The sequence below is a fragment of the Corapipo altera genome, unplaced genomic scaffold (assembly GCF_003945725.1).
Source record: "Corapipo altera isolate COAL_440 unplaced genomic scaffold, ASM394572v1 201, whole genome shotgun sequence".
Classification (NCBI taxonomy): domain Eukaryota; kingdom Metazoa; phylum Chordata; class Aves; order Passeriformes; family Pipridae; genus Corapipo; species Corapipo altera.
Window position 1 is genome coordinate 158,837 of NW_020884940.1, and position 128,075 is coordinate 286,911.

The 128,075-nt window shown below is 52.8% G+C and overlaps 5 protein-coding genes across 6 annotated transcripts; 3 read left to right on the forward strand and 2 right to left on the reverse strand.

Moving 5' to 3' along the window:
- The first annotated feature begins 6,443 nt into the window (after positions 1 to 6,443).
- Positions 6,444 to 9,834, forward strand: CUNH1orf216 (chromosome unknown C1orf216 homolog). Its single transcript, XM_027661439.1, has 2 exons — positions 6,444 to 6,481; positions 7,687 to 9,834. Exon 2 carries the CDS (start codon positions 7,703 to 7,705, stop codon positions 8,513 to 8,515), a length of 813 nt encoding a protein of 270 aa, XP_027517240.1. The 5' UTR covers positions 6,444 to 6,481; positions 7,687 to 7,702; the 3' UTR covers positions 8,516 to 9,834.
- A 29,012-nt stretch (positions 9,835 to 38,846) lies between these two features.
- On the forward strand, positions 38,847 to 48,114 carry PSMB2 (proteasome subunit beta 2). The gene is made up of 6 exons (XM_027661375.1): positions 38,847 to 38,985; positions 40,260 to 40,382; positions 40,781 to 40,851; positions 45,155 to 45,317; positions 46,927 to 46,976; positions 47,877 to 48,114. The coding sequence occupies exons 1-6, from the start codon at positions 38,895 to 38,897 to the stop codon at positions 47,982 to 47,984; spliced, it is 606 nt and encodes a 201-aa protein (XP_027517176.1). The 5' UTR covers positions 38,847 to 38,894; the 3' UTR covers positions 47,985 to 48,114.
- Positions 48,115 to 58,322: 10,208 nt separating this feature from the next.
- Positions 58,323 to 80,521, reverse strand: TFAP2E (transcription factor AP-2 epsilon). Its single transcript, XM_027661441.1, has 7 exons — positions 80,495 to 80,521; positions 79,911 to 80,357; positions 79,566 to 79,617; positions 63,831 to 64,059; positions 63,494 to 63,612; positions 60,463 to 60,604; positions 58,323 to 59,879 (listed from the first exon to the last, which is right to left on the reverse strand). Exons 1-7 carry the CDS (start codon positions 80,519 to 80,521, stop codon positions 59,594 to 59,596), a joined length of 1,302 nt encoding a protein of 433 aa, XP_027517242.1. The 3' UTR covers positions 58,323 to 59,593.
- Positions 80,522 to 86,224: 5,703 nt separating this feature from the next.
- NCDN (neurochondrin) lies at positions 86,225 to 89,900 on the reverse strand. Its single transcript, XM_027661430.1, has 6 exons — positions 89,704 to 89,900; positions 88,349 to 89,335; positions 87,999 to 88,225; positions 87,600 to 87,824; positions 87,230 to 87,372; positions 86,225 to 86,943 (listed from the first exon to the last, which is right to left on the reverse strand). Exons 1-6 carry the CDS (start codon positions 89,803 to 89,805, stop codon positions 86,507 to 86,509), a joined length of 2,121 nt encoding a protein of 706 aa, XP_027517231.1. The 5' UTR covers positions 89,806 to 89,900; the 3' UTR covers positions 86,225 to 86,506.
- A 363-nt stretch (positions 89,901 to 90,263) lies between these two features.
- Positions 90,264 to 119,508, forward strand: KIAA0319L (KIAA0319 like). 2 transcript variants are annotated; one of them, XM_027661422.1, is made up of 22 exons: positions 90,264 to 90,346; positions 91,352 to 91,518; positions 95,117 to 95,808; positions 100,750 to 101,044; positions 103,005 to 103,106; positions 103,938 to 104,035; positions 105,169 to 105,256; positions 106,296 to 106,388; positions 106,971 to 107,103; positions 108,077 to 108,305; positions 109,051 to 109,174; positions 109,729 to 109,861; positions 110,710 to 110,858; positions 111,148 to 111,299; positions 111,504 to 111,642; positions 111,967 to 112,126; positions 113,573 to 113,715; positions 114,688 to 114,810; positions 115,342 to 115,432; positions 115,783 to 115,874; positions 117,358 to 117,484; positions 117,788 to 117,903. In XM_027661422.1, the coding sequence occupies exons 2-21, from the start codon at positions 91,377 to 91,379 to the stop codon at positions 117,465 to 117,467; spliced, it is 3,288 nt and encodes a 1,095-aa protein (XP_027517223.1). In that variant the 5' UTR covers positions 90,264 to 90,346; positions 91,352 to 91,376; the 3' UTR covers positions 117,468 to 117,484; positions 117,788 to 117,903. The 2 variants fall into 2 exon arrangements, with proteins under 2 accessions (XP_027517223.1, XP_027517222.1); XM_027661421.1 differs by lacking the exon at positions 117,358 to 117,484 and having other exon boundaries at positions 90,265 to 90,346; positions 117,788 to 119,508.
- Positions 119,509 to 128,075: the final 8,567 nt, after the last annotated feature.

Genomic DNA, 128,075 nt, shown 5'->3' on the forward strand with positions numbered 1-128,075 from the left:
AGCGAGGGCCCTTCCTCCCCCAGCCGGCGCACATTGTTCGAATTAGTGCCTAAATGAAAGGATATTGTTGGTTCCTGTTGGGAGATAATAACCTCGGTAGCGGAGGGAATTTCACCCATGCAGAGAGAATTTGCCGGGCTGTTCCCGCCAGCAGAGCCCCTCGCCGGGGTCCGTCTCACTGGGGCTGCGGCCGATGGGAACGGATCCGCCAGGAAGCAGGGATTTATCTTGGCATGCTGCTCTAATTGCTGAAACCCCCGCTTTCTGACCTCAAAACTGTGCCAGCGCTCCCTGTCCAGCACGGGGGCACCTGTGGCACAGCCTGGGCACAGCCGGGATCGGCACCGAAAGGAGGCGGCTCCCCGTTCATGCCGTGCCCATGGAAAAGGGCTCCTGTTCTTAAATTCCCGTGGGATTTTGGTCTTCCCTCTTCCTTCCCATCCCTCTGCCTTCTGCAGCAGATTGGAGAGATGCAAACCCCTCACCCTGCCACGGGAGAGGACGAGAGGAAGGAGAACGAACCCAAGCCTGGAATCCCAGTGGTTTTTGTTTGTATTAAGGCACAGAGGATTTAAAGCATATAGAAAACGTCCTTTTCAGCCCAAAAGGCACCTTTTGCCTCATTTTTCTGCTGGAGTGGTCCTGGCCAGCACTGAGTGGCTCCCAGTGCCTCCCTGGGGTTGGCACCTGCTGCCTTGGTGTCCCACTTGGTGCTGGGGCAAGAGGGGACGGGGTAGTGGGACCCCCCATGGGACCCCACTCCTCACAGCCTGTGCTGGCCAGGTGGGCACCCTGTGTGCCAACCCTACGTGCTGCCATCCCACCTGGCTGCAACCTGCACAGTCATTTCATTGCACACCCCAAATTTTAATTTTTTTTTTTCAGCCAGTTTTGCTCTGATTGAATTTTTAACAGATGTTTTGACTTGTTATAGGTGAAGGAAAAATAACTCAGAGTGTTTCTTGATTAGAGCTTGTTCAAAGTTCTCCAGTGGAGCCGCTTCCACATCAGAAAATCCTGACTATGTGCAATCAAACATTTAATTTCCACGGACACAATATCAGAGGATTCCTTCAGGTTAGAATCTGTTACAGTTATTAATCAAAGCAGTGCAGCTGAAACGAAACCTTTTATTGAATGTTGTGACAAAGGGATAAATTAAAGCATTTGTGGAATGTATCAGATTTGGGTCCAAGACCGAAATTTCAAAATCCTGAAATTTTTCTGCTTTATGAGGTCCAAATGTGGAGCTTTTCTGTGTCAGGACAAGTGTGCAGCAGTTGGGGGGTGTTGGGAGCTGCAGGGCCATCACTGTTCCATTGGCAGGGAGGGAGGGGTCTGAGCTACAGGACACATCACAAGTCCCCTTCCCCTCTAAAGACATCAGCCCTTCCACAGGCACTTGAGCTGAGGATCCTGTGCCCAGAGGCTGATGAGGCACCGAGCTACAGGTACCAAATGATGGGAATGTTTCCCTGCACGCCACAGCCCCGGCACAGCAGCCAAACAAAAAATATACACTTCAGTGTAAGCAGAGATTTTCATCTCCCAGCCCTTGCAGACTGGGATCCATCCAGATGGATCCATCCACTGCAGAGCTCTGCCTGCAGCCAGGGATGGGCCTGTGGCCGGAGCAGGTTTGGGGATCCCAAGGCAGGGACCTGCCCGTGGCACTGGGAGGTGACACTGAGGGGCAAAGTCACCCAGAGGCACCGGCTGCAGTGAGAGCCCAGCCCTCCCCCTTCCTCTCCATTTCCCAAACAATTTCCTAATCAGACCTTTCTGTCTGGAGTTTATTAGTGATTCACAGGCCGAGAGGAAATGGTGATTTTGGGTCTTGGTCTGATGAAAGGGGTGGAGTCGGCAGCAATATTCCCTTTTTGTGGCTCGGCAGCGGAGGAACCGCAGAGGGAACGTCTGTGGAACGTCAGCCCCGATCCCTTGGCCAAGAGAAACCCCAAACGAAGAGAAACTGGTTTTTTGGAGATTTTAGGAAAGCAAAGAGGAAGGAGGCTTCCCCCCCAACAGGAGTGGTTTGGTGAGGGGTGTCTCCCCCCTCCAGGTGACCCGAGTCCCCATCACCAACGGCTCATCCCTCTGGAGGGAGGGTCACACCTCCTCTGGGCTCCCCAGCCCTGCAGCCTCTTCCTCCTCCTCTTCTTCCTCCTCTCCCTGGTGCCACCTCAAAGGCTGATCCCAGGGCTGGGAGCTGTTGCAGGGAGCAGGCTCTGACCTCCAGTCCTGTGCAAGTGGTCTGGCCTCCGCGGGATTCTGGGATCCTCTGAAGGCCAATCTGGCTGCAGATTCCTGGCATTTTTCACCAAACACGGTGCTCCTACTGCTGCTCTTGATTCTCATTGAAATTGAGTTTGGGTTACAGGTAGATCAGGCAGCAGGACTGGCCAGGGGCTGGGGCTGAGGGCAGGGGAGAGGGATTGCCTGGATCCGGCCCCCTCTGCCCCTTCCCTGGCCTTCCAGTGGCGTTTTCCTCAGAAAATCCTGTGGGAAATGCAGAAAATGGGATGCTGTGTGAGAGGGTAGGACAGGGATGGGATGGAGATGGGGACAGGGATGGGGACAGGGATGAGGATGGAGCACGGCTGGGGATGGGGCTGGGTTGGCAGCAGTGCTTTCCCCCATCCTGGCTGGCAGCTTTTCCAGCTCCTCTCCAGAGAGGAATGCCAGCACTTGTACAGCCTGGGGTTGCTTTTCTTTCCCTCAGCCTACAAAAATGCCCAGGATCTATGAAAATAAGAGCATTGTTTTTAAATTTTGTGAGGCCAAGAGGACAAACCCTTTATAGCATCCTCCTCCTCCTCCCTCCATTGGCAGGACCCATCAGCGCTCCCGACATGAGGTTTTCCAGCCCCAACCCTGCAGTCCCAGGACAGTGTGAAGGTGCCAGTGGCTCCTGTTCCCACTGGCAGTGTCAGACCTGAAGCCTTGACCACGTGAAGCCCCTCACAGCCAGGGGTGTCTGTGGCCACGGAGCCCAGACCCTCAGCCCACAGTGCCTCCCACGGCTCTGAGCTGATGCTCAGCCCGGATTCCTGCCGGTTGTGGGGAGAGCTGCTCCCCCAGGACCCCCCCAGGACCCCTCCCTCGTATTTACCCGAATGTGTTTACAATTACAGGGAATGCCAGGGAAGGCAGAGTGCCGTGGCCGGCGAGTCAGCGGCGGGGCAGCGCGGGCTGGAGGTCAGCACGCTGTTTACTTTAATTTCTCAGAGAGCTTTTTGGGAGATTTCCCTCCTCCATTATTAAACTCAGATGAGCCGCTGGGGAGGTTAGGTCGCATGTGGTTCAGGGCATTTTTTTCTTTCGTAATTTTTTTTTTCTTTTTTTTTGTTTGCAACGCTTCACCCTTAACTCTTTCGGGACAAGCTCCCCTTCTCAGCACCGGGGTCCCGGGATGAGCCTGCTGGTGGGATGGTGGCTGCTGGGCGACCTGTGTCCTGGGTGGACTGATGCAGGTGTGTGGTTTTGAACTCTGGTGCCTCCTTCCTGGCAGAGGGGTCGGGCACTGGCCACGGGGCCGAGTGCCAGGGCTGCTTCTGGGACCAATTTTGTCCCAAGCCTGTGGCACGGGGCAGGGCTCGTGGGACACATGGCACATGAGGAGCAGGAGGCAGCTTCCCTGAGCAGGGTGAGCACAGGGAGCAGGGAACTGGGACTGAAGCACCGTGTTGGGGTGTGTCCCAAGGCATCACCAGGTCTCTGCTGGTGTGAGGTCCCAGTGGCCATGGAAGTCTCCCAAGTGCAGGGGGGCTCCTGCAGCTGGGACAGGCCCTGAGCCCAGCGAAGGGTGCTGCATCCAGGCCACAAGGACCTGCCTTGGTGGAAAAATCCGGTGCCAGTTCTGTCTGGAGAGGCTCTGGCAGGTCACCCCAGCACCCCTCTCCCCTCCAAGCCCAGGATCTCCCGTCCAAACCCCCAGCACATCAGGTCCTGCGCTCAGCCTTCTTAAATTATTTTTAATTTCCTGGAGGGAGAGCTTTTAATTTATTTCTGGAACAAAGTGGTTGAAGGGGAGGGGAAGATGTCTGAAATCCATCACTAAGCCCCCTCCACCTCCAAACCTTCCCTCTCCCCCAGTCCCCAAAGGGAGCAGCCCAGCCCTCCTCAAGTCCCCACATTCCCTCTGTCCTGCACCCCGAGCTGGGGTTCCCTGCTCTGGGGTTCCCCATAGATGGGTGCTTGGGGTGAGGGTCAGCTGGGGCTGAGGGGACATTGGGTCATAGGGGAACAGAGCTGTAGTCACAGGAAGCACCAAATCCTGCTGGTGTCCAGACACAGAGAATCCCAGGGCTGGGGGAGCCGGGCTGAACCTGAGCTGCACCACTGCAAAACCATCCCCAGCGAGACAGACCCCTGCAAAAGCTGCTCCTGGATCCCTCCGTGATTCCAGCACCACTCTGGCTCCCACCACTGCCAGAACTTGTGGGAGGAACCCCCAAACCAGTGAAGCCAGAGGCAGGGCAGTAGGTTTGCAGCAGGTTTGCAGCAGGTTTGCAGCAGGCTCCAGCACGGCCAGCCTGTGGGGATTCCTGGGGTGGGGACAAGGAAAGCTGAGAGAGGAGCAAACCCTGTCCTGCCCTGCAGCCAAACTCCAGCTGGACTTGCAGATTTCTTTTACTGTTGAAGCCTAAACTGGGATGGAAAAGGCCTGTTTGAGATGTGTCTCTTAGTAAACAGGGGGAGAAGGTCCACAAATGGATTAAATTTCCCTCAGTAATGAATATTTCACTGCTAGAGTTCAGGCCACGATAGGAGCAAAGCCCAGAGCAGCACAAAGCAAAAGCTCAGCTCAAGGCAAAGGCTGAGCTGAGTCCATTGTGTGCCCAAACTCCTGTTTCTGTCCTGCCCATTCCCAGACGCCTGAGTCAGCTCCTGCCTTTCCTGTGCAACGGGAAGGGTTTGTTTCTTTAATCCCAGGCTTCCCCTGGAGCTGCAGCCCGAGTGTCCCAGTTACAGCTCTCGTCCTCCCCTCTGACTGCTCCTCCATGGAGGTGTCAAAGCCTTTGGAGCAGCCGGGAGCAGGAGAGGCTGCTGAGGGGCTTGTCAGGCAGACAAGAACTTAAAACAATTTATTTATCACTTATAAGTGATATTCCAGAGCTCCAAACCCTCACAGATATTCCAGTGCTCCAAATCCTCACAATGTCATGGGGGAACATCTGCTCTCGGTGTTTCTCTCCCACATCCCACCTCCAACAGTCCAGAGCTTTTGAGAGGACCTTTGTCCACTCTGGAATCACCCTCATTCCCTCTTTCCTCCTCCTCAGGGTGGGTGGGAGGCACTGAGCACAGTGTGGGCTTGTGCTGCAGAGCCCTTGGGATGAGGGGGCTGTGCTCGTGCCACGTCTATCCCAGAGCTCCCACGGGATGGTGGAGGCCACATCGTGTGGGCATGGCAGGAGATGGGACCATCCCTGCCCGGGGCAGCTCTGTGGGTGACAGGGGATCTGTGGCACCAGCTGCCCCCTGTGACCCCCAGTCCCACAAAGCCTCTTTATCTCCCAAAATGCTCCCGGTGCTTCATGTGACCCCCGAGCTGGGCTGGAGCTCGTGGGAACTGTTTGATGTTCCTGAGCCTTTTCCTTTCCCAGCGTGGACATCTCAGCTCCAGGCATAAAGGGAATAAAGAACCCACTGAGCACTCGGTACCCATGTTTCACCCATCCCCATCCCCACAGGGACCTGCTGAGGCTCACGGGACCCACAGGCCGGCAGGAAGGAGCCAGCACGTCCCAAACCATCCCCCCTGCCCGTGTCAGGGGGCACCCACCAGCACCCACCCGGCGCCAGGCTGGGGGTGACAGGGGCCTGCAGCTCCTTCTCCCTGACATGGGCGGGAGTTTTCCCCTTTCCCCCCCAGAGGCCGGGTGGACACGGGTGGGAGCTTCCCGAGGGATGCAGTGGCTGCACATGGACCCATAGGGATACACACACAGCCACGGCGGCCGAGGGGCAGGCAGGACCGGGGGCACAGGGCGGGACCGGGGGCACCGGGCAGGACCGGGGGCACCAAGAGCTGCCGCACAGCCCCGTCCCCCTGCCGAGCATCCCCTTCCCTCCCCATCATCCCGGTCTCCCCCATCATCCCGGTTCCCCCACCATCATCCCGGTCTCCCCCATCATCCCGGTCCCCCCCCACCATTCCAGTTCCACCCCCATCATCCCGGTCCCCTCCATCATCCCAGTCCCCCCACACATCATCCCAGTTCCACTCCCATCATCCCGGTCCCCCCACTCACCATCCCAGTTCCCCCCCATCATCCCGGTCTCCCCCATCATCCCAGTTCCCCCCCCATCATCCCGGTCCCCCCCAGCCCCGCCGGCGCCGTCGGAAGTGCTGCCGTGACGCCTCCCCACGCGGGGCCGCTTCCGCTCCCGCTCCCACCCGCGGCGGCGGCGGCTCACGGAGCCCGGGGCCGGAGCGGGGCTGGGACCGGGGCCGGAGCGGGGCTGGGACCGGGCGGTGAGTGCTCGGGGCCGGGCGGGCGGTGGGAGAGCACCGGCGGGTCCCGGGGGTCGCATCCCCGCCGGCCGGGCTGGGGGCTCGGGGGGCTCTGTGGGAGCTCGGATGCAGGGGGGAGCAGGACCCCCCCCGCCGGGCTGGGGGCTCCGGGGGGCTCTGTGAGGACTCTGCGGGGCAGGGATGCTCCTGGGTTCGGCCCCCGCGCCGGTCCGCGCATCCCCCCCGGCGGAGCCGCCCGGCCGCGCCTGCGGGGGGGCAGCGCTTCTGGGGGGCAAAGCTTTTGGGGAATGCAGCTTTTGGGGGGTACAGCTTTTGGGGGAGGCAGCTTTTGGGGGATGCAGCTTTTGGGGGGCAGCACTTTTGGGGGGTACAGCTTTTGGGGGGATGCAGCGGTTTTACGGGTATGGCACCCAGCCCTGGACCGGGCAGTGGGCGGTGGGGGGTGTTGGGGGTGTCCCGGGGTCCCAGAGCACCCTGAGCTGGGCACGGGGCACCTGCACCCCTCCTGCTGCCCCGCTGCCGTGCGGGGTCAGACCGGGACACTCGATGGGCTCCTTCATGGGATTGCTGTGAGCATGTCCTTGAGGGAGAGAGCTCGGCTGTCGCTGCCACTGACCCGGCAAGGGACGCTGGGATAACCTTTTATTTTCTGGCCGAGTCTGCTCCCGGTCCTGCAGAGGAAAACCAGAGGGGTGACTGGTTTGGGCACTGGTAGGGACCAGCTCCCTCAGCCCCAGGCAGGGCTGATGGCAGAGGTTGTGCAGAGGAGCCTGAGCAGTGTTTGGGCTGTGTCCCTGCACCCTGGGATACCCTCTGGCATCACCCAGGGGAGGCCAGGGGAGTGTGGGGTTGGGCTGGAGCTCTCAGGGAGGAGAGAGGGGCTGGGAGGTGCCTTCTTGAGCTTCTGCATCAGGTGGGAAGTTGCCCTTGGATGGGTGGCATCCCTGCCCATGGCAGGGGATTGGAACTAGCTGAGCTTTAAGGCCCCTTCCAACCCAACCCATTCTGTGTTTCCGTGATGTGTCCTGGGGAGATGCTGAGAGCAGTGGCCAAACACCCAGGAATGCTGAGCTCATCATGGCTCCAGTAGCTTTGAAGAGGTAAATAGAGTCAGAGGGTGTTTTCCCCCGCTGTAGCTGCCCTGGGTCCGGCCGTGCCAGCCCGTGTGCCCGCAGTCCCATCACGGCTCCACGTTTCCCTTGCAGGCAGGACACCGGCGAGATGTTTGCTGTGTGCCCGGCCAACGCCCCGTTCCGGCAGGGCCGGGGGGCCCCGGCGCTGGGCACGGCCATCCCGGGGGCCGGGCACGGGCAGGACTCCAACTCCAACTTCGTGGGAGAGGTGTGTGACAGCAACGAGAACTGGAGCCGGCCAGCGCCGGGGTCCGCGCCGGAGGAGGGCTCCAGCCAGAGCGAAAACACCACAAATCCGTCCGATAATCTGCTGTTATTAATGCAGAGACAGATGGTCCAGGGCCGGCTTACGGACACCGCCCTGGGCCCGCGGGTCCCCGAGCAGGGGGTGCGTAGCCCCCCCGAGGGAGCAGAGGTCGGAGGGGCCGGGGGGCAAAACGCTGCCGAGGAGGCGACCGGGGGATGTGTCAAAGCCCCGAGCTCCCCCGCAGAGGACAACGGCTACGCCAGCAGCTCCCTGAGCATCGACAGCCCCGACAGCGCCTGCAGCAGCACCTGGGACCCTCCTGCCTCTGCCCCCAGAGCTGGGAGCCCCCCTGAGCCGGGCATGGCCGAGCCCGAGCCGGGGCCCCTCTTGCCGGCGCTGGCAGAGGCTGTGCAGCACCTCCAGGACAAGGAGCGCTTCAAGGAGCAGGAGAAGGAGAAGCACCACATCCAGCTGGTGATGTACCGGCGCCTGGCCCTGCTGCGCTGGATCCACGGCCTCCAGCAGAAAGTCGTGGACCAGCAGAACCGGTTGCAGGAGAGTTTCGACACCATCCTGGATAACCGCAAGGAGCTCATCCGCTGCATGCAGCAGGGCCCGGCCTGCCTGGCTGCCACAGCTGCCCCCGGCCCCTGAGATGCCACCCCTGAGGTGCCACCCCTGCGGAACCCCCGGCACTGCCCGGCCCAGCCCTCACCCTCTGGCCGGTGTGGTGTTGGCTGGTGGCATCTCCATCCTGTGCAAAGCGCTCACCGGGCCCCTGGGTGCCCACCCTGCCCTTCTCATCTCTCCCTAATGCAACCAAGAGTCCTGAACACTCATCTCCATTTTCCCTCTGCGTGGGAATTCACTTTGTCCTGTACCCCATCCTGCTGGGCTGGGTCAACCTCAGGACCTTGGGGTTTGCCGAGCCCTGGGTGACCAGGCTCATCTTTACATCTAATCTAGTCCTTTGTATGAGCTCGGCTGAGCCCGTGCCAGGATGGGCCTGTGTGGAAGCTGCAGGGCAGGGAGGGGCCTCAGGGCAGCGAAGCTTCTAAACCTACCTGGGCAAAGCACTTGGGCACCTGCTTCATCCCCACATCCCACCTGCACCGGAGTCTCACAGCCCAGCCACTGGGGAATGTTGCTTGCTGGGGAGAGTGAGGTGTCCTGGGCTGTGTGAGAGAAAAAAGTCATTCTGAAAAGCGACCTCAGAGTGTTGAAAAGTAAATTTAAGTGTCAAATAATCCAATGCCAATGTATGTTTTTAGTGTCAGTATTAGAGAAGAGTTAATTTAGGTCTGTGTGTGTGTGTGTGTGCAGGTCTGTCTGTCGCGGGCGATGCTCTAACACTGCATGATCCCAAAGCTGCTCGTGAACTTGTGCTGTTGGTGTTCATATTAATTTATCATTTGAGAGCAAAGAGAGTATTTTTTTCTAATTTGCATTTTATTCAGCAAGGACTGCAGGACCCAAAGAGCAGTTGTCTTAACTAGAGGTGGAAAAGGAGCTGCTGTGTGTGTTTGCTGTGCTTTGTTGTGTTTCCATAGGACACACATTCCTTTTAAGTGCTGATGTGGAGGAGTGGCAGCAGGACAGCGAGGGTTGGGCTGGAGGGGATCGTGCTCCCCTTCCTGCCCCACAGCACTGATTCCATTTCTCATTGCAAAAGGAGGGTGATGAGGGTTCCAGAGCTGCTGTGTCCCGCTGGCCAAACTGCTGCCAGCGGGTAAAGTGAGAAGATCCACAAAACTCCACCTCCAAAAATGACATTTTGGTGGCAAAGGGGACACTCGGCTCAAATCAACCCGTGCCAGCACTGCAGGATTCCAGCAGCACCCACAAGGCTCGTGCTGCCCTCGCCGCCCTCCTGCTCACTCACGTCCAGCGCCTGCTGCCTCTGTCATACCCCACACCCGTGATCGTGGGCATGTTGCACACCTTAATAAAAGCCTTGCAGCTGAAGGAGCCAAGTCCCGGCTGGATTTGTGCCTTTGTTTCCCTTCCCAAGCCTGCCAGACTGGGAGCAGCCACCCCGTGCTCACTGCAGGGCTGGAGTGGGCGCGGGTGGGAGCGAGGGGGAGCGGCGGGTTCAGGGCACAGGTCTTGGCACCTTCATCCCATCCCTGCACCCCTGGGCACGCCCCAGCTGGCAACACGCTGTGCCAGCACCAGCAGTTCATCCAGGCTCAATTTAGAAGCCTTTTTGCTTTGGAAAATTGAAGTCACATAAACTGCTGTGGCCGTGGGGCAGCACGGGGCTGGTGCTGGGGTGCAGTGTAGGTGCAGGATTTACCCTCCACCCCGGGAGAGAGTGGCTGGAACCAGAGGATCTGGATTCCCAGCACCCTGCCCTGCAGCCCCGCTGATGGGGAGGGCTGGGGGCAGCTCTGGGTGATGGAGATTGCAGATAACAACACCTGAGTGTTGACCCAAGGGTGACTTTGCCTCAGGCCTCGCAGAGATTAACTAGAGATGAAAAACCGAGGCTGTTGCAGCCCTTTGAACCTTCCCTCACCTTTTTACCCCCCCTCTTCCTGCTTCTCCTCTCCAGCCTCTGAGTCTGTGGGAATTCAGGGATGCAATAGTCCATGCAGGGACACAGGAAGGCATGAAGGGCAGAGTGGCTGCATTTTTCCATTGTTATCCATGCCCTGCGGCCGGAGCTGCCAGGAGGTTTGTCCCAGCCCTCGGGGGTTCCATAGGATGTGGGGTGCAAGCTCCAAGCCCATTTCTCCCCTCATCCACTTCCCATGGAGCCCAAGCTCCGGAGGGTTTGGGGGAACACGAGCCCTCCCAGCCCCACAGCGACGCTGAGCGATTCTCTGTTTGTCTTGGTTGAATGCTTTACACAAATAATTATTTCCAAGGTAAATATTGTGAAAATCCAGATTATTTGCTCAAGAAATGAAAGAATAACTGAGGGAGCACATCAAAGAGGTGGATCTGCTCTGGCAGCAAGAGGCTTCCTCCCTGGTTATTGGGAGCCCGGTGCTTCTGCCCCGGGACCCGGCTGGAGATGGCCAGAGCTGATTTGCAAAATCAACTTCAGACAGAGCTTTTCCACCCCCAGCTCCCGTGCCCAAATGAGATTTGGGAATCAATTAAAAACCAACCAACTGAGGGGGGGAAAAGTAATAAAGACCTAAAACACTGCAGGGCTGAGCCTGGGCCAGCTTGGAGGGGGCAGGGCCCCCCTCTGCCCCTGGCACCCCCCTCCCAGGACACTGTGACCCTGCACCCTGTGCTCAGCCCCCTCCGGGTGCAATCCAGATGGGATGGGTGCCATGGGCAGGAACCAGCACAGGGCTGGACACAGGGATGGGCCCCAGGACCCCATGCCAGGGATGTCCCCATCCCCAGGGGTTGCCAAGCCTCGGTAAGTGAAAGGATGTACTCTCAGCTCACAGGTGGATAACTTGGTTCTCAGGGGAGATGCTCCAGCTCCAAACCCCCCAGGTCGGTGGGAACAGCACCAACTGGATCTGGATGCAGCCACTGTGCCAGGCAGAAGTGGGGAGCCGTGCTGGGGTCCCCCTGGCAGGGGGGGATCTGACCTACAGACCCCGTGGCATCTGAGCTTGAATTCCTCTGCCCGGCCAACAGCCCCTCTGGTTTCAAGGTCTCCTCTGGAAGTTTATTGTTATTGTATCAAATCCCTGTGACACTGGGCTGGTTTTACTGCAGAAAGCGAGCTTTGGCAAATGTTGCCTTGCTTTGGAAGTTAAAATAATGGCATTAAACCAAAATCAAGTATTTATGAAGCTTTGGAGGGAAATATTTTACCTTGTAATTGGAATCCACTCTAACCCTTTCCAGTATTTTGTGGGCTTAAAAAACAAGTCTTTAAAAATAAAACTGAATGATGTGATAACTGATGCCACGAAAGTACAAAAGAAAATTAATCATCTCAGGACATGAACATCCAGAGATCCAGACTGGGACACACTTAAAGCATTCCGGAATCCCTTGTTTATTGTGTCTTGGAGACTTCCAGATCCCACATGTTTGGTTTACAGCAGGAAAAGGGCTTTCCTTGCTCTTGGCTGGGAGGGTGAGCCCAGCCAGGGCTGCTCTGCTCATCCCAAATATCACATCCAGGCAGTGCCCAGGGTGGTGAGGGGTACCACACTCCTGGGCACCTCCAGGTTCCCACCACCACCATCTCTGCCTGCTGCTCCCCAGTGCCTGAGAGATGAGCTCAGCCCTTATAGCATCCATATGAGCCACCGTGCTGCAAGCACCTGCTGCTGCCTGGGAGATCTGGGGGGGTGGTGGGGAGCAGAGGCCTCTGTCACTCTGCAGAGAGGTGCTCCTTGCCCAGCCAGGCTCCCTTTCCCTGCAGCCCTGGGTAGGTGGCACCGAGGACCTGTGGGAATTGGAGGGTTGGGGGCAGATCCTGGGAGTTCATGTGTGACCCTGAGCCTTGGTGCATCCCTCCTTTACCAGCGGCATCCACTGGGACAGAACCACCATTCACAGGATTTTTCAGGCTATTCTCACTCCCTGGCATTTTGTATTTCATTTTAACTGCCTCACACTGGCAGAATAAACACAGAATAAATACAGTCATCTCCTGTTTGAAACAGAGTGGGGCAGTGCCAGTCCCGAGAGCTCAGAGTGGACAGGGAGGAGGCAGGATTGGGAATGCCGGGATCTTCCCCTCACATGCACTGCTGGGGGGTTGGGACACATTGCAAAACCTGCTGCCCTCCCAGGGCACTTCTAAAACCTCTGGATGCATTAAAATCTGGGCATCCTCCCAGCTCGATCCCTGCAGCCAGGCACGTGCTGCCCATCCACACCCGGAGCTGGACCACGCTGGGATATGGGCAGCACAGCCCCACTCAGCATGAGCATCCCCCTCATCCCGGCTTGGAAGGTTCATTCTTCAAGACCTGCTTCCTGCTCTCCCTTTCCAGCGGCGTCGGGATGGGCAGGACCCCGAGTGCCGGGCTCTGCCGCGGTATCTGATGGAAACGCGGTTTGAGCCTCCCTTCTTTAACGATTCCCTTTGAAATGTTGTTGCTTCCGCACATCCCCCTTCGGGGCAGAATATTAAGCAAGAGCAACTCGGCTGGAAATTCAGATTGTTTTTTGTGTCTGTTTTCATTTACATTTTAATGACAGAAATCGAGGCTATCGGGCTGTTTGCAGCACGGCCCCACCAAGGAAATGGGGGAAAGTCACCTGCCACCACCTCACCTTTGCCCTCCACAAACGGCAGCAGGAGCTGGGAATTGCCAGTTTTCGGTGTGGAAATACTCTTTTTCCCCTTCTCCTGCCCAGCCAGCTGGGACTGATGTCAGAAAAGGGCTCTTGGGCCCCTTGCAGGGGCTTTGCCTGGATACAGTGCCCAGGGACGGGTGCAGGGGGTGTTTGGTGCTGGGGAAGGGGATGTGGTGTGAAGGAGCCAGCAGACGGATGCTCTCCTTTGGGCACAGTTGGATGCTGAGGCCGAGGGTGTTGGTGCTGCTCCAGGAGCTCACTGCACCCGCAGGAGGAAGGGGAAAGGGGTCCCAGATGTGCCCAGGCCCCATCACCTCCCTTGGCCAGAGCTCAGGGGGAATTTTCCCTGTGACAGCAGAGCCCCATTGCAGGAACCAGCACCTCAGTGCCTGGGATCCAACTCAGCACCTCACCGGCAGCCCATGGCTCTTCAGGTGAGGTACAGGGATCCAGGCCTCCCAGAGAAAACAGCTGGGAGTAAAGATCACTGGAAGAGAAGCAATAAACTCTCAGTTATTCTTCTGCCAGGGAGGCCAATCGAGCTGCAAAGAGTGCCCCAAGGCCAGCCGTACATCATTATTTCCTCCTGTTCCCGGGTGATGTAGTGGCTGCCTGGCTGGAGGGAATGCCTTCCCAGTTTTCAGCATCTGCACTGGAATATCTAGAGCCCTGGAACCATTGGGTTGAATCCCAGAATCCTCAATGCTGCACTTTATTCCTCCGAGGGGATAATAATCCCCATGACCACTGGAAGTGGAGGAAGGCTGGGGTCGAGGTGGTGGAGGGAGGCTCTCAGCTTATCTGTGTTTAGTTTCAAACTGAAGTGCCTGGCTTGGCTTCATTCACAGGCTCTATCTGTATTTACCATCTTGGAATCTCCATTTTCCTCTATCCTGCCTCATTTTCTCTGCTCTGGACAGGGCCAGAGGGACAAGGCAGCTTCCAGCTCCCAGTCATGGACGGAGGCTGCATTTCACACTAGAGCAAAACAACAAAGAAATGCATCTGGGTTTTTTTTTTAAGTCCACTGAGGGCTCATCTCGTTTTGTTTTGCCTTCCCAAAGTCTGCTTCCCCCACGGCTCCAGCCCTGCCCTGAGAGTGGCACCATCTGTATTTCCAGTTTGAGTGCTGCTGGCAGGAGCAGCGGCACCGCGGCACCGGCTGTGCCAGGACCCAGCGCTGGATCCCATCACCACGCCGGCCCTTCCACCTCCCGAGCTGGGGCAGATTTCATTTCTCGAGCCATCCAAAAACCTTCCCAGAGTGGGGAGTTCCAAGCTGACTCTCTGTCTCCTTTGTTTTCTCCAGGAGGGCGAGGAGGGGGACCCAGAGCCAGCACCAGGGCAGGCGCACCCCGGGAAACTCGCCGGAACCCCGGGAGAAATGGAAACTTTTTAAAAATTCATGAAAAGCGAGGAACACAAAGCCGAATTAGGAGAAGCGAGTAGTGTTGGGCTGAGTCTGTTTGGTGTTGATACTGTGTAGAATTAAGCCACACTGGTCTTTCTTGTGGCCAGAGGGTAGGAAAAGGGCTCCCAGTGGAGAGGACCCAGCCCGGTGCCGGTGGTGCTGAGCAGGGATTGATAACCCGGCGCGGGGGGCCGCGGCTCCGACGGATGCTGCTCCGGGCCCAAAAGCTGCATTTATCCCAGCGATAGCAGCCGAGCCAGAGCTGCAGGCCTTGGGGGGAAAAAAGGCTTAAAAACCCATCCTTCATTCATCAGGCAGCTGAGACGGAGAGGGGGAGGAGGTGGATGCAAAAAGGATGGAGAACGAATTAAGAGTTGGGGGGAACATGGGGGGGCTGCTGTGCCCCGGACAAGGGGCTCAGTCCTGCCCAGAGCCTCGCCCCCAAAGCCAGCAGTGGGCAGGAGCCTGGGGGGCTGTTGCCCGCCCCACTCCATCCCTGGGAGGGTATCAGGACATGAATCCCAGCTGAGGCATCACTTCCCAATCCTCAGAAAATACCCCTCTCCAATCCTGGAGCCACTCACTGCATATGATGGTGGGTGGGGGAGCAGCAGTGGGTGCTGAGGTCTGGGGTCCCCTTTCCCAGCATCCCCCTCTAACACTGGGAATTTTGCAGGCAGGGGAAAGGACGGAGAAGGTTCATCAGTCACTTCCCGTGAGCAAATAACGTGATGTGACAGCACGAGGCTGAAGGGGCTGCGAGGGGCTGCAGAGACCCCTGCACAGAGAGGAACCCACCATGCAGAGGGAATGTGCCTGGCAGCATGGGCAGGGACCTGCTAGAGCAGGGATCAGGGTGGGCAGGCAATGGGGAGGGGCTGGGGATGCTCATGGCTGGGACATGTACCCCAAAAACTCCTGCCTGCTGTGGGGGGAGTTTCTGCTCTACCCACAGCCCCCAGTTCCTTGGGACATGTGGGCAGCTTGCCATGGAAAACTTTTCAAAGGACTCGGTTTGGTTGCACATTGGAAGAAAACCAAGTTTTAAAACCTTGAACAGTTGATGAACCAGTTCTTGTTCTGTGGCCAACCCCAGTTCTGAGCCCATCAACTGCGGGGCCAGAAGGGACCATGACACGAATGGGATTTGACGTCTCACCCGGCACAGGCCAAGGAAACTCACCCAGAACCTTCCCCACCAGCCCCACAGTTTCTGACAGCAGCGTCACATCTGGGAAAGCAGCCGGTGGCTCTGTGGTGACAAATGAGGCCGTGGGCACAGCAATTAACTCCTCACACCCTCCCAGGTTCAGGGCACACCCACGGCAGATCTGAGAGCAGCTGCAGAATCCTGCTCCCTATTCCTCTTTCTGGACATTTGGGAACCTGCCGGACCCCAGGGAAGACCCTCTCTGGGTGCTGGGAATGAGCTGTTTGCACCCCGTGTGGGTCACCTGATGGCCACACTGGTCACCCAGGCCAGGAGCAGAAGTGCCACCACCCAACTTCTCCCTGCTGAGGAGGGAGTCTCCTGCCACGTTGCTCAGTGGGGTCCAAAGCACCAGGATTGCACTGTGGAAATAATTCAGATTAGGCATGCGTGTAATTACCGATATTTTATCCAAACAGGAGGAGCTGGAACATCCCTGGGTATCTGGGGAATCATCTCACTAGATGCAAAGTGGGAAGCGACGTGGTGGATGGGGGACAGGCTGATGCCGACCCTGCCTGGGGCTGCCTGGTGGGACAGGGGGACAACAACTGTGCCACCAGATTGGGTGTCCCAGCCAAGCCACCTCCGGCTGCTGTGTCTCCTGAGGGCTGAGCCTTCATCCCCCTCGTCCTCTGCTGTCCCTCCCGTGGTGTGTCATGGTGGGACAACCATCCAGCCAGTGGGTATCCACCTCCAACCATCCTAAATGCTTGGAATGGCACACTCCTGTCCCATCCTGCTCGTTTGCCAGCTCTTTCCAAGCCCTGCTGGAGCTGCCATGCCAGAGCCTGCACCTTCCTCGTGTGTGGAGGATGAGGAGGCCATGGCAGCTCTCGGCTGTGGGACCTGGCAGGTGGAGAGGTTGGGTCTGGAGATCTCCAGGAAGCAGAAGCCACCAGGAGAGCTGTCACTCGAAACCACCCAAGCTCCCCCGGGCCAGCCCTGCTCCGGTTCAGCTCTGAGCAAGTTTTCCATGCCCTGGTTTTGTTTTTCGTTGCTTGGAACCAACCCAATCCACAAAGTTTTGCATGATTTTCTGCCTCTGGCTCCAGGCTCTCCAGAAACTCAACCTCTCTGCTCGTGCCAGGCGGCTGCTGCTGGCTCCTGGTGCTGCCAAAACTGCCCTGGAGGCTGCTGGGGAGTCACCAGCTCAAAGCCTGGGCACGAGCCTTACCCAGTGCTCAGCAGTGGCTGCAGGGACAAGGTGGGGATGGAGCCCAAGGCTCATCCTGGTGCTGCACGGAGCGTGTTGGAGCAGGTTCCTGCAGTAAAGGTGAAAGGGAGCTCCTCCGAAATGAAAGCAGCCCCTGGAGCAACCTTTCCTCAGGAATTATCCTGCTGATTAATCTCTCCCAAAGTCACCTGTGATAAATGAAGCGATTAAGGGACTGACCCGCCTGTGGCTCTGGGTTTTTGGGGGGGTGGACAGGGAGGGATGTTCCCCCCACCTCCATTTGGGCTCTTTACAGACCTGGCACCTCTTAAATCCATGTTGCCAGAAGCATCCCTGGGTGGCTCCTGCAGTGGGGGCTGCATTGGGAGGTCACTTATGGCCACCCAGGATCTGTCCCCCCTCACAGGGGACTGGGGAAGTTGGGGAGAGGGTGTGGAGGTCAGAATGACCCTGTGCAGCCGGGGCAGAGGGCCGGGGGTGCTGCTGCTCTCAGCTGCATTTGGTGGTCTCTGCGTGTACCGGGGGCTAATACGTGTGAAAAGCAGATTTATTTTTGCCTACGTTTCATATTCTTCACGCTCCACGGCGGGAGACAAAGGATCAGCTCTTCAATGGAGTCCTAAGAATAAACCCTAAACCTCATCAAATCCAATCCGGCAATAAAAATTGCCCGAACAAAAGGCCGGGGACGGAGGGTGGCGGCGGGGCCGTTCCCCCACGATAACAAGTTTTCACAAGACTGTTTATCCGCACAATTTGGAACGACACTTAAAATCTCTAATCCCAACAGGCATGAAAGTGCTTGTCCCGAGCAAGCAGGTGGATTGTCCCGGAGCGGCCGCGTTGCCAATGCTGCTCGGTGGCCGCGGCGGCGCCCGTGGGGGTCACGGGGAATGTGCTGAGACGGGGCAGCTGCAGCCTGAATGCTTCTCTTCAACCTCAAAGCCTCGGCCCCTCTCCCCGGCACCCCCCTCTCCATCCCTCCCCCTATTCAACCCGGTTTTAAAAGGCAGCAAAATGGTTACAAGGTTTAAGGCAGAGGCGAGCAAAACGCCGCACAAAGGGAGGACAAAGGCGTGCGGCGGCCGGTCCCTAATCCAGCATTGCCCGTGGCGATGCAGCCCCGAGCGGGGCTGCGCGGATTAGACCCGCTGCCAGCGCCGGGGTTTAGCGGCAGGGCTGGGGGGTGCCGAGGGGCGTCCCCCCTGCCCAGCCCACCAGAAGGGGCTTCTGCCACCAGAGCCCTCCGAGGGGTCCGTCCTCTCCAGGGGCTGCTGCAGTAGGTGGGGTGGAGGCAGTGAGGCCTCCAGTCATCCCCAGGGAAGCAGCACCGGTCCTTGGGCTGGTGTGGATCCCGCGGAGGCTGGAGGTGGGATGTCAGGACATGACTGAGGATGTGAAGCCACTGATGCTGTTGGGCTCAGCAGAGATGCTGAGGGTGGAGCAAGAGCCTCTGTGTCCCCAGTGACATCTCCAGCCCAAAGAAATCTTTTACTCCTCTTGTTTTTACACAAAAACCTAGAAAGTGTTGATAGCAAATGGCAGCTCCTACATTGCCCAGCTTGAGGCCTTCCAAGGCCATGCCGTGAGCCACTGGACTGCCTGCCTTTCCCTCGTCTGCTGCCTCCAAGCTCCCAACTCAGTGCCATGCTGGGAGCTGGCACCCACATTCCCAAGGCTCCACAGAGAGGGAATCTCCTCCCTGGGGCAGAGATGGGGTGAGCCATGAACCCCCGAGCCAGCTGCTGGGACTGGGGACGCTCACACCCCTTTGCCCCACACAAACCAAGACCCACAGACTCGCAATGTCCATCACAGTCTCAGCTCCCAGCACACGCTGCCCATCCTCGATTTACAGAAAACTCCTTCCCCTGGGCCTGACATTGCCCCGGTACCCCACCAGTCTCTCCCATAGCATCAGGCCTCTCTAAAGTTGGTCTTGAAATCAAGGTAATGACTTTGGCACTCCCCGTGTTATCTGCCGGCGCCCAGCGCGGTGCCCGCCCGGCTCGGCAGACGGCGGGGCCGCTAATCCCGTTAGCACCCCAGAACCATCACCCAGACAGCCACGGGGCTGGGGACAAACCCGAACTGACATCCCTTTCACACGTGGAAGTGAGGAGAGATGCATCAGAGGGTCCTTGCCGGGAGGCCGGGGGGACCCCGCGGGGCGTCGGGGGACGCGTGATGGTGGCAGTGACACGTCCCACCGGCTCCTCACTGGCGCTTGGGGCACAACGGGTGATAACATGGCACCCCTAATTGGCACTGCTGCCCGAGCCCTGCTCCCTGTGCCCCTGGCACGGCTTGGCTGCGATGAGCACCGCTGGGCTCGGGATGGGGAGGTGCCCTGGGTGTCCCCAAGGTGACTGGGAGGTCCCAGGGGTGGCTGGGGCACCCCAGGGGAGGGACACCAGAGGAAAGGTGAGGGGTGTGCTGCATCCCACTCCCCAGGGCAGCTCTGTGTACTCAGTGTGCTGCAGTCCTTGGTTGGACGCTCCAAGGCTCCTGCTCGCTGCAAAGAGGCTTTTAATTACTGTCAGTGCCTGGGTCCTGCAGCAAACTGCTCCCTCCTCTCCCCAAAGGCAGGCTGGGGGCAGGTCAGGGCCGTTTTTGGACACAGATTTTTGCTCCAAAGGGAAGGACAGACATCTCAGGAGCACATTGTGTGCACTGTAGCTGGTTTTTACCAACAGGTAACGAGGCGTGTGGGCAGCAACTCAACCCCTGCCCAGAGCTGCCCAAGGCACTTCTGGTAAAGAAAAAGCTCAGAGTGCAAATCCCTTCTCTCCACAATTATGGCCACTGGAACTGTGTTTGGACACACTCCATCTGTGCCGGGCTGCCCTCTCCTTCTGTGATAAGTTTACTTAAATAATCTGACTTTAAAACAACTCTATGAAATCACAGCGAAAGCAATACCCTGTTTGGCCAAGTCGTGTATTTTTTCCTCCTCGAGTTGCTGGCAAAATGAAAGCACTTGAATAAAGCTGAAAAAAAAAAAAAAAGCCAAGACAGTGAGGTTTTGCTTTAAATTAGCATTAATTTACAAAGCCCAGACAGACCCACTAAGCAAATTGTGCCCATTAATATATTAACAACAGATTTTTACTACTGCTCCTTTGGGTCCAGAGCCTGAACAGGGGCTGGTGATTAGGGCTTTTTTAATTCCAAGAGCCTCAATGACTGGGCTGGACCCATGGCCAACTGTGCTGGGAGGGTGTCAGGGTGACCTCAATAAAGTAGGTGACCACGGCACCTCTAATCCCCTCTTTTAATTGATTACTCTCACCCAGTCCCCGAGGCCATGAGAATGGGGGACCCACCCTCTATAGATTAGCACCCTTTAGTTTACAGATCAGCCACTTTTTCAATCCTTTGCCCTGCAGCAATGCATGAAAATAACACTAATCTCATTAAGGACAGAAGGGAGCCCTTCAAAGTTTATTAATAATGGGAGCAGACAGGGAGAGAGTCAGGCTCTGGGTCAGATTTCAAAGCCGGGGAAGTGGCAGGAGCTTTCCAAGGGCCTGGTTCTGCCAGGGAGGAGGGGTTTTGCCGTATTTTGAGCTGGTTCTGGAAGTGCTGGTGATGGCTCTGAGGAGCACCTGGGACCCCCTGGATGTGGCTGGACAGGGTGGGTAGTGCCCAGCTCTCAGCCAGGCTGGTTTGGCTGCTCAGGGGCTGCTCCAAACCCTTCCCTTCATTACACAGGGCTGTCCCCCCTACTTAAATGATGGCAAGATCTCATCACCTTCAAAGAGACCTGGCAAACAAGACCTTAAGCTTTAAACACCACAATGAAGTGGTCACATTAAAGGTAAGATTAGGATTCTCAAGGCCAAAGCAGCACCCTGGCCCTGGTGTTGCTGCTTTTACCTCTTTTGGGTGGAATTGCAGAATTCCTCACATTGCTGCTGGGGTCTTCCCAGCTTCTGGCTGCACCCGGCAGTGCACAGCCCCCAGCCCAGCACCCCTGACCCCAGAGGAGGCTGCAGGCTTGGCATGTGCCAGCCAGCCAGCCAGCCAGGAAAGCAAAGCTTTGCTCACCTCTGAGCAGGACAGACCTCAGGGCTTCTCCCTCCATTTACCTTTCCATCAGCAGGAATGGGATGAGCCCCCTGTGAAAAGATGATCCGTAGAATCTGTGCCATTAACTCTCTCCCAGTCCAGCAAGAGCAGGGCACAGGTGAGCAGGGCACAGGTGAGCAGGGCACCTCACAGACACCCTGGACTGCAGGGCAGCTGTCAAGCCCTCCCTCCACCGAGGCAGAAGCTCCCTCTCAGTGCAGGAGCCCCTGTCCCTGCTGTGCTCCCACTTACTGCGCTCCCTCCTTCCCCTCCCTCTGCCCAATTATCACCCCGTCAAACTGCACAGCTGGGGGACTTCCTGCACCACTGGTTGTGCCCCCACCTGGCTCTGCCAGTGTTAATGGGGGCTGCAGTCGGTGCCCCCAGCTCTGCAGAGGGGTGGGCTCCTGCAGGGGCACCTCCATCTGCCCACGCTTTTGCCAGAGCCTGGTATTAATTAGCAGGAGGAAGCTCAAGGATGGCCTGGAACCCCCAGGATGGTGTGAAATCCCCAGGACCCTGAGGTCCCTGAGAGCTGATGTCCATGGGGTTGGGAGCCTGGAGGGAGGGACAGGCTGCCCACCACTGCTGCCCAGGGGAGGAACAGCTCCTGAGGGCTTTGAGGGTCCTCTGGCACCTGGCACTGGCCTTGCTTCACCTTCCTCTTCCTTGCTGTGGGATGGGAGACAAACCACCTTTCAGCTCAGGGCTCTGAGGTTCTGTGAAAGCCATGAGCAGGCTGTTAGAGGCTATGAGAGATCACCCAAGGTCTCCCAGGCTGCCTGAATCCTCCAACAAAGCTCAGGCATTTTAAAGCACATCCCAAGATGTGTGTTTAGGGATGAGCCTTGATTTAGTTCCTGGCTTCAAACAGGACACGATGGCACAAACACCTTCACAGAAAAGGGACCTCGGTGGTGCTGCCAGCCCTCCAGAGGCTCCACCTCCAGGATTTCCCAAGCATCCTGTGGGATCTGGGTGTTGGGCCCCTTGATGGCTCCTGCAGAATGTTGTAAATCCCAGGGGATTTGCAGAGCCCCAGGGAGACACCTCACCTGTGGTGAGGGCTGAGTGCAGAGGGAGGATTTCCCCTTTCCTCCTGTTACCAACACAAGTGGGGATGGAGCATCCTGTGCCTCAGGACTTTGGGATAAAACCAAACTGCCAATCCTTCGGCACATGGAATTGTGGAGAGAAGCAGCTCACGGACCACGTGCCAGGAGCTGCCCCAAATCCATGGGACTAAACCCACCAACCCATCGACCCCCCGACAGGGCTGGCTTTTTGGATGGGTCTTTGGGGCGTAACACCAAAGGTTTGAGGGGGGTTCAGGGAGAGGATGAGCCGGATTGGGAGGAAGGAGGGTCCCAGGCTGCGATCCCTCCAGGCCCAACCTAATCACCATCGCTCTGCATTATTACCCTGCCTAACGCGGCATGCTTTTAAATAAAATATGCAAAGATTTCTCAAATTATTTCCCCGGGGCAAGTGCGTTTTCTATCTTCGCTCGTGCATGTTAATCTGAAAAATGCAAATTCCGCACACACCCCCATCTGCTGGGGCTCGGCCATTTATTAACTTTTTTCTTTAATACGAAATGTTTCTTTCTTTTATATATATATGTGAAAAAACAACGAGTTTGGTTATCTCTGCCCCTATTTTATTTCGTTTAGAGAAAACAGGTTTTAATGGGTTAACAATAATAATAATAATAATAGTAATAATAATAATAATAATAATATGGCCCTGAGCTGCTGAGGATTATGGCTCACTCAGCACTGGAGTTTTAATCAGAGATTGGTGTTGGGCAGGATTACGACTGCAAGAAGGCTGGGCCTGCTTTAAGATGAAATGCTGATGTTCAGGGGACAAGATTTACTTATTTATTTATCCAGGATGACTTTGATACTCAGGGCTGAGCCGACAGCACATCCTGAGAGAGTGACAGCTCCCCTATGGCTGCCTGGATGTTGGTGGTACTTCCCCGGGCTAAGGGCTGTCCCTGTCCCTGTCCTCATCGCCTGCCCAGGGGTGACAGTCCCAGACTGCCCAGAGCAGCACATGGGGACCGTGAGCATCTCCATCGTTAGGGCTCCTCTGCAAAATCATTAAAAACATTGAGAAAAAAGCAACCACGGACAAAAAATGGGGGGGAAGGAGAACCCCAGCGTGGCGTTTTCCCTGACAAGAAGCCGATGTGACAGAGCTCTGCGTGCTGAGCGTAATTGGCAGCCTCTGCCCAGGAGAGGCCACGGACAAAGTTGCTCCAGGACGATGCTGCCCCGTCCCTGTGCCCACGGGTCCCACGGCGGGGGGTGAACGGGGACCTCGGCTCCGGCACGGCCGCCGTGGGGAACATCAGCCTTCACCTGAGTAATGAGACAAAACCCAGGGAAAACACACATGAAAAGGAAGGGAAAAGAGAAACTCTTAGGAAATAAGATCAAAGTCCTGCCTTCAAAAATGTTGTCCTGCAGCTACGAAGAAACCCAGATCGCCCTAATTGCAGCGCTCGGCGCAGTGTGGGATTCAGGGACGGGCTGGGGGGAACCCAGAGGTCCCAGCACCCAGCTGGGAGGGACAGGAACACCAGGGCTACACTGGGTTTGCTGGGTTTATTTTTGGAGTACTGCTGTCCCTGTTCCCACAGGGCTTGGGTGTGATGTGCAAATGAGAACTGTGGTGCTGGTCCTCGTGCAAAGGAGCTGCTGGCTTGGGACACATCACACATTGCATTTAATACAATTGTATTAAAATTATCCCCTCTAGACGTTTGAAGGGGAAACGCTGGATAAAAACTGATGGCCAAGTGCTTGGATGTGGTTAGAGAGTAGGTTTATGTGTGGAAAACAGTTACAAAGGAAAACAGAAAAGGAGCTGTGCTGGGGAAAGAAAAGTCTCTCTTTCGGAAAACTGAGGATCTCCCAGGCTCCCCGAGCAACTTCATGAGCTCCAGCCATGGAGTGCTGGGGGCCAGGGATGCCCAGGTGTGCCAGAGTGCTCTGACAGGGCAGAGCCACTGGCCTGGGCTGGCTCTTGCCACCCCTGCCCTGTTTCTGAACACACTGAGGGCACAGATCGGCTCTGCAGGCAGACACTGCTGCCTTCACACAGGGCTGGTGCTGTGATGGATGAGCTGCTGATTTGCCTCCTCTCGTCCCATTTTGACAGTTTCTCCCCATCCTTCCCTCTGCCACGGCCCCACAGCACCCTGGTCCTCCAGGACACGGGCAGCCACCAGTCCCCAAGGGGACACGAGGGTCTGGGAGTCACAGCCCCAAGCCAGTGTGACCCTCGTGCTGGGTGCAGAGCACTCGGGTCCCCACCACAGCACGGGGAAGCAGCTGGCTGGCCCTTTAAAGCCTTTTTTTCCTCTCTTGTTAAAAGATGTCTGGGAGGGGAGCTGCCAATCTGAAAAATGATCCTTCCTTTTTTCCATTTTCTTCCTTCTCTCCTTCTAGCTCGTGCTCATCTGTTCAGGTGAACCTCAGGCACATTCATTAAATCTCTGTCTTTGACACCTCAGCTGCTTTGGAGCCCTGGGCTGCTCTTTCTCTTTTCTTTCCATGTTTTTTTCCCGTTCCCCATCTCCGAGCCCGCCTGATCAGCACACTAAGGCAGTGGGAGCGAGCTGCAGAATCGTTAACGAAGCACAGCTCCGTGGGTGAGGTGCTGAGTGCCTGGTTTTGGGGAGGGTGCTGAGGGCACCCACCGTCCCTGCCTGGGGATGGGGAGCATCGGGGCACCGTGAGGAGCAACTGCTGGCACCAGGGTGGCACGGAGGGGAGATGAGCACGGTGGCAGCACAGCCTGCACCCAGCCAGTGCCCCGGGGCTGCGGCCAGCAGCCAAGGGCTTGGCTCGCTCCGCAGTCCTCAGTCCCACTAAATCCTGTTACTCCGTGCAGGAGTGCCTTCCCTGCTCCCCAGCCTCCCCTGGGCTCCCTGAATCCTCTCTGCCCACCCTCACGGACCCGTTCCTCGCCTCTCACATAAGTCCCATCCCGTCATGGAGGTACCAATGGCTCATCCCACTGCGGATTTGCCACTCGGCCAAAAAGGACAGGGCCCATCTCCGGTGGCACAGCTGCAGCTGCCTCTGGATCAGCTTCTGATGCTGAGTGTGGCTGGAGCAGGGAGATAACCCATCCGGCTGTCACCAGGAAGGATTTGGCCTCGGCTGTGCTGGCCCCTGTCTGGGGTCCCTGCTGGCTGCTCCCAGCCCCAGGAAGGCCCAGCATGGAGCAGTGGAGGTGGGGAGGGATGAGATGCTCTCCATGGCCTTTGCACGTGGGACAAGGGGTGGCCGTGGGCTCAGGGCAAAGGGGCGGGAGCAGGAAGGATCCCTTTGGGAGAGGCAGAGCCCTGGCAAAGAGGAGGGCAGGAGGGCTGGGGACGGACCTCGGGAAGGCACGGGTCCAAACGCCAGCTCTCCCTGGGATGTGGCGCTTGTGCCCAGGGCACAGCAGGGCAGTGTGTCCTGCGGGAAGGGGACAGCCCAGTGTGGAGGACGAGGCTGAGCAGTGAGTGGCTCTGGGAGGCTCAGTGGGACCGGGGCTGTAAAGCTGTGAATTCCTGCAGAGTTTTGTTAGCAGGATCGGCGCTCAGCCTGGTGCCCTGCTCCGAATTAATTATCCGCTGACACGATTTCGCTTCTTTCCCTTTGTGTTATTTTAATTAACAGAGATCTCCTCCAAGCAAGCCAGCTGTCATGTAAATTGTAAAACTGTCAGCATGTACAGGAACTTAACAGGGACTGGAAGAAAGCCTTGCACAAAGGGATGTGCTACTTTCCCTTTTTGGTTTTCGTTCTTTTTTTTTTTTTTTTAAATCTGGCACATTTGCAAAGTTTAAAAAAAAGTGTAGAGACTGGGGTAGGGCAACAGATGGAGAAAGCCCAGCTTTTACTTTAGATCCGTTTCTTGAGACAGAGGCGCAGAATAGAGGTTCTGCCCAAGTATTTTCCATCAGGATCACTTCCCTGAACATCTCTGCAGCCTGGCCCTTCCTCCCAGCTCCCCTCCCCTCCATCCACGCAGGGATGGGTGGGACACGACCTACTGTAGGAAGGGCTCAGCATTAAGCTGGGCAAAAGGAAACACCAATGGCTTTGACAGAATTAATCTGGTCTGTGTCCATTGCTGTCCATTGTCTGATTTCACCTGCCTTCATGCTGAGCTTGGTGCACCCCTGTGTGCCAAAGCCCAGCTGCCGGGCTGGCACCAACTCTCTGCCTTCTGATCCTGCACACGGTTGTATCTAGGCTTGAGATTTTTAACTGTGACATGAAATCAGCCAGTTCTTCCCAAGATCAGGCTCTTCAAACAAGCAAGACCGTGTTAATGGGCCCCATATGTCTTTGGTTAAAAGCTGCTCCAGCAGCAAGAGCAGCAGATGCAGAAGGGAGCACGCGGAGCCGGAGGTACAGCGGGAGTTCATGTGAGGATACTCCCTGGACATCCCATCTCCCCTGAACGCGAGCAGAAGCCTGTGGTAACCCTGCAGCGATCAATTAATAAATGTTTAGGCAAGTCAATGAAGGTTAGCAAGGCCCCAGCTCAACGGGAAGCTCAGGGAGGGCAGCAGGAAGTGGAGATGCTCCGGAGCAGTGGATGGCTCTGTAGGTGTCAGGGCAGCAGGACACAGAGGGGGAGATGTGCCAGGGCAGCCAGGGCATCTCTGCACTTGCTGGGACCTCACAAGGCCGTGAGGCAGGAGGGATACTCACCAAACCTCTCAGGTACACTCGAGCTGTAAAAAAGCCTGCATTTTTCTCCCTGCCTGATTTTGGGAGAAGGGACTGGATTTTCTGCAGCGGGGTCTTTGTGCACGTCTCATCCCTACAGGCTACAGACCTGGGCTATGTTTGGATGAGGACCGAGCTACTTAATTCCGTTTCCTACCTTCCTCATCACAAATCATTCTCGTTGCCCTTTGAGAACAAAACAAAAAGATTCCAAACCACATTTTGCTGAAGAAGGAGGGATTTTCTTTCCCAAGCAGCAGCCAGGGATAAAAGCCTGGAGACAAGCTGAGCAAGCTGCAGCAGTAAAGCCCAAACACTGAGCTTATCCTGCGAGCACAGCCGGGCTGAGAGGGGTCCAGCCTGATGCCGAAGGTTCCAGAACAAGGCCAGTTTCCCGGGGGCTGGGATCTGCCAACTGCATATGGAGGTTCCCTCTCGGCCCTGTTTGCATGCCAGGCATGCTGCTTGTCCACTGAAACAAATGACCTTGAGCAGCGCTGCGGGTCAATAAAATAATTTGCCAACTGATCCATCTTCCGTGGCAAACAGATGAATCAACCCCGGCTCCCTGGGCTGTTTTATGTACGGATGGGAGAGCCGTGAAGTTAAAATAACGTGTGCGGCCACATCCATCTCTGTGCGATGAAAGGATGGCTCTGAGTGAATAAAGTCGTGTATTTCCAGATGGAAAAAAACCCACCTCTGCATCTCCTGGCACTTGGCTTTGTGAGGTGGGTGCTGTTCCCCAGGATGACACGGTGCAGGCCACCCTCTCCCTTGAGGTAGTGTCATCTCCCCTTCGTTCCCACCTTCTGCTCATCTACTCCAACTCTGCTGCCCTGGCCTGTCCCCGATGGCCCCTCCTGGGGTTCAGCCCCCAGACAACCCTTGGCCTCCCTGTCCTTGCCACCACCTCATTTATTCCTGAGTAATGGTCCGAAGGCTCCAGTTTCAGCCTCATGAAGGTGACTCACAGTTGGGAACTGGAGCATCGTGGGAAGCAGACTCAGCTTTTACTGGTCTCCAGTGCAGGAAAGCACCAAAAGCAATTAAGAAATGGCCATTTCCACCATGGTCACACAGTCTCCTGCTGCACTGGCAGGGGGTGGGTGGGAAGGAGCCAGAGCCACCAGGGCTCGTGCACGTGGCCGGGCTGCATCTGTCGGAGAGCACGGCAAACTGGGGCACTCGGAGGGAGCAGAAAGGCCCCGAGGCAGCCTGTGCTCACTGAGCCCCGAATCACAGCGAGGTGATTAATGCCCTTCTGCTCCCGTGCGCCGCTGCTCCGCTCCCGTGCTGCCCTGGCTCGGCCCTGCTGCCTCGGCAGGTCCCACACCGGCGGGCACCAGGCATCGGCTTGGCAGGGATGGCACTTGGAATTCCTGCTGCTGAAAGCAGGGATGGAGTTTTGTAGGAGGCCTCTGCAGGCCCTGTGAGCGGGAGGAGAGTGCTGGTGAGCTCCCTGTGCCAGAGACAAGCCTGGTGCCCAAACTCCTCCTCTGACAGCTGGAGCATAGAGCTGGGAGTAGAAAGGGGGAGTCCTGGAGTCCAGTACTTGCTGATCCCAACACTGCATCCTGCTGCAGGATGGAGTCCTGCCTGGGAGATGCAGGAGGGAGCATTCCCCCCTCTGCTCTCCCATAGCAAGGGGTGAGTTACCTGGCCATGCTCCCCCAAGCCCCCTTCACAGGTTAACAGGGCCAGGCTCAGCTCAGACAGGTTAGGCACAGCTCAGCCAGGTCAGGCACAGCTCAGCAGCAGCAAATAATGTCAGTGAGCAGGAGTGAGCAGCCGTGCTCATTACAGGGAGGTGAGAGGTCACAGTTTGCTCGTCCCAGAGGTTAACAAACCCTGCGCAGCCACCCCGAGGGCACAGGAGCTGGACATCAGAGACAAAAGAGCTGCTCAGAGGGCTCAGAAAAATGGGGTGCCTTCCACAGGGCCACGGGAAACACCTCATGCCCCAGCAGCCTCACACTGTGCTCCTCTTCCTCAGCCACGCAGCCGGCAAGGCTCACTCCGCTCCGGGATCGCTGCAGGGCACTTCCTGCGAGCCATTAAAGCACATCGGGTAATTAATACCTTCCATGCATGAGGAAAAATGAAAGGCAGGTGGGAGGAGGAGGGGAGGGGAGCAGGGAGGAGGCAGCTCCATTTTGAGGGCCGTTAGGGTGGCTCTCCCTTGGTGTTATAATTTGGAGGCTCCCACGTGCTGCAGCGGTCACACCTCTCAGACATCGCTCACAGCTCAGTTCCAGCCAGCACCACGACACTGTGCAGGATCCATGCTCCCTGCTGGAGCAGCTCTCCTCCTCCTCATCCCCCAGGATTGCTGCAGGATAAGCTGAGGCTGCCCCACACTCCAGGCTCAGCATCCAGGCAGCTCCTCCAAACTCCGTGACTGAGGGGTTACAGGAAAGGCCGCTCAGTGCTAAAGAAAGCTCCATTTCAGCACCTTAAATACAGTTTCTTAACAAACAAAATGTTTATTTTCCGAATAATAATAATAATAATAACAACAAAAAAAAGAATTCCAGCCTCAGGGCATGCAGTGGGATGGCTGTGAGCTCACTGGAGCGTGTGTCCATTACCGTCCCCGCTCAGACCCCGCCGCAGCCCCGGCGCTTTATTCCAGGAGAGTGACTGACAGACCCTGATCGATGCTGATTTGGGTCTTAAATAAACACATCGGCCCTGGTTTGCCGGGAAGAGCGAGGTGCCAGCATCTGGCTGACAGGCAGAGAGAGGCAAACTTTGCCAAACAGGCATTTCCTTGCAATGTATTTCCCTTCTCTCAGCACTGTGCCGTGGGAGCGGGGCAGAAGCTGGGATGGGAAGGTTTCAGGGTAGGGGTTATTTTGCATTTTTCTCCTTTAACTTGTGGACAGAAAAACAGAGTTCAAATATTCGAACAGAACTGTGCTGCTAAAGGCCATCAGATCTTGCTGGTGATGGATCAGACCATCGAGCAGGGAAAGGTGATTCACTGCCGACAGCAGCTGTCAAGAGAGAAGCCCTTTGATAATTTGCTGAGCTGTGGCAATTCACATCTGCAAGAGCTGTAGAGCTTCAAGAAACCCTGAGACTCTCGGAAATGTTTTGCACAAGCATCGTGTAGGTCTTAAAATTAATGGGAATGGCCCTTGAGAGATGAGTGAGTCAGATTTGGAAAATACCACTCAGGTCATTTTTTCTCCCTTTGAGCATCATTTTGTCCAATGCAACACATCTCCAACACCCATTTCTTGCTTTATTGCCATTTCAGGCATCAGTACTGGAATAGCAGATAAAGCTTGCTACTGCAAAACCCCAAACACTTCTGTGCACCCGTGTTCTGGTGGCTCCCTGTGAGGTGACTGTGTTATCTCCACATCTCTGACCCTTCGTGCCAGCAGATTCCAGCCTGGGCAGAAATGAAGGTCACAAGTTACTGAGCCAATCTGGGAAAGAAATTCCAAGAGAGCAGATTGGGATTGTTTTAATTAAAGGAGGGAGGCAGGGGAAGGGGGGCAAAGCAACACTCGAGCAATCAAACATTTTCCCCTCGTGAAGATGAACAGTTTGAAGTAGGATTCAGAAGGCTGAAATTGTCCTTTTAAAGGAATTTAAAAACGTGAATGTTGAATGATTGACAAATAAAGGGCACTTTCCTTTAATTTAAATATGCTTCTAGTTTGTGCAGAATATGTTAATTTATACATTGCCTAAATAGCCAGTAGCTATTGTCTGTAAAACCACATCAGATCAGGGCAGCAGGGCAGTTAATGTACTGGCTGGATGTTATGGCTGGTCAGTGAAGCGATCCGAGCTTCCTTCCACTGGCTCCCAACCCCTAAATGGAATAGCTGAGCTGTAAAAAACTGCCAGGGGCATAAACTGAAGTTCATTCTGTCAGCCTTCAATAGAACGAGGCTCTCCTTCCCACAAGGACCCGTCTGCACCCCCAGCCCGGCTCCTGCTCCTCAGTGACCCCAGAGCTGTTCCCCTTCTGCTGGGGACCCCTCCAAGCCCCCTGGTCTCCGTAGGGATGATTTCTTGGGGTACCTACAGCCCATCCCAGGAGCTGTTCACAGCTCTGCAGCTCTGCCCCCGTGCTCCCTCATGCCTCAGTTTCCCTGGTGCAGCTCTCCTGGGCCTTTGCTCACACCTCCTCTCATATGAGGTCCCCCAGCAGCTCTCAGCCTCTCCAAAACGTCCTGCCCCATTCCTGCCATGCCATGGCCCCTGTGGGGTCCTCAGAGCAGCTTCCAGTGCTTCCCAAGCAGCCTTGGGGGCCCAGCTGGATTTTTAACCCTGCCATTTGACAGCCTCTGCCCCAAACAGGTCCTGGGTCTGATCCATCCATGCCTGACCTGCCTCTTCCTCTGCCTCCATGTGTAGCCACGACTTGGTCTGGTCTCTGGAGCAATTTTTAATGCAGAGAGGCTTCTAATTAACAGGATTCTGAAGTTAATTAAGACAATCTCATTTAGATCTCTCCACGAGCACTCTCCAGGGCAATGCTGCTTCCCTGGGCTCCTCGGGAGCTTCCACTCTCCCTGAAAATCTCATCCCAGGGGCTGTCAAGTCTCTGGGCAAGGGTCTGGGATGTCACCTGACAGGCAGGCAGGTCCTGGAACATGTTTGTCCAAAAGGACCAAATGATCAGCATGGAATTCCAGACTCAGAGACCCTGGGGCTGTGTCCCAGCCTTTCTGGGCCCTTCATTCCCTTCTTGGACATACCCACTGCCTCACTAGGGGAGTCCTACAGGGAAACTGGCCTCCTGCCTCCCATGGCAGCCCAAACTGGCAACATCATGGACCCATCTTGTTCAAGAAAGATCCATCCTCTGCATTCCCGATGCCTTTTCAAAGATCACTCTGGATTAAGTTTAGAGTGATATGATAAGTAGTAATAATACTGCTGCCTTGGCCCTAATTATTTTCAATATAATTATGTACCCTCAAGAAACCTTTTAAATAGCACACTCTCCTCAGCGCTCCGGTCCAAGGGATTCATTTGTCTCAGGAAAGAAATATTCTTGGGGCTGAATCCTTCATTAGTCTTTGCTGGAGAGACTCCTGCTGAAGTCAGCGGGGTGTGTGTGTGTCCCACTGGAGGACATGGGGCTGTGCCCACCACAGGAAGATTTTTACAATTTTGGTTTGTTGGCAGCATAAAGCATTTGGCAGGGGGGAAAAAAAGCCTGGAAGTCTGCTGGAAAGTATCAGCAAAAGACAGTGAGTTTCACTGTCTTTTATCAGCTTCTCACACTTCCTCCTCTTGTGTTTTAATCCCACAGAAGTGCTACTGCTCTGATGTGTGAAGGAAAAAGAGGGATTAGATCCCTTGGTGCTTAGCTGGGTGTGAGGCTGTGTTCCTAGAACATGCCCAGGCACGGGAAGGTGCGGAGGTGCCATTCCATCTCCCAGTGCCCTCCAAATGATACTGTGTGAGCAGGTGCAAAACAAAGATCCCTACCATGGCATCCCTCTGGCACTCTGCCCTACCTGGAGATCAAAATTGGGAAGGAACAGCAAGGCCAGTGTGTTTGGAAGGGAGGAATCAAATGCATACATTGAATTTATACAAAATACTTTCAGGTGGTCCACTGTTTTTCTGAGCAGGTTGACTTTTCAGTCGGGGTGTGCTCCGGTGGGGTCCTGTCTGCAGCAACCACGTGGAATTTCCTGTAAAAACAAGATGCCCTCGGCTGGGTTTTCCACTGTCCCAGTTACCTGCTGCCCTCCTGTCCCACCACTGGCAGCACGTCCAGGGGCTGGGATTCCCACGCATACCTACAGCCCTGGGCTGGGATTCCCACCCAGGGAATTCCCCAGATTTGGGATTCCCAAATCTGTCCTGATGAGCTCCCACCTTCCGCCTTCAAACCTGTGGGATGCTCAAAGCAGGATTCAGTTTGTGGGTTTTAAGCAATTCATGATCTTTTAAAGATAAAAAACTTGTATAAATGGATGCTTTCCCACGATCCTGTTTTATTTACTTGCTGGCAGAGTGGCTGTGAGTCCCCTTGGATTTTCATTCTGCAGAGACTCTTCAGTGCCTTATGTGGTGTCCTGAGCACTCCTCTGGATTCAGGGGTTTTTCCTGATGGATGAAGCATCTGTGTAAACCAACACCTGCCTGACCCCTAGACCAGGGAACAGGAATCATGGCACCACCCAGTCTGGATCCCTGAAATCCTTTGGGGAAAGGGAGGACTCTAACTGGGAAGGGACAGCCCATCCCATCCCCACACACCTGCATTCCAGGATGTCCCTTCCCTGCACCAGCACCTGAAAACCAGGGATGACTTTCCAAGGAAGTTGCCTCACTGAAATAGTTAATAAGGACTGATCACATCCCCCAGCTCTCTCCCCCCAGCTCGCCACCCCTCTGAAAAAAAATCAGAATAATAATTAAAAGATGCCTAGAAACGCTCTTGGAAGAGCATAAATTCTGAAGATGAAAGTAAATGATTAAAATAATTAAATACTTCAAGTTGACAAGCAGAAGTAGAATCTTGCCAACGGACATTTGTCGGTAATTAGTTAATTAATCCTAACACAAATTATAAGCCATAACAAACCAGTCAGGCTGAACGTAGCCGGCTGTTCGGAATTAAACTTTGAAAAAGAGGGAGTGAGAGAAAGAAGAAAAGTTTGAAGATTCTGGTGGATCTGAGGGAAGATGCTGTGCTGGAGCTGGTGTCCCCATGGGGAGAGCAGCCAGGGACATGGGTCAGTTCAGTGAGGCAGGAGTTGGGGCAGAGCAGGGCTGTGCTCCCACCTGACAGGAGCACAGTGGGGTGGGATGCTCAGAGCAGGGAGTGTGGAGAAGGATTTGGGATTTCAACCAATTTTCTGTGAGTAAATGTGGCAAAAAGCTTCCCAGCTCTGTTTCCCACTGTACCACTGCTGCCAGTGTGCACTTGAGGTACATCCTTGCCAAAGGAACAATCTGGGATGGGTTGTTGGGGTCCCCTCAGGTCCCTGGGCAGGTGGTGACATTAATCCAGAGGTTTCTGGAAGAGAGGTGTGGATCAGCATCTGGGAAGGGCTCTGTCCTGGGGCGTTGGGAGAGGAGCTGCAAACCAGCTGCCCATTAACACCCCGGTTTGGAAAGTGTTTCTAGGACAGGCTGTAAAGGCAGGGTCAGTGCTGGGGAGCTGGGTCCTGCCAGGGAAACTCGGTGCAAATGACACCAGGCCACGTGGGCGGTCAGCAGGGACCTGGTGTGAGCCTGGTGTCAGCCAAACCACCAGGGAGATGGGGAGGAGGGATGGGAAGAGGTTAATGAGCTGCAGGCTGGTTTCCCACCTCCGGTCACCTTGGCTCAGGTCCAATTTTCAGCCCTAGATTGATCGAGGCCGGTGAGATCCACAGGCAGGACACGGTGACTGACAGCTCATCTGCGGCTGCACCGCCGTGTTCACACGTCCAGCCGGGGCTGGGGAGGCACTGGCAGGCCAGGCTTTGCCCTTCCTCCAGCATGAAAAAGCTCTGGAACAGCCAGGAGTCAGTGTTCCCATGGAGAGGACCTGCACATCCCCAGCACGGGGACACTGCCGGGTGACAGACTGGGCCGAATGACAGCTGGCAGTGCAGCCTAAGTGAGAAATGGGACACACAGGTCGCAAATGGGCTTTTATCAGGAAGGGAAAGAAGGCAAGAAGTGTTTTGAGAGAATAAACAGACAGCAGGGAAGTGTGACCATCCCACAGATACCACACTGTCGGGGGAGTTGCCGGTGCCTGATGTGCCACGTGTGCCATGTGAGGGGAAGCCCGAACATGTGAGCACACATGACCACCTCCTGACGGGATTTACACGCAGAGGAGAAAAGAGATTGTTCACCAGACAATAAGAATTAACACTGAAGAAATGCAGAGCCCATCTTTTTTGGCCCAAGCTCCCTGAGATGCCCGTGGAGCTGGTTCCTGTTTGCCATCAAACCCGTGCAGAGCTCCGCTGAGGAGAAAGTTCCATCCACATGAGCGTGTGTACGCGCGTGCTCTAAGTGCTCTGCATTATGTGAGCTCTGACCTTCAGAGGGGAACAGAAGGAAGATTTTCCCCCCTGAGGCTAGAGTTGTCAGTGAAATGTCTGTCTTCCTTAATAATTTCAGTCCGGGTGACAGGGGACAGGGCATTTTGCTCTGAACGAACGTACTGTAAAAACTGTCAGATGGGATTTGTCTCAAGAAGCAACATCTCCATCCATTCGGGGTCATAATTACAGGCATCTTATGACCTGTGGAGCAGCACATTTCTCTCAACCGAAGAAAAGAAGTCCTAAAATAGGTGGTTTGTCCTGCAGAGCTCTGGATTGAGCCTAAATGGATTCTAACAAGCGATGGTGATCTGCAGCAGAACGCTTTCCTTGTTTGTTTGTTTGTTGGCTGTTTTTTCAAAATCCAGAACAAACTGTGCACTGAAGTGACATAGCAGAAAAGAGGGATAGAAATTGCCATTCACTGGGCTGGAGTAATGGCCTATTTCTCCTATATCCTGTCTCCTAACTGCCTGCCTCTCTGAATTTCCTCCACACTGACACTGGCCAGCGTCTTGTTAATGAACTGAATAAGTAACTAAATGGGTGATTAACCAAATGAGCATGACGATAATTTGATTGTGCTTTCCCCACTTTTAAGGCACAGGAAATACTAAGAAAAGTAATAATTCAGTGACCAGCAGGAATTCAAATGGGACAGAGCTAGAGGAGCTGCGGAGAGCTCTGACTAGATGTTGCTGTCCATAAATGCCCCACAACACTGCAGAAATCTATATTTTGCCAAATATTTCAATTTCTTGATTTGTGCCTCCACACTGAGAAAAAAACTATTCAATGATTTGAAGGAGCTTTTCCTTTTACGGTTTAATTTTATTATTAGCAACATTTATGAAACAGATCATCCTGCAAAGATTAGGTTTTGGAGTCACCAGCCTGGGTTTGTGTAATGGACCCTGCAGTTCCTGCTGATCCCTCACCTCACTGAGATCTGAGTGACAAACCAAACTAGGACAGGGAGCCCAAAGTTACCACAGTGGGAAGATGTTCTGCACTGCTGGGGAGTGCTGGGAGAAATGGGAAAACGGAGAGGTAACACCCTGTCCTGGGCCATCCCAGCTGCTCACGGTGCATATCCTCCTCCCCACTCTGAGAAAGCAATGATGGCTATGGCAGAACCACTGGGAAGGAGCATCCAGCCGAGGAGCAGGGCCCCAGCTGCTCTCTGGAACATTCTCACCTGCAAGATCAATCCTGCCAGAGACACGAGTGTTAATCAGCTGGTGGCAGTGGCAGGTTCCAATCCATTTTCACCTGCACACTCCAGTGGATGCCCCACTCTTATCACCACAGGTGGAGGGTAAACACTCTGCAATGGGCCTGGGAGTGGGGAGCAGAGCCATGCTGGGAGGCAGAGGGATGCCTGTGGGATTGGTGCTGCCAGGCACTGATATTCCCTGACAAGTTCAGCAGGAATGAGGACTCTGGGAAGGCGTTTTGCTGGTGGTGGGAGAGGAGGACACAGTCCCTCCTCAGCTTGGGAAACATCAGGAGGTGAAAGGGTCCTCCTGAGGTCAGAGCAATCCCTCTGTGCCCCTGAAAGCCAGCGCTGCAGGGGGGTGCTGACAGCCTGCTCTGCATCCCGGGAGAGCCAGGCTCAGGATTTAAATCCCATGGACAAACACCCCATCCAGGTAGTGTCTAACACCCATCTGTCAAAACAAATGTGTGAAAGGAAGATTCTGTAACTTTGCCTGCTGAAACTTCAGCAAGAGTTGCTCTCTGGAGACCCTGAGGCATCGTGGTGGGGAGGACAGAGCCAGATTGGCACCAGGGCTGCCCACAGCCTGGGCACAGGAGGGACAAGGTAAGGCTTGTCCCTGCCCATCCCTAAGGGGAATCTGTTTAAAGATACCATGTCTAGGCCCACAGAAAGTCAGCTCCAGGGGCTCTGGGGAGCCCAGACAGGGAGATTAAGAGCAAAGCCCCATGTAAGCCTTGCAGGGTTCATTCCAGGGTTGGTGACCCCAAAGACACACTACAGCAGTGAAGAGGAGCTCAGTGCATCCCTGTGCTACTCACAGCTTTTGTTTTTGGAATGTCCCCACAGAGGCTGTGGAGCAAACACATGTATAAATACACCCAACTGCTGTGTCGGTCTTGAAAATAAAACAGGCAAAGGCACATATGAGTTTAAGACATGCTGCAGCCTGGACAACTTGCCTTTAATGGTGAAAAATATTCTCTGATTCCTGCTAGGCAGAGCTGTCCTGCTACTGTCATGGACTAGTGTCAGGAGCACCTGCACCCCAGGAAGAGGTAGGTGGGTGTGCACTGGCTTGCATGTGTGTTCCTAAACAGGGAAATCCAATCTGCCAAGAAAATTCAATAACAACCTTCACAATTAATTGTACCCCAGGGCCCAGTAAAAATCAACAGGGATGGTAGCTGTGGATTTTTCGTTAACCTTTCCCTTAAAAAGGTCTCAAAAAATAACTACTGAATGAGAAGGGCTGGTTGTACACATGGAACAAGCATGGAAATCTATAGGGGGAAAATATGTGTAAAACTTCGGGTTGGATTGACACAGAAAATCCTTTGGTAAAAGAAAACCTCCTGGTTTGATTTACACACGCAGCACTCGACTGAACAAGTGTTGCTACAGGCAATTGGAAAACAGTCAAAATGGTGAATTTGCTGCTTGCACACATTTATACCCTTTCCTGGAGACAATCTGCTGTTGCTTTTTGGCAAGTTTAGTATTTTTTAAACCACACAAAGGTTATGCCCAGTTCTCTCCATGACAGAGAGGTTTTTTGGGTGGAGGTGCAGTTTGGCATTTGCCATGTGCTGGAGCACCCCGAGTTTTCTCTCCTGGGGCTGCCTCAGAACATGTTAATCACAGAATCATAGAATCACAGGATCATGATGGGGCTCAGGCAGGGGCAGGGCCTAATCCATAAACCAAGGGCCAGTTGGAGTTGCCTCCACTGAGACAATGTCCAGGCAATTCCAGGGGTTGTTTTGTTGTATTTGTTATTAATTATCCACATTACAGCCACACATGGAAGTTTCTGGGTGGAAGTGTTCAAGGACAGGTTGGATGGGGCTTGGAGAAACCTGGTCTAGTGGAAGGTGCCCATGGCAGGAGGTTGGAATTAGATAATCTTTAAAGTCCCTTCCAACCCAAACCATTCCAGGATTTCTATGCTGCAGAGGAGGCACTTGTTCCCCTGAGAAATTCAAGTAGATTGAGACTGGGAGGGGAAAGAAATAGGAGAGAACATTTGCTGCTCAGCAGTGCTGTTTTGGCTGCTTAGCCAGAACCCATGTCCAGCCAGGTGATGAACCACAGATGCCACCCATGGTCTCATGGATGAGCTCTGAAGCCACCAGCTGACAGGAGAATCCACAGGGACACCTGCAGCTCTGGGAAGAAAATCCTATATTGTCGCAATAGGTGAACCAGGATTGGGCTAGCCCCTTTGGCTGTGGGGGATGCAGCTTGGGGTGGTGTTTGGGACACAAACAGAAGTACACTGACCATCCCCCTGTGCTGGGCACTGCTGAGGCTGAACGTGGAATCCCGGGCTCGGTTTTGGAGCCCTCATGACAAGAAGGACATTGAGGGGCTGGAGTGTGTCCAGAGAAAGGCACACAGAAGAGAGTGTTCCAGAGGAGGGAATGGAGCTGGGGAAGGGGCTGGAGCAGCTGAGGGAGCTGGGGGGGCTCAGCCTGGAGCAAAGGAGGCTCAGGGGGGACCTTCTGGCTCTGCAACCCCCTGACAGGAGGGGGGAGCCGGGGGGGGTCGGGCTCTGCTCCCAGGGAACAAGGGACAGGAGGAGAGGGAACGGCCTCCAGCTGTGCCAGGGGAGGCTCAGATTGGACCCCAAGAGGAATTTCTCCATGGAAAGGGTGGTCAGGCCTTGGCAGGGGCTGCCCAGGGCGGTGGTGGAGTCCCCACCCCTGGAGGTGCCCAAGGAACGACTGGAGGTGGCGCTCAGCGCTCTGGGCTGGGGGACAAGGTGGGGGTGTGTCACAGGTCGGACTGGACGGCCTCGGGGGTCTTTTCCAGCCCAAACACTGACCCGACCCCGGCTCCCCCCGCGCTCCCCCCGCGGGGCCGCTCCCCCCGCCCCTCGGCCCCGGCGCCGTGACGTCATCAACGCGCGCCGGGAGCGGAGCCGCTGTGTCACCGCCATGGAGTACCTGATCGGCATCCGCGGCCCCGACTACGTCCTGGTGGCCGCCGACACCGTGGCCGCCTCCAGCATCGTGCAGATGAAACACGGTGAGATAGGAGAGGGGCGAGAGGGGGTTGCCCCGGTGGCTCAACCCCGCCCAGGGGCGTCCCGGTGCGGTGTCCCCGGCCGTGCCCGCGCCGGGCGGGGTTGGGGCGCTCCGAGGCCTCGCTGGGCCCCGGGGGAGGTTTTTGCACAGGTAAAGGTGCGGGGAAGCAGTGTCGGGGGCTCCAGGTGGGGTTTGGTCGCTGTAGGAGATGCCAGGCGGCCTCTGGCGCTCGGAGCCAGCCCGCGGCTCGAAGGGCCGCTCTAAAGATGCCACCCCTGAGCCCGGGGCTCAAAGGGCCGCTTGTAAAGCTCCCAGTCCTCAGCCACTATAACTGTGTTATATATCTATTATTATATATAAATTGTTCTATATTATTATATATAATAAACACTGTGTTGGGTTCTCAGCTTTAACCTCCCTGTCCAGCTAAGTGTTGGCTTGCCAAATAGTTTTTTTTCACTAAGGAAAATATATTTAGAATGTAGGACTTAGTTTGTCCTCGGAGGGGAGGGTTAGGGGCATAACCCCATAAATTTCACATAATTATTTAGAATATTGGTGTTTGCTGGCAATTGCTTTAATTAGTAAATTAATTTCAGCTGGAGAAGAGGAGTTTTTGGGTGACCTAATTGGCCCTTCCAGTACCTGAAGGGAGCTACAGGAAAGATGGAGAGAGACTATTTACAAGGGCCTGGAGTGGCAGGACAAGGGGAAATGGCTTCACACTGCCAGAGGGCAGGATTAGTTTAGAGATTAGGAAGAAATGGTTCCCTATGATGGTGGTGAGGCCCTGGCACATAAAATGACAAGTAAAAAGAGTGTCTGGAAAAGTCTCAGTCATGTAAACTTCTAATTTTTGAGACTGCTGGATCTCAGGGGAAGGGAGTCATTTGACAAGGAATTCGCTTCTGGATTTCCCAAGATTGCTCTTGCTCAATGTGTTGGTATTGCAGCTTTATATTAAATGATTTGCTTCTGTTGCAGGATATTTGGATAAAGTTGAATAGTCACTGAGCAAAATTCTTATTCCTGTATATTTCTGGAAGGTTTCTGAAGAGCTTTGGTTCTCTTGGTGCTGTGTTTGTTTTGTACCACCAGCTGTGAGAAGCTGAATGTCAGGGTTTGCTCAGGAAGACTTTTTTTGGTGGTGTTCCAGGTCATGGTGCACTTATCCAAGTCTCTTTCTTGCTTCTAAAGAGTCCTGGTGTGTCAGGATATTGGCAAAATAATTTATTCCTATGACCACAGCTCTCAGTGTTGTTTCTCTCTGCCTAGACCATGACAAAATGTTCAAGATGAGTGAAAAGATCTTACTGCTGTGTGTGGGGGAGGCTGGAGACACGGTGCAGTTTGCAGAATACATCCAGAAAAATGTTCAGCTCTACAAAATGAGAAATGGTGAGTGAAGCAGGACAGGTACCTGAGGTTGGGAGCAGAGCTGGGGTGGTTTGCAGGTGAATGTTGGTGGAAAGGACTGGGTTTCTGTGTCCATTGCATGCCAACTGTTACCACTTCTTCTGATACATTGGACAAAAAAATTCAAGCTACATGTCCTTAACATTTCAGTTTTTTGTAGCCATGTATATTGCCATGGTCTGTACAGATATGAGCTCCCCAGATTCTGAGGGTCCTTTTTGTGCTTGTAGCTTTCAGAAAAAATGAAAACTGGAGAAAGGACACGACGTTGTCTCGCTGAGGAACATCTCCTTATTTCAGAACAGGAGTGGGAAGGCGGGAGGTGAGGCCTGAGCGTGGGTTTGTGCTGTTCTCCACTGAGTGCTGCCCTTTCTCCCCAGGTTATGAACTGTCTCCCAAGGCAGCTGCAAACTTCACCCGGCGGAACCTGGCGGACTATCTGCGCAGTCGGGTGAGTGCTGGCTCAGGGGCATCCCACAGGGGACGTGTCCATCCTCAAGGAGTGGAGTCTGAGGAAGGTGGGAGCTGCTGTCTGTGCTGGTGAATTTGGAAGGGGCTGCTCAGGGAGGTTTGGAGTCCCCACCCCTGGAGGTGTCCAAGGAAGGGCTGGATGTGGCACCCAGTGCTCTGGGCTGGGGGACAAGGTGGGCATCGGGCACAGGAGCTGGGAGGGCTTCTCCAACCTCAGTGGTTCTGTGAAAGGATGCCATAGTAAAATATAACTTTATTTACTTACTTAAAAAACTTATCTCTTATCAATAACTGATACAACTGCAGATTTAAAATTCCAGCCTTGGGCCCAATAAACCCTTTGTCACTCGCTGCAGACATGAAGTGAATTAAACCCCTCGATAAGATTGGGGGTTTTCATGCAAATGCACCAAATCCGTTTAATCTTCTTGGGAAGTGATTTCGTAGAGCAAAACTGTTTGATGTGCTTAGCAAAACAAGTGCCTTTTGTAAACAGCAGCACGAAGCTTTCAGTAAATATCAAATCCAAGTTGGAGCTGTGTTTTCAAGTTACTGAACTGCAGTTACTGATGTCTCTCGTGGTGATTTTTTTCAAAGTGTGAAAAGATGGTGTGAAGGGGCAAATGTTCTTTTAACAATCCAAGGTCAGGAAGCATTTCATTGAGAAGTATGTTAATGTGTTATATGAGAGAAAACAGGAAGAAAGAGGATGTTGAGAATGAAGTTGATCAACTCTGTCAGGGACAGAGCGTGGGATGAATTGTGTTGCATTCTAACAATGCACTGCTCAGGCCTGAAATGAGGTTTTACAGTAGCAAATAAAGACCAGTGTTAACCTCAGAGCTGTATTGTTGAGAACTACACGTGTGTGGAGTGAGAGCTCTCCAAGAACTCATCCCCAGGAGCAGCCAGAGATCATTGTTCTCCTTTCTGACGTGGATCACAGCTGCAGGTCACAACTTTTCCTGGTGGGTCCCTTCCAGCTCAGATGTGATTCCACACGACTTGTCTGGTTTAAATGGCTTCAGCCAGCTCCATGGCTGGTAGCTGGTGGTTGGCAGTGATGCTGTTTGCTTTGGCTGGTGTTCAGGTGGGATTTGGAAGGTCTGTGTGTGTTTTGTGCACCTCTGTGCAGTTTTTGGGGCTGATGGGAAGCAGCAATGCTTGGGGCCTGGCCCTGGGGGCTGCCTGGTGCTGGTGGCTCATCTCAGGGACATCTGACCTGCACAGATGAGACTGAGTGTCCTGCCCCACTTAAGCTGAGGCAGCTCTTTCTTACTTATGATTTAAAGTACCTTAAACAGGCTTTTTGGTGGGCTTGCCCATCAGGATTGATGTGGCACCATTGTCTTCCTCTGTACCACATCCCTCGAGGCCTGATCCTCCCCGTGGCTCCCCTCCTTCCCGAGCCCACTCCTGTCTTCCAGCTCACCTGCTCCAGATGGGCAGCACAGTGGGGAGGACACTGGCAGAGGCAGATGTGTTTATTTACCGGAGACAAAACGCTGCTCTGGTGCAGATGGCAGCGCCCCGGGGCACGGCGCTCCTGACACTGCTGTCACACTACACTGCTCCCCACACTGCAGGGAGAACCCTTTCTCTCCAACCAGAGCACTTAATGACTTGTTTGTGGGATTTAGAATTTGATAATACAAGCCTTGCCGTCAGAATTTGTGTTTGCTTTTTTTTTTTTTTCCTGTGAATTTTGTTACATTTCCGTCATCCTGCGTGGGACACCAGAGGGATTAACACCAGTGCTCAGTGTCTATTTGAATTGCATATGGGATTCCTGGGGGCTACTGGTGTAATCATGTGGATGGAAAAAATTAGAAATTAAAAAATCAGAAGGTAAAACATGCCAGTGCCTCCTGTCAGGAGTAGGAAAATAGTTGAGAAGTAGAAAGTTTGGTGGGGAAAATGTAGTTTCTTGCTGTATTGGCACTCACCATGTGAAGCTGTTACAGAGGCCTGAAGGTGTGTGAAGGGGAAAGGTTAAATTGCAACAGGACTTTCTCAGGCATTAGACTCTTGCTGGAGGTGAGTGGTGCTGCAGTGTGTGGTGACAGGACAAGGGGAATGGTCTGAAGCTGAAGGAGAGCAGGATTAGATGAAGTCCCTTCCTACCCAAACCATTCCATGATTCTGTTGTTTCCTTCTCCAGCACCTCTCTTGGTTCACCAGGTGCCAGGTTTAGTCCATTTAACTCACTGCTGAGGTTGTGTGTGGGGAGTAGGAAAAACAACCCCCTGTCCCTCCAAAGGTGGTGAAGTTCAGTCTCTAGTTGTGATGCTGTTTAATTATAGGTGACAGGGTCTGGCTGGAGTCCAAAGGCAGCCTGTCAGCCCCTCTCCCTGTGTCCACACTTGGCAGGAAACTTCCTGGCTCCCACCTTTCCCCCCTTGCTGTGACTTTGGCTTCCACCAGATGTCACAGGGCTGTGTCACCACCACCCTCCCGAGCTGGGGCCGGGCTGTTTAGCACAGCTCTGCTCTTCAGCTGCAAATTCTGAAGAATTTCACACATTTCCTAATTGCTGTCGTTATTTTAAATCAAACAGCTCAAGTGCAAAGCTACTCGACTGGGAAATGTGTCTGTGTAGGGAAGGGGAGTTTGGGATAAAGAACTCATGTTCTGGAGTGTCAGTCATCACTCATTTGGTGGCCCTTTAACCACACCAGTCTTGTAAAGAGTTCAGAACTGTTGGCATGGATTGAGTCACAGAAGCCAAGGAAGGCTTGCCTTCAGGATGGACTAAAGGAATGGGATGTACAAGAAATTCCAGTCCCATCATCGAGGTGTTACGCTGCAAATTTCATTTATAATCATGGGAGTAGTAAATAGATTATGTAGATTTTTCTAATGTTTAAATCCTGCTTTTCTTCAGTAATAAGGCATGGGGGATAATTATTTACATTTGAGTTTTAAGAAGTCTCAGAGACCATTAGCAGGAGAACTTACAACTGAAAATCAGTTTACAGATGGGTTTAAGTGTGTATAACACCATTTATTTATGGTTGAGTATCTCGCATATGCCAATGTTGGTAATTCCAAGTCACACAATAATTTGAGTGATCTTGTGTCATGGCTCTTAAATATCAACTTGTGTGATGTTTCAGAATAAATAAATGATGAAATACAGCCTAATTAAATGAATACAGCTGCATGGTAACTTCTTTCCAAATATTCTTGGATGCTTTGAAGATTAAATCACACCGTTTACAGTGATGTTTGATATGTAACTGAAGCCTGCTTTATTCTTTCTTACTGTCTGAAAGTAAAAATACAGTGTCCTGTGATTTATTTTTTTCTTGAGTGGAAATTCACTGTACTTAGCATCAAAATGAACTTTTTCCTGTGATACAGTTAATGTTTTGGCTTTAGGGTAAAATTCTGTTTGCTTTTTTAATCTGTTGGTTGCATCATCATTTTTTTCTTATTTTGTTGCTTTGTTGATCCAGGCTTTCCAGCAGTTTAGAGATATCCTGTTAGTACAATTAATTTAATGAGAAACATTATGTAGATATGAAAATACTGGAACTGTATAAGAGCTGCTTTTAAAAATACATACAATTCCCAAATTTTTTTCTGAGCCTACATTTAAAAATAACACAGTGCACGTGTGTTTCATGGTCTTACAAAGTACAGATCTTGGAAGGAGATGTGGGAGAAGAGGGGATGTTTGATTTGTTCATGATGGTGGAACACCAAACCCAGAACATGGAGGAAACTGCCAAAGATTAAACTTGGTACATGCAATAAAAAAAATCAAATTGCCAGTGAACAGGCCCCTGTGTGTAACTGTGTAACTGTGTGGGAGCTTTTATGTGCACTGGGACGGGCCGTGGTCACCGGGAGGGGACTGGGAAAGGAGCAGAGAGCAGGTTAAAGGAACAAAGAGTTCTTAGAAACTGCAGAATGTCCATGTTGTGCTCACGTGTCGACAGTAAAACGCTCTGTGTTTTAGGCTGAGATGAAAGAATCTGGTGTGAAAACCACATTGGAGTTGGAGTGTGCTGTGAAGGCTGCAAAGAAACCCCAAACACGCCGGTTTGTGGGAGAATCAGAGTTTTATGTTTTTATTTGCTCGTGCAGTCCGTGCTGCCAGGAGACCTGATGGTTTTTAGGTTGAGACCCACGATGTGCTGCAGGCAGGGCTGGTGCAGCATGTTGTGGTGAGGAATTGTGGCAGCAGCCCTGCTGCTGTTCTCCAGGTGCCATGGGGGGTTGGGATCCCGAGGCTGAGGTGTCAGTGCTTTGGTGTAAAACATCCCCTGTGTTTGCAGACCCCCTACCACGTGAACCTCCTCCTGGCTGGCTACGACGACCACGAGGGCCCTGCCCTGTACTTCATGGATTACCTGGCAGCCCTGGCTGAGGCTCCTTTTGCAGCACATGGATATGGAGCATTCCTCACCCTCAGCATCCTCGACCGCTATTACAAGCCAAGTAAGTGGAGTCAGGGGCAGGAAAATTCTCCTGTTTCAGTTTAGGTCTTTTAATTTATCGATCAGTGAGACTGGCATTTGCCAAATCAGGTGTGATTGCTGTGGTGCTAGAGATTGGAACTTGACTTTTTGTTGGATAAAGGGAGCTTTAAGTGTTGCCTTGCTGGAATGGTAATGTGAAACTAGGCAACTCCTGAATTTTTTTCCTGATTGCAGCTTAGACTGAAGTGAAGGAAGTTTCAGTTCCTGGACCATTAGCTGCTGGTAGTCTGCTTTTAATAAATAACAGTTTGATAACTTTGTCTTCCTGCTTGTCTGGTGGCTCTGACATGTCCACTTTCCCAGATTATCAATCTGCAGAGGGCAGTCCCAGATCCTATTGCTCCATATCTTGGGTTGGCTTTGTGTGTGATATATTAAAAACATTCAAGTGAAAAGATAATCCCAGTGAGATTGTCTCCAGCACTCTGAAGTGGTGGTGATTAATCATGGAATATGGAATGGTTTGGGTTGCAAGGGGCCTTAAAGCTCATCTTGTTCCACCCCCTGCCATGGGCAGGGACACCTTCCACTAGCCCAGGTTGCTCCAAGCCCTGTCCAACCTGGCCTTGGACACTTCCAGGGATGGGGCAGCTTCTCTGGGCAAGAGAGAGGTTTTGGACTGATCTGCAGTTCTGTGCACGTGGCAGCTGCTCATTGTAATTCTTGTACATGTTTGTACCTGTCTAAAGTTTTAATTTTAGAATCATAACCCACTGCCAAGGAATGAACATGGCCCCATCCCCGCTGTACAGATGAGGAAATTTGCAAAGCTTGGAATATTGTTAATCTGACATCTTTGGCTCTACCTACAAAACAACTTCACTCTTGTGTGCTGTTTAAGTTAATATCTCTGCTCTGAGATTAGAAATCCTTTCATCCACCTCCTGCAAGACATGTAGCTGTAAACTGATAGTTTTATTGAAATGGAATTTCTACCTGAACAGTGGATGCAGATCTGGAACAAAGTGTAGAAACAAATTTTGAGAGATCCACGGACCTTGGTTGTTTTCCAGTCGTGTCCCTTAAAAATTCTATTGCTCCATTTCCACCACTCCTCATGGAATGGAGAAAAATAATGACCTGCAGTGGGTTGCCATGGCTTGTCATCCCTACAGAGTGCTGGATTTTGTGCCAAAGTGTTTGAATAGCAGGAGCATCCCACACGTGCCTTCCCCATTATTGAGCTCGTCCCCAGCAGGAACGTTGTTGTGCTAAACCCATCTCCACCTCCTGCCCCCGACTCACAGCCGGCCTGGGGGCAGCTGGAGCTGATTTGGGGCTGAAATAAACTCGAGGAGAGGGAGGCAGAGCCCGGGCCCTGGCCATGGGAGGCAGAATTCCGTCATGCTTCCCATTCCCTGGAACAAATCGATTCTCAATGGCTTGTTGCGGTGGGAGCGCGGCGGTGCGGGGCGTCCTCGGCACATCTGGAAAGTGTTTGCTGGGAGCTGGGAAGGAGAGAGGTTTTGGTGCTCAGCTGAAAAGTTGTTTAAATTTAATAAAGTTTCGGCGGAGAGAGAGAGAGATGGCCTTTAATGAAATCAATCTGTGGATGTTTTCCCTTTCAGGTATCACACGTGAGGAAGCCATGGAGCTCTTGAAAAAATGCCTCGTGGAGGTGAGTTGCCAAACTCGGGCCCTGGTGATCCTGAGAAAGGGATGTTTGTTTGCATTCATTCCCTGAGACTTTCCTGTTCCCCCTTGTCACGTTTTTCTCTGCCTTTGCCAGAAGGGTAATAAATGCACATTGGCCAGATGTGGAGGAGCTACTGAGGGAAGGGATTTGTGGGCACTTGTGTTGCCTTTGCACGGTTCACGTCCTCCACAACCTAAACTTGGAGCTTAATTGCTTTTCTTTACTTCTGCTTCTTCCGTGCTTAGCATAATATTGATACAGACCTTTTCCTCTGGTGGTTCTTCTGAACATCCTGCAGCATCCTTCTGTCACTTGTGTTACACTTAAGCACTCTTAGAATTATATACTAGTTCTTTTCCAGCCTCTGAAGTGATACCTGAGGTAAAGCCTTGACCTTAAAGTTCATAACCAATATTAGTGCAAACAAGACTCCAGATATTTCGGACACTAAGGCTTTTATTGTAGGAAGAGAGTCTTTATCCTTGTCTTTAAGAGATTGAATCAAATGTAACTCTGGGGAAACATCAGGAAGAAATGCTCTAAAGAGGTCCTGCTTGAAGTATCTTTGTGATAAATGCACTTTGTGCCCAAAATTGTAGCCTACTCTAGTCTTCCTGCTTAATGTTAGCATTTAAGGCCTGTGAATTTTGCATCTCTAGCCTGGGCTTGTCTAATGTGGATTGTCTTACAACAGAGGACAAACTCACCCTAATTCGTTCCTGAGCAGTGAAAAAACCCACCCTAGTTCCAAACGTTTCAGGTCACTAGAACCAGGATGGAAATTCTGTGGTGCAACAGCACATCTCTTAAATTATTTTCTCCTCTTTTATTTAAGCTTTGGGTGAATCTCATCTCTTCTGTCTCTTTGTCTTTGCTGAACAGCTCAAGAAACGTTTCATCCTGAACCTGACCTCCTTCAACGCCCGGTTCATCGACAAGGAGGGCATCCACGACGTGGACAATGTACCCCTCACAAAACTGGACTCCTAACCCCCCAGATCTTTCTTCAGCAGCCTTCTTGTTTTGTTCACTTTTGGGTTTGTTTTTTTCTATTCATTTGGAGCACACAAGTCATGTGGGGCAGTGGGAGATCAAATAAAGTTTGACATTTATATAGCCAGTTTTATCTTTTTATTCCACTCATCCTTCCTGAGAGGATTTAAGTAAATTGTTCCACAGTGAAGGTGAAACTTGATTTACTGTTCATGGGGGCACATTCAGGTTATTTATCTTTCCTCTTCTGAGATTTTACTGCTCCCCAAATCTCCTGTGTGGGAAAACTGTATTTTCTACATGACACTGTGCTGTCATCTCTCCTCATCCTTAAAGCTCAGCAAACCCCACACAAGTGTTCCATGCCAATCACACACCACATTTACTTTATTTTTCCAAAGGTGTTACCACTGTTTACTTTACAAAATAATAATTAGGTTTTCAAAGGCTCGATTTGCTTTGGATATAATTTTCTTTGACTTGAATTAGATTGAAACAAAGATTTTTCCCATAGAGTGGAGTTTAAAATGCACTTTTAACTCACCTGGCCATGGTTACTGGGAAAGAGGTTTCTGCTGGCACAATGGGTTCATAACTACTTTAAATAGAATTTAAATAATATTTTAAATAGAAACTGATGTACTGATTGTGTGATTTTTCTAAGTTGTTTTATCTATACATTTAGAAGTTCATGAAAGCAGTTTGATGAGAAGTTGAACTGCAGCACTTTTCATAAATATTTGAATTACTCTGAACCAGTTAGAGCTTTGTTTCCATGAGACTAATCCCTGGTCATGTAGGCTCTGGATGCTGCTTCCCTATGAAACCCCCATTCCTGGAACAGCCTCAGGTAATTATCATGTGGCTGATACTTGTGGTCTGCCCAGAAGTGATTCTTCTGAGGTGAGTTTTTGGTGTGACTCCTTCCCTACTTGAATTGGCATTAGAAGTGCTCTGGGTGCTTATTTTATGTTTGAGTAAGCTTGGAAAGAAGAACATTGGAAATAGAAGGATGGATGTGTGCAGGATTGTGTCATGGCATAACAGCCAAGTTCTCAGCTGGATGTGATAAGTGACAGACCCACCTCTTTATTTGTCAAGGATTTTTGGTTTTGCCTCAGCAGTGTGTTTGAAAACGTTTGTTTCTTCCCCAAACAGTTGTCAGCCTTAAATACCAAGCATTCCTGCCCTGTGGAATTTCACCTCATGCAGGTGAAAACTGCATGAGACTGAGACTTGCTTAATGTCACAGAAGAAATTTGCAGCTCCAGTGCCTTAACTCACCCTGCCTCTTACATAAATCTCATTCTGCCCCGAAGTCCTACCAGGCTTTGTAGTTTTATTCTTCCCAGAAAGAGTCTAATTATCCTCTGGTTTTGCTGTAATGGCTGCAGTGGTACAGAACTCTGAAGTTTTTATCTGAGACGAAGTAAATTTTGCTAAAATTCCCTTTTTCTCTTAAAAACCTTTTCAACCTTACACGCAGCAGTTCCCAGGCTGATGATTTCTTCTTGGCAGGTCACATTTAACACGAGCAGAGTCTGAGCGTTGTCATCCAGCGACTGAGATCTCACGACTGGGATCTCACCCCTTCGTGCTGCATTAATGTGCTTGTTTGGCCTAATGCAGCATCTCTAATTTATTTTACCACTGATGTTGAATGTTTTTGCAGGTTTCTTGTCTCCTTTCAGGCTCGTCACTGCAGAGGGGCTGAGCTGATGTGATATTTTTGTCACTGCATATCAAAGCAGCGATGCCTCCTTATTGGAGGAATTCATTGTTCCCGACCCCAGCCCGGGGTGTGGAGCCCTTGGATGGGGTGAGCCCAGGCACAGAGGATCTGCCTGCAGTTTTTACTGGCACCTATTTGCATGCAGGTGATTAATAAACATAAAAGAATTATTCCCTGGTTGGATTCAGGTTGGAATGGAACATATGTTTCGCCCGAGGGCACGGCCCAGGATCTGAATCCCCCACGGAGGGGAAGATCCAAGGGGTTGCATCCAAAGCCAGTGGAGCAGCAACCTCAAGGAATGAATAAATACAGCCCTTGGTTCCAAACCAGGAACAAAAGAACTGGCCCATGATAAGATTGGACTCTAACAAAGCAGATTTTTTTGAGGGCTTTCCGAGAGCCAATTTACACTTTTTAAGCAAAGGTGTGATACTTTTGCTGTGTAACTTATTTTTTAAAGGTCTACAGTGCTGATGTTTAAATTCAGAAACGAATTTTTTGACAGTGATATATAGAATCTGTTTGAAAAATCAGTATTTTATGTTACTAAAAGAGAAGAAAACTTTTTACCTGCTTCAAGCTTAACCCTAAAGCTTTTCCAATCATATTTTGCCTAGAATCCAGGAGTCCCTTGGAAAGAATTCACCTTTCCTTTTGAAATGCTTCTGAATTTATCGTGACAGGCCTCTCTTTCATAAGAGATCTCTGAAAGAATTGAGCACTGCAAGAAAATACTGCTTCGTACTAATTTTTGTGGTTCATATTATAAAAAATGAATGCTACAAACCAGGGTCCCGTGGTCCTGGGGCACTGTGGTCACAGTGAGCTGCTCTGCCTCGCCTGGGCTGGTAATTCTGACCATATGTTTTGCTCCCAAAGCCTCAGGGCCCAAAAGAGTTAACAAGGCCCTTTTTCTCGTGTTAGGTTTCCTGTTTAAGGATGGTCTTTTCCTGAGGAGCAGATCATCACCAGCTCATCTCTCCAGAGCTTGGAGTTTGCTCCAGGATCAGTTTACAGAGCCTTTGTGCCTTAGGCCATGTTGGGTTGGGAGTGCTTTGCTGAAGGAAGAATGTGAGTGTAGGTGCAGCACTCACAGGGCTTTTTCTTGCTGTTAATTACACCTTTCCTTGAAGAAAAATCTGTGTTTTGGGGTAGACCTTCCTGTGAGCAGAAGCTTTGACCCAGAGGAGCTGTCAGTGCCCATCTGCCTGGCAGAATTGTCCTCACATGGGTTTATTACTCTGCCAGGACAGTTCTGCAGCCCAAGAGTGATTTGGTGACTCAAAGTCCTCTTGGGTGACGCAGCTTTTCCCCCTGTGGGATGGAGAGTGACACCAAGCACTGACATCAGTTAAAAATTGAAATGGCTGGAAGGCAGAGCTGTCTCCCTTCTTGCTGTGTTCATGTTTATGGGGAGTTACTGGTGGGGGGGAGCCCCCAGGCAGATTTACCTACATTTCCCTGAGATTTCTCCAAAAAATCCAAGGCCCTGTTCTGTTAAACAACCCCAGGGATGCTCCAACCCTGGGCAGGTGAGTGGCCTTCTGTGCAAACCTGAGTGCTCTCAGCAGAAACTAGTGAGCCATTGTGGAGACTACCCAGCAAAACAGAAATACAGTGTGTTTGGAACAATCCTACAGAGTGTTCTTAGCAGCCTTTGAGTGTGACTGTTCCTGGGGATCAGTCACTGGCAGAAGCTTTGCCACCAAGTGGAACTGTCACTTCTTGGAGTCGAGATGTGGGAGCAGAGGGGAGAGATCAGGCTGAACTCTCCCAAGGATGTGTTTTCCTTTGCTCTTGTCTCTAGTTTTGACAGTAAGTTCCTGCAAGAGGCATCAGCCCATGCCAGGGCTGACATTAGGAATTATGCTCATAGGATTTGGTTGAGTCCGTTTTCCCATCTGAAGCAGGGACAGAATATTCCTTTTGCATGAAACAAGTTGCCATTTGAGGAAGGAAAACCTGACTTTGCTACCTGAGAAGCACTCCCTCTGTATTTAAGGAAAAATGAATTTGTCCTACCTGTGTAAAGTTTATCCTTCCAGCCATTTTTAATTCTTTAAAGGTTTGACCTTACAGAGTTTCCATGTGTTGTTATCAGCCATCAACAGTAATTTAGTGCAGGAAATTTTCACTGATCAAACTAAACAGACATCAGTTGTTTTAACAGATTAAAAAAAAAAAAAAGCAGCAAAATGGAAATGGTGGAATTAAAATACACAACTTGTCTGTTTTCCATGCCCTTGACTGTATTGATTTGGATCTCTGTGTTCTCCTGGCTGGCTGAGGACAACGTTCAAAAATAAGTTAGTTGTCTTGAAAATGCAAAGTGACAGTTTAAGTGTTTTGTTTCTGTGCTAATGTGCAATTAGGTCGTTATCCAATAAGCTGATTCATGTAAGTCTAACTCGAGACAGCTGTGGAAGGCAGAGAGAAAACCCTTTGCTGTTGGGGAACAGGGAGAGGGTGTCTAAGAGGATCTGTTTCAGAACTGGCAGGATGGTCTTTTTCCACGTGTTAAATAGTAAAGCTTAGCAAAATTTGTGAAAAATTAAATTCTGCTGATCAAGTCTATAGAGAAAAAACTAAAATGTGGGTAGATCTGGATGCCAGCAAGTGTAGTATCATTTTTGATCTATAAATCAACTCTAAGGCAGCACTACAAGGTGGGGCCAACCTAATCACTGAATTCTCTGAAGTGATTTCTTGCCTGAGTGTGTTTTGATTTGGGTAAATTACCTTTGGCTTAGTAGATGTTTCCTTGATGTTGTCAAATATTTGTAGTGTTTGTGCCCAAACGTGAAAACAGTGGATCTCCCTGAGTTACTTTACAGTAGACAGAGGAAGCTCCATCATTTTCTGTGTCAGTATTTTTGGGATTATTGACAGTATCCTGCTGCAGGACCACCAAAACCCCTGTGGGCTTCAGTGATGCTCCATCTCCTCTTGCTAAATGTTGCTCTGGGAATGCAGCAGTTGCCATTCCCTGCTCTTGGAGCTTTTGTTTATTGGGGAGCTCTCGTGTGTCTCCCCAGCTTGTGGATTCAGCAGAGGGCACTGATCTTGCACTCTACCACCTCCTCCCAGACTGGTTTGGCCTCTTCCTTGGAGCTCATCTGGTGGTGACAGAGCTCAGTGTGGTGGAGAGAGGATCAGTGCCTGCTCCAGCAGGGGCAGGTGGGACGTACCAGGTTTGTTTCTTCCCTCTGAAGACACACATTGGATTTTTCACAAGTGTTGGACAGTTTGTGCCATGGAACAGGTTAATCATCCGTGTTCTCACGAGGGAAGATAGTCTGGGACTCGCTGAAACAACCAAAAGAGCAGCTGGAATCCATCCTCTCCCAGTTCATCACGCACTGACACGCAGGGAGGAGAAGTAAATCTTCCATTTTTTTAGGATAATACAATTCTCCCTTGCAAAGCTGCCCTGGACATTTGCTGCTGTGTCCTCCCAGAGAGGATGCTCACAGGGTTTTATCAGCAGCTCTGCTGGGGAGGAAAAACTCCAGCACCACATGATGCTGCTTTCAAAGCACTGTCTGTGATTCCTCAGCAAAATTTGCCCAAGGAAAAAAAATGGGGAAAAGTCTTCAATGGCTGGTTTGGAATGTGGGATATTATAACACTCATTTGCTCCTTCCCAACAAGTCTGCAGTGTGTGAGGCTGGGGCTGAAGGGTGTCATTATGGGCCTGGGCTGAGCAGAAAATGCTGTGTAATTAAAATGTCCCCAGTTGGATTATATGGGAATCAGAAAGTTTCAAGTACATAACCAGACTCTGAGATGGGAATTGGGAAAATATGTCAGCTCGTTTTGTGGGTTTTCTTTCTTTTTTTGAACAGCAGTTTCTTGGATCTTTAAAACGTCTGTTCCTGGGCATGGCTGAGTTTGGGATAAAGGATTTCCAGGGTTTACTTATTCCTTATTTTCTCTGCTTTAAAGTGATAAGGTTCAAACCTGTTTCTTTCTCTCTCTTTTTTTTTTTTTTCAGTTTTAAACTCACGTAGCTCTGAGCGAGCACCTTCAAGACAAAAACAATCAAAACAGCGTTTTAATTTAATTTCTTACAGTGTTCTCTCAAAGCACAGGAGAAACCTGCCCAGAGCATCACACTGGGGCTTTGCTGGACATGTCTCATACTCCAAGGTGTGTGTTGATGATGCTGGGATGAGCCAGGGGATGCTGGTTGTGTGAGCTCCGTCTCCTGGATTTGAGGTTGACCCCTGCTGATGTGTTTAGGAGCTGTGAAGCCACACAGTTTTGGTTTTGGTTTCCATGTTGGCTCCAAAATGTGCAGAGAACTGAAGCAAAAGGTTCTTTATGTTTAAAAGCTGTGAAAAACCCTGCTAAGACAGGAATTAATAGAAAACATTTTGCCCCGAGCTGAGCTGAACAGAGCTATTTTTCCTCGCAGGATTTGCTGAATTACTCCTTGGCAGAGCAGGTTCAAAGGCACTGACAACTTTTTTTTTCTTTTGTTAAGAATACTTTAAAACAGGAACACTCCTTAATTTTTTTTACCTTTTTGTCTGAGTTTTCTACTTTACCAGGTAAGACCTGGAGTGTAGATTCTCCAAGTGCTCTGTGTGCCAGATGTTCTGAAAGATGCCCTGTAGGGTTTCCCCACCTCTTTTGCCTTGCTCACTTTCCTGGGGAGAGCTGGACCTTCACACTTTGTCTGGGACCCCTCTCTTTGCCCAGTGCACACGTGGCTGTGCCCTGACGAGGGGTGAGGGGCTGCCTGTCCTTTGTGGGGCTGTTGATGTACCTGTTCCCATTTTGGCCCTGGAGAGCTGTGCCAAACCCTGCCTTCCTCACAGAGAGAGCCTGAACAGGACCAAGTCAGAGTTATCTGTGCTACAAGACTGGTCTGATCCCATGTGGTGATTACTGAGTGCTCCTGGAGGCTCCCTGTGATGACCAAATTAGCAGGAAACTCCAAAAGCCATAATATATAATATATAATGTGCTGCTGCCATATGACAGGGCTGGGGAGAGGAAATGAAATGAAAATGGGTCAGGAGTGGGAGGCCTGGGCTGAAGCAATTCCTTGTGGTGCCAGGGTCCATTTAAGAGGCAAAACAGCAGCACATTGCCAAGAGGGTGTAAGAAAGGCTCTTTTCATGGTCCAAACCGAGCAAACTGGCCTTTCCAGCAGCTTCCTCCTCCTCCTCAGTAGCACCTGCATCCCATGTGTCCTGCCTCCCTGCTGGAATGCCTTTCTCCCTTTGCTTCCACATGGAACCAGCAGGCAGTGAAGTGGAACAGGGATTCTTAAAGGAGAAAACTTTTTATCACTGGAAATAAAATAATATTCTTCCTGATGGGAAATCCTTCTGGATTTCAGGGTGTTTAGCCTTTTCTCTGCTGGAAATAACCAACTGAGAAGCTTCTGAAGGTGTCAGGATAAAGCCATGCAAAGGAGTCACCCAGAATAGCACTGCCATAATTTTTCCTGCCTTGGAAAGGTTCTGGGGTGGTTCAGCACCATGATCACAGGGACAAAGCTTGGGTGGATATTCAGTGTCTGGAATGATTATTGCTATTTATGGTGTCCTGTTGAAAATGGGGCGATGCTCAGGTGGCTGCAGTGGGAGTTCTTCACCATATAAAGGTGAGGCAGGGAGACCAAAATGGTACCCTCTGGCTCAGCATGGCCAGGTTCAGAGCCTCTCTGCCAGCTCTGTTGGGATAATGAAGGCTCCACATGCTCCATGTGCAGCCTGGACAGGGAACACGAGGTCTGAACCAATAATCTTGGGATCATTGTGTCACCCTCACAAATAACATTTACTTTACTGCCTCATTTGAAAACGTTTCCAGTTTTGGTGTTTTGATTCAGTTGCACTAACAGGAAAAACTCCCCTTGCTCACAGGCCACGTGGCTCCCTGGATTCTGCATGTAAAGCTGGGAATTTAATGGACTCTCCTGTATGAAGGAATGCATTAACTACAGGTCAGCAAACTCTGCTTATTGGGTTGTTTCACACCAAGAGCTGTTATTACCCCGTTGCTTTTAAGGTGCCTGCTTAGAGGTAATTATTTAGTGTGTCCAAAGCCATGTGGAATTCCAGCACAGCCTCTGCTCACTGGCGTTAATGATGCAGCACAGCCACAGCTCCTTGTTTCCCCCCAGTTTGCCCTTGGGACAACTGACTCTCAGAGACTGAGGAGTTTTTGATAATGTTCTTTTTCCTTTTCACTTGTCAGGGCTTGGCATGTGGTTTCTCTGGATTTGTCACTCATTCAAAATTAATTCAAAAAAGACCTTTTTTTGTTTCAATTTCCCTTTAGGATTGAAATTCCAGCCTGTTCTATAACAAGCGTAGAAACCATGAGCCTGGATCTATTTTTACTCTTTGACACGATATTACGTATTTTCCCACGATAAGATTTGTAATCAGTGTGGGAATTTATACCAGGGCTGAGCCCAGAATTGTGTAAAATTCCCTTTTATCTGTTTGGATGGAAGGGCAGAGGACACATCAGGGAATGGCCTCGTTTGACAGTGAGCTGGGAGGGAACTGCAGTAGGGACAAGAATTGGCCTGGCACGACCCCTGACTCTTCTGGGGTGTCTCTGTGGGCCTGCAGGAATGAAGTCTGTCCAAAATTTTGGGAAGTTTCAGTGCTTTTAGAAAGTCGATCCTACGTGACGTGTCCGTTGCTGGTCTTGAGCATCTGTGGTGGAATCAACAAGTGAATCCAGATCATCCAACTTCCTCCCACTCACGGGTCATTGGAGGCATCCTGGCCTGTGGGGCACCAGACTGTTCCTCATAAAACATTCCAGAGACTTGCAGGTACCCGGGGAGGGAGGTATTTTCCAACCCCATGGATGTGGTGTGTAATTACTGGAGACAGATCCTGATTCTCTGTGTTGCTCATCACTGCCGTGTCTAAGAATTCCTTGATATTCAAAGTGCCCCAACCAAGCCAGGTTTGCATAATGTGATTAAATTAGGAAATGATATTTCACGCCTGTATATTACAGTGTGCACACAAACACTTTCATCCTGTGTCGGGGCGTCGCTTGCTCGGCTCTGATACTGTGCTCCAGAGGATGTCTGCAAATGGAATTATTTCAGGATAGTTATCCTAAATAACCCCATGTAGGGAAACCTGTATTGTAGCACAAAAGCACCTTACTCCCCTTTATCATAATCCATTTAAATGTGGATTATGCTGATGCAGAACAGGGTGCTCCTACTTTGGAATAATTTTAAATAGGAATAGTTTTTTGTGCTTTTGGCTCACACCCTGAATTATCCAAACTGGCTTTGAAGTGTAAACAAGCCTCTGATGTGTCTGTAGTTTTTCCATTCTGCTCCCTGGCTCCTCCCTGTTCCTTGGCTCTTCCTTTGGGAAGGTCCAGAGCAAAACCAGACCTGCAGAGCCCGTCATTTAGGTCTTTGCTTTCACAAACCTCATACCAATCCAATTCCCAATTTAAATGCCTCCCTAAGCTTTGAAGGGAATATTTAAATGCAAGTTTCTGACGCTGAGCCATCCCCACAAATTATGTTAGGACATGAAATGTTTCCTTTCACACTTTTCTGAAAGGAGGGAGGTTTGTTTCAAACCTCCCGTGGGCCCTTTTGGGACAGTTTGGGGTTTTCCTCTGTTACCATCAGCCTGTTGTACATCTCCAGAGAAACTCAACAGGTACCACTCTGAGAAGGGTCCAATATAGGGATTACTGCCCTGGCTTGGTCCCATTCCAGCTGTCCAGCCTCTGGCTGTGAGGAGCCATGGATGTGTAGGGGAGACTCCCTAAAATCACCCTCTTCCATTGTGTCAAAAGCCATTTTTACACCTCCTTCCATGGAACGTCGCAGCTTCTTACCTGAGACAGGTAAGATTCACTTGTTCAGAGCTGCTTCCTGACCATTCCACGGGGTCCTGCCTCTCATTTTGGTATCATCTTTCCCTGTTTATGTTCCTTTATCTGGCAGTTTTCCACACCTCTGTCACACACTGCTGATGTGCTTCCTCCTGCAGCTCTAACCCTTGGTCCTGCCTCCCACAGCAACTGTTCCCACCTGAGATCCCCCTGGATTTACCAGCTGGACTCAGGACAGAGTGGCCCTGGGCACACACAGATGTCCTGCAGCAGGGTCTGTTCTCTGCTCTGTCAATCCTTTTTTAACCATTCCCATCGGGTTTATTTCTGAGCTCTGAGGGCACGAGGTGCCTGGAACAGCAGCTGACCTGGAGCTTCATTGCCTGCAGATTAGTGGGGTTCCTTTATCTTCTAATTTATCACTGATACCATGAGGTCCTTCTGCAGGTCTTCACAGACAGGTTTAGATTTGACTACCCTGAGTAGTTCTGAAACATCAGCAGACACATCATCTCACTGTTCATCTCCAGCGGCGCCGGTTGGCTCAGCACCAGGGCTGGGGACTCTGGGACATGAACTCCAGCTCCTGTCACTCCCTGAGCTCCCTTTGGGGCTTCAGGCAAACCCCAGCCATGAAACTGGAGGATTCTCTCTTAAATCTATACAATTCCTATATAACTAATCCACATAACCTGTTTCAAGATGCAACCACAGAGTCCGAGGATCCTTCTCACAAAGACGATGGAGGTGCTTTCTTCAAATAAAAAGAGGTTTATTAAGAGAATGAGAATGACATTGTGGTGTGGGTGTCGTACATCTATTGCAGCATTAAGAGAAACAACAGCAAGTACAAAATCCTGCAGAACTTCTAAGAGTTATCATCATCACAGCCTAGCCTGCCCATGCTACAGTTTGGTGGATCCAAAACTTCATTCCCATTTCTAATGGCAGAAAATCCAAAGATTTTCATCTTTTAAAAAAAAAAACCAAACCAAACAAAAAACCAACCCAAAACAAACAAACGAACAAAAAAGGCAAAACAAAAAAAAACCCCAACTCAGTTTGATATAAATAACTTGCACTGGACATTTTAAAACTTTCAGATTTTAATTACACATAAATAAATATATACAGATTTAGAACAGTTCAGTTTGGCCTGGTTCAAGTTCTGCTCCTTGTGCTTTATTAACTATTACTGTTTGTTTTAGAAACTTGTGTGCTGTTATCTGTAGGTTGTGGAGGTTTAATTAGTCCTGGGTTTAACTTCACCTGCCTTGTCCCCAGCCATGAGGGCAGCAGTTGGGAGGACTCTCCTTGGGACCTGTGGACTGGGTGGTTGTTCCTCCCTCGTGCCAAGGCTTGGGGCTCCTCAGCCCATGGGAAAATCCACAGTGAGTCTCAGTTTGAAGCTGTAAACGGAGTCTGAACCTGCTTTAAATCCAAAGCAGTTCTTCTGGCAATTTTCCTTGGCCTGGTGTTAGGGATGGGCTGTAGGTGGGGAATGGGGAAGGTTTCCTGTGTGTTTGCCTCAAAACCAGTGGATAAATCCAGGTGCAGCCAGGGCTCCATCCCCCTGCCCTTGGCTGCTCCTGCTCTGGGTCTTGCACTGACGAGGCTTCTCCTCTTTCCTCTCAGTTTTTCAGTTGAAGCAAATTCCCGGAGCACTTCAGGATTTCATTACGTTTTTTTTTTAAACAAAACAAAACAAACTCAAATTGCACATGACTTGGCTTCCTGCATCCACGATTTAAAAAAAAAAAAAAAAAAAAAGGCAAAACCCCAAAGCCGTCAGCCTGGCTTCCCTCAATCTCACTACGTCCATTAGAGCTGTTTTCTTCTTAAATTCTTTAAATCCTCTTTTTTTTTTTTTTTTTTTGTCTTTTTTCTGTTTGCTTCACGAGTTTTCCTCCCGCCTTCGAACGCAGCAGAGTTCAGAAAACAGTGCACTGGGGTCGTCTCTCCCCGGCCCCGTCCCGGTGCCACCGCGGGTGCCCGGGGGGAGCTCCCACCGGGGGGAGGCAGCGCGTTATTTCCGATGCTTCACCTCCTTGTCTGACGCTTTGGAGTCCCCGCTGTGCCCGTTCCCCGTGCTGTTCATGAATATTTTATCCAGCCCCTTGAGGGACTCCACCAGGTAGTTCTGGAAGGCGGTGAGGGCGGCGCAGATGGCCGGGCCCCCAAAGCCGTGGGTTATGAGGCTGAAATGAGTCAAACAGCTCTGGACACCGGGCTCCAGGATCAGCGAGGGGCGGCTGTTCCCCAGCGGCGACCGGTCCTGGGCTATCAGGTCTGCAAACTCTTTGCAAATTTGTCTGAAAGAGAGAGGGTTTGGTCATTATACAGCTCATGCAGAGCTGCAGGGACACAGAATCATAGAATCCCAGGATAGTCTGGGTTGGAAGGGACCTTGAAGATCATCCAGTTCTAACCCCTCTGATGTGGACACCTTCCACTAGACCAGGTTGCTCAGAGCTCCATCCAACCTGGCATTAAACATTTCCAGGGATGGAGCAGCCACAACTTCTCTGGGTGTGTCTGGGGGTTCTTTTCATCCTCCCTGCACCAACAGCCACCTCCTCCCCACCAGGATTTTTCAGCTCCAGCCTGTGGAAAGAGTTGGAGCCACTCCTGGGTGCAGAGCTGGAGCCACTGCCACTGCTCCTGCTTTGAAGGGGCACATGAGGCAGTGCCAAAATGCTCCCCCGTGGTTGTGTTACCCTCTCCCATGGAGGAACAAGCCCTTCAGTCCCTGCAGGCCCTTCACCTTGCTGCTCATCTTCCTGCAGCGTGTGAGCCCCTCTCTTCCCCACAGAAGAGGAAGCTCTGGAGGCCAACGCTGCCCTCCCGGGCTGTGGGCACCGAACACGCCGGTGGCTCGCTGCCCTCTGCACTCACTTGGTGGCCAGCAGCATGTTTTTCCTGGTGTGCAGCTCGGCGGGGTCGGAGTGCTGCCGGCACAGGTACTCTGCCGCCGCCTTGGCCGGGAACTCGGTCTCGCAGACGTACCCGAAGTCCCGAGCCAGGTGAATGGCCTCACCTGTGGGCAGGACAGAGGGACATCAGCACCCGGCCCATGCCCTGGGCGAGGGGAGAACTTCTGCAGCAGCTTCAGCCATCTCACTGGGGGGGCTCATTTCTGGTGGGACTGGGGTGCTTCCCTTTGCAGTGACTGCCCAAGAGCTCTCCCCACCTTCAGCTCTTGGTGCAGAAACCACTGTGAGTTTCTCGTTCTCCTCTGCGAGGCAATTAGTCCACATGGGCCAAACGAGCCACTGCCTGCTCTAAACAGCAGCTGGATCCTTCCTTTACTGCCTTTTAAAAGAGCATCAGGAAGGTGCTGGCTTTGGAGCAGAGTGAGGTGTGACTCTGGGCACCTGCTCCGAAAGGAAGGGCAGCAGAGGCGTTTTTCACTTGGGAACATCCCCTGCTGCATCTTTCTCTCCCTCCTTCTTCCCAGATTTCCTGCTTGGCTGTTCCAAACCGAGCAGAAATGGGGGCTGGAGGGTGAAAGAGCGACCTCAGCCCTGTGACCACAGGACAAAGCAGGGCTGTGAGGAAGGGGCAGGAGGAAGGGGGTTACATCCTCCCCCAGTGAGCCGGGGCCCTCGGGCTGGACGTGCAGGCAGCGTATCCATCACCCCGTGGAAATGCCCACCCATTGATGGGATTGATCCATCTCCAGGCGTCCCCGTGGAAATAATCAGAGCTGATGGCCATTGATCATGCCCAACACCCAAAATCCAGGTCAGGCAGGCAGAGCTAATTTGACTTGCCCCCCTGCTGCTCACACGTATTAGGCCATCCATCCTAACAGCATTAACCCAGATCCCAGCCCGGCCTGCCCGGATCCTGGAGCTCAGTTAGGGGGAAGTGCCCGTGCTTCCCACATAAGGACAGCACTTTCCACTTCAGCTCCTCCCCCAAAGAAGGAGCAAATAAGGTAAACCTACAGAATCAGAACTGCAGTTGTTTGTGTGTTAAAAGACAGTCAGAAAGGAACAACTGCTGGAAAACTGTTACTGGGATGATAAAAGACAGCTGAATGAGCCCATGGTCAGAGACAAGGCTGGAGCCAGGATTTATTTCCTCCATGAGTGTGAGAGTGGCTGCATATCTGAATGTCTTAAAAGCAATTTGGAGGTTGGATTAGGGAGGTGTCAGGGGAAACAGGGCAACCTGGATTTGGGAAGAGATGTTAAAGCCACACTGAGCCAGAGCCTGGGGAGGAGAGGCTGCAGGAGAGCACTCGGGGTGCAGAGCAGCCAGAGGAGCCTGCCTGAGGCTCTTTTGAGAACTTAGGGGTGTTTCTGGAGTGGAAATACAGCCCTGCTGCTCCCCTGGGTCCAGGCTGGAGCTGCCCTCATGGAGCAGTTGCTCAAGAGAAGGTGAGTGCTCTGTGTACTCAGTGAGGACTCCAAAGGGAGCTGTTTCTGCCTGGTGCTTCCTGGGTTCCCCAGGAACATCCTCCCCATCTGTGTGAGTGGGTCAGTGTAAGAAAAAATATATCATCAGCATTCAAAGAGACATCCAGGGGCTCTTTTAAATGGTCAGACATTGGGAAGGCAGAGGGGAGAAAACAAATTAAGCCAAGACAGCAAATGTCCAGGAAAGAGGGTGCCTGGGACAGAGGGGCACAAGCCAGTTCTGTGTGAGAGAAAGCAGCAGCACATTCCTCTGGCTGGAACATCCCTGGTACCATCACATGTTCAGGAGGAAATTACATCCACCAAGCACACAGGGCACCACTCCTATTTACTATGAGCTGGCAAGAAGGAACCAAAACATCAGCAGCCACCTGAACTCAAACTGTACATTTTTCCTTCCTTCCTTTCTTTCTTTCGTTCTTTTCTTTCTTTTCTTTTCATGGAAATCAGCCTTTCATTCAGCACAAACCAACTGCCCTCGGTAACAACCTCGGCCTAATGAAGCGGGTCATTTAATTTGCTGGCGACAATGGGGATGATTTTCTATTCAGGATCCGCAGGCAGCTGCCTGCCCCGCGCCGGGCACGGACACAATGGATTCCGGAGCTCGGAGGCAGGCGGAGCTGTCATTCCATTTGTTTGTGTCCCGTGTCCTTTCCTCCCAGGGCGCAGCGGAGACATCATCATTTCCACAGTGCAAAGAAGTAGGAGGGGAGGAAACAACCGAGTGGCTTTGGGCAGGGGCACCTCACACATCCAGGTGGGGATGCACATTTTCCGGAGCTCGGCCCTTAACGCCACGCTCTGAACAAGGGTGGCTGCTGCACACCTGAGCTCCACCCGAGAGACCTGGGAGCTCTTTGGCATCTCCTTGATGTCTCACTCACCCTCTGCTGTGCCAGGGAGGAGGGAAGCACTTGGATGAGGCACAGAGCTGGGCGTGGGGATGGAGCCCTGACGGAGGGGTCAGCGTTGTGCCCGAACTGGGGGCACGGGGCTGCAGAGCAGCTGTGGAACCTTGGCAGCTTTGCTCAAGCTTTTTTGTGTTCTGACTCTGTGACCCCACTGATAGCAGAAAGGAGGGGTACCCTGAGCTCCAGCCAGACCCACTCAGCATCCATGGGGGTGCCTTTCCCATGGGCTATGGCTGGTCTGACAGAAATGCCTGAGTTTTGGAAAACAGTCACAGAATCACAGAATGGTTTGGGTTGGAATAGACCTTAAAAACCATCCAGTTCCAACCCCCTGCCATGAGCAGAGTCACCATGCTTGGACATTTTCTTGGACATTTGCTGTTCAGCCCTCTGCCTTCCCAAGGGTCTGTTCATTTTAAAGGACGTGTGCTTGGATCAGCATGGAGGTTTACACAGGGGACATTCCCAGGCTCAGCTGGTGGTGGCTGCCCCATACTTTAAGTGTTCTGGAAGTTAAGTTTGTGGAAAGCTGGAAATGAAGGGAGTGGAAGTTCTGGCACTCCCACCCTCTGTGGGAGCAGCTCTTACCTTCCACGAGGGATGTCAGCAGGGTGACGTTGGCAGCTTTGCGCCTCCCTGCAGGTAGATTTAATCCAATTTTCTCTAACCTTTCCCTTAAACACCGACCCCCATTTTTTGATTTGGCTCTGAAAAGAGAAAACAAAGAGGGGAGGGGAAATTCAGTGTAATTCATGTTAAAATAACCATGGTCCCAGTTTAAGCTTTGAGGTTTGAAAAGACAGAAGAAGAAGAAACAAAAATACTATTCCCCAATGTACCAGACACCAGGTTTTCTCCTCTCTGTTTATCTGAGAGGTAAGAGCTGGTGCTGAACACAGACCCCAGGGCTCTTGGAGCAGCTCACCTGCGGAGGACCCCACCGAGGAGGGAGGCATTGAGACACTCGGGGGGTGAGAGCCTCCTCTGCACCTCCCCGACCGTCACCTTGTACTTGGAGGTGGAGCTGAGGAGGGACAGGCGGCCGGGCACGGAGCAGAACACCTCGTTGGGATTCGTCACCCCTCCAACCAGGCCATCCTTGTTCATTGACAGGCTGGAGATGGTGGTGCCGTTGGCCTTCGAGGGGATGGGCACTGGGAGACAAGGAAGGGAGAGAGAAGAGGAGACTGTGGCTGAGAGAGCCCGGAGCCAGGGACGCTGTGTGGTGACTCTCTGGGCAGCTCTGCAGCCTCCCACACCACGTCCTGCCATCCACAAACAGCACAACAGCTGCTGGGATGTCTCAGTTAGTTCCCTGTTTTCCTCAATGAAAGAAGAGATGTGGGGTGATGAAACTAAACTAAGTAAAGGTCACAGAAAGGAAGAAGCCTGGATGCTGCTCTTGCCTGCGTTCCCACACCTCCCAGCTCGGCTGTAATTAAAGCCAAGGTTTTGGGCTGGTCTCCTGGAAGGCTGAGGACTGTCCACAGTGTCACTGGCTGGACCTGTGAGCAGGTCCCCTCCCTACCCCCTCTGGGAGGTGGGTGGCAGGGAGAAGCCTGGCTGGTCCCACTGGCTGGGGCACCGATCCCCTCCCGGGATCACGGCTGCCTCCCAACTCTGCCCCGCACACTCTGCATCCCACCGGGCAAGATCAACCCCCTGAGCCACCACCTCCATTCCCTGCCCCAAACCCGGGAGCTGCTGGGCTGGCTGAGAGCTGTGCTTCCAGCGTGCACCCATGGGAACCAGGGGAGAGAGTCTCTTTGCCTTCAGCTTTGGGATTAGCCCCACAACCAGCCGCAGCCCTGAACTTTCATCATCCCTCCCTTTTAAAGGAAGCTTGAGAAGATCAAACCCAATTTATCCAGCACAGACTTCCCTTTACTTAATGGGCAAAAGTCAATTAACACAAGGTTAGGCACTGGTGACTGCAGCATTGCATCAGGCCCGTGGCGTGACACAGGGATGAAGGGGCTCAGTTTTCCCGTTTGTCATTCCATAAGAAACGTTCTTAGACGCAATAAACCTTTACAGGTTAAAACTGTGGCTGAGACTCGTGCCAAATCTCTTTGGCTTTTATGTTCTGAAATCAAGAACCAATTTAACTTGGGGAATAATACAGGTTTTGAAGGAATCCAAAGATCATTTTGTCCCTGGCATTCTTTGTGGTTCCTCGGGAATGACTGCTCCACAGTCAGATGGTTCCTGCAAGTAACACAGCAGCGAATGCCAGGGTGAGGTGCAGGGTTTATAGAGGAAACACACATGGCCAAAATGAAACAGAAATCCCAGAATTAATAGGGGAGGGTACAGGGACTGGACCTATGAGGGGGTGCTTACAATCAGCACATTGTAAATCCAGCTCAATGACTTTTAGCGTGGCAACGAAAATCAGCACTTTACATAAAAATGGCTCATGTTTTAAGACTAAAGGATGAATGGCAGTGAACTGAAGGATGTGGAGTTTCCTCCCAACATCAAACTTGGACAAAGTCAAGGAGTGAAGGGCGGGATGCACCAGTGCCCTGCTGGAACCAGCAGCTGCGGTGGGTGTTTGCCACGACTGAGGCTGCTTCAGGGATGTTCAGGGAAGAACAAGTACAGGAACATCCCCATGAGACGTAGGAAACCAAAACTATTTCCAGGAAGCAGCGACTTCAAAGCTTTCTTCCACAGTCCCGGAACAGGTTAGGGCAGTCTCCAGGGGATCCCTTAGAATCAAAAGTCACAGCGTGGTTTGCAAATACCCAAGGCCCTGCAGGTCCCGGTCCTGGCGTGGGGGTTCTGCTGCAGCAAGGGCCACCCCCCAGGCCAGCCTCCCTAGGAGGGAAGGTGTTGCCTGTAGTGTGGCATGAAGGGCTCTGCATAGGCGACCCCCTCTGCCAGGTGTGTTGTACGTGTGTCTCTGTGCATGCCCACGATCATGCGGGGACCGCGTTCGAGCCGCATGCGTGGCCAGGGACCTGCGGGCACCAAGGGATGGCAGAGCCATGCAGGGAGAGGGATTGTGCCTCACCACACACCCGAGGGACACGGCGTCTGGGGAGGGGGCAAACCCATCCGGCACCAGAGCGAGTTAACACCAGAGCCCACGGAAAACAGGGCTGGGGAGGGGTTGGGTGCATCTCTGGTGCGTTTGTTGGTCACCCCACACGCAGCAGCAGGCGGTGGGGAGGCACAGGTGATGCTGATGGTGCAGCATGGAGACACCACAACACTTGGCAAACGTGTACTGGAGCTTTTAGGGATGGTGCTACTGTGAGAAACAAATCCCCCTGGAAAGCTGTACCCCGGACCCAGTGCAGTGGGGTCGGCCCCGCTCCAGGCCACGAGCAAACGGGGCCAGGCACTGGCACTGAGCATGGATATTGGCACTGCTCTTCTGCCTCAAGGCCTCAGCCTCAAGCCTGTCGCTCTGGGCTTGTGCAAAGTGGGACAGGGCACCCATGTCACGGGGAGCTCGTGCCCTCACGGGGCACACGAGGGGTGAGAGAGGGGCAGAGCAGGCGGCAGCGCTGGGAACTGAGCCGGTCCCCAGAGTCCTGTAACAGCTTCATCCATTAGCATTGCCTCAACACAACAAGAATAAACAAAGCCACATTCGCCATTAATTATGAATTATTGTTATTTGGCCTCACCTGCTGCTGTTTGCCTGGTCTGATCTGCAGCTTGTTTGCCCATAAACATGCTGCAGGAGGGAGACAAGCTACCATTAAAGCCTGACAGCTTTGTTTCCTTGGCTTTTGGGGAACCAAAATTGTCTCTTGTCATCTGAGTAAACCAAAAGTCCCCCTCGATCTTCAGTTGCTGCTTTCCCGTTCCCGCAAGCAGCAGGTGATCGGAGCACCTGAGCCAGCCTGCAGACAAGAAGGAAGCATGAGAGCGGTGCAGGGGAGGCTCAGCCCGCGGCCGACAGCCCCACGCCCCCGGCGCCGACCCCCTGCGCCCTTCCCAGCCGGGCCAGGGGGGCTGCAGGCTCCTGACCCCGCCGGTGCTGCTCCCACAGCCTCGTGCTGAGGGGCCACCCCGGCCACGGCGCAGAGGAACGACCCGCAGGAGCCAGACGGGGCTTTGGTGACGGGGTTTGAGGCACTGAACGGCCCCAACACGAGTGGGGGCCCCACGGGGCAGGGGGGCAGCTGGGCACAGCACAGACCCAAACCCCACATAGTGCTTTGCAGCTGGGAATAGAAATGTCCCATCGTGTCACTGCACTGGTCACCCATTCTGAGGTTCTCTGTGATCAGCCATAAGAGACACCCATTTTTGGTGTGGGTGAGGACCTTTCCCACAGGCTCTCACCCTGCTCATCCCCCTGGCAGGGGTTTGGGTGGGCGTAGCTCCCACTCCTGACTATGGGTTTTCAGCAGAAACACATCCCAGAGATGCTTGTTCACACTTTACACAGGTTGACAAGGGAAGGGTGGGATACTGGTGCCCAAACCAGTGCCCCTCCAGCCCTGCCTGATGAGAGGGATGGGGCACACCTGGGTGACCCCACCACACTCCAGGAAGGTATAAAGGGCAGGGTACAAACTGGGTTTGGGCTGATTCAGCCAAAGAAAGGGGAAGGAGATATCAGCCCACCAGCAACTACTCAGAAAGCCTCTGGGAAGTGGAAGGTCTTTCTCTCTCACAGCCATCTTTGCCATCTGAACTTATTATATTTTGAGGCTTGGTTGCTCCACTCTGCCCCCCTAAATTTTTTTGCTCTCTTCTTTAGCTACCCAGTGTTTTTTCCCCGTGGGATGGTTGTTTATTCAGATTAATCCTGCTACTTCTAATTCAGCAAATCCAGGTGAGTTTGGCTGCAGGTTTCACCAACTAAAGCCTCTGTGAAGCATTTTGACCTATCAGGCTCCTGGATGCAGGTAAGCACTGTGGGCAGCCACAGCTCAGGGGGGTTGGACTGGAAACGGAAAACTGATTTTGGAGAAAGGTTAAACTGGCAGACCTCAAAGAGCTTCATGCATTACTAATCCTCAGCCTGGTGCTGGTGCAGCACCAGCCACCAAAGCCATTAAATCACTCCTGGCTCGAGCCGGCTCCTTAGTGCAGCTGGGGAAAGCTGAGGCACAGAGCAAGTTAAATGATTTACCAAAGATCAGGTACATGGGCATGACCTCTGTGTGTGTGTGCAATTCCAGTCTGTGGGGATGCCTCTCCAAGTAATCCAGGCTTTAGCTACTGCCCAAGTGCTGGGAGGGTCTGTGCTGCAGACTGATCAAGCACAGCCTCTGTTTTTATAGCTCTGGATTTTCTGTTGGTGCTGTGGGGTAGAGCTGTTTGTCACCACATTGTCCTGGCTCGTGGTGCTCTGAGGTTTTGGAGTTGGCTGCTGGGAAGGGCACTGTGGCAATAGCAGGTGTACAGCCCCTTGCTGGGAAGGGAAACAATTCTCACTTCTTCTGTACAACGTCCCAGGAAGCTTCTCCATCAGGCTCAGCATCTCTCTGCTGCCTTCAACACCTCAAGGCAGGTGCCCCTTGCAATGCACCCTGTTTCAGGTGTGTGTTGAGCAGCAGTGGAGAGAGACACGAACTCCCACACCAACCACCTGCCTCAGTGCTCGCAGCAGGTACACATGGCTTTGTCTTCCCTTTGAACCACAGGACTTGTGGTCTCCCACCAGAGGTGCCTTTTTTGTGCTGAGTCAGCTCTGGTTTGTCTTTTAAATGTGCCCTGGGTGTAGCTGGCAGATGACGAAGCTCGTACAGCTCCTTCTGCTGTGGCACAAAAGCCCCTGATACAGAGAGAGAGGGTGATTCCAAGCAGTTCTTGGTGCCCAAGGACACCAAAAGCTTCATCCCTTGACTTCCCTGAGCTGGAGGACACTGCTTGCCTGGAGTTGTCTCCCTGTGTCTGGCACAGCCAGCATGGAATTGTGTTACAACACAGGGCAGGTCACCACCCCAATTGGGGCTTGACTGTCTCCATCAACAAATTGGAGATAATAATATAATATAATAATGTCTACCTGGGAGGGATGCTGTGATACCCAATTAAATCTTGCCAAGTGATCTCTGGTGAGAGCTTTCTTCAGGTGAGAATTCCCTGGGTGGTGAATGTAGCCAGGAGGAGCTGGTCCATGGCCTGAGCACAGGATGTGATGTGCTCCTTGGAGCAGCAGACAAGCTTGGAAAGGCAATTCCCATGAACAACATGAGGTCCTGACACCTCTGGCGATGCTGTGGGTGGGATGGAATGTCAGAGCCGTGTCTCTGTGAGGGTTTTTCAGGAGACAGCCGGGAGAAAGATTAAAACCACTTCTGAATGGATCCCTCGGCTGTGAATCCTGTGGATGGAGCAAGGAGCCTTGTGCCTTCAAAGTGTTCTAAGAGAAACCACAAAGTTTCTGCCACTTCTGTTCTGGCTTGCAGAGGTGGGTCCCTCGGCTTTTAAGTTCCAGGTCACAGAAAAGGAGCAAAACAAACCCAATTCTTCAAAGGCTTTTACCTAGAAAGGCTCGGAGAATTTCGTGCTTTTCCCGGAGAAGTTCCAGCACAGACCAGTCCACAGCCCTGTACCTCCCTCTTCCCCTGGGTTGAGGATGCTCCATGCCCAAGCTCCTGCTCTCCCGCCACTTCCTCATCTGTGTTCACAAAAGTTTGTGGCTGGAATTATCCCTGTGATTCCTGGAAATGGCCACTTTGATATGTAAATATTCAGTGAAAAAGGTGCATTTGCAGCTCGGGCTCTGTGTGCAGGCGCTGCCGGGAGCTGCAGGAGCCGGTGCCAGTGCTCGGGGTTTGGCAGCACAACACCGACCTCTGGGTTTAAGGGAAAAGAAACTTTGCCTACTGAAAAAAAATAAAAAAAGTACTGACTCATTTCCACAGGAGAAATGTGCTGCCTGCTTGCAAAATGATTCGTAAGCAGGAAAATCTGTGGTACTTGGGAATTGAGTTGCTTATCATGGTGTTATTTGTTCTGTTCCATTTCCAGCTGGAGCTCGGTGTGCTGCGAGGGGAAAAACAAGTCCAGAGGGAACATGCAAATCGCTGCCCGTCTTACAAGTCAGTTTTCTTCTCTCCTCAGATGCATCACAGGTAAATTCTCCTCCTCAGGAAGACGGAATCCCTGGAATATTGGGGCTTTTGTTGAGACATCCCTTTAAAAGTTAGGGTGTGCTACAGCTGAGATTGCGTTTTAAAGAGGTATCAGTGAATAGCCCCAGGAGACAACCTGGGATAAAGCAATCGCTCATCTTCAGGCACCACAGCGCTGTCTCCAGGCCCCTCAAAGCCTCTCAGCCCCCCGCCCCTCTCCGGGGCCGTGCCCCGGTCAGCTCGGCTGCCTCGGGCATCGCTGGGGGACAGAGACCGGAGGGGACACCGGCACCCTCCAAACCTGCGGCAGGTGCCGAGGTTTTGCTTCCACGACTCTGCAGCTGCAGTGAGAACAGCCCCAAACTGTTTGTTCCCCACACGGGGGTCCTGCCGCTCTGCCCCGCGCTGGGCGGGGGGAGCTCTGGCTGATGGATGTTTGTGTGCAGCCCCTGATGGAAGTGCTGCAAAGGTGAAGGATTGCTGTTGTCTTCCAGGAAGAGCTGTCAGTGAGCTCACCTAACCTTCTTTTGAATGTCTCTGATGTAAATTATAAGATGGAGGTACATGCATGAAGAATATCGGGATGGGGGTGTGAGCCAGGGGCAGCTGCTCCCGCCATCCCTCTAAAAGCCCTTTTTCGGGGAGGAGGTGCTGCAGAGTTCAGCTGCTCCAATTTCCTGGTGTTTCAGCAGAGAGGTATTTATTGATGGTCCAGGGAAGGAGGTCAGAGCCATCAGCTGTATTTCAAACCCGCACTCTGTAATTATCCTCTCTTCCCAGAGGGGATTATACAGGTATTTTCTTTATCTTGAATGCACAACCTGAACCAAGTCCCAGTGTCAAAGAGCCTCTCTAGGAACCACCATCATCGGCCTTTTCAAATGGAAGGATGGAAAGAATCTTGGGTTTATCTCTGTGCTTTCCAGATTGCTGAGTCCTGATAGGGAAATGGATCTGGGACCCTCTCAGGAGAGCAGGGATACAGCCCCAAACTATTCCCATGAGAAAGCTGATCAGGAGAGGTCCCATGCCTATGCAAAGCTCCCATATTTAACATTTTGTTTCCCATGCAAATCAATTCATCAGATTGGGAGAGAAATGTGAAGGTGCCATGTGACATTAATTGCATTTTTCTTTCTGTGCCTCTGTTTGACCCAGCCCTGGCCACGTGTCACTGCAGGTGTCTCCTGGGGAGCTTTGGGAGCTTTTGGGAAGGTTCAGCCTCCCCTGAATCACTGGGTACCATGTCTTGGTTAAGGATGGTCCCTGCACAGTGCATTGTGTCTCGATAGGAGTGGCCACCTGATATAATATTAAAATTTACTCAGGCCCCTGTGCTTCTGCAGGGCTGGGAAAAGGATTAGTAAGAGCTTTGCAATTAATAATTTCAGCTAATGCATTTCCCTGCTCTATCATTTAGGAATGACTTGGCCTCAAAAGTGCTGCTGTTCAGAATAGTTGGTCAGTTTTTTGGAAGCTGCTCACAATTAATTCATGGTGGGTTCCCACACATTTCCCTTCCATACTTCATTCTGTGGAGTGGGTTCTGCTGTCTGGGGAGCCCCCGATGTTGCAGCCTGAGCAGTAACACCCCACTGGAAAGCACCAAATATTAATGATTAAAATGTCCCCTTAAACAGTGAAACCCAAGTGTCTGAACCTTCGAAGGGAATGAATGAAAAGGATTTGGATTCTGCTTTTGAATGTCAAAGTGTGTTGGCACCTGTTTTCTGCGCTGTTGGTTAGAAGCTGCCCTGACACAGCGACTTCATGGGAGAAGTCAGTCTGGTATTTCACATTATTTCCCTCCTCCTGACTCTAAATTTTTTTCTCCTAGACCTGCAGCTACACCCCCTTGTATCTACACCAGAAAAACAACTATTTAAATTTCAGTTCAATTACTTAACAACCACTTAAAATTCAGTTCAAATTCTGCTTGTGTAGAATTCACGTTTCACGGCACAAACCACGCGGGTCTTGGGAAGGCAGGAAACAGAAACGGGAGGCTGGAGAGCCCGAGGATTTAAGCCAGAGGAACTGGAAACCCACACAGCTCCGTTGTGACACCAAGGGAAGTTTCCCTGGCTGTGCAGCAGTGAGTGCTCCCAGCCCTGCACGCACCATCGTTCTGCCTGTAGCATCAACCACCCTCGGCTTATTCCTTCAGCAGCAAAAAACATTTTGGCACCCGGTCTGTGGGATCTTTATGTGTTCAAACAGTTTAATCCACTTTACAGTATCATGCTGGAGAGATTTTCCCCTGTATTCCCTATAGATGCACCTGAATGTGTGGCTGGGATCTACATAAGCTAAAAGGGGAGAACAAAGCTGTGGTGTCTCAGTGAGCAGTGGCGGATCCTGTGGAAGCCACGGTGATGTTCCTGTCAATTTGTTAAATGTATTTAGATTATTGAAGGGTAAACGACCCTTCAGCAAAGATTAGACATGAATAATAATTTTAAAAAATTCTTCTCTTCATACAGAGCTCAGTGCCAGGCTGCAGAGCTGGCGGGATTTCGGTCAGGGTCTGACCACAGCAACCCGAATCAGCGGCTGCTCCGGAGCCACCGGCCTGACCAGGAATCCCTCTGGGGACAGGCACTGCTCACCCATTTTCACAGAGAAAATGCTTTTACTTTTCCTTGCTCAGATGCCTTGGGTTTCCAAAACCAGTGTGTTGGTGGGACAAACCCTCTGGTGATGGTTCTTCGATAGCTGCCCCATCTCTTACTAGCTGGGAACTTGTACTCGGAGTCACTCTGAATACCCTCGGTCAGATCCTCTGCTCACACCTCTCCAGCCCTGGGCTGGTGGCTCTGCTTTCTCCCATGCATGTGGCCACCTTTGGGCTCCCAGGGAGCCCTGGGGACACGCCATCCCCACACAGGCACCTCACTGGGGACACCACTTGCTCCCTGGGACCTGCCTGACCAGTCTGCAGGGAACAGGGCCTGACCCCATCCCTCGTTCCCTGGCGCCTCAGCACTGGGGTGACTGATGCCAGATAAATGCCTGAGATAGAGGGTGGGGAGACTCAGCCCGGCTGGAATCCCAGGCACGCACAGCAGACACTGTGATGGATTTTTAGGCTGTGGGGATGAACCTGCTCACAGGTGGTGATCCTGCTCCTCAGCTGTGACACACTGTGCTTGGGGATGTTTAATGATACCTTGGGCTCATTTCCAGCAATTCCCTCTCACCTCCCTTTCTTCTCTTCCCTTTCCCACTGATCCACAGTACTTCACCTCTCACCAACCAGAAGGTGAGACCTGGACGTGGCAGAGCTGGGCTTGGGACAGGGCACAGAGAGCTGAGCACGCAGCAGTTCCAAGCATCACATCCACATTTGCTAATTAGTTCCTCCATTAGGAATCAAAATAAACAAACAAATGGAAGGACAGCAAGGGTGAGTAATTCCCTGGATCACACAGGAAAGGGTGGGATGGTTTAGTGGTTAGGGTGCTAGTCTAGGACTTCAGAGAACCTCATTTAAGCTCTTTGAATAATTAAGACAGATTGCAAACTTTTTTTTCTGAGATCATATATCTTGAAATATTACTACACTGGGAGGAATGGTCTGTGTTTGCCTCTGCTCTGCTGCAGGTTTGGTGTGACCCTGGGCTGGAGGGACATGGATAGATCCCTGTGGGTCTTGCCTGTGTCTGTGCTGCAGTGGGTGGGTGGCCTGTGGGACCCCAGTGAGGCAGGTGCTTGTGATGTGGCACAATCTACAAAAATAAGATCTTGGCACCACCTCCTTTGCAGAGACAAACACCATGTGGCGTCCCCTGGCCGAGGCTGCCCCACTGCCAGCCCACAGGTGAAAGAAGCAGCTCCTGTGGGAGTCAGGGTGGTGACAGCAGACACTGAGCTGCAAAAACACCTCACACACACAAAAATACCTCCTCAAAATGGAGGGGCAGATGCTCTAGAGCCAGCCCAGCATGTCTGTAGTAGTTTCTTGCTGCTGTCCATGGGGAAGTCTCCCCTGGAGTCCAACTCCCGGAGCAGAGGTGCTGCTGTTTTGACTCACGCCACACGCCAAAAAGCAACCCAAGCTGGCTTTTCTGAACCTACCCTTTAAGAACTGCTCTTTATTTCTAACAAAGAAAAAAATTCATTTAAAAACATCTAATTAAACAGTAAGTCATGACAAGGTACATGAAACTTGGAGATAACACATGCCTGGGAGGCACTGGGGAGGTTGAGACAAAGCCCAGCGCCTTCACCGGTACCCGCGTGTGTTATCTCACATGAACACACACCTGGGCTTATCCTGGTGCAATTATAGGACATTAAAAATATAATTTTAATGGAGGAATGGTGATCTGGATGCAGTTCAGAGTAAAAAACTTTCTTTCAAGTCCCTGTGTTTGATTAGTAGGTGTTCCTGCCGCGCACCGCGTGCGCCGGCATCGGGAGGTGGGACCATGTTTTGAGGAACGCTGCTCTATCTCCCGGTGTGTGTGAGGGCTTGTCAAAACTTTAAAGCATTTGGGAGCAGTGCTAAGGCAGCAAAGCTACCAGTCAAGACCCAGCTTGTCCCGGGTGAGCCCCTTTTCCCACTCAGGCAAACTTCCACCGCAGATGAAGCTGCAGAGAGCAGGGAGAGCTCCTGGTTGAGCCCAGCACCCTGCAGCTGACTGGAGGCCAAGTGCCTCCACCCACAGCCCTGGACAGTCCTCTCCAAGCCCTGTCTTTGCAGCCCCAGGTGTTTTACAGGATGACTTCATTTATTACCTTGCTCATCACAGGAAATGATGTTTATCTAATCTACCATTCTTTCAGGATTTTTTTTTTTTTCTCTGCCACATCTGGTTTCTTACATTTCTTACAGCTCAGTTCCTCCCTGCACCGAAACAAAGGAGAAATGGCACCTCTGCCACCACACCAGTGCCCTGGTCCCACCAGCACACGGAGCCCACGGGGAGACTTTGCATCAAAACCTGGAGCTCGCGTGCAGTGGCGAGTGGATCTAAGGATTTCGGTCTTAATCTCCTTCCTCTGCCGCATTCCTTAGCAGTGACAGCTACTTCGTGCAATATTCTTGACTGTGGGCTCTGAGGCACAGCTTTCCATCCGTCTGTCCAGCATCCAGCCAAACAGGTCCACATTCCTGAGCAGAAACAGCCAGCACTGCCACTCGGAGCAGCTCGAAAGCCTCGGGTGGAAATCAGAATGATTTCCACAAACATGAGGGAGAGCGGCAGCGGCCAGACCCACAAACACAGGGCACAGGGGCAGGACCAGACCCACAAACACAGGGCACAGGGGCAGGACCAGGTCCTGCTGCCCCACAGTGAAGCCCGGGGACGTGTGCCATGCGTGCCAGGGTGCCAGTGCGAGCCCACGCTGGTTCCACCCTGCTCTGTCTCTACTCCAGGTTGTAAAATGCCACAGCCAAAACTCGTGCCTGCGAGCGGGTGCCCAGGCCCCCGTGGCTCACCCCTCTCCTGCTGCCACAGGGCCCTGGTTCTCTCTGACCCACCGCTGGCAGGACCCCCGGCTGCTCCCACACCCCAAATGTGTCTCCGGGTGCCAGGGAAAGAGATTTCTATTTTTCTTTGTAATAAAAAGGCTCTCTGAGAAGCTTTCTGCTGATCCAGAAAGGATGTGAAAGCAATAAAACCCCTCCTTATTTTACAACCAAGCTGCAGGATTTTTTGCTACTGAGAGCAGGGGCCTAACGCTTGATTTCATAACCAGAAAGTCACGCTCTCCTCGCCCAGCTGAGGGAAGAACCCACATCAGGAGCTCAGGGCTCATTGGGCCTCCAATTTTATGTCTGGGGGGGTCTCACAGCTGGACCTCAATAGCTGACCTGGGCGACTAAACACCAGGGAAGCAGGTGAATGGAGCAGAAAATGCCTGAGCTGCCGTAAACTAAAGCAGCCAGAGCCCTGGACTAAACTTTTTCAGAGTTAATTTTAATGTTTTCAAGTCAAATATCTCCCTGGTCTTATAAAAATTCTTGGGAGGAAAAAATAAATTAATACTAACAGTAATAATAAAACCACACAAACAAAACAACAACAACAAAAGGACCCAAATATTTCTGAAATACTTTTGGAAAAGAGGGAGAACAAACAAACGAGATATTCATAAAGGCTCTGCTGCCCTATTCAGGATTTTATCCATTTAATTCTCGAGCTAGATCTAGCCCCTATTTGTCGCGACAGCAAGGGACTCGTCCTCCGTTTTTCTGTCACCTCTCCCTGCTCCAAGCGAATTCCCGGCTCTGCCTCCCTCGCACACCTCACCCCGCAACCGCCCCGGACACCGCACATCACCCCAAGGGACGTCCACGGGGATAACGAAACGGAGCCGGTCCCGAGGGCAAGGGTGGAAATGGAGCTTTGAGCGCCTGTTTCCAGCCGGGATCTGCCTCCCCGGGCTGTCCCCGCCGCCGGGACCCGGCTCTGGGCGCTGCTCTGTCACTGCCGGGACTGCGGGTCGGGGACCCCGGGGGGAGTCCCCGAGCCCGTGTTGGGGCTGATACCCCCTTGTCCTCTCCCCACGCTGTTTCCTAAAGTCCGGGTTACCTGCAGCCAGGAGCCCTCGGGAAAACACCCCGGCGGGGGGGAGGCTGTCAGCACACCGCGTCTCTGAGATCCCCACAAAATCCCTGGAATTATATTAACGGCTGGAACCGTGGAAGTTTGTTTGAGAAGGAAAAGGGGGGGAAAGAGACGCGCAGCCAGGGATGCTCCCGCAACACGCTCCGAGGCTCCGGGAGGCTTCTTCCCCGCCCGCGGCGGGGCCCGTCGGTGCGGGGGGACGAGGGGACACCGGCAGGGACCCTCCGTGACGGGACGGTCCTGGAGCCCCGGGATACGGGACGGGACCGGCTGCGGGGGCAGCGCGGGGCTGCGGCCGCTTCCATCCCGTCCCGGGCTCTTCTTGACTAAACTCGCCTCCAAGGACGGGAGTTAAAGGGGGATTTGGGGATTTGGGGCAGATGATTAATATTTTGTTGAACCAGGACAACAGTATCTCGGCAACTAATTACGGAGAGATGTATCTGTTTTCACAGGCACAGATTTCTATCAGGTTTCTATCCCACGGCCATTCCGTCAGGAATTCCAGGATTAATCGGTACTTGAGATCTCGGCGCGATTGAGGACAAAACTGCGCTTTTTAGGGTTTACCCTCACTCCTTGCAGAGAGGAGGTCCCCGAGTCTCGCTGCCCACCTGCCCCCTCCTACACCGCCCTGGACCCTCCGATGGTTTTAATTTAATTGTATTTTTTCCTGGGGTGTCATTCCCCCGCGGGGCCCCGGGCTCGGCCCCGTTGGGGCACCAGGACAGAGCTCAAAGCTGGAAGAGCCAGAGCAGTAAGAACGACCACGCATTACATATTTTAAAAAATTAAATAAAGCCGAATATGAAGGAATTTGTTCCCCAGGCTGAGCAGAGAGCAGCGGCGTTCGATCGGGCATTCCCGGCTGCAGCTTCTATAATTCCTCAGCTTTCTTGTGAGCCGAACTCGCCAGTTTTGGGGTTTCCAGGGCTAGGGAAGGAGCGCGGCCCCCGAAATACGGGCGAACGAGGACTGGAGCCCCGGAGCGGTGCCGGGACAGAGCCCACGGTGCTGCCGCTGCCCCAAGGAACCCCCGGTGCCTCCGTCCCGCCCTTCCCAGGGTAATCGCCCGCGTCCCCCTGCAAACACCATTTTGGCTTTGGATTTATCGATTTCTCCGGCGAACTCGGGGCTTCGCCCTCCAAACACAGCAATAATAATAGAAAAAAATAATTTAAAAAACCCCAAACAAAACAACAACAATAAAAATAATTTTAAAGGGAAAAAAATAAGGAAGGGGGAAATACATATATTGGAAAAAAAAAAAAGGAAGAAAGAAAAAAAACAAACGAGAACCTGCGTGAGAAGAGCAACTCCGCAACGGGGGATGCGGGCGACCTGCTCCCACCGTGCCCGCCTTCATCCAGGGATATTTAAATTTTATTTTTCCTTTTTTTTTTTTTTTTCCTTTCTTTCCAAGACTAGAGGACTAGAGAATCCCTAGGCACAAACCTGGCACTGAACAACAACAAATCCCCCGGATAGGAGAAGAAAAATTCTAACTAATGGCGCGTTTGGAAAAAGGATGGGAAAACCCCAACAAACCACTGTAACTCCAGCCGAACTTCCAGACAAATATTGCCGCTGCGGGGTGTTTCCCGAGGGCTCCTGGGTGCTGCTGCCCGGCCCGAGCCGTGGAGGCAAGGCCGCTCCCGGCCCACGCACCCCGCAGCTTGTCGCGGGCATTTCTCTCTCCCGGGGGTTTGATGAAACGCCTCTCCTGCGTTCTGATTAAAGCTCAATTAATGCGAGTCATTAATGCCCCGCTGGCAGCCGCGTGTTCCTGGAACAGCCATTTCCAGGGAAAAGGGGCTGCGGCGAAGCGGGAGCGCCGCTCCCCCCGTGAAACGATCGGTGGTGGCGGGGATTGGGATCGCACAACTGGGATGTTTTTCCCGGGTCGCCGGGGCCGGGCAGTCACCGGGGGTTCGGCTGCGGCCGGGACCGGCACCGGGACTGCGGGGCTGCGGCCCCCGCCGGGCCCGCGCTACCGGACCCGCCCCGGCGGCGGCGATTCAACGCGTCCTTGCCATGCACACATTTCTGTAAAAAATCGCGGGGAGAAGCCACGAGCAGCGCTGGAATATTCCATAGGAGGGGTCGCCCCGAGCACCGCACCGATCGCTCCTGGTCCAGACCCCGTTCCCTCAACGCCCCGGCGGAGGGTTCAATACAAAAATATTTCAGGGAGTTGAGCTGTTCTACCCACGGGTTCTTTGGGAAGCAGAGGGGATGCTCAGCGTGCGGGGGAGAACCGCAGACGGGAGACCCCGAGGGCCGTGCGGGATCCCTGCCCGCAGCCCCGCTGGTCCCGGAGGGAGAAGCCGTTCCCCCCTCTGGTCCCGGAGCGAAGCCCCGTTTCTGGAGTTGCAGACGGGGGGGTCTCCGTAGGCCCGGTTTTGCCGAGGCGGGGGGGGACCGCCTGGGGGGCTGCGGGACGCTCCCGTCTGCGGGGACGGGTAGCACCGGCCCCCGCGGCTGCGCCACCTCCTCTCCCCCGTTAAACGCGTCCTTCCCCCCGCAGAACCCCGCCGAACGGGCCCGATCCGCCGCGGCCCGGGGCTGTGCGAAGCGGTGCGCGGCCCGCGCTGCCTCCCCCGCCGCCGGGCGCGGGGCTGTGGCCGGGGGTGGCGGGACCGGGAGCTGCCGCCAAGCCCCACCGGGGCATCCCCGGGGCTTCCCACGCAAACCGCCCGCGGCCGCCGGCGGGGAGGGCCCCGGGGCTCCGCGACAACCGGATCCGCCCGTCCGGGTCCCTCTGCCCCCGGTACCGCGAAGAAGCGGCGGCCGCGGTACCGCCCCGGGGAGCGCCGCGGGCCGGGGGCGGGTGGGCGCGCTGGCCCCGCCGGGACCCGCCGCTTTCGTTTCAGTCTCGTCGGGAACGGCAGCGAGCCCTTCCCGACGGGCGGGGGGGGGCCTCGCGGGACGGCGGTCACGGGGGGAACCCGACGCGGGGGAGCCCCGAGGGCAGGAACGGGCGCGGAGCCCGGCCCGGTGGCGCGTCCCGCGGAGCCGCCGCGCTCTTACCTTTCTTGATCACGGACTGATCGAGAAGGTTCATCCCGCCGTCGTCCACGGCCTGAAAGCACCGAGGAAAGAGCCGTCAGCCGGCGGCTCCCGGGGCGGGCGGGCACCGGGACAGTGCGGCCTCGGCCCGGTGCTCTCGCTGCCCCCGGCCAGGAGGAATCGTTGTGGCACGAACGAGCCCCGGTAACGGGGATGCCAGCGCGGCGGCCCTGCTTGCCCGGGGGTACGGACGCCGCGGGGCTCGACCTGTCCCGGCCTGGAGCCCCCGGGCGCACAGACGGCGGGATCGGTCGTTCCCCCCCAGCCCCCGGGCACCCTCCCGGCGCTCCCGCCGTCCCCCCGTACCTGGATATCCTCGATGCCGTGGTGACCGAGGCCGTGGAGGCCCAGCGGGCCGTCGGCGAGGCCGTGGCTGCCGTCGGGCAGCCCGTGGAGCAGGCGGGGCACGGCGGGGTACTCGCGGCGGGGGTCGAGCCCCAGGGCTCGGTGGGTCTGCGAGAGCAGCCCCGGTTCGTCCTGCCGGCCGCGCTGGGGGGGCCAGGCCGGCTGCTGGTGCTGGTGCAGCGGGCTGAGCGCCGCGTACGGGTCCGCCAGGTGCGGGTAGCCGGGCTCCTGGCCCTGCGGGTAGGGCAGCGGCGGCTGCGGGTACGGCGGGGGGAAGTAGGGCGGCTGGAAGTCGGCGGCGGGCGTGTGGCAGAGCGGTGGCGCCGAACCGTAGGGTGCCTGGTTGAGCGAGGGCAGCTGCGGCAGGCGGGCCCCGGCCGGCGCCCCGGGCAGCCCCTCGGTGCGGTCCTGCGACGGCGGAGACGGCGGTGAGGTGAGGTGAGCGCGGACCCCGGACCCCCCGTCCCGTCCCATCCCGTCCCATCCCGTCCTGTCCCGTCCCATCCCGTCCCGTCCCGCCCAGCCCGCGCCCGTCCCGCACTCACCATGCCCGGGTAGCTGTGCACAAGCATCGGTGCGGGCCCGCGGCGAGCCCCGGGCGGGCCGGGCCCCGGGGGTGCCCCCGTCTCCGCCCCTCTATCCCGCCGAAGCGACGTCTCCCATCGCCCGCCCGCTCCTCTGCGCCGGCCCCGACTCCATGCACGCCAGTTATAGCGGCGGGGGCGCGCCCGCCGCCCCGGGAGCGCGCGTCAGAGCGCGGGGACGGGGACGCGCCGCCCGCTCCCGCGGGGCCCCGACGGCTCCCGACAGCGGGACGGCGGCGGGACGCGGCCGGGGCTGGGGGCGAGGGGCGCCCGCCGCCCCCTGGGAGCGCAGCCGGTGCTACCCCCGCGCCGTCGGGCGGCCCCGCTCCCCGCCCCGCTCCCGCGAGGTACCGCACACCCTCCCCCCGGTGCCACCCCCGGGCCCCCCGCCCCGGGCCGCGCCGACTGAGAGCCCTGTCCCGGAGAGCCCCGGGCCGCCCCGGGACCGAGCCCCCAGGGTCAGGAGAATCCGGGGGTGCGGGCGGGGTGTGGGGCGGTGGCGATGCTCTACGGTTTGACTTTATTAGCCCGAGCCGGGAGGGGGGCCCCGGCCGGGAGCGCACCGATGGCCCCGAAGGCAGCTGAGACCTCCCCCGACGAGGAGGGAGAGCCGCAGCCCGGACTGGGGAGAGAGAGAGAAGTGTCTGGGGGTGCTCCGGGACTGGCTCTCTACCCGAGGGCGGGCGCCGGCTGCGACAGAGGCAGGGGAAACCGGGGAGCACCGACGGGCAGCGTGCCTGCCTCCCCGCCCTCCACCATCCCTCCCTCCTCCTCTCCATCCCTCCCTCGCTTTTGGGCCCTCCCTCCGGGGCAGGGTGAGGCGGGCCCGCAGCATCGGGTCCCTGCGCTCGGCACTGGGCACGGAGCACCGGCGGGGCGAACCGGGGGGACGAGGAGGCCCCGCCAGCGGCACAGAGCGACCCCAATGACAACCTATCCCCCCCGCCATATTACACCCACGCAGGGGTGTCCCCACGGACCCACGGCGGGGCGGTGATGCCCCGCACGGCCCTGCCGGGGGATGCCCACCCTCACGGGCACACTCGCCCACTCTCACGCCCCGACACACACTCGCGGCGCTCGGACACCCACGGTCACAGTTCCCCGCAGCCCACGGGCGCCGTGGCCGGGCTGTGGGGTGGCGGGTCCCCGCGGTCTCACCGTGCCACCCGCGGGGCGCCCGTGGCTGGGCGGGAGGTTCCACTGGCGGCGGGTTTTGGGTGAAGCAGAGCACAAACCCTTCACCCGCAGCTGTAACACGCTGTGCCGTGTGATCGACATCAACAAACACAACCCCACACTGCAGTTAATTTAATTCCACTCTTCCCGCCCCGAGCTACAGCTCCCTTCATTTTCATTTTTCCTCTGAATTCCCACAACTCAGACCTCTTTGATTTCCAGGTTTAATTAACAATGCTCATTAAATGAATTTTTATTCATTTCTTTTAATATTACCCTGCCACCTGTCTTTAGGAGGCAAGAGCTGATCGTTTATTCTAATTTATTTCTGTTAAAGATGGCATTTAAGGGAGGGAGGAGGGATGTGCAGAGGTGTAGAGGGTTGATCCATTCAAATTTCTTCATCCCCCTCAAATACTCTTCAAGGACGCTGCTCCTGGAAGTTCTGTATTTATTTTCCACCAGATCCGTTTCATTTGCTAGGAAAAATTGGATTGGATATGCTGTATTTTGCAGTTATGTTCCAGTTCATTCTTAACATCCCTCACTCATCTAGTCCGTATAATGTTGACTCTTTATTCATCTGAAAGAGGTGAAACTGTGCAAAATCCAGGCGGGAAGGGCTGTGAGCCGACCTTTGTGGGACTGTGGGTGAGCAGGAGGATGGTCCCTGACAGCACCTCAGAGGGAATTTGTGTTTCCACCCAAGAATGAGACGGAGCAGAGGAAACCTGCAACACTCACAGACAAAGGGAAGGAAAAACAAAAGGCAAAGCTGCCCCACTGCCACCCACAGAACACGCCGGGCAAACCGGGCTCACGGTGACACGGTGGGCTGGGGTGGGGAGCCGGGAGCTGTGGGGCTGTAGGGCTGCCAGGGGGTCTCACCCTCCCCAGCCCAGGGCAGCAGTGCCCAGGAAGGAGACAGGGACCTGAAAACACCCAAATAGTACCTGTAAGGTGACCAAGTCCCTCCCTGCCCCAGCCCCTCTGTACAGCACCTGCCTGGTGAGGAGGGCAAACCAAACCCCTGGGTCTCCCATGGCAGGAGGCACCTCTTAAGCCACCTGTGGTGACAATAAACAATTACTCACTGTAACCTGCTGTCCCAAGGCCCCAGGCAGGGCCCAGGACCGTTACACAGGGGGCTGCACACACGCTGTCCTAGCAGCTGCCTGGTTCTGCTACTGGTTCAGCCTGGCCAGAGCCGTTGCTGGGGTCACCTGAGCACAGGACATTCAAATGTAGCTCCCCATTACCTGCTCTTTATCCAGCTGTGCTTGTGTTTTGCTCTGTCAAAGGTCCTTTGTGTTTGCTGACAGTGACATGATCCTGCTGAGGTCCTCAACACAAGAGCTGCCCCCTTGCCCCCCTGCTATGGGGAGCATTTTCTGTGGATCTGGGCCAGGTCCCCACCCAGGGACCACTTGTTGCGTTTGCACCCAAGCCAGAAATCTCTGAAAAACTGGTTTTGTAACAAAGGTCCCAGAGCTCCTTCCCAGGAGATCAACGTGTGCGTTGGTACTTCTAGGAGCATGTGAGGGGCTTGAGGTAGCAACCTCTGCTCCTGGGGGTCAGCAACAAAAATACCAACTGAGTAGAGCAGTGGGAGCACAGAGTGTGTGAGCAGAGCTCTTCCCCAGCCAACGATGGACCAGTTCTTCTCCAGAAGCCCAGCTCCCACCAAGACCTCAGGGAAATGCACGCTGCTCCTATCAATTCCCAGGTCCCTTTCCCGGGAATCTAGGTGGGGAAAGAATCTCCTTGCTGTGGATCTGTAGAGCCAGGCAGGGCCCTGGGGAGGACAGGGACCCTGCTGAGGGGTGGGCAGGGAACAGGGCAGCCCCCTCTCTGCTCAGGCCTCCACACTCACCATCCAGCTACATCTTGCAGCAGGAGGGAGGGGGCTGTGCTGGGTTCCTGCAGTGCAGCAGCCAAATAACAACCTTATGACATATTTAATTTTGTTGCCGGTGCTTTTGGGGTGAGATTAATGAACTCTGTAAGTTAACATATGCCATGGTTGGGTTTGCAATGGTGTTATGACATTTAAGCTGTCAAAGCAAAGCAGAACGTGAACCTGCTCCTCTGGGGCCTTGTCCATCTTGTCAGAGCACAGTGAAGGATCAGCTTGTTCCTGGAGAGCTCGTCCTGGTGTTGGGAGTGCACTGGGAGATGAAGCACAGTTTACTCAGGGTGTACTGGCTGCAACCCCACTCTGTGCTGGGATCTCTGGCAGAGAGGGGGCATTAGGTGATGCCACATCCACCTCTCTGGCACCGGAGGATCAGTGCCCGTGGGTGCCAGCGGCAGAACCTGCGGTTGGGGTTGCAGGGCTCGGGGTGGCTGAGGACACCCCACAGCCTTTGAAGCCTCGGCCAGGCTGCCAGGGCACCATCTCCCTCGCGTGGGCTGAGCCGCCCGGGAGTGCCAGGGCCTGCTGAGTGGCACACGCGGAGCCAAAGGAGGTGCCCACGTGGCAAGAGGCCTCCACCAGCTCAGTGCCCTCCCCTCCTGAACGTGCTGCACTCAGATTGTCAGAGCCCGGCCTCGGGAAGAGAAAACAGCCCTTTAGGGGTGCTCTGTGAGAATGGGTTCGGAAGGTGCTGGTGTTGCTCAAGGAGCTCCTCTGGCACTCAGCCCAGTAACATCCCAGAGCAAGGAGGGTGTCTCACCCCTTCCTCTGTCACCTGGGAGGAGCTTGTGAGGAGTGTGTGTTGTGTCATGCAAAGACAGGAGTATATGATGAGCCATCAGGGTCTCTGGGAGGCTCCAGCTCTGGTAGGACAAGGATGGTCCTGCCTGATGGGACTTCGCATGGAAGAGTGTGAGAATGAGGGGCGGGGGCTCGTCTCCAGGCACCTGCTGGTGGCCAAACCCCCCTCCACAGGATGTGGGGAGGGATAAAACTGGAGAACCTCCCTGGGCTTTTGATTTGCTCCCAGGTAGCCTTTCTGGGAAGTAAATCCAGCAGCCAAAGGCCTCCAGGTTAGGACTGTGCTGGTGTTGGATGGGGTCCTGTGCGTCCAGGCTGGATTTCTGGTCTGGTGTTGTGGGAGCTGCAACCTCTGCCTGCAGGGATGAACCCAGGCCAAGCCAGATCAGCTGCCTGGAGTGAGCCCAGCACCACACTGGGGAGAGCACAGCACCCTCCTGCTGACACGGATTGTATCTCTCATTAGCACTAATGAGTGCTGTCGTTGATGGGAAGCCCACATCCCCTGACCAGAGGCAGGAGAGCTACAGGACCAGGAACACTCGAAGGTAAAGGATTTGAGGGTTTGGGTGCTTTTTTTTCCTGTCTCTGCAACGTGTTCCTGACCCTTCCTACATGCTGATGTTTCCCTGCGGTGCAGGGTTGTGTTCCTGGCAGGATGGGGAGCCTCTCCCAGCCCACACTCCGCAGAGTTCTGTTCTTTTCCAAGGCCAGGAGGCTCATTTGCCTGTTTGGCTCGTGCTGCTCTGCTGGGAGCACCTGCCTTTGTCCCAACTTGTGCTGACTGGTCAGAGCTGAGCTGGAAACACGAGGAAGATACCTTCCCTGAGCAACAGCCTCCTCTCCAGTTGTGTGAGGCACTTGCTCTCGTAAAGCAATGAGACAAAAACATGGTGTAAAGCAGGAACACAGCCAGAGCCAGCCCTCCGTTTGAGGCGGTTCCTCGCTTGATTTTCCCTTGATCAGGCGATTGCACAGCGCCCCGGGAGGAGTTTTGATCAACGCCTTGGGCTGGCAGCAGAGCCGGTCCCGGCGAGGCTGCAGCTCCCAGAGAACTCCTCGGCTGACACCTGGTGGAAAAGTGGGAGCAGGGAGCTCCGCTCGGATGGATCCAGCCGTGTCAGCCACCCGGTCCGGCTGCTCCTTCTGGGAATTATCCTCAGGATTATGGAGCACCCAGGAGCTGGCAGCCCGGGCTGCAAAGTGATTTACTCCATGGTACACGTGGCCTTTCTCTTCTGTAATACAAAATATTCCTTATGTGTGGGGAGTGAGGGGGAATTCACTCATTTCTACTTTCACACCCTAAAAAGAGCCAAGCTGGCTCTGGAACTCCCTTTGCAGGTTGAACTCCTAACTTGCAAGAGTGGAAACTCCCCCTGTACATCCCATCCTGGCAGCGAGAGGGAGCAAACACAAATCCCCATGGATGTGCCTTGTGCAGGTGTTTTGTGGGGCAAAACAGGCAAAGCAAGTGGTGCTGGGAGGGTTTTCTAGGTGTGAATTTGGGATGATGGTATCAGTGGTGGATATGAGTGGTGGGGGTCATCCTGCAGCACAACATCTTTAAGTTACAGGGAGTTATTCTCACTGCTATCAGTAAATATTAAAGCTTTTCCCCTTTCTGGCTTTTGTAGGGTTCTATGTGTAGTGCCAAGTTACTAACATGTGCAGGACCCACAGAAAATAAGGTGACAACCTGTAGGGCTTACTGTGACAAAATTGTGACAATGTTAATGGGAGCAGCAGGCAACCTGTCAGGGCCTTAGGCAGAAAGAAATTCCAGCACTGAGGAGTTTGAAAAACAAAGCGACAGAAAATATCTTTAATAACAAAACAGGCTGTTTTTACAGAGAAATCTTGACAGCAGGTCAAGCAGGGGTGAAATGTTCTGAGGCAGCAGCAGTTCTGCACACCAGGGTGTGGACAGTGTCAATCCTGCCAGGCTCTGCTGCAGGACTCCAGTTTTGGTTTTGGTCAGTGAAATGGTTTCCTTTGTGTCCACCTGGCACAGAAGTGCTGAACAGACTTTGTGCAGGTGTCTGGCTTCATTTCCCACCCAGGGTGCTGGTGGCTCCTCACTGCTCGGCCAGACACTGTTCCAGAGCTGCCATTCCGTACAGGTTGGCCCATTCCGTGCCGTGGTGGGCCAGGATCACATCCCTGCAGGGCTCACTGGCTCTGGCCAGCTCCACCAGCACGCCCTGGAAGGCAGTGATGAGCTCACAGTCCAGGGAGGCTGGAGAGACACGGGACAGCAGCTCCGAGAGCCCTTCCAGCCAGCGCGCCCGGAGCACGGCCGGCGGCAGCCACGGGAAGAGCGGGATGCAGCCGGCCAGGGCCTGCATTCCCAGGAACCACAGCTCCTGGATGTCATCCCAGGCACTCCTGTAGGCAGGAGACACGGTCAGAGTCAGGCTGTCACTGCTGGGATCTGCCTGGGCCGTGTGGGCCTGTGAGAGGAACCGAAGGGCGGCTCCGAAAAACTCCTTGGTGGAATGTGTTCCCTGAAGGGCTGGGAGAAAAAGGGAATTAGTAACAATACAGAACTTGCCCAGTCAAAGAAGGGTCCTGTGGTGGGTCTGTGTGCAGCAGGGCTTCCAGGGAGAGCAGGACAACATCTTCCTGCCCTAGAAATCTCTTAATCCCAGCACATCAGCCTGTTGAATATTCTGCATATTCCTTGCTCCCCCAGATTTTTGGTTTGTCACTTTTCCAATGATAAACTGGACCAGTTTCCCTTCTATTTTCTCTCTCCAGGCCACCCACCTGAGGGCTTTGCCAGTGGGAGCTCCTTTTACCTGCTGAGCCTGCGAGGATCCTGGCCAGCATCAGCCCCAGAGTGGCAACATTCGCCGCCAGAACCAGGTGATGCTCCTGGGGCAGCAGAAGGGGGAGAGACTTCAGCAACACATCCATCAAGGAGGAAAAGGTTTTGTCTCGCCTAGAGAGAAAACAAACCCCGAGACATTTCCTGAGCAGAGCTAGAGGCACCTGAAAATGTCAAGGTTAAATGCAGCACCAAAAATGTGATGAAACTGGGGTTGAAAAAGGAACACCCCTTTTCAGCGTGGTATGTTAACAGATCCTCGGGCACACTGCACAAGGCACCCTCCTTTTTTCTTCCCACTGCCAACCTCAGAGCTCTGTTCCTTCCCACAGCTCTGTTACCTGACCAGGTCTGGAGCAGTCACCACCAGGTTGAGGAAAATCCCACACAAGGTCTGTAGGCTCATCTCAGTGCTCGTCAGGGGCGCTGGGGCTGCGGGCTCAGAGCTCAGAACCTCCCACTGATGGAGGAAGTACTCACACAGCAGTGCTGGTGCCCCTTGGGACACCAGGATGGCCCGGGGCCTGTCCTCTGCTGTCAGATGGCAAAAACCAGGTAGCAAAAATCTGGAAGGGGAAAGAAATTGGAAGCATGAGGTAGAATGGGTCTAAGCCCTGCATTTATATCCATCCGGGGAATTAAAACCCCATGGAATTGGCACTGAGGGGAGAATGGAAAACAGAAAAATATTTGAGCAGGGCTGTGCTAAAATGCAACAGCTCTGTGCTTAAAATACTCACCTCAGAGCATCCTGGGGTAAGGCAGGGCCCTCAGTGCTGCACAGCTCTGCCTGGGGAAGACTCACAGCTGGGCTGCCCTCCTTGAAAAGCTTCCTGGCATAATGAACAAGGAAAGGCAAGAGCTTGCAGATTTCCTGCTTGAGGGACGATGTTTCCTCTGCCATCCAGGCTCCAAGGACTCGAACAGAGGCAAATATGAAAGGATCTTGTAGCTCCTCCTGTTTAACCTGCATGAAGAAAGCAAAGTGACACTTTAGGGTCACTGTGCATTGAATTACCACAGGTCTGGAAGCCACGGTGGGCCAAGAGGCACCCCCAAAACCTGCTTTTCATTCAAAGCCCTGCATTACCTGTCTCAGGTAGAATATTACAGCTCCAAATGCCTCCTCCATAATCCTCATGAGCTGCATTTTCTGCACCTCGTCCAGCAGTGGGTTCTCTTCCCTCAGGCACTCCTGGATCCCCAACTCCATAAGGACATAGCAGGCTGTCACCACTTCTTTCTTGCCCTCCAGCTCCACGGGATCTGGCTCCTCCAGGGTCAGGCGGACCTCCACACAAGCCAGGTTCACCAGCAAGGCCAGGAACTTGCTGCCAGCACTCCCTGCTGGGATCCACTCTGCCCCACAGGCCTGCACGAGGCCGGCCGCGAGCTTCAGCGCGGGGTCCCGCTGCGACTGGCTGAGTTTGCTGCCCAAAATGTCAGCCAGCCCTCTGTAAACCCTGTGGAGGCACTCGGAGCCCTGCAAGTCCTGCGTGAGCGGAGCCGACGGGGGGATGAAGTGAGGCAGAACCTCACACAGCTCAAACTTGGTCATGTCCTCAGCCTTGAGGAAGTCACCGGAGAGCTTGCTGAGCACGGCCAGGAGCTGTGGAGCGTCCCTCTGCCAGCACCTGGCCTCTGCTACGGCCAACAGCCCCAGGAGCAGCGTCAGGGCACGGTCAGAGCCGTGTCCACCACTCAGGTAGGCCTGGCACAGGGCAGACACAGTCCCTTTGGCCACCAGCTCCCTGGGGCCCCTGGCCGTGGCCAGGACAGCGCTCAGGCACTGGTACACATCATCCACCATGGATGTGCTGTCGGGGGGGCAGGGGGAAAGCAGGATCTCGTTGAAGGTGGGGATTTTGTTGAGGACCTGGGAGTGCCCAGCCAGCTCCGGGTCGGTGCAGAAGCAGGCGAGCAGCGTGAGGCCGAGGGCACGGAAGGTGTGTGGGGGGCAGCCGGGCGGTGGCTGCCCCGAGATCAGCAGCCGGGTCGGGAACGTGAATCCGATGGCATCGAAGATCTGCCGGCGGGTCCTGGCGTCCACCTCCCCGGCTCTGACTGCTTTGGTCACCTGCGAGGCAAAGCAGGGGTGAGAGTGAGAACAGCAGGAGGGTTTGCACGTTTACAGGACTGGACGGGCAAATCAGAAGCCTGAACAGCTTTAATTAGAACAGAGAAGCATCCCCTGAGCAGGCACGTGGTCCAGGTGCTGATCCAGAGGTTTGCCAGGGTGTTCCAGTGTGGCAGCTCTGACCCCCCTCCGCACACCCAGGCCAAGGCCAGGCTCCCTCGCCTTGCTGCTGGGAATCCCAAGGCACTGACGCAGCTTGCTCAGATCTCCCAATCCCCATCCGCCCGCGTCTCCCGGGCACTCCTGTGTCCAGTGGGGGACTGGGCCTCCCCTGTGCCCGCCCCCGAGGCGACGCCGCGGTTCCTCACCAGGAGCAGCGCCGCGAACTGCTCGCTGTCGTTCCTCGCGTCCCTGAGCACACCGAGGCACCGCTTCAGCGTGGCGTGCCCGTCCCCGGAGTCCGAGGCCATGGTCGGAAAGCAGCGGCTGAAGGATGGGGATGGAGTGAAACCCCGGCAGCCTCCCCTCAGCCCTTCCCCTCCTGGCTCCTGCCCTTCCCCTGACGGCGCCCCGCCCACAGCCGCGTGCGGCCCCTCCAGCCAATCCGCGCGCCGCCCCCGCACCGCCGGCCAACCGCCGGCCTCCTTGTTGGGGGGTGCCCGAAGCCACCGCCTCCGTGGCCGAACTGTGGGCAAATCACCTGTGGCTGCGCGGCCTCCGCGCCCGCCCCGCCCGGTGTCACCGGGGCCGGCGGGGAGGGCGGCGGGGGAGCGAGCGGCGGCACCGGCGGCTGCACGGCCCCGGCACTGCCCCGGCACTGCCCGCGCAAGGCAGGGCCCAGCCGCGCTGCCGTGGCGGTTCAGCTTCCGGGTGAGGGTGCGCGGGCGCTGCCATGGCCGCGGGGCGGGAGGCCGCGCTGCCCCCGGGCCCGCCGCGCTGGAGCCGCGCCCGGGGCCCGGAACCCGCCTGAGGAACCGCCGAGGAGCCGCCGAGCCTCGCCATGAGCCCCTGGTACGTACCAGCCTCCCGCTGCCGCCTCCCGCGGGGCCCGGGCCCGGCCAGGGGGGCTCCGGGGCGGGTGTGGGACCGGGGGGCTGGGGGGGGGCGGAAAGTTTCCTCGGGGACCTGTTGGCGGAGCGGCCGCGGGTTCGCGTCTCCCCCCGTGGAGTTTTCCTCCCGTGCCCGTCCCTGCCCTGCTGAGGACGGTTCGAGTGAGATTCCTGGCGGTGTAGCAGGCGCTGAGTGTTTGAGCAGCGCTGGTGGGTCTGGTTGGCTATTAGAGCATTCCCTGCAACAGCATTCCCTGCAACAGCATTCCTGCAACAGCATTCCCTGCAACAGCATTCCCTGCAACAGCATTCCCTCTGGATTCTTCAGAGCTGGCAGGTTTAATGCCAGCTTAGTGCCTGATGGTGCTCTGTTGCTCTTTAAAAATAGGTGATATTTAATACCCATGGTATAATTAATGTTTTGGTACCTCAAAGAGGTGATGTACATTTAATTAGCATCCGAGGCTGCAAAAGAGCCTTTGGCATCAGAAAGGCCAAGGTGTTTGGTGATCCCTGCCCTGTGGAGCAAAATAAGAGGCAAACCAGGGCTGTGGGTCCCTGTTTCTGGCTGGCACCGGGCATCACCACACTCGGTGACATCTCTGGGCAGATGTGCTGGGTTTGTCTGTGTTACCCTCGTGCTGCTGCTGCTGCTCTGTCCATTCCTGGGGCGTGTTTGGAACTGAAACTTCCCCAGTGCCCGCCTGCAGTCCAGGGGACTGGGGTATTAGATGGAAAAGTGGGGTCTGGGGCAGGAAGTCACAAGGGACAGGCCCTCTGCACTCAGTGCTGGGAGCTGTGCCAGCCCAGATTTCATTTTGGTATCAGACACTGATAGTTCCTTAGCAGCAGCTGGACTAATCACAGCAGATTAGACGGTCCTGTTCCACCACAGGCTGCTGGGTCTGTGAAGGAGCATTTCAGCTGCCAGGGGATGGTTTGTGTTTCATGCCCTCTGTGTTTGTAGAACCCTGCTGCTGCCCACAGAGGCCATGGAGAAGGGGTTGGAAGCCAAGTCCAGGATCAGCGCCCGATTCCTGTCACGATACTGCCTGGGAAGGGTTGTGAGGGAGCTGGGAGTTGTGCAGCTGTTCTGCCTGTGCACTTGCCTGTGTGCCTTGTGCTCCTCAGCAGGTGAGTCTGCTGTTCTCTCTGGGACTGGGTGTGTGGTTCTGTATGATATTTATCCCTCTCGCTCGTTTAAAACATTCTGAAAGTGAAATGGTTTGTTGTTAGACATTGTAGCTTTGGTTTTTTGATTTTTTTAATTGATTTTTTAAACCAAAAAACCATTGGGTTTTTTTAAACCAAAAGCAGTCAAAACCTCACCCTTACCAGTTACTAAATGAGCTCTCTAAAGTGTAGCCTGTATCTCAGAGAGAGCTTTCCCTGACCTTATTTTTTTTGCATATGGAACAAAGCATTATCTGGAAAACATTCTGAGGAACACTCACAGCAATTTCGAAAGGCAGGAATGTTTTTTGACCCTCAGATGTTTAACTCTCTCCCCAGGCACAGTGTGTCAATAATCTTTATTTACCTTCAGGCAATGGTTCCGTTTGTTTCTTTTATTTCCTGCTCAAACTTGGGTAAGCAACCTCCTGCTCAAGTAAATAACCAAGTTAGTGGCTTGGATGGAGGTTTTCCTAATGGGTTGTGTGGTGTTTGGTTTGGGAAGGGGATTTTGCTTTGTTTCCCAGTGATGTTGATGTGTTCTCCAGACTGTTGCAGCATCCCTGTTGTCTCACTGGACCTTCCTGGACAGTTCCCAGTGGCAGATTTAATTAAGCTAACGAGCTGTGTGACCTTAATAAGCTTATTTAGTACCTGGAAAGACATATTTGTGTTCCTGGTCTTGGCAAAAGGTTCTGAGCACTGTGTGCTTGGATGGTGTGTGTCACCTTGTCCTGTGTGCATTTCCTGTCCTCACTAATTTCTTGGAAGTTCAGAGCTGGAGCTCCTGTGTCACTCCTAGAGGGTGTTCTGGAACATGCTGGTGTGTTTGAGAGCTGTTCTGCTTGGGAGAGTTAAAACCAGGAATCCTGGAGTCGTTAAGGTTGGAAAACACCTCTGAGATCATCAATTCCAACCCTTAAATGAATGAAAGTTCCGTTAAATTAAGGCCGCTGCGTGTGCTGGAATAAATATAATTGTATGGGCACAGCTGCCCTGATGGGGACACTTTTTCCATTGCAGAGTTTTTGTTATTTTGGGCTTGCTTGTGTTGCTCAGGCAGCACAGTCTGTGGAACTGAGGAGGGGTTGTGGCTGCCTGGGAAGGAGCAGGGCCGTGTGGAGTTACGCAAGGGGAGCTGTGTTGACATAACTGGCTGACGTGGGGCAGGTTTAAAAAGTCCACAGAGTCGAGTCTTTAATCATTAATCTGATATCAGGCAGGATCAACTGCCTGAGCAGGTCTGTGAACCTGAGATTATTAATAGAAGCTGTTCCTGTGCTTTCCATTCCCCTGCTGTTCAGCTGGGCTGGGAGCTGCCTGCCTGGGACAGGAACTCCTGAGTTCCTGGGAAGAGCAGTGTTTTCTGCACTGATAGGACAAAACCAATATGAAGAAGTGACTAAGCACACCCACAGTGTGTGTGTCTTGTGACTTGTGTGGTGCTGGACTGAGGGGGGAACTTGTCCTCGGGGACGTTTCTGCTTTTCAGAGATTAAATTAAATTGCTGCTCTCCAGAGATGAAGTGCAAGTGTAGATTCAGGAGCTCTGCCTTCTGCCATGGCACTCAGAGCTGTCTGAATGTTTGATGCCCACCAAAGACCATGAAACTTGAAAATGAGAAGTGAAAATCCGTATAGTTCTGTGGAAAATGCAGTTCTGGAATGCTGGGCTGGCGTGTTGGGAGTTGTCTGTTCAGTTCAGTCATTCCTGAGAGTTATTTGAGTTTTAAGCTGTCTGTGTACAGCAATTCAGAAACTATATTGGCTAATTTCAAATAAACACATCCCAGCTGGGCATTAGCAGAGTTCTGGAAGTGAAATCTGGTCAAAATATTATTCAAATCTTGTTTTAGCAGAATGCTCTCAGCGTGGTAGTGTTGTGTCATCTGGGCTAAGTTGTGGCTCTGGCACATCGAGGAGATGCTTATGGGGATTCAGACCTTATATTTTAGAGGAATAAATATAATACTTGTGTTAGGTAGTGATTTTCTCACAAGGGGTATCTTCCCCGTTCTGTGTGTGCTCCAGTTCTAAGCCTGGTACCAGAAACTGCTGCTGAATTTCACTGACTCTGTATCAAGCCTTAATTTGAGTGTGAGCCAGGGCTGACATCTGAGGAGAGATGGATGAGCAGTGGTTGATGAGAAGGAGGATGATTCTGGTGGTGTGGGAAGTAGCACATTTCCCTTGTGCACAGGATATATTAGGGACAGTGCTTCACCTTTAACAGAAAGTGAGGTTTGTAGGCAAAACTGAGTCTGAGTGGATAAGATCCTGTTGAAATTAAGAGGAATGGTGTTATTCTTGTATTTGTTATTGTTTCTCCAAGTGTGGAGAGTGTGTGTGTATATATACACGTGGGTTTGTTGTGTACACAGATTCCATACTCCCTTCTGATTCCAGACCCATCATGTTGGTGATGGGTGTCCCTGGCAGTGCCTGTGACACGGGGCTGCCAGGGACTGTCAGTCCAACATTTCAGGTGTGAGGTTCCCTGTCTGCTCCCCCATGACCTGGTTACTGATGCTGAGTGCTTTCTCAATCAGGATATTACAACTTAAATTCAGACTTATATTTTAATAGTTTCCCATTTGTGTTGTGTTCAAGAACTCCATTCCTGACAGGCAGGGAGCCAGATCTGGAGCATGTTCTCCAGCTGCACCACTCCCAGTCCAGCCACATGGTTTGTAAACTAATCTTCCAGTGACCTATTATCCCTTGGATGCTGAACACAGCACAAGTGTAACAGTCCCATAGGTCATTAGGCTATTTTTAGGGAGTCCTTAATCTGCAGAGCTGTGAATTTTGGAAGCCTTTAATCCATTGATCCCTGCAAGTACTCTAAATTTTCATGCTACGAAAGAAAAATCCATATGCAAAGCAGTTGCTGCTTTACTGCAGAGCTGAGGCCTGAAGTAACTTGACTCTTAATAGAAATTATGTCAAATGTTTGGGATTTTGTAATGAGAAACACTATGGTGGAGCAGACCCCTGTTCTAGAAGGTGGAACAATTTCCCAAGTGGAGCAAATTCAGTCAAAACAAGCAAATTCTCAAATATCAGCATGGAAGAGTTAAAAATGCCTTTGTATTGTGCAGCAAACCCGTGCCACTGTTTCCAGAGTTCTCCTTCAAGGCAGGCTTTGGAGAGAGGCAAGGCTGTTACTGGTTAAAGTGAGGAACTGCACTTGGGATTCTGGGTTCAGTTCCTGGCTCGGAACTTGCTGTGTGACCTCGGCCTGCTCAGCCTGTGCCTCGGTCTCCTCTGAGACAGGAGTGCTTCTGTCTTCACTTCTGTTGTAGATGCTGTAGCTCCATTGCTGTTGGAAAGGGTGGTGGTCCCTGAGGTGGGAGCAGCAGATTGTTGCTTAAAATCCTGTGTAACTACTGGATTCTGAGGTCAGATGTAGACTGAGTAGCCCCATTTCCTCTCCTGTACCCTCTTTACCACGTTACTCCAGTGCCCTAAATTCCTCTTGGCACGAGTGATGAGAATCCACTGTCCACTGCTTTAAAGGACTGAGAACTGTGTGTTTGTCTTCCCCTCCATTTCCCAGAAGCAAAGTGGAACAGATGGAGGTGTGAGCCGGGGAAGATCCTGCTCGGTGGCCGTTTGAGATCGTGGGCAGATCACCACTTGCAGCTTCTGGAAGGGTTCCACACCCTGCAGTCCTGCCAGGCCGCCTGCTGCCAGCGCCCCACCTGTGATGCCTTTTGGTTCTTGGAAAACATGTGCATCCAGGTGAACTGCACCGTGCCTGGCACGTGTCAGCCCAACAGGACCGGCCTGTCGGACTCTGCTTTGGTGTTTTTAAAGAAATCAAAGAGCGCAGAGCGCTCGTCAGACCTTCGAATGGAGGGTGACGCCAAGACCTTGTTTCACACGTGGTTGGACTGGGACATCCCCGTCCAGAGGAAGGAAAGACTGAGGAGATCATTCCAGAAGCAGAGCCTGGCGGGTGGCAGGGTGGAATTCCTGAGCAGGGACCCAGCAGTGAGCTCCAGCCATGAGGCTGCAGCCGGAGCACCGGGCGGCAAATCCCGCAGCCGCCGGAGCGAAGCGGAGCACTTGGAGGATCAGGTGCTGAGGCACTTAGTGGCAGCCAGAGCTGCTCCTGAGAAAGAAAATCAGAAGCAAGAGTTGCTGAAAAATGGAGAGAATCCAGGAAAGCAGAACCCCAAGAGCCCGTTCCCTCCCAAGAGCAATAATGTGAACAGGTCGAGGGATGGCGACGGTGACGTGCCCCAGGTGAGTGTGGTTGCTGGGGCTGCCTGGGGCAATTGTCTGGCATGAGGGAGAGTTTGACTTAAAACTGCCCAAGTGATGGGATACCTTCTCAGGATACCTGTGCTCAGCCCCCTGTCAACAAGGCCAGGCCAATAGTTTGGGGGTTTGGTTGGTTTATTGAGGGTGGGGTTCCCCCCCCCTTTTCTTATCTGGAATAAACTGTCTTTGGGAAGGGGAGGGGAGATGGGGTCCATGATAATGCTTATCCTCTGTGTAAAGGCACAACATGCTTGCCAGGGGAGAAGGAAAAGGTGGGATGTGATACCAGTGGAAAGTGTCTGGGAGTTAAAAACTGTTACCTGTGAAAGTACCTCTTTGGATCCACACAATAAAATAAGCTGTTTTCCTTTGAATGCTGAAATGAGGCAGTTAAATATATTATTTTATAGATTCATGCATGAGCTCCCAGTGCACTTTGATGTCAGTCTGCTCGCTGGAGTTGTCCTCTTACTGCCAACTTTTTTTGTTCTCTTTTTGAAGAGTGCTTCAGTTTCTCAAATCCACCAAAGCTTACCTTGGCACTGGGTGAATGAAATCAGTTTAGTCTCTACTGCAGACACACATGGTGTTAAGCCAATAAATCTCTATGTTGAAGAGAATTTGGCACATTTGAATTGTTAAGTGATGTTTGTATTTTTACATCTGTAAGTAACTTTTTGAGCCTTATCATACAGAAAAGCCCTCGTGGTGGTGAAGTAAAAAGACTTTTACTTGGTGAAACTGTTCCTTAAATAGCTTTTGCCATGTTTCAAGGGCTTGACACTGTACAAACCTGATGCCTCTGGCTCTGGAGATGTGACTGAATTTGTTTCTCCCCCTTTATTCAGACCTTGGTTGCAGGTAGGGCTGGGACTGGCCTGAACCACCACCCTGGAGCAGGATGTGGCCAGCAGCCAAGGGGCAGAGCTCCAGGGCAACCTGGGTGCTGTGTGAAATCAGGCACTAAAACTTCACAAATGTTTGATTTTCCAGAACCCCACAGCACTTGGGGCTGACTCAAGAGCTCAGTTTTCTCTCTCCCCTGCAATGCTGCAGCATTTCCACCCTCCCTGTTCTTTCCTCCTGCTAATATTTGAGCTGTGCAGGGTGACCCCATTCCCTCAGCTGTTACACATGTGAGGAGACTCTTTGCAGCCACTCTCAGATGTCTTCTCTTGCTCTTGGGTAATGGCTGGTTTATCTCCCTGCCTGTCAGCATTGCAGTCTGAGTTGTTTTATTACTGTCCAGTGCCTGTCTAGTAAACTGGGTGCAAATATTAAATTACATGGAATAATCAGTTTCTGAATATTGCTGAGTATCCAGGATTTCCCATCTTTAGGGAGTGCTCCCATTGTCATTAGTGTGCACTCTTGGATGTGTGTTGGGGAAAGGTTTTTATTTTCCCTGATGATTTTTGCATTTAAGAAAATCCATATCTCTTAACAAAATGCAGGTTTCATCAAAATAAACACTTACTAAAATATATTGGCTGTGATGGAATTCCAGGCAGTCAGATTTTTAAGGTTTAGGACAGAGTTTTTGAGGAGGTGGAAGAATTAAAATATCCACCTGGGCTAATTCCTGGATTATCGAACCATCCAACTTTACCTGCAGGATACAAAGCCAGCTCTGCAGCTGTCCTTGCACTCCTGATCCAGGAGCAGTTTAATTTAGGCCAAGGATATAACATTGGAGGCTGTGTTCTTGGGACACAGCCAGCCTTGGCAGGAGGGAGGCTTTCCAGGTTGGGTTGGTTATGGGGCAAAATAAAGTTACACACACACTGAAATCAGGAGAATTTGGCCCAGTCCATGGAGGTGAATGCTGGGTGTTTAATTCTGTTCTTTGGGAAGGTTTGGAAGATGGGGAGAGTTCTGGATCATACTGACTGTTCGTACCTGGGAGCATCAAACACCCAAAGTGGGAAGGGACATTGGAAATCAAAGTGGCTCTTAACTCCTCCCTGAAAGGGGAGAGAGAAATGAATGTGCATATTCTCCCCTGCTGCTGCTGAGCATTGAATGTGTGGAAGGCAAATCTTTTCCTTTGCTCCTACAGACTCAGGGAGAAGGCAAGGGAAAGTTTGGGGAAAACATTGCCCTGTGGGTTTAATTTTGCTCTTGCAGTTCTGCTCCTCAGCCATCCACAGTGGCTTTGCTGATGTGCAGTGAGCATTAATTTGTGGTTTTACTGTACCCCTGCTTTGGAACCAGGATAAACCACAGTGCATCATCAACCTTTAACTAAGGAAGAGAAATCTGTGCTTTTCCTTTAAAGTGACATTTTCCAGGCACTTTTTTTCTGCCTCGTTGTAGAATTACTTGTCAATTTTAAAATATAGCAGCACATTTAACAGCCAGGCAGGAGAAGTACTGAAGTGCAGCACTGCTGGTGAGCAGGGCTGCAGCAGCACTGCAGCAGCTCTGCAGGCACACTGGGAAAGGCTGGAGCCAGGAGTGTTGCAACAGAGCCAGAACTCATTCCTGCCCTCACATCAAACCCCCTGTTGGGCTCCTGCTGTCACACTTCCTGCTAGTGCTGGGTGCTTTTTAGTCCATGAGGAACAAGGAAAGTCACTGCCAGCACTAACTCTAATGGTTTGTGACATTACCCACATTTTTGTGTCTTAAGTGTCTTCACAGGTGTGGAACCATCTAAGCTGAAAAAGAACCTATTTTGTAAATTCAGACCAGACCCGTTTAAATTTAAAAAAAAAAGAAAATTGTAGCACACAGGTATTTTTCTCTCAAATAACCTAGGCTCAGTGTGGGTTCTGATGCACATCCCACTCTAGTCCATCTTACAGACACAGCACTCTTAGACAAGGAGATCAGGTCATTTGTCCCAGGCCAAAGGCATTTAGGGGTTGGAATCAACAGTCTACATTCACTCAGGCCAATGTGCTACTTCTATTTTCTGAGCTAATAAGATAGCACAGCTGGCAAACTTCTAGTCTCCTTGTTTATCCCCAAGAATGAAATCCTGTTCTTTGCTTTAAAGAATTCCGAGTTATGGAGCAAAGATAAGAAATGTCTCAGCTCGAAAGCATTAGAGGCATTTTTGACTGTTATGTTGCCCCAGGCAAAGCTTATCTAATTCCAGCTCTCCACAGACATTTGGCTGTCAATTCATCCTAAGTCTTTTGGAAGGAAGAGGATCTCTCTTAACTGTAAAGTGGGGGGGTTTTAGGCATTAGAAGTGAGTTAAGGAAGCCTCCAGCTCACTGGAAATATTGCCAAGCAAAGTGGGGACTCTACTGTGGCCAGTGGGTGGATTTGGGTCTCCAGTGTGGTGTCTGTGACTGTGTTTCTTGTGACTCTTCTGGGCTGATTCTTGAGGAGGAAAAGGGTTAGGGTTGTGTAGTGGTGAGAAATCATGGAGATGTTCTCCTGTGCCTTTCCTAAAGAGTCTGTCTCGTGTGTCTGAGTTCCTGCCTGGCTGTTCCTCTCTTGTCCTGCAGCCATTTCCAGCTTTATCTTGGTGAGAGGGAGTCAGTCCCCTGAGTTGGCCAGTTAAGGGTGGGTGGAAGATGATACAGCCTGGGACAGCCAGCTGCCCTGAGGCTGCCCATGCAGGGCAACCTGCCAGACTCTGCCTGCATGGATTCCAGAGAATCCACACTTTTGTTAAAGGAAACCCATTAATAAGTAGCCAAATAAAGAAAAACAGCTTGTGTCTGTAATACTAACAAATAGTGTTTGGTTTGTTGCTTCATCAAGCTCAGATGTTAATCAAACAATTGGTTTAAAGTCTTAGACTGAAAGCGAGCTGAGATATGGCAAGAGAAAATGATTTGCCCAAGGCTGGAAAAAAACACAAACCTGCAGAGAAGCTTTCAGTGCCTACCCTGCTGCTCCTGGTGTGGCTGCTCAATGTGGACACCACGGCTTTAATTTTACAACCAACATTTAGTGTTTTCTAAAGCCCAGCCCGTTTACTGACCAGGATGTTGCCCACCATGGGCTCAAGTTCTTTCCCAGTTCCTGCTTCCTGGACTGAGTGCCAGCAAGCTTGAGAGTATTTCCTCCAAAATGAGCTTTTGATCATTCCTCTAATGGGGAGTAGTGGTGGGAAATTCAGCTCCAAAGCACTTTCTGAGTCAAAGATGGTAAATTGCTCCATTTTAAATATTTAGCAGATGTTCTCAGAATAGAGTTAGAGCAGTGAAATGTGCTACACACATGGACTTCATGGTGGAGGGTAAATTGTCAAGAGTATTGCCTGTCAGGCAAGGAACTGGAATGGGGCTAGGTCCCGTAAAAGGAATTTTCTGATGAAAGAAAGGAAATTGTTGCTGCCACTCTGATCATTTTCAATCAAGTGGCTCATCCTGTGGGCACGTGAGGAAACTTTGTGCCCTCCAGCTGCACTCCCTGGCCCAGCAGCATCTCCAGGGGCCTGCAGGCAGGGAGCTGTGTTGGGTCACCTTGCTTTGAAGAGGGATTCGGAAATAAATTTCCCCTTGCTGCAACGATCCCCTTATTACATAAAAATGCCATTGCAATCCTCCTGCCTCGTGCTGGCCAACTGCACAGCTTTGGGAAAAGGACATCACAGCCAAAATAAATGAACTCCAGTTCCTGGTCCCTGTTTTTGGGGTCTGTCTTATCCCACCTCTCTGTTCTCTGAGCTCCACTCGCTGCAGTTTTGAACATGGGTCTTTTGTTGTATTTGCCACATCAACAGCCTTGGTACTGCTGCAGTCAGATGTGGTGTTAACTGGTGTTCAGCTGAATTAGAAATGTCCTGTTAGCTGTGGAGGAATAACACAGAGAAACAGTTCAGAAAAGGAAGCAGTAAAAAATCTTGCTTCTGGAAAAAACAAACGAGGGACTTCTCAGCCTCCCTAAGTGTGGAGGAGGTGAAGGGCAACTTAGAACTGACGTTCAATGTTCAAGTCAAAATAACTTTTTTCTCTACAGGTCCACCCAGGAACATCTGCACCAGAACTATCAGTGGTGGCTACGTCCTCCAGTCCTGTGGCCCAGGGCTTGACATCCCCAGGGAAGACTGAGAGGCCTGGGCAGCCCGGGGATGGTGCTGTGGCCCAGCCTCACCCCTCCGGGGCACTGCCCACGGTCAGCCCCGTGCCAGTGAAAAGCACAGCCAAGACTCAGGCAGCTACTTCTGTGCCCAGTGGAGTTCCCACCAATGGCAGTGTTCCTACAGCCCAGAGCAGCACTGCTGTGTCCCCCAGCACTGCTGCCACCACGCCAGGTGAGGACACACAGGGCTCCAGCAGATGTCACCTCCTGAGGGTTTGGTGACAACCCGTGGCAGCGTGGAAAAGCAGGAGGTAACTCTGGTACCTTGGAGAAAGCACTGAGATCCCTGTGTGAGCTCCAGTAACTCCTGAGGGCCGGGAATGGGACTGGGGCATCATAAATCTGCATCTGAGGACAGCAGGAAAGTGATGGGGATGTCTTAATTCCCCAAGTGAAGGCTGAGAGGTGACGCAGGGCAGGGTCCTGGGAAGTGTTTTCCCGTAGCCTTGGCACGCTGCTGTCCATCACGTCCAGCTGGAATCTCCAAGTCTGCTCCAAAAGGGGGGTAACTGGTGATTTTGTGTCCCTGGAGTGTCACTGCACAGCTCAGCCGTGGAGAACAGTGTGCCTGGCTCCCAGCCCACGCTGTGCTCTGCAGCACAGGGATGTTTCTGTTCACACTGCTATTTCCTAAAACAGACTGGTGAAAATGTATGAAAGCCAAAATGCCCTTTGGCAGCTCTGTTCCCTCACCCAGGCCATCAGCTCTCCCTGTAGGGATGGGATATGGACAGGGAGCAGTGTGTGCTGGTCGGGTGGTGGCTCAGAATTCAGTTAATCCAGTTTGCTGAAGTATTCACAGCTGAATTTCTTTTGAATTTAGGGTTCCTTTCCCTTACAAGGGAACAAATGGAAAGTGTAAGGGAAGCACTGAATCCAGAGATGTGTTTGGCAGGAAGCTCATTGGCTGTTTGTGCTAACAAGTAATATTTTTTTAAGGGCTTACCCCAGTTAAAACTGGAAAATATACTTTAAACATCTTCATTGGCTTGTGCTGGAAGAGTAACGTAGCCAGGGTCTCCTGGGTTTGCTAACCAATGCAAAGATGATGTAAAAGGTAGTTTTTCCAAGGGTTTTTGTCTGTTTATCTGGGTTTTGGTTTTATTTTTTCCTACTGAGATCTGATTTCTTTTTGCCTTGGAACTCTTTGCGGCTGAAAGACTGATGGAGTTATAACGTCCCACAGTCTGCAATAATTGAGGGTGGAAAAAAAGATGGTTAATTCCAGTAGCTAATGAACATGGAAGATAGATAATAGATAAGTAGATAGTTAATAGATAATAAAGATGGAAGAAAAGCTAAATGTTTAAGGACTTTTTCCCCAGCTTTTTTCACTTAAATATCTTGTTTTCTCTGCATAATTCCCAGGCCCAGTAATAAAAAGACAAACATAAAGCAAATGGGAAGGGAAGGGGAGGATGAGGAGGCTGAGAGGTGCTTTTAAGAAGAAATGTGTTCTACTTTCTGGTTACCTTAATGCTAATAAAAAGCAGAAAAAGTATGTCACCAGCCATAGTTTTCAAGGTTACTCTGTAGTCTTTTGAAACAAACTACCTGTCAGCTTATTTGAAATGGAATGGCAAGAAAATTCTTAAACGGGAGTGGAAAAGAAAATATAAATAAAAGGACCAGGTTTGTGTTTTGAGCTTTCATAGTCAGTGTGGCAGCTATGCAGGTTTTAAAAAATTCTCTTAGCCCTCAAGCAGTTCTTCAGACAAGAAATTCTGTGGATTCTTCATATATTTATGAAGCTCTGGAATTGCAGTTTGGAAATGGTGTTTGTCTTGCTGCGTCTGCAGCCGGGTTCTGGGCCAGAAACCTGTCAGGTAAAACCCTCCCCATCCTGCTGGACTGGGTGAAGAGATTCCCTGCAGGGCCCGAGGGTCACGTTTCAGTGTCTGCAAAGAGAGAGATGACTGAATAATTTTGGGCTTCTCTTAAAATTATAAAAAATCCCCCTTTTGGATTAACAAGGAAAGCAAACCCTGAAACGGGAGCTGTACAGGGGGACAGGATGTTTACAAAATACACCATTGCTAGCTGGGTTTTATTCCATAAGCTCTGAAACCAGAGTGGTTTTATGCATGCATGTGATTTCTTTCCTGTTCCAACTGTGTGTTTGTCCCTGTCAGTTGTGAAGGAACTGGTGGTTTCTGCTGGAGACAGCGTCGAGGTGACCCTGCCCAAGAACGAAGTGCAGCTGAACGCGTTCGTGCTTCCTGAACCACCACCTCGTAAGGCTTCCCTGGGAACCTGCTGAGGGCTTGGAATGTGAAATGGAAAACAGGCCTTACATGCAGCATTAAATAAGGACGGTCTTGAGGATGTCTTTTGTCAGGGAACACTTTGCTGTAGAAATTTTTCGTTCTCTGCTCTTACCCCATGGTGCCTCTTAAAGAAAATAGTGAGACAAAGAAATGGAAAGGGCTACAAAATCATTAGGTTTGGGAGATGGCACATTTGTAAAGTGGTGTGTGAGGAAGCAGTGGGTCTTCAGCATCTATTCTTGATATTTGCTGATGGGAACTGAGCTGTCTTAGCAAGTTGGGTGGATTGGTGAATCTGCTTTGGGGGGTTGGCCTGCTGAGGAACACACTCCTCATTTCATCATGCAAATTGTTGGCAGGTATTTGTAAAGTTCTTATCTTAACTCTGCCCACGGTGGCAGTGGGAGCTGCAGAGGAGAGGCAGGTGTGGTGGTGTTGTGCAGCAGCAGGGATTGATTCATTCCCATTCCAAACCCAGTGTTACTTTGTGTCTGCAGGATTTGAGAGCGTGATAAGGCTTTTCTCTCTTACTATCCTGGAGCTGTGATTGTTCCAAAGCTCCTTATGGCCTTAGAGGCTGAAAGATGGGTTTTGGCTCCAGAGTAAATGAGTTTAGAAGCACAGATTGTCTCTTTTCCTGGGTATATTCCCAAATAGCCGCAGCCCAAACTCCAAGCTGTCTCATTGCTCCATAGTGCAGCAGAATGTGCCTTGTAAATGTTTAATACCTTTGCAGTTCTTTAGCATGGCACAAAGGCAGGCTTTGAAAATAAACATCTGGCCCTTTTTTTTCTTAAGGAACCACGTATTCCTATGAGTGGGAATTGATTACTCATCCAAAAGACTACAGTGGAGAAATGGCAGGGAAGCATTCCCAGACCCTGAAGTTGTCTAAGGTAAAGCTTTTGCTTCTTCGTATCTTGTTGTGTTAAATGCCAAGTGGAGGAGATGGGGACCCTGGCAGCCAGGAAAAGACTTGTGTGGGATTTCAGGATGAATAGGAAATTGCATGATGGGCAGGCAGCCAACATTTGACTGCAAGCCCTCTTCTAAGGCTCTTAAAAAAAGGAGATTGATCTGGCACAAGGGAAAGAATCGATTGATTTCAGGATGTAACAAGCTGCCTACAAGGAGTGTGACAAGGCACACAAATGGCACAATTTAGCAGGGACACAGGGGTGGGAATGTTCCTGGAACTGTGTGCTGGTCTGGTTAGGTCTGAGCCTTGTACTGCCCACTGAAAAGGGAACTTGCTGCTTCCATTAATAAGTGGAATATCCTGTAGCATGTCCCTGGCTCTGCTCTTAGAAAAGCTCCACCAAGGAAAGGGTTGCCAGTTCCTGCACACGGGGATTCTTAACAAGGGAATGGCTTTAGTACTGTGAATGTACAGTTCTGTATTTGAGACATTCATTTGAGCATCTTGGGTTCTGCTGCACTGTAAAAAAAACCTACAGGCTTCAGTCAGGATATCATGCAGAGCAAAGCCCTTCAAAAGGAACGTGCCTCTCTCTGTCAGGATTTCAACCTTTAGGGTATTATGATTGTTGGCCAGCACCTGGTCCTTCTCCCTCTCATTTTGGCTCAGCAGTGAATGGGGAAGGGGTCACTGGCTCATAGAAGGAAGAGAAGAAACACTTTCATTTGTAAAAACACACAAGAAGAGATTTTCTTCTTACATGCTGCCTTTCTCATCTCAAATGCAATCTGCTAGTACAGATCCCTGTAGCCAGACAACCTGAACTAATCTCTGTTATCTCTCTTCTGTTTGCCTGTTGTTGCTGGAAAATAAAGCTTGACTGACAATCCCATGGCAGAGAGAAATATGAGTCTTTTCTGCACAGCCATTGTGAACTAAAACACGTGTAATACCATTTTGGCTTGGAAACCATCCTTTGCTGTGCACACAGAGGCTGAAGGATGATTGTTTGGGTGCTTCTGTGCCAAAGCACAGGAACTTGACCTTCCCACAGCTCCTGACAGGGTGCTCCCAACCTGTAGGTAAATAATCCTTTGTGTTTGCTTCCAGCTGACAGTTGGTCTGTACGAGTTCAAAGTCGTCGTCGACGGGGAGAACGCCCATGGAGAGGGATATGTGAATGTGACAGTGAATCCAAGTGAGTGGGGGGACTGAACCTTTCCTTAACTTCACCTCTCTCTGGCAAGCCATGACATTTGTATCATGAAGTTTGCTTATTTAACTGGACTGTGGTTTAACGTAGTGAAAATTCATTGTGCTCTCAACTCAGTGTATAAATATATATTTATTAAGTCATTTCCCGAGATGGGAAGCTATTGGTAACACACAGCTATTTCTGCTGTCCTGCATCAGGCCAGCCAGTCAATAAAAGAGCTGAAATACTGACACAGAAGTGCTCAGCAAACACCTCACCCTGGAAGGCCACTGCTTCCATAAAAACTAGCTGCAACCTGGCAAAAACCTCACAGCAGCAGGAGCAAAAACTGAAGGGAAACCAGAGCTTTGAAGCTCCTTTGGAGGTTGTTTTCTTCCCTGTCCAGTAAGGAATATCATTTCCAGCCACAGGCAGGTTAAGTCAAATTTCATTCCTTACTGTAAGACGTGGTTTGGAGATGAGCTGATGGAGATACAGGAGCTTATGCTGACTGTCTCCCTTTTTAGATGGCCTGTGTAAAGAGACAACCACAGGTTGCAGTAAAACCCCTTTATTTTGCACACTTCAACAACTCTTTTTCTACCACTTTCATGGGCAAAGAAGGGCTCTTGCACTCCCTAAATTAGCAGGAGTGCATGGCTGGCCTTCTGGGTGCTGTGAATGATCCTTTCCTTATAAGCAGTGACTCTGCAGCTGGCAGCATGCAGCAGAACCATTCATTTTTCAGAGCAGCAGCCAGACTTTGGCAAGACGCTGCAAGTGCTGCTCTGTTAGAATGGCCTGTACTGGACTGTATGGGTGAGCTGATGCAGTGCATCCTTTCCCAGAGCCCTGGTGTGGTGGCAGTTCACCTCCTTGCTGTTTTAAATCCCTTTTGCTGGCATTGTCTGCCCAGGCTGGTGAACTTGCTGAGAGCATAAATCACAGTCACTGATAGTTGTGCAGCTCCTTGGCAGGGCTGTCTGTCAGGATGGGCCTGCAGTGCCCTGGTAAAGCTGGGTGGTTGTTGTTGTTGTTGCAGAGCCCCGGGTGAACCAGCCTCCTGTTGCCATCGTGTCCCCACAGTTCCAGGAGATCTCACTGCCAACCATCTCCACTCTAATCGACGGCAGCCGTGAGTACCTGCAGCTTTAGGAGCAGCTTTAGGAGCAGCTTTAAGGCCGGGTTTTGTGTTTGGTTCTGGGCTGGCCCTTTGCACAAAGTTTAAGAGAAGCTGTGACACTCCCAAACACAGTTCAGGGAAAAGAATCAGCCTGTCCTGCCAGGAGAGGGGAACACACACGACAGCACCTCTCTGTGTTCCCTTTTGAAGGGCACTGGCCTGAGCCAATCTCCTAAATAAGGAAAAGCTCTGGAGGTTGCTGCTTAGAATAAAAAAATAATTACTGCCTGTCAAAATTACCGGGCTCTTGCATTGAAGTTCAAACATGTTAGTTACTGACTTATCACCTTCAGTAATCCTGGCTTGCACTGGAGCTTTACAGGAGTTTCTTAAGATAAATTCAGGTTGTCTGACCCCCAGCCAGCATTGATTTGTTACAGTTTGGGTGTCTGAGCAGAACAGAGACTCTGGGCTTGGACCAAAAATGCCTTTGCCCACTAAGCCCAGGACTGAAGTAGAGACTGACCATGTGGGGTCTGAGAAGCAGCATTTTCCAGCTCCTTGTATGTGTGTTTTCTTCCGTAATTAAAACAGAGAGCACCGATGATGATAAAATTGTCAGCTACCACTGGGAAGAGCTGAAGGGTCCCCTGCGGGAGGAGAAGGTTTCCAGTGACACTGCCATACTCACACTGACCAACCTGGTGCCTGGCAATTACACCTTCAGGTAGGTCACACCTGGGACAGTCAACAGTTCTCATCTCCTGAAAATAAAATGGATGAGATTCCTGAAGTGTTCATCTGGTTAAAAAAAAACCAAAAACCAACACAAAACAGGGAGAGAACTCCATTTTGTGATGTCCTCTCCGCTCCTGCACTTTCAGGTAGAGTTTTGTTCCTTTTCACTTCAGGAGAGAGAAGCTGTCCAGCTACTTCTTATTCTTAGCTTGTAGCCCTGGTGTAAGATGATGGCAGAAGGGAAGGAATGGTCTGTCAGGCTGCAAAATGTCTCTTGAAATGTCAAATCTAAACTCTTTGGGTAAAGGCTTAGGAAGAAATGCAGTCTTCAAATCCAGTTTTTAAATGCAGTGTGTTTGGCCCAGATAAGTGAATGAGGCCTAATGGTTTTATGCAATAGATAGCAGCTGATTTTTGTGTTTGTTTCTGTGTTTTTCCTTTGGGCCTGCATTTTGGTGTGATGTCCATCACTGCATAGCAGATCTGTTTGAATTAAACCAGAATACCTATAACTGAATGCTGTTTCCTTCTGAGCAGTTGGTATATGAACCAATCAGATCCATGTTCAGATCTGGATTTAGCAACAAACAGCTCTTTTTTGTGCTACCAGCCTACCAGGGGGAAGAAATGCTGTGTCCAGGCCACCTGTGGATTAGTAATGAACTTCTGTGTCTCACCTTGGAACTGGTTGGTAGATTTCAAGTGAGAGATGGATGTGACTGTTGAATTTCTTGCATCATTTTGAGGCTCAATAACTGGGCATTTGGGGGAAGTTTCTACTCAGAAAAAGCAAAGTGGCCTCAAACTACTGGGTTTTTTTCACTCCTGAAAAAAATTACTATCCTACCTTTAAAAGTGTCTTAAGTTCTAACTCTTGTGTTGCATTTGAGGTAACCCCAGCCAGTGTTGTGTACTGAGCTCACCACGACCCTTCACTGCTTTTTCTTTTTCCCTCTCTTCAGTCTCACAGTCGTGGACTCGGATGGTGCCAGCAACTCCACCACTGCCAACCTGACTGTGAACAAGGCAGTGGATTATCCCCCCGTGGCAAATGCAGGCCCCAACCAGGTGATCACCCTGCCCCAGAACTCCATCACGCTCTACGGGAACCAGAGCACGGACGATCACAGCATCGTCAGCTACGAGTGGCTGCTCAGCCCCAACAGCAAGGGCAAGGTCATGGAGATGCAGGTCAGTGCAGGTCTCCTCTGTTCCACCTGGATTGCTCACTAGCTGGCTTTTTATCTATGATCAAACCATTTTTAATTGACTGTCAGCAAGTGGCTTTTATAATCCTACCAAGCAAGCATGTGGTGGTTAAATATATCCTTAAAATTAAATCCACATGGAGCTGGTGTTGGCTTCCTGGCTGAGCTGGTGCACCAGCCTAGCCACTGGTTTTCACTGGCACCCTGTTTCCTTTCTTCAGCAGTGCAGTTTTAAATCCTGCTGAAGAAGGAGGATTGAGAGAGATGGGAACTTCTGAATTGAACCTTGGAGCCTAAACTTTGCTGATATTGCCCAGACACTCCTCAGTCCTCAACAGTAAATGCTGGAACTTGTTTCCTTGTCATCATTTTTCTTTTAAAGATTATTACTACTGCCAAATGTATAGAATAAGAAAGCCCATGAATTGGATTCACCGTGTGTGGGATTTGCACAGGGCTCCCCAGAGGTTTTGCTGGAGTTGGGAACTGTTGAATCCCAAAAGGCCTGAATGCCTGTATGGCATTACTCTTGTTATGTCCCTCAGCAGTGTCCTTGGAGCTGTGCATAAATTCAGCTGTAAGAGCTTTGCATGCTGAAGTGGCACAGTCTCCTGCCCCCATAGCAGGAGTTGGTAATAACCCCCTGGAATCTGCTGGTAATAGTTATTTTAGAATCAGAGTCTTCTGAGTGAGAATTGGTTTTAATCCATGAATATGTTTTCTCTCAGGGGGTGAGGACACCAGTCTTGCAGCTCTCTGCAATGCAGGAAGGTGATTACACCTACCAGCTCATAGTGACTGATTCTGCTGGCCACCAGTCCACTGCAGAGGTCACTGTGATAGTCCAACCAGGTAAGCTGCCTTTCCCTGCCTTTGCTGCTTCCATTCCAGGGGTTAGAGGTGAGCAGCAATCTGCCAGCAAACTCTAGATCTTATGGTAGCTCTGTGCTGCTTTCAGAAAAGCTGCTCTAATTTAGGACCATTCTGGGCTGGTATATTGCTGCTAAATGAGCTAAAGAAAGCTTCTAGGAATATTGTCTTTCTAGGCTGTTCTCTTATTTTACACAGTGTAATCTAGCTGATGTTATCCCACCATAATTGCAGGATTGTGTTTCCAAGCAGCTGTATCTGCCCACAGTGCTAAGTCCTGGGACAGGGACAGGAAAAGTGGAGCAGTACTTAGAGAGTGAGAGCACAAATCAGAGTAGCTAGATTTCAGTCTCATTTTACTGCACATGTGTGAATGAAATGGTGGTTGGAATTCTTCACTGCTTCTAAACCTCACTATTGAAGTAGGAGGTGGTGGGCAAGAGAGATACTGGAGATCATGGTGAAAACTCTTAATGGAGGGGTTTAAAGCTCCACCTTTATGGCATGTGTATGAAAAATATCCCATCCTCTTTCAGAGAACAACAAGCCCCCAAAGGCAGATGCTGGTCCAGATAAAGAGTTGACTCTTCCCGTGGACAGCACCACTCTAGATGGCAGCAAGAGCTCGGATGACCAGAAGATAGTCTCCTTTCTTTGGGAGAAAACACGGTGTGTGTCACCTTCCAGAATGTTCTTGTGTGTCCAAATCTTTCATTTCAAACAGGACACACCCCCACACACCTCCCTTGTGTCCAATCCCAGTCACATTGGGCCTGACAAGCTGAATGAGACAAGGATTTATGTTTGATTGCAGAGAGGTGGAGTTTTGTTTGAGCATGAGAAATAGCTTTGCCTTCATCTCTAGGCCTGACTCCCACTCTCATTGTGGTTGTGGCTCAACCATGTTCTTCACAGCAGTGGAATTTGATCTTGGTCTCATGGAGAGACTGACTCTTGTAATCCAAGAACTGCAGAGCCTCTGAACTTGATGCTTTTGCAGTTTGTTTGATGCTTTTGCAGCGTTCTCTTCTCATTGTCGTGCTTCTCTTCAGACTATAAATTCCCTGAAATGCCTTAGGGAATTCAGAAAAAAGCCTATGAGCAACTTGCAGTAGCTTTTTCTGTTTGGTAATGCAAAGTCTGTGCAAAGCTCTTATAAATGAAGGACTATTTTTGCTCTACACCTTTTCTTTACAAAATTGACTCATCATGCAGTTCATGAGCCAATTTTCTGAACGAACCACTTTTTGTGTTAAACCACCAGAAATTATGCTTTTTGTTCTGAATGCTGCACTTACTCTTTGGATTATCTTGCTGTAACTGGAGAACATGATTTTGCTTTTTGTCATGGACACTGTATTTCCAGCCATCTGTCTGTTTGCATCCCTACAAACTCTGCTTGAGCCTGAGCCTCCTGTTTGGAGCGAGGCTGCCTCCCGTGCTCTGTGCAAAATTTAAACTGATCAAAACCCCTGAAAAAGGTCAAAAACTGAACAAACCACCTGTGCTTTGGTTAGGGGTCCAGATGGTGTGAAGCTGGAGAATGCCAACAGCAGCACTGCCACTGTCACAGGCCTCCAGGTTGGGACATACGAGTTCACTCTGACAGTGAAAGATGAGAGGAACCTGCAGAGCCAGAGCTCCGTCAACGTCATCGTCAAAGAAGGTACGTCCAGCCACGAGCAGAGCTCAAGTCTCTGGGCAGTTCAGCAAAACCTGTGTTCAGAGGCACAGTAAGAGTGAGGAAATACTGTGGAGAGCACTGAAATGGATTTCCCTGTGTCAGAGGTTTGCCATTTCTGAAGGAAGAGTACCTTCAGCTCAATCATGCAGTGCTTCCCTTCTCTTCCTTGGGGTCAGACAGGGATGTCTGGGTTACACAGGAGATCTGGTGCAGTAATTTCTGATTGGGCATAGCAGATCTTCCTCCAACTGCTTTCTCTCTGTTTATTTAGAGATAAACAAGCCTCCTGTTGCAAAGATTGCTGGGAACGTTGTCATCACCTTGCCCACAAACACGGCGGAGTTGGATGGATCCAAGTCCTCTGATGACAAGGGGATCGTCAGCTACTTGTGGACACGGGATGAGGGCAGCCCTGCAGCTGGGGTGAGGTTCCTTTTGTAAAGCATCACAAAAGTCAGTGCAAGGTGGCACTGGCAGCTCCTGAGGAAATGTAAAGCTCATTGTTGCGCTGTTATCTTGTAGTGATATCCTGATATCACTAGTATGAGATATATATATGTATGGATTATATATATAAGGCTAGTTTGATCCTTTGTTTCCTCACACTTACTTTGTTCTGCCTTCCAGGAGGTCTTAAATAACTCAGACCATCATCCTGTCCTCCTCCTGTCCAATCTGGTGGAAGGGACCTACACATTTCACCTCAGAGTAACAGATGCCAAAGGAGAGAGCGATGTGGAAAGGACCACAGTGGAGGTCAAACCTGGTAGGTCTGGGGTTTGTGCTGTGCTATGTTTGCCTACAGTCCTCTGGATACACTGTACTGGGATTAAAATGTATTGTCTAGTCCAGCTCAGAACTGTAAAAGTCAAAAGTTTTGGGGGTGTGATTCTATTTTCCTGTGGTTCTTGGGGGCTGACTCGCACTGCTTGATGTTACCTGTGAAAGCCAGGCTTGCATCCCTCCCTGCAGTTCCATTTTGGGGTGCTGTGTAAACCAGAAACATTCTGGAAAGGTGCTAAAAACCTGCCTTCTACCCAGGCTGTTAAATAGAAACTCTGAAGATCTGTATTATCTGTGCTCTCCCCAGATCCCAGGAAAAACAACCTTGTGGAGATAATTCTGGATGTTAACGTGAGCCAGCTGACGGAGCGGCAGAAGGGGATGTTCATCCGGCAGATTGGGGTGCTGCTGGGGGTCCTGGACTCAGACATCACAGTGCAAAAGATCCAGCCCTACACTGAGCAAAGGTGGGATTCATCTGGGAGGGTGCACAGAGGTGGATTGCGTGAGGGTTTGGTAAACCAAGGGCTCTTTCCTCTGGGGAAGCAGTTTGGACAATCAGAACGTGTGGAGTTGTTGCTTAACATTGATATTCCTGCTTGCTCAGGTCAGAGTTGCCAAGCAGGTCTTGAGTATCTTTCCCCTCTGGAGATGGTGCATTGTCCTTGAAAACTGCTGCTGCTAATGTCTTTTCCCCTCAAACCCGTAAAATAAGAACTAATCTGATTTGGTTTTGAGAATTGTGGAGAATGTCTGAAGGATGTTCTGCAGCTGTGATTTATAACTGGAGATATAACAGGGCCTAGTGCAGGAGCTTGGTGAAACACTGACCCCCCAGCAAAGATGATGTGTAACAATCCCTTTCACCCTCACCTTCATGCTAACTTGGTAGTTTATAGAATCACAGGATGGTTTGGCTTGAAAGGGACTTTAAAGATCATCCAATTCCAACCCTTCACCACAGGCAGGGACACCTTCCACTAGTTCTGCATTAGCTTTGCCTCCTACACAACTACTTCAATCTAATGTACAATAAAATGTTGAAAACCAGTGTATTTTTTGTTTGAAGAGATAAGGAAAGCTAATTTTGGTTGCTATTTGGCTTACAGTAAACTGCATCTCTTCTAGACACATGGAAGTTGGGTGCTGGGCAGGGCTGTGGGTCAGGGTCATGTTGCCTGCCTGGATGGTGGCAACAAGCCACCAGTGGCAGGCTGCTGAAATAAGTGCAATATTGCACTTAGTTTTTACTGAAAGTGGAGTAGCTTTAAGGTAGCTAAAGCACTGAAGAAGATTTAAGGGACATGCTTAGAGTCCTGCAGCAAGTCAGCAATAAACCTGCTGTTACTTCACATTTCCCTGAGTGCAGAGATGTATCGATTCCTTTGTGTCCACATGGCCTGATGTGGCAGGGAAATCAGAATTCATTGTCCATGCAAACCTAGAGAGCTCAGAACAGAGGAGCCAGCACTTTCTGTTGTAATATTACCTCTCTGTCTCTGCCATGACCAGGCCAGTGGCTGGAGCTCTGTGCTGAGCAGGTAAATGAGCCCCCAGGTGTAATAAGGTCTAAGGATTCCACAGAGAGGGAGGGAGGGAGGAGATGATGAAAAAGGCAGGACCTTCAAGTTTGGGGATTTGGTGCTTAGCAGGAACATGCAAAGATGTGCTTGATGTGCAAACTCAAAAAACAGTCTAGCCCTGGCTTTGAAAATAAGAATGGATCAGATGTCCTGAAGGGTTTTCTACTGTAGGATTAGGTCTGCTATTATTGCTTTCAAATAGAGCCAGAAGTCTGGCCTTCAAATAAATTTGGGATTCTGAATTAGTCCCTCTAATGACAGGCTGGGGAGTGTGGCTCTCCTCCTGCTGTTTGGAGAAGCAGCAGATAGTCACTTCTGTGTGTCTTCCAGCACGAAGATGGTGTTCTTTGTGCAGAACCAGCCTCCCCATCAGATATTCAAAGGACGAGAGGTGGCCTGGACGCTGAAAAACGAACTGCGGAAGCAGCAGTCGGATTTCCTCATCTTCCGGGCCCTGGAGATTAACACAGTCAGTAAGTGAGAGTCTCTGGGGGACACACTCATGTCTTTTCCCTCCTTCTCAGCCACCTGAGAGAATAAGGACCTTTGTGGGTGCTAGAAACACACAGGTCCCACACAAACTTGCACTCACTGCAGGAGCTTTCATGTTAGTAAATGGGAAACAGGAAAATAAGTCTGTTAGACTATAAACTAATCAGTTATTTATCAATATTCAGCATTCAGCTTATTATATGTGCTTACTTGTAGTGTTGTTGGGAAGATAAGAATTCACAAATCAAAAGCAGATTGATATTTATGAAACTAAAACAGAGTGTTAATGGACTACAGCCACTGAAATGAGTGTCATCCTGAAAACAATAAACTGACCATCTTGGTAGCTGTGAACACTCTAATTTCCTGTGCAGCACACCCATCAGTCTGCAGGAAACATTTCCCTTCTATCATTTTTTTTTACAGCTTTACATTAGCACTGTTTATCTTTTATGAGCACGGTCCTGGGAGGATCATTTGCTAATCAGTTAGAGATTTTTGAACTAGAATTATGTAAAGTAATTATTTTCAGTACTTCCTGATTTTGTGATTTTGTGGTCTTCAAAAGCCACTTCTCAGTTCTGTTTGGTCCCTTCGAAGGATCTGTTTGTTTCTTGTCTGTCTCACGGGCTGGGTTTGAATGGGAAAATCAAAACCTTGTTCAAAAACATTGACTTGACAAATACACGAATTCTATAACTTGTGTATCAAAATCAGGATTTATCAGGCAAAATGTGTGTTGTGTCATTGGCGAGGTGGGACATTTTAGTGTGGCAGGAGGCCCAGGTGCTTTATGTTTTGATTTATTGTTTGATTACGGCTGGGCTGTGTTTGAGCTGCAGAGGGGCCGGATTCAAGCCGGTGTTCCAGGGCTGGGCTGTACTGAACTGTCTTGTCCCGTTTCTGCCTCGCCTGTGAGTCATTTAGTTCACCTTGCTGGTTTTGGTCCCCAGCCTGTCAGCTGAACTGCTCCGAGCACGGGCGCTGCGACTCCTTCACCAAGCGCTGCGTGTGTGACCCGTTCTGGATGGAGAACTTCCTGCGGGTGCAGATGGGCGACGGCGAGAGCAACTGCGGTGAGTGAGCCTCCCTGGGATGGCACCTCGGGAGAGAAGGCAGGGCTTGAAACCCAGGGTGGGCAGAGACACAGGCTCCTGCTGTCTCCCAGTTCCTCTGGTGTGGTGCCCACACAAGGAGACGGCCCCTGCCTGCTCTCACTGCTCATTCCTTGCGGGCAGGTGATGTTTGGTTGGGGAGCGACTCCTCTTCAGAGCCTCCCTGTGAAGACTCACTAAGGATTGAGTCCACTCTGGCTGTATAAAGCACAGCTCTTTTCTGACATGCCCATACAGAGGCTTTTCTGCCACAGGAAAACCAGTTTTATAAATCAACACACACTAAAACTTGTCTGGTGAGGATCCATATGCTGGATTTCCAACCTCTGGTTTCCCAGGGGGAGCTGGTGGTGCTTCAATGAGGAATCCCAGCCTCTAATTCTGCAAAGGGTCAGGCCTTGCCTTTTCTTTCCCTAGAATAGTCCCCTAAAATGCACACTGTCAACTGGATGAGGTGCCAAAGCGTGTTTATCTCTGGGGTTTTGCTTTCAGAGTGGAGTGTGCTGTATGTGATCATCGCATCTTTCGTCATCGTGGTTGCCCTTGGAATCTTGTCCTGGATGGTGATCTGCTGTTGCAAGAGGTGGGACTGAGGCCCCCCATTTCTGTGCTTCAGAGCCAAGTAGCTACAGTAGGAGATGAAAGATTCAAACCCATTGTCCCAGTGGGTCATCTGCTGAGCCCTGGGGTGTTGGGGTTTGTCACTTAAAGTGTTTCAAGTGAAACGTTGAAGTCCCAGAACTCTGGGTTCAGTTAAAAAGCAAAATTTGGATTAACCTATAAATGTGCAACTTAGCAACATTTTAATGTTTCACTTTGTAATGTGAGCATAATCCTAAATAGCAAGTGCTTTAGCTTTGAAGATCAGGGTTGTTTTTCTTCTGGCTCTTTCAGAAGTGGACTGACTCTTAATTCCTTTTACTTCCCCTTTAGACGGAAAGGAAAATCCAAAAGAAAAAGCAAATACAAGATTTTGGATGCAACGGATCAAGAAAGCCTGGAGTTAAAACCAAATCCCAAAGCAGGTAAAACATGAGAGGGAAGAGCTCAGCCCTTTCCAGAGTACTGACTGAGAACTCTTCCTCAGTGGACTTAAAATCACAGAGTGAAACAAACGGGGTGTGGGGGCTGACAGAGGGGTCTCAGAAGGTCTAAGAGCTTGTTTCAGATCTGTGTATGGGGTATTTAGTGAGTCATCTAATCTTGGGTTTGGAAACTGGGGCTGAAACTGGCCTGATGTCTCCAGTAGGTATCACAGAAGTGGTAAGTGGATACATTAAGCTGTGCAGAACAGCCTGACCCAGGAAGCCCAAAACTGGGTCTTGACTGTAACTTCTTCTGCTCTGAAGTTTTCCACTGGGTTCTGGTAGTTCACTTCTTGTCCATATGCAATTCCCTGGCCATGCTCTAAAGCAAAGCAGGAATCCAGTGGCACTAAGCATTTCACTAAACTGACCAACACCTGAACTGGAGAGAGTGAGGTTTATTTCTGCCCCTCTACTTTCCCACCACAAATGACTTGTTCATAAACTTATTAACTCTTGCCCTTTTGAGCATTGGGCTCAGAAAATTTCCCATTTTAGTTCATCCTGTAGCTTCCAGTAAGGAGGTGCATTTAGGAGGGAGACCCACGAATTCTTCATGCTCTGTGTGGCTACAGGCCCATTGGCCCATTCCAGAGAGGGAAGATTTGTCTTCAGTGTACTTAGCCAGCATTTTCCTGCCTGCATTGCTGTCCTGAGAGTGCTTGTCCAGTGCTTTGCAGAGATCAGGGAGTTATTTCAGGCTGGAGTGTTCTTATCTGATACCTGACCGACCTGTGGTCACCTGCTGACTGACCAGGAAAGGAGGGAAATGTGGGGAAGGATGTGCCCACCAAGGGCCAGGGAGCACTGCAGCTGCTGAAGTGTGGGTTTTGAATTGAAGTGTGTCCTGGATTTGTTTAGAGGAGGGGTTGTATTAACCGTGTGTGGAAGAGAGTCCCTGATCCTCGTTTGCTAGTGGAAAATAACTGCTCATCCTGGTATTACCCCATTTAATGGTGTTCCAGCAAAGTGAGCAGTGCCCAAGAGCAGCATGGAGGGCACTGCAGTGACAGGCTGATCAGCTGTTCCTCCAAGGACCAGGCTGTCCCAACTGCTCCAACACAGATACCCTTGAAGGAAACCCGGGGGTGTTTCCCTCCCTCAGCACCCAGCTCTGCTTTCATCAGACCATCTGTCACCTCAGAGCCCACTGTTCAATAAGTGGAGTAAATGTGCCTCGCCATTTGCTCTCTGGTAACTAAACTCATCTTGCTGCTTCCGAGGCTGGCTGCTGACTAAAGTCTTTTTCCCTGCTAGATATGTCCAGGGAGCTTTCTGCTAACAGAGGAAACGTTGCATTTCTCCAATAAGGAAAAGCTAAATTTAAATATTTCCTCTGCTGACAATATAAGTAAATGTCTCTCTCCTGTCCTTGTGCATTAATCTAAATTCATCCTGCTAATTTATCTCTCTTCCCTTGCAGGCAGGAGCAGCAGAGAGGAGAGTAGAGAGGGTAGTGAGATGGCAGAGATCTTCCCTCACACACCTGCATATTCTCTTACTCCAGCCGTGAGCCCTTGGAGCGTTTTCTAGGCAATGCCCCGAGCAAGGTCAGGGAGACAGAGCTCCCACATGGACTCACAGCCCCTTCTGGTCACAGCATTTGCCTTCCTACCTGCTCATTGTGCTTTGTGCTGGCTTGGAGTGTCGTTGTGACCTCTGACATGCCAGAGTGTCTGAAACAGGATCACTTTGGCTTCAGCATCGGAGGGAATAAGAGACACACAGAGGAAAGTCGGACTCGGCTGCCTCTCGGACGTGATGGGAAAAGGAGACTTAGAGGGGATGGAGTGAGGTGAGGTGGTTTGCTGGTGTTAAAGGCATTTCTAACCTGGGGATGTTTCTCCTTCAAGGTGGCAGGCAGAAAGCCCAGGTCCTCAACACGAGCCTGATGCACTCGGAGTCCGAACTGGACAGCGACGAAGCCATTTTCACGTGGCCTGACCGGGAAAAAGGGAAACTGCTCCGCAGCCAGAACGGCTCCTTGCGCAACGGACAAGTGACACTCAAACCCAAGAGCCAGAGGGAGGAAATCCTGTAGCTCCCCTTGGGCTGCCGTGGGCTGGAGCTCAGCAGGGAAGGCTGCTCCCATCCCCACCCTGCCAGGGCCTCTGGAGGCCGGTTTGTTCGGGACAACGCTGCTAACTCGTTTCACAGAAAATAACTTCGGTTTCGTGGGTTTCTTTTTGTTCAGTTAAAACTGGTTGTACTTGAATTTGAACTTCAAGGGAAATCAAAGGGAGGAGGAGGCAACTGTGAACCCCAGGAGAAGGGTTGGAAAAGGACAGAGCTGGCATCTGGAGAGCGGCAGGACAGAGCCACTTGGAGCAACTGTGAATGTGCAGGGCCCTGCCAGCCCACCTCAGACTGCAGTGGAGGGAGCACCTGTGGACTTCCAGCTCACTTGCCTTGGGAGCTCCTCAGAGAAGGAAGGTCAAGGTTTTGAGCTGTGCTCTGAGCTCCCTTCAGGCTCCAGTAGCCAACCACGGGCTACTTGTACTGTCCAGCAGCTTTCTTCTCCTTTACTCCCACCTTCCCTAATGGTTTAAGCACTATTTTAATTTAGGCTTGTCCTTTCACATGCACTTGGCTGCTGTTGGAGTGTAGAGGAAGGGGAATGTAAACAGTATGGTCACACTCCGTCAGTTTGCAGGTGGGAGGGGGGTTTGTGGCTGCTCTAAATCACTGTCAGGCCGCTCTCACAGGGAGTGCTGGGGCCTTGGTGCCTGCTCAGATGTGAAAAGCTGACCTGTGGTAATTGCTCGGGCTGGGAGACCCTTCCTGCAGCAAGATCCTGCTGGGTACCAGAGCTGGGGGGGGGGAACACCCACCTTTGGTGCCTGTGTCCAACATCTGGCTTCATTCCAAAGCTGTGAGATGTTCCCTGGCCCCAGCACCTGCTGTTGGTCACCAAACCGTCCGTGGGGCTGGCCCGTAACCATATCTCAGTTAGGAAACATTATATACTCTGGGGTTTTGGTTTGGTGGTTTTTTTTTTTTCCTTTAAAATTTGCACGTCCCAGGCACATCTCTGCAGTTCCCAGCTGGCTGCTCCCTGGGGCTGGCAGCTCACTTGCCTCGTGGTGTTGTGGCTGCAGAGCCCTGTGTGCTCCTGCGTGAGGAGCACACGTGGTGTCCTTTAGTGCTGGAAAAGGGAACTCTGGGTACCCGAGGGCAGTGGGCAGTGCCAGCAGCACGTGTCCCTGCTGCCTGGGCCCAAGGGCAGGTGTGGGGATGGTCCTTTCCCATTCCTGCTCCCTTATCTCACTGTGCTGCTGTCATGAGTTGCACCCCTGTCCTGGGGCAGAACTCAGCCTTGTGCTGGCATGAAGGATGCCACTGCTCCTCTGGGGATGGGTGGGCAGTTCATTGCCTTTCTTTGTGTTTAATTTAAAAACTGGAACTTGTTTCATTGGCTCTTTTTTTTTTTTCCTTCTCCTTTTTGAGCTATGAAAGCCAAAAGGCTTTTAACTTCCTCAGTTGTATTTATATTGCTGCACTACTGATTTGTGTTGAGCTCTAGATGAAGATTAAACACTATTGAATGTGAGGGAACGTTCCCTCGCTGAATGTAGTCGTGGCTGCTGCTCAGTTTGATTTTGGGGCAATCAGCTGTTGCTCAGGCCCAGCACTGGAGCCTGTGGCTCCCCCAGGGACCACACACAGGGAGGGCTGACCCTGGGATGCTGCTCAGAGGGCACAGCCCAGCGCTGGCTGTCCCGTGGCACATTTAACTCTTGGGTGACACCACCCGCTGCATTTCCCGTCATTTGGGTGTAAGATGAGCAAACAGGGGGAGCAGGAGGGTTTGGAGCTGCAGGGATGGACCAGGTGTGGTCCTGGGGCTGCTCTTGGGAGTGGTTTGTGCTGGTAGAGGGGAGCTCTTGGGTTCTTGCTGGTTCTGCTTCTGGGGGCTTGTGCTTTTTGAGCCCATCCCTCCTGCCTGTCCCAGGGAGGTCCCTCCTGGGGAGGACCCCTGGCTGCAGGTGGGGGCTCAGCCATCAGGTGTTGGTTGCTTCAGGGATCAGTGCTCCCCACAGCAGACACAGGGTGGGCTTTCCAGCGAGCCTGGCTGCTTATGGGAGAGGGAATTAAAATCTGTGCAGCTGTTTCCTCCAACACCTTTGTTCAGCCGCCGTTGTTTCCTTCATCCCTGTGTTTCACCGTGGGGTCACAGCCCCTGGGGTCAGGGTGCTGTACTGAGGGGCAGCACCCCAACCCAGGGCTGGGCTTTGGGGAGGGCTGTGGTGTTCCCTCTGTGCCCAGCAGCTCGTAGTCACTTGTCATCACCGAGTGCTGGTTTGTGACAGCACAGCACAAATCCCATAAGATTTCTAGCTCCCATTGGTATTCACTGGCTGTGCAGCCTCTTCCCTCTCCACATGTTAATCCTTGGTGCCACCAAGCCCTTGCCTTCAGAAACGGGACAGGCAGCTCTGCACACCAACTTCGGGGGGCACAAGGACCTGTGGGGCTGACGGGGGCGAGGAGACCCCCCAGGCTGAAGGTGGGAATCTCTGGCCCTGGGTGGGACTCCCACACCCAGGGTGGGCTGTCTGCTGTGGTGCTTTGGGAGCACAGCCCTGCCCAGGTGTGTGCACAAAGCCCCTGTGGGATTTTGGAATCCCCTTGCCCGTCCCCTCCTCCCCTGGCATCACCGATGTCGCTGGTGGTTCCTTCCCCGAGCACCACGAGCCTGACCTTGCTCGGGCAGGTTCTGCATTGCTGTGCTTTATGATTCCACAATTAGGGGCACTGGCTACAAGTTACCCAGGAGTGGAAGTTAAAAGGCTGAGACATCTGTTAGATGAACCATCAGCTTCACTCGGTTTTGTTTTCTTTAACATATTCAGGTGCTGGTGAAGGTGTTTGAGGCAAATTCTAGTTCTGAAATAGTTTGCTGTTAAATCGTTTCCTCGTCCTGCTGCGTAGCTGGGGCTGCCCAACCTGTCTGCACTTTGATTAGCGGTGTTTGGTGATTACAGTGTTACTTTGGTTCAAAACTGAAAGTAATTTTTTTTAAAACGAAATGTTTCTTTCAAATAAACAGGGAAGATGTTTTGCTGCTGCCCAGCTTTGCTTCTTTCTCCAGTTTCACCTGCGGGACGGTTCCCACCAAAGACTTGGTTCCAGTGGAAGGCAAAATATCAGCAGCATCAGGGCTGAATCGGGGAGCTTGGGGCTGTATTTGCAGCTACACCACTTGTCCCTCCCGAAGCAGCACCCAGGGCTAGGAGGAGTTAAACAAGCAGAAGGCTCTTTCTAGAGCCAGGGGAGCACGGTTTTTCCTCTCTCTGCACTCATCCTCACCCCGCTGCTTGTGCTGTCCTTGCTCCGACCGTGTGGATTTGGCGCGGCTCCCCAGCGCCTTCCTGTCATTAGGATTCCCTGGATTACTCTGCTTTCCCTCTTCCAGCTGGGCTCTCCCTGTCTTCGGCACCGACAGGAGCTCCCACACCTCGCCCGTGTCCCCAGCAGCCACGGGGACACACGGTTCCTGTAACGATGTGCTCCTTAATTATCCCTGTGCCAAGGGTGTGGCAGCGCCTGCGAGCAGAGGGCACTGCAGGGGTGCTGGTGGCTCCTGGGGAGCTGGGGACACTGTGACACCGCTGGCACCCCGGCAGTGCCCCCGGGGCTGTTCCAGAGCCGGGCAGGAGCGCTGGTCACTGCCCTGAGAGAGGCCGGGATTTGCAGGGGGCTCAGCTGGATTAGCGACCTTGTGCTGGCCGTGGGATTCCAGTGGGAATTGGTCACCCCAGCACAGCCCACCTGCTCCCCAGCACCAGCACCCTGCACATCCCTCCTGGCCGGGCACAGACCCAGCGTCCCTGCCCGGGTCACTGCTGCTCCAGGGAGGTTGTGACTGGCATTTTGGGGCGAGCGTGGCTGGCTCGGGACAGGGGCTTTGCAGAGCATCCCTGCTCCCGCCTCCCCTCTCCCACCGCTCCTCCTGCCGAGGCAGAGCCCCGAGGGGCATCAGGGGCCCTGCGGGTGCTGCGGTGGAGGCCCGGCGGCACCGTCACCCTCCGTCCATCCCCTTGGTCCATACGGGGCCCCGAGCGCCGGGTGAGTCCGTCTTTCCATTGTTCAAACAATCTCTTTTCCACACGCGGTGCCAAAGACTCCCCGCTCGCTCCCGCACGCGCCAGTATATTTAGCTGCCTCTAAGCCTCTACCTTTCCTTATATAGGAGAGGCCAAACGAATTTCGCACTCTCATTATTAATAGCCTGAGAGGAGCTCTTAGGAGGCTGCCAAAAATAGCAGGCAAACAGAGCGCACCCGGGCTGGGGAGGGCGTCGTGGCAGGCAGGGAGCCGCCGGGACCTCCGCGGGAGGGATGCCGCGCTGCCGGTCCCGGCTTTTCCCGTTGGGAACCGCGCTAAGGTGCCTCCGGCATCCTGCCCGTGCCGCAGCCCCGGGCAGGGGCTTCCCCTCGCCCCACCAGCTCTCCACAGGCAGAGGTAGGACCGGCGGGGCCCGGGGTGGGCACAGCAGCCCTGCACCCCCGGGCTTTGCGGCTGCGGATGCTGGAACAGCCGCCCCGAGGGTGTTGGGGACGCCCCAAGCGGGTGGCCTGGGGCAGCCCGGGGATCCACATCCCTGCGGGGTCCCTCTGGCCCAGGGGAAGTCCTGTGGCTGAAGCGGTGACAGGTTTCACCCTCCTGTGCACACCACGGGCTCCGCTTTGCCCTCGAGCTGCCCCGGGCTGCCACTGGGCCCAGCGGTGCGTGCCGGCTCCCCCAGGGCATGGATTTGGGACCCCCGCTGGGCACCCGGGGGACGTGGGGCAGGTGGTAGAGGACAGAGGTGGCCCGCTGTCTGTGTGCTGGTGGCAGCCCTGGATGCCCTGTCCGGGATGGAGAGGTTTCCTCAGCAGAGATCACTCACACAGCATCCCCGAAATTGGACACAAATCCCGGGACATCGAGCCCGGGATGGGACGAGCGAGGAGGGGGCTGCGGGGTGCCCAGAGAGCGAGGGGGCTTCAACTGCACCCGGAGACGTTGCATCCCAGGCAGGGTCTGCCTTAAATCCCTCCTCCCTCCTCCCTCCCTCCCTGGCGAGGAACTTCTCCCGCTGAACTGGAGGATGCTGCAAAGCTCCTGCGGACGAGCCGGAGGAGTCCTGTGGCAAAGTCAAGGCGAGCGGGGAAGCGGCGTGTTCGTGCCGGGTGTCACCGCAGCCCCTGCCGCCAGCCCAGCCTGCAGCGGCCGGTGTCACCTCCAGGACCGTGAGTGGCCTTGCGGGCGGGAGGTGCGGGGTCTGCGGGGGGCAGCGGGGCTTTCCCCGCCGCCCACGTTTAACCTTCAGCGAGCCCGGCCGGGGCTGCTGCTGCTGCTGGGCTCCGGCAGCGGCTCGGCGTGGGCAGGGAGGGGACATCCCGGGGTGGGGGTCCCCGCAGCCCCCCTCTGCTTGGGGCCAGCCCGGGTGGAGGCGGAGGAGCGGGAGCAGCAGCAACTCGCTGTGGCGCTGGGGGGGCAGCGGGGCACCCCCGGCAGGTCCCGGCTGCAGGGGGGTCCTGGGTGGTGGGTGCTCGGCTCCGTGGGCAGCGGGGCCGGTCACCCCCTCCCCAGGGAGCCGGGGTGCCCTCGGCCACGCAACGCGGGGACACCCCACGCCGGTGGGATGGGGCGGGAAGGGAAACCCAACTCCTGGACACCTCGGCATCGCAGTTCGGCCACGCACGGGGCGAAGCGCTGACCAGCACTGCCGGCTGCACCAGGGCCCCGCAGCCCCGAGGCGGGCAATGCCGCAGGCGAAGGGGCGGCCGGACGGGAGCCGGGGTGCTCCCGCAGGCACCCTGTGCCAGAGCTCCCCTCACACCCACCTCCCTCCTGCTCGCTGGGCCTCTTGGTATTTTTTAAGCCCCTCGGCAGCTGGAGCAGCTGCTGCAGTGGGTTTGCCGGGGATGGATGAGCGAGGGGAGCCGGCTGGGGGGGCAGTGCTGGAGGGGAAAACTTGGAAGGGCCCCTGCGAGGCAGCGGCTGCAGAGCGCGGCCGGACACGCGGCGCCGGCGGAGCGGGGAAAAAAGACGCTTCCTTTTATAGCCAGGCTGGGGTTGTTGGGTGCCTGCAGGCGCGTGGGTGCCACCACGGCCGGCCCCGGCAGCCCCCCGGCTCCTCTGCCTCCCCCTGCAAGGCCGTCAGACCCCCGTGCCCACAAACCACCCTGCCCAGGACAGGGAGCTGCTCCCGGGCAGGTGGAGAACACGGGGGATGCCCAGGTCGGGGGCTGCCGGCTGACTTGAGAGTGCAGAGAAGACGTGGGAGAGAGGCTGCTCTCTGGTGGGTTTCGGCTCGGGGACGTTTCTGCAGCCGCCAAGGGCAACGCTGGGGCTGGGGAGGACTCGGGGCTACCTGCAGTGATGGGGCACTTCCAAGGCTGCAGAGGGACTTGTGATGACTGGGATGCCTGGCCACAGAGAGGGCAGTGGGGCAGAGCCGGGTTGTGGGACAGGGCAGGGGTAAGGAGGGGTGGTGGGGCTGGGGGAGATGGGGAGCCCGAGATGCAGAGAGCACCAGCAGAGCTGGGTGCAGCCCTCCAAGGTCACTGGGAGAGCCCGGCCTAGGGTTGTGGGAACTGTGCCACAGGATGGGGCTATGTGGGCCCCCCCGGGCTGGGGTACCTCTAGTACCAAGTCCTGGGAGGCTGCCAAGGTCAGCCGAGGTGACTGGAGCTGAACTAGGCTGGGATGCAGGAGTGCTGACCCTGTGCCCTGGCTTTCGGGATTTGGACTGGGTGCAGCCACTGGATTTTGCCTCCCAGTGTAATACCCCAACAGCCCCACCAGTCCCTGGAACCCGGTACCCCCACAGAAAAACCTTATGGCATCATCCCACTGCACTGCAGGGCCGGCTCAGCTCCAAGGGTTAAGGGGGTGCATCTCTGCAGCCTCCGGCCTCAGGACACCCCTCAGTTTGCTTTTGGGGGAAACAGGGCTGCTGGTCCAGCCAGACACACTCAGCTCCACCACTGCTGTTGGGCTGGGGACTTGTCTTGGGTCCTGGGAACTGTGTCTGGGATCCCCAGGGCTGGATCCCTGGGGACTGGCCATGCAGAAGGTCCTGGGGTCCTGGCAGAGCATCCTGGGGGGACCATGGCTGTGCTGGCAGCCACCCTGTGCCCCGTGGCAATAGCTGATGGCTCAGAGGGCCACTGAGCAGCATTTCTGCTGCCCGTGGGTGCTGTGAGTGGGGCCAGTGACGTGAGGCTGTACTTGGCACCCACTGGCTCCTTGCAGGAGCTGCGGCGTGTGTGGCCACAGCTCCCAGCGCTGAGTCACGGCCACACCACGCTTGGCCAGCCCCACATCCCTCCTGCTCGGGGCTGGGCCCCTCAGGCACCCCTTGCTCCCCTGTCCTGCCAGGGGGCAGCCCTGGGAACCCCAGGACACTCCCTGTACCTGCCCCTGCCCCTCTCCAGCTGCAAATTTAGCAGAAGGAAGGTCACTGGGGTGAAGATGCATCTGGGTGATAGTGACACTTGTCCCTATGTCACCCTGCCCTGGCCACACTGTGCTGAGGCCAGGGAGCTCCCCTGCAGCCCCATTATGGTCTCAAGCCCCTGAGCTCTCAGCTGAATTCCCTCCCGTGGGCAGAGGCATCTCCAGCCTCCCCGGCCCAGAGCTGTGGGGTGGGGAGGGGGTGGGGAGGGCCCAGACCCCCAGGTCCTCCCCCGGGCAAGGGGGGGTCTGTGGGAGGTGGGTCTCTCCTGACACTGGCCCCAGACTGCACTGAGCTGCAGCCACTGCTCTGGCACATGGACAGGGGGATGTGGGGTGCAGGAGGTCCTGGGGGGTGCTGGGGTGGTGTGGGGTGATGGGGAAGATGAGCTGGTGCATCCTGACCCAGCTCAGCACCAGCAGCAGCAGCAGCAGGGGTGATCCCTGCCAAGCCAAGAGCCATGGCCGATGGGGGCCCCTGCTGTGGAATTAGCTCCAAGCACAGGTGCCCACCTTTGCCATGCATGCTCGCCTGCGTGGGCTCACAGGACACGGCCCTTGGCTGTGCCCCCATCTCCTCGGGGGCTGTAGGAGCCCTGCCTCTGCCTGGGCTGCACCGGGCAGGGGCCGAGGCCGGGTCTGGGAGTGGGCAGGAGGTGCTTCCTGGATCCTTCCTGCTCCTTCCAGGATCCCAGCGGAGCTGGTGGGCACGGCTGGCAGCAGCGGGCAGCCCCAGCCCCGCACTGCCCACCTCTCCCTCCCAACCCTACATACTTCTTCATATGCCCATATGGAGTCGGCCGGCGTTATGGAATGTTAAGAAGTATGTATTTTTGGGCTGGGACCCCCACGCCAGGATTCCCCATCACCAGCACCGTCCCGGCGGCGCCTCCGGAGAGACGATGCGTCCCTGGGGCTGGTAAAAAGGAACCAGATCAACTTGCAACTGGATTTGGTCCCCTTCAACCAGCTGCAGCGGCGCGTGAGCCACGGCACCCGCTGCCCTTCGCTGCCCCGGGGGCTGCCGCTGTCCTGCCCTGAGGGGGCTGGGGGTCAGGAGAGGGTGCAGGGAGCGGGAGAGGGGGGGCGGGTTGCAAAAGGGGGCTTTGGCTGCTTTTTGAGGCTGTGGGGAGCCCCGGTGGAGCGGAGGCAGGTGGAGGGGCTGCAGCTCCGTTGCCCGCCGGTGGAAGTCCCAGCGCTGCTCAGACTGCCCGGGCTCCTCATCAACACCGCGCAGCTTCGCCGGTCCCAAACCTGCTCGGGAAACGCCCCGTGAAGCCGCAGCTGCCAAGGAAGGCACAGGGGTGAAGAGCCCCCCGGCCCCCGCACCTCCCGTCCCCGCCAGGGGACAGAGGGGAGAGCGTTCCCCGCGGGGGAAGCCCCAGGATCCCACCCCCATGGGAGGGATTGTGCGATAAAGAGCGTCAATAAAGAGTGTTATTCAAACTGCCAAATATGCAATGAGAATGTACCGCTAAATATGCTTATGTAATTATGCTTCTGACAAACATATGTCACTATAGGCAAATAAGACTTGAAAATATACCGCTTATGTATGTAATGGGTAAATATGAACGTGTAAAGAAAGAGGTTATCAAAGGACAAGAAAGGGAAGACTTGAGCTTTTGGCCCTCACCCCCAGAGGGACACCTAAAACCATCAATAAAGAGCCTGCACGGGTCCGAGAAACGAAAGTGACGTCACAACCCAGAAAACGAAACTGGGCGGTGACTTCCCTGAACAAACGTATAAAAGGGCTGCGAAGCCCTCTGTGAAGTGTGTGCTGGTGAAGCGGAGGCTCCCTTTCGCACCCAGCGCTGTTTTACTCGTTCCTTATCGAATAAACAGCCTTGCTGCTAAGAATCCTTGATTACCAGCTTCATTTATAACACCCGGGAACAGCCCCGCTCCAGCAGAGCCAGCAGCATCAAAAGGTAACTCTGATACAGAGAGCAAAGGGCAGCGAGCGGTTCCCCGTAAATCGGCTGTGCCGACATCCCCTGGGGGGACCTTCCCAGCAGCGCTTTGCCCCTCAGGGCACAGGTGGGTGGTGTCTGGGGTCGGGGTCCCGCGATGGGTGTTTGGGGACAGCACCCCTTATCTGAAGGTGGGGGGGGGCAAAAACGAGGGTCTGCTCACCCCACTGGGCTGGCAGAGCAGCCAGAGAGCCCTGAGCTGGGAAGAAATGGGTCTGGGGGTCTCTGCTTTTATGGGGTGGCTGGGGGCTCCTGGGTGGGAGAGGGGTGTCTGGGGCTGTTCGAGCAGGACAGCAAAGCCCCTCCAGCCCTGCTCGCCGCCCACGAAGAAACTCCTGTTCTTGCTCCCCAAAGGAAGGTCCCAGCTCAGAGCACACCCAGCACAGCTCTCACTCCAGGCCAGCCCACCATGGGTAAGTTGGGTGGCTGGTGGGGTCAGGGGCACGGAATCTGCAGAGGGACAGTATGTGGGACACGGGGACCCCGAGTGTGTCCCTTCTCCCCTCTCCTCCTGGGCAGGGGGCAGCGGGGCCGATGCCATCAGTGGTCGGTTCCCAGGGGTCTTCAGGGTGAGGGGCAGCTGATAACAATAGTCCAGGTAACAAAGCCAAGAGAATCCAGGTAGATGCCTCATCCCAAGGTCTCTCCCAGCCAGCCTGGCAGGTGCTGGAAAGCCCCCACAGATCCCCAGTGACTCAGCTGCCCTCTTGAGAGCTGG

Coding starts and splice junctions, on each gene's coding strand:
- CUNH1orf216 (XM_027661439.1), top strand. CDS start 7,703: ATGTTTGCTGTGTGCCCGGCCAACGCCCCGTTCCGGCAGGGCCGGGGG.
- PSMB2 (XM_027661375.1), top strand. CDS start 38,895: ATGGAGTACCTGATCGGCATCCGCGGCCCCGACTACGTCCTGGTGGCC. Junction 38,986..40,259: donor CATCGTGCAGATGAAACACG/GTGAGATAGGAG, acceptor CTCTCTGCCTAG/ACCATGACAAAATGTTCAAG. Junction 40,852..45,154: donor CGGACTATCTGCGCAGTCGG/GTGAGTGCTGGC, acceptor CTGTGTTTGCAG/ACCCCCTACCACGTGAACCT.
- TFAP2E (XM_027661441.1), bottom strand. CDS start 80,521: ATGCTTGTGCACAGCTACCCGGGCATG. Junction 60,605..63,493: donor GCTGACATCCCTCGTGGAAG/GTAAGAGCTGCT, acceptor TCCTGCCCACAG/GTGAGGCCATTCACCTGGCT. Junction 59,880..60,462: donor AACATGCTGCTGGCCACCAA/GTGAGTGCAGAG, acceptor TCTCTCTTTCAG/ACAAATTTGCAAAGAGTTTG.
- NCDN (XM_027661430.1), bottom strand. CDS start 89,805: ATGGCCTCGGACTCCGGGGACGGGCACGCCACGCTGAAGCGGTGCCTC. Junction 87,373..87,599: donor ACTGCTCCAGACCTGGTCAG/GTAACAGAGCTG, acceptor TTTTCTCTCTAG/GCGAGACAAAACCTTTTCCT. Junction 86,944..87,229: donor GATCCTCGCAGGCTCAGCAG/GTAAAAGGAGCT, acceptor TTTTTCTCCCAG/CCCTTCAGGGAACACATTCC.
- KIAA0319L (XM_027661421.1), top strand. CDS start 91,377: ATGGAGAAGGGGTTGGAAGCCAAGTCCAGGATCAGCGCCCGATTCCTG. Junction 103,107..103,937: donor GCTTCCTGAACCACCACCTC/GTAAGGCTTCCC, acceptor TTTTTTCTTAAG/GAACCACGTATTCCTATGAG. Junction 111,643..111,966: donor CACAGTGGAGGTCAAACCTG/GTAGGTCTGGGG, acceptor TGCTCTCCCCAG/ATCCCAGGAAAAACAACCTT.